At 40.3% G+C, this 110,740-nt stretch overlaps 1 protein-coding gene across 2 annotated transcripts; it reads left to right on the top strand.

Annotated features, from left to right (window-relative positions):
• Positions 1 to 8,236: 8,236 nt before the first annotated feature.
• BTAF1 (B-TFIID TATA-box binding protein associated factor 1) lies at positions 8,237 to 106,015 on the top strand. Of its 2 annotated transcripts, none has more exons than XM_084633123.1 (38): positions 8,237 to 8,539; positions 18,881 to 19,004; positions 20,094 to 20,208; positions 21,733 to 21,879; positions 29,893 to 30,056; positions 30,379 to 30,515; positions 31,623 to 31,734; positions 32,570 to 32,638; positions 36,410 to 36,499; positions 38,924 to 39,019; positions 39,113 to 39,289; positions 39,908 to 40,048; positions 40,222 to 40,346; positions 45,629 to 45,749; positions 45,978 to 46,082; positions 46,309 to 46,458; positions 48,026 to 48,168; positions 48,352 to 48,526; positions 49,161 to 49,364; positions 52,581 to 53,007; positions 54,285 to 54,475; positions 57,040 to 57,193; positions 57,283 to 57,392; positions 58,592 to 58,793; positions 65,772 to 65,920; positions 77,702 to 77,854; positions 86,130 to 86,251; positions 86,340 to 86,507; positions 86,725 to 86,802; positions 86,886 to 87,015; positions 87,771 to 87,912; positions 88,091 to 88,221; positions 88,689 to 88,814; positions 89,540 to 89,692; positions 91,097 to 91,308; positions 94,372 to 94,531; positions 102,717 to 102,887; positions 103,217 to 106,015. In XM_084633123.1, exons 1-38 carry the CDS (start codon positions 8,526 to 8,528, stop codon positions 103,358 to 103,360), a joined length of 5,532 nt encoding a protein of 1,843 aa, XP_084489249.1. In that variant the 5' UTR covers positions 8,237 to 8,525; the 3' UTR covers positions 103,361 to 106,015. The 2 variants fall into 2 exon arrangements, with proteins under 2 accessions (XP_084489249.1, XP_084489248.1); XM_084633122.1 differs by having other exon boundaries at positions 29,893 to 30,098.
• The last annotated feature ends 4,725 nt before the right edge of the window (positions 106,016 to 110,740 follow it).

Below are 110,740 nucleotides of genomic sequence, written 5' to 3'. Positions count from 1 at the left end.
AACGTCATCCCAGTTAACATGGTTTCATTGCTGATCAATTAGAGAACATGCTCATTTAAAGTTGTGCAATACTCCCTTATAATGTTGTTTGGTAGCTGCCTGCTTTGTCCATGCTTGCAGAAAGAGCAGTCCATTGGAGCTAGCTGGTGGGGGCTTGGAATCAGGGTGGACCAGTAGCCCCCCTGTCAGCTCCCCTAAGTTCCCTGTGTGGCAGCTGCCCAGCAGGCTATCAGTTGCTGGGCAGTTCAGCTGGCCCTCCACCCCTTCCTTGCCGTTTGCTGCTCCTGCCCTCTGCCTTGCAGCTGCTCCTGGGAGCCTCCTGCTTGCTGTGCAGAGAGGGTGGGGGAACAGGGGTGCTAATGTCAGGGTGTCCCCCTTCCCCACTCCTGCCCCCCCCCACTCCTGTACCCCATCTCCACAGTGTACGGGTGGGGTGAGGGGGACAAGACAGGGTTCAGGATGGAGGGAGCTTGCTGGCAGCAGCTGCTGTCTCAATTTGCTGATCTACTTAAAAAGGCAGTGTACTTAGAGTGGCGTCAGCATACTTAAAGAGGCAATGCCCATGTCTCTCTCTCTCTCACACACACACACTCGGTGTGTGTCTCTGTCTGTCTCTCCTCCCTCCATTCGTGCTGCCTTGTAGAGCGTGAGGATACATTAACAACGTGTTAACCCTTGAGGGCTCAGCCGAATGCTAGTTCATTGTTTAGCAGCAAGGCATTCCCTGGAAATATACCACCCTCTTCCACCCTCTGACTCCACCACCTCAACCGAGCTTCACAATCATCATCACTGATGTGTACAGTATTAAAAGTGGTTGTTTAAAACTTATGCCGTGTGTATCTGTGTCTTTTGTCTGGTGAAAAGAAATTTCCCTGGAACCTAACTCCCACCTTTACATTAATTCTTATGGGGAATTGGATTCGTTCAACATCGTTTTGCTTAAAGTAGCATTTTTCAGGAACATAACATGTAGTGTAGACCAGATCTAAGACTTTGAATGGGAAACCATCAGAGGCAATAACAATCAAAACCACTTACAGGTAAAAAAAATTACAAGACAGGGGTTTGCCATGTCTGTGAATAGAAATAAAAGGCTGTTTTCAGTATAACACACAAGAGGGAGAAGAACTCTGATCCATTCATTGAGGAAACCCCTTGAGGAACAGTGTTGCTATCATTCACATTCTAAAGAAAACAGCAAGCTCTGCAACAGAAATTCAAGGGGTGTGAGGTGGAATCTACTTTATTAGAAAGGTAAGGTAAGGTATTGATAAGAGTAGATCTCAGTTTGTGTTTTATGATTTTGTTTTGTATGTTAACCATTTGTTTCTACCACTCTGGCTTGTTTCTAGTTAAATCTTTATTCTTTATTAAATAAACCTACTTTTGTTTTATTGTAAGAGTGGTGGTCTATGCTAAAATTGGAGTACACTGCACCTCTGGGTGCAGAGGATCTGTAATTTCTGTGAGTACCCAGTGTCAGGGGGCTGGATATCACAGGGGAACAATTCAAAGGGATTCAGGGATTGGGGATGTACCTACTGATAACCAGCAAAATAAAGTTAAGGCTTGAGTGGCTGAAACGCTAGTGGTGTCAGGGAGCTGACACCCAGCTACCACAAGACTCCTCATTAGATGCAGGGGGTAACAAAGTGACTCACAGTCCCGGGTGCCCCAAGAACCCTCACAACTTGTGAAGGAGTATTTTGTCAACTGCCACTCACATAAAACCTGCTATTCTGCATTAGTTAAAAAAAAAAAAAAGCATAACATATCAGTTGAAAATAATCACGTTAATGATAAACTCACAGTAAATAAATCAACAAATGCAGGAACCTCTTATAAATAGTCAATGATCTTTTCTTTTGGGCAGTGTGATAGAGCAATCTACCAATGAAGACGAGAGAGTCTACAAGAGTTAACTTGCAAAGGTATCTCAATTAAAACCATTCCCTAACACTTACATTAAGAATAACTATTAATGGAATGACGTCTAACTGAAGGGAAGTCTCAAGTGGGGTTCCACAGGGATCTGTTCTGGGTCCGATGTAAGTACAGAGAGCATACTGATCAAGTTTGCAGATGACAAAGCTAGCAGGGGTTGCCAATACTTTGGAGGATAGAGCTAAAATTCAGAGGGAGCTTGATAAATTGGAGAACTGGGCTATCGACAACAAAATGAAATTCAGGAAAGACAAATGTAAGGTGCTACACTGAGGGAAGAAAAACCAAATGTAAAAATACAGAATGGGGAAAACTGGCTTGGGAGCAGCACTGGTAAGAAGGATCTGGGAGTTGAGGAGGATCACAACCTCAATGCAATGCTGTTGCAAAAAAAGCAAATGCAATTTTAGGTTGCATTAACAGAGGCATAGCATATAAGTCACTTGGAGGTGATAGTACCTCTTTACTCGACGCTGGTTAGACCTCAGCTGGAGTACTGTGTCAAGTTTTGTTCACCAATTTATAGAAAGGATGTAGAGAAACTGGAAAGGATCCAGAGACAAGTGACAATGATGATGGAATTAAAGCCATATGAGCAAAGGCTGAAGGAATTGGGTATGTTTAGTTTGGAAAAGAGGAGATTAAGGAGGCATATGACAGCTATCTTCAGATACCTGGAAGGCTGCCATTAAAAAGATGAAGAAAAGTTGTTCTCTTTGCCACAGAGGGGAGGACAAGAGGCAATGGGTTCAAACTACAGATTAGCAAATTTAGATTAAATCTCAGGAAAAACTTCCTAACTGTAAGAATAGTAGGACAATGGAACTGACTGCCTCAGGAGGTTGTGGAAGCTTTTTCACTGGAGGTTTTCAAAAGGAGGCTGGATAGCCATCTGTCTTGGATGGTTTAGACACAACAAATCCTGCATCTTGGCAGGGGTTTAGATTAGTTGACCCTTGCGGTCTCTTCTAACCCTGATTCTATTATTGTAAGGGAAACTAAGGGATTAAGCACAATCACAAACTTCACCACTTTTTGCTCAAAGTGCAAGGCATGCTTCTTAAACCTATCTTCTCTGACATAAAAACATAGCAGTGTCTACATTTTAAAAAACTCCTACAAAAACACAAACACTGCACATTTAATTTTTTCCCTGGGGAGAAGATGAGAGAGTACAAACTACATATGACAGAGGTTAGTCACAACACTTAATGTACTTCTGGAAAGTACTCAAATACTACAGTTTTGAGTGCAATATAAGAAACTACACAGAATAGAATAGAAAGGGAAAGAGAAAAATGAGGTGGAAACTGGCACTGAATTGTGAATTTTGCATTTGTTTTTTCCTTTTTTGAATCACAGATACAAACAGGAATAATACTGCTTTCTAGTGTGTATATCATATAAACAAACATTTATTTAATGCTTGATGGTAAACTGAATTCTGATGTTCAAAGTCTATAAATTAGAGTTTTTAACAAGCCTAAATCATATTGTTAGGAACAGTCTTATTGTATACAGCTTTGAAGAGAAATATCAATTGATTTTTATAATTAAATACAATCATTTTAACATGTTGATATCTAGTTGCAAACTTAGTAACCATGATAGAACCTTGATGATGGTTACAGATTAGCCTTCTTTTCTATTTTTATATAGCAGCAGCTTTTGGAAAGAGCTGGATTAGATGTGAACCCTCTGGCACTGTCTATTCAGCATTTCAGTGTTTTTCCTCATCCTTATCACCCTGATGATAGAGGTGCTTTTCTATTTATGCTATGCATATTTAGTTAGGGCACATGGGAATTACATATATCAAAGTCTTTTTACTGCACCGACTAATGTCCCTCTTGCACTGGTTCATGAGAGAAGAGCAATTTGACTATTAAAGTGAAACAAAAATATAACCTTATGGATGTTTGAGCTTAAATAATAAAATACTTAACTCAAAAGAAATGTGGCCCATACAGTATAACTTATTCATGTACAAGTTATCTTCATGTCGTCACTTTTCCACAGGCCCATCTGGTGACATCTGCAGTCTTATAGTAACAAACAGGCCTCACTATCTCCATTTCGCTCTGCTCACTTTTGCCTCTTACATAGCTCTGGTAAACACTGAAAAAAGTGAGGGGAACTCTTCTTCCCCAGGCTTCTCCCTATATACACAATATTAAACTGATTAATTTGTTTTCATATGGGGAGTTCCCTTATTTCATACATGCCATCCACTCCAAACTGAACTCGCAGATACAGTTTATAGGTGGGCCGAAAATAATGTTCCTATCCTGCAAATATTTTAAAGAATTCAAAATTTTTTCCCCGTCTCACATTGGGACAAAAAGTAGAAATCTTGAAAATATTTGTGAACCAAAAAAACCAACAACCACCCAACATTTTTGTGTTTCAGATCAATTAAAACATTTTGTTTTGATCATTTAGAAAAGTTTCATTTTTATTTTGAACCTTTTTCTTTTCTAAAAATCCTTTTTCAGGCTAATTAACTTTATTTTCTAATCAAAAAGTAATTTCTAACTGGAAAACCAGAATTTTTCATGTTGACAATTTCTAAACTTTTTTTCAGTTGGGGAATTTATTGAACTTGACCCTGTTGCATGAACAGTTTTGGTTTTGACAAATAGACATTTTTGATGAAAAACAATTAAAGAACTCCAGACCAGTTGTAATAAAGTTCCATGATATTGTGCTTATCCATGTGGGCTGATACTGTAAGGCTCATAAAAGTTCAGAGTTCATAAAAACCATGCTTGATTTACGTAAATATAATTTAGTACCCTTGCTGACACAAATAGTGGAGGAGCTATCAGTGGCACCTTTATTAAGTATTTATTAAACCCTCTAAGAGCCCTAGTTATGGATCAGGGAGAGAAATATAAAGAGGGTGGGTTTAAATTTATTAAGCAATGGGAAACTTTTCGGAGAAGTGAACACCTATACACAAGAGATGAACCAGACTTCTGGCACGGAACTCTGCACACGTTTGGGGATATTATTTAAATTAAGAGCTGGAGTAAAAGCTTGACGCGGTGGAGGAGTACCCGGATCATACAAAGACATGTGCTAGGGATGTCAACAACAACAACAACAAGGTATTTCTGCATCCGGTAAAGAATAGGACAGAAATCAGAGCTGAGCTGGAGGGGAAACAGATGGAGATCATGGAGGTAAATTCTGGAACAACAACATATTAAGAGATTTAATAACAACAGGCTTATGGCCAAAAATTAAACCTAGAATACCTATATAGTAATACAAGACATTTAAATACAAAAAATGGTGAACTAGAATGCTTGGCAATGGAATAGAACCTTGACATAACAGGCATACATTAAAACATGATGGAATGTATTATTATAATCTCAAATTGGACTGATGAGGCAATCTTTTTACTTCTAGAAGATTCCATACAATCTAATGAGATAAAATTTCTGACTGGCAAGGATCATGGAGTAAAATCCCAAGCAATAGAAATCTACAAGTATGGTTACACTACCAGCCTCCTAATCAGGAAAACCCTGTTGAATGTACAATGCAGAGGGAGATCAGAGGCAACTAAATCTAATGAAATAGCAATAATGAATAACTTCATTTACTGCACAAAAAACTGATCAAACATCCCAATCAGACATGATTTAGTGAAGCAATTTCTCAACACATTAAAACATTTCTTCTTGAAACAGCTGATTTTACAGCATGCAAGAAGAGAGACTATTTTTGACTTAGTCATAAGTAACACATTGAAGTCTGTTCTAGAAGTAACCATAGATAAGCTACTAAATGACAGTGACCACAATATGAGTTCCATATCCTCAAGGCATGGACTGTACCAGAAACTAGCACTTCTTCACTGTACTTTTTAAAATGGCATTTGAAAAAAATGATGAGACTATTCAAAAAGTCCCTTAAGTCAAAAATGAGGCAATTAAAATTCTTAGGCTATATGTACACTTACAACACTACATAGTGCTGGGGTTCTCCTGTTGCTGTAGCTATTCCATCTCCCCGAGAGGAAGTAGCTAGGTCCACAGAATTCTTCCCATCAACCTCGCACTATCTAAACCAGTTAGGTCAGCTTTCACACCCCTGAACAACACAGCTGGGTCATCTTAACTTTTTGGTGTAGTCTTCGCTATAGATTCAGCATGTAGACCAGCTGAGTGACAGAAGATAAACATACCTCTAAACAAAGAGAGCAGAAAGACAAGAAAAACATTTGGTTAAATAGCCATAACTAAAGGTTACTTAAACTAAACAGATATTTTTCAAAAAATGGAAATCCATCTTTAGTGAAGTCATAGATGGGAGCATAAACTACACCAAGTAAAACATAAATAAAAATTAGGAATGCTATGTGGTAATTGAAGAGCATACAATCTGACAATAAACATAAATAACAAGATTTCTTTAGGTATGTCAGAAATAGAAAGCCTGTGAGAAAATGGGTTGGCCGGCTGGACTATCAGAGAGTAAAGGGAGCAATTAAGGAGGATCAGTACATGGCAGAGATGCTACATGATTTATTTGTATCATGCTACACTGCAGCTACCTATCTCAAACCAAGTCTTTTCAGTTAATGACGTATCATTGGAGACTATGATATCAATAGAGGAGGTGCCAAAACAAACTGATAAATTGAGAGCACTAAGTCACCAGGACTAGATCGTATTCTGACAGTCTTGTCCTAATGGAATCCAGGAATAAAGACCCAGATGATCCACAATGGTATTCATGTGCCTAATTCCCACTGAGTTCAATTGTAGTTAGGTGCTTAAATACCTTTGAGGACCTGGGTCAAAGTGACTGAGCTGCTAGAAAAATATGCACTCTGTTATTTAAATTATATGCTATACCAGAGGATTGAAGATAGCAAATGTTGTATCTCTCTTTAGAAAGGAGGTTGTGGGTGGAAATCTTGGAAATTAGCAAACCTTATGTGAGGCTGATAGTAGGCACCTGAGGAAAGGTTTAGTAATCTACCCCAGATATTAAGACGAATAAATTATAACAGGCAAAAAAAGAGCTATGATTGGTGGTACAGACTGTTGGGCGGAGTCATAGTAGCCTTTAAAACTGGTTCTGTTTCACATGGTACTTAATTTGCTAAAAGAAAGCTTGGGGAAGAGTGTGAGTTTGTGTTACATGGATGACAAATGCAATTTAGTATAGCTGAATATCAAATACAGCTCTGATTTTACCTGTGGCATTTAGAATGTAATTCCTCTTTGTAAAGGGAGTGGAATGAGCTACAGATATGGAAACTCAGTCGTGGCCCGGCTACTTTGAGAACTGTTGCAGGTTAATAAATAATTGTAAGTAAATCTAAGAGGTCTTGTTGTTGTATCCCAGCCTCTATTTTTCAGTGTGATACCCACCTGTTTGTGGGAGGTGGGGTGAGCATACATCAGTATCTTACTACTAGCTGGACGTATTTCTATAAACTGTTTGATTTTCCCATAGCCACCAGCTGCCCTCTAAATGTCGAAGGTGGGAAGGATTTACCTCCCTTGACCCTGCTGGAGCTGCTCAGCCACTGAAGGGCGGGCAGTAGGTAGAGTAGTAATGACCGCAGGACACGGGCGGGAGGCAGTTGCTGAAATATACCCCAGCGCTAGGACCCACCAGCTCAGCATCCGCCCTCAGAGGGCGAGCAGGCAGAAGCGAACAGCCGCCGGGCGCTGCCACACTGGGCCCCCGAGCACGCGGCCCTACCTAACAGCGGCGCCGCGCACCCGCCGTCCCTCCGCAAAGGGCCAAGCGCACGCGGCCCACCAGCTCAGGCGCGCGCAATGCATGCTGGGAGTTGTAGTACCTGTGGGCTTGCCACGCTCCTGCCGCTTAGCGTGCGCTGTAGACAGTGTGCCAGCAGAAGTTGTGGGGACGAGGGGTCATGCCACTGCAGTCGGGGGACGGGGAAGTGACCTTTCCCGCTCTAGCCCCACGGAGAACGCTGCAGTTGAAGTTATGGGGTGGATGTAAACTGCCTGACACATTTTGGGGATATTCTCTCTCCCCACGCAAACGGGTACGATCCGTTGTGTAGTCTTCCCTCTACAGCTATGTAAATGGTATGGCCCGCTCCCCCCTCCCCCAGCAGGCGCGGCAAGCTCCATGGTAGAGTCTACTCAGCCCCATCCCCCAACTCTACGCTCCCTCCCTCGCCACTCTTAGAAGCACTGTTCCCATTGGTTGCGGCTCGCCGCTTTTGCCAATGAGGAAGCGGCTATCATGGAGGAAGGGAATAAATACAAGATGGCTGCTCCTATAAAATCAGGCGTTGGGCTTCTCCCCAGCGATGGGCGAATAGAAGCTTTAACCGGTGCTTTGAGGCCGTTCCACTGCTACCACCCACACTGCCGCCACCCCCGGGGGCCAGTGGGACTCCGCCGGCAGTCAACGCGCTCAGCCGCTCCCCATCGTTATCCGCTGGGGCCGAGGTCGGAGTGTGGAGCCTGAGAGGCCTAGGCCAGGCCCCTGTATCCTCCTTCCTGGGAGAGCAACGGCGGCCCCCGCCTGCCACCCGCTGCTCTCATCAAACCCGGCCCAGGTTCCCTCTGGCTATGGCGGTCTCCAGGTCGGTATAAGCCCGGAGTGGCGGGGGAAGAGGGCGGCGGCCCATGGACTTCAGTCCCCAAGGCAGCCTCTGGTGTGTGGGGCTGAAGAGGTGACTCGCTCCCGCTTCCTAATCGCCTCCTTAACCTCTTGAGGCCCCAGCGGGGCATTATTCCTGCCCAGCAGCATGCGCCACTTGCGGCCTCCCGTGTGCTTCTGGTGCTGCTGCATGGCCCTGAGCGCGGGCTCAGTCCGTAGCATGTCCACCGCCCGGGGCAACTGCAGCCCCAGGAGCAGACCGAAGCCCTTAGCTCAGTAAAGGGCGTGTGGACCCAGACCCCTCCTTCCTGCGATAAGGGTTTTTTCCCCACCCAAGATCTTATACGCACTGTCAAAGGATGTACAGGCCACCCTTAAGTGTTCATGCCGAAGGCTGGTGGAATCCTGCCACATCAAAGTAGCCCACCAGCGTATTGGCACCGATGATGCCGGCCTCGGGAGTTGACAGGAACCACTTTGCTTTGTCTGCCTCCTAGTATACCAATAATAAAACCATAGACTTCCACACCAAGAAATGATTAGGGAATCCTAGCTCCTAGGTGGTATCTATTTAACATATGTGAATCAGGGTGTGCTGGGGTTTAAAGTGTTTAATTATACAACTTTAGTAAAATATTTGTGTATTATAAAATTGCCTATGAATCTAATCTCAATCATCCTTTGAACACAGAAAAACTTCACAACAGGATGCTTCCCCCCCCCCCCCCCCCTTCTAACCATTACCTAGATGTTTTGACAGTGGTGATGAGATTTGGGGATAATCTACATAGATGGTACCTCTGCATTTTAAAACTTCTGTAACAAAAGTGGATCCTAATCCAAAGATGTACATTAAGTAGGTAGTGACGTTCATATCTTTGTCCATACATCATCTGGTCTATTAGAATATGTGAATTTCATTCACCACTGAAAGCTGTTGTGAAACATGAATTCAAGCCTGCAATATGGGTGTTTTTGTTTCTAAGAGCAGTGAGGCCATTTGATTTGACATAAGAAGCTTTGAGGTTGACAATGTTTCATGACAATTTTTTGGTTATGTTCTCTACTGTTCCCTTCAAAACAATTGTTTTGTATTGGGATTTTGTCCAAAATTTAAAGCACTAGGAGATTATTTTACCTTTTGCAGTGAAATTTTGCTATCGGATGCCACATGTCCTTTCCAAAACAGCAGTGTTATAATCCCTTTATTTTGGGGGCAGTCACTGTAAATAATTCTTCTGTTACACAAAAATTATCCTAATTACTTTATTTGCAATGTTGCAGATACCTGGAATATTAAGAATTAGTTGAACAGTAGATATGTATTTAAAGCCTTGCCTAAAATGAGGATTTACTTCTGTTCCAAGCTTCAAATGCTTGTAATCGAATGTGTTCCCTGTGTAGACAAGTATACAGAAGTAGTGGAGTATTTGTGAGAGACAGTCCAAGAAAAGTTGGTAAGGAATCACTTCAAGAGCCAGTAGTGCAAAGGAACTGCATATTTTGAAACACTTGTAACAGTTTGGCTGTCCCTGTTGTCTCCAATGTTTCAGTCTACATGCAAAAGTGATACTGTATAAGTTTGGCCTCAACACATTCTTATAATAGCAGAAACATCACACAATGCAGATCATATACAGTAACTCTTATTCTGACAAGTGACCTTTCCTTGAAGTTAAATATAAGAACAGGAGCATTGTAGCAGTCTGTATTACACCTGACAATAGAAAACCATGTTTCCAAGAGTTCTCACTTCTGAACCCAGAAATTTCAGCATGCTTTCCTTTCGAACTTGTATGAATATATAAATTGTTGGTGTTGATTACATTAGGTTTGGTTGCTTAGTGTTATGGTCTTTACAAGCTTCATTTATCTTAGAGATCTGAACTCTCCCTGTGGATAGTTGTGGTTTAAAAGTATGTTTTTTTAGATATGTATTAAAGAACCAAGATTACTGTTCAATTTTAACTATAAATGGGGGGAGGGGGTGGAAACAAGTCTGGCTGACTTAATATCTGTCTAGGATAATACCCAATATTAGTCTTAGGGAAGTTTCTGGCTAATTTAGTATTAGAACCTTATTTCAAAATGAAATCCTATTCCTGTGTTTGCAGCTGATTTGCTTTTATATTTTCCTATACTTCAAAAACAAAAGATTGTCAAGTACCTTGCTATACATGTGAAGATTAGCTTTGAATGGTGGTTGAATGGAAAAACCTTCCTAAAATCTTGGCTTGTCAAAACTAAACTCTGGACGGATGGTGAGAATCTGTAAACATTTTTTTTGTCAAAACCAGATTAGGATCTTATAATGCTACTATAGCTAAGATGCATTTGCTTTGTAAAATAAATAATAATAAAAACATGGCTAGCACTTATGGAATGAAGGAAATGGATTTTTGGATATTAGTCCATGCTATTGGATGAGTGGTGGTGTGTGTCACCAGAGTCTACTGTCTTCTAGAAATTTTGTTTGTGGCAGAATCTTTATAGAGTCTGCTGTTTATTTCATTGTCTTGGTTTTTTGGATTTATTTATTTAAAACAAAGTAGCAGAAGCCCCATAACAAAAGTAAAACACAGATTATGTGCATATCTCCTGAAATAATACACAGACAAGTAGGGGCTACCCAACAGATGTCATCCCCAAGAATAAGTACAAATGGGTGTTTAGGCAAGATAGCCTTCCTCTCAGGAGACAAACACATGTTGCTACAGTGCTCCCTTCTCCAATCTCCAAGAATAAGCCTTGAACAGGGATAATTTGATGGGAATTCTCTTCTCTCCCTGACGTCTCCTTCCCCATTAGCTGTACAGGGCAGTGTATCTGGGTAATAGAATTCTTTCTTAGTAGAAACAGCCAGTGCGATAGCAAGAAATTTGTTCTTCCTCTTCTCTCTCACTAGGCTTGTACACAAATGTGAGCATGGTAGGAACCCCTGCTTGAGAAAGGAATTAGGAACTCGTAGAACTGGGTGGCTCAAGACGGGGACTAATAATGGGATACAGCAAATCCTTTCACCTTAAAGTCATTTGCTCAAACCTGCCCCCTGTTATGGTGACAGTCATTATGATGTGGTGATGGTTTTGGTGGTCTTTGTGATTATAGGTTGCCTAGTGAACATTTTCACATCACAAACCACTATCACTGCAAAAAGGACACTATATTCAGTATTGTTGCCAGATTTCAGCAGTGTCTAAAGTGTGTGTTGACATCAAAATTGAAAGGGGACACTGCCAGCTAAAAAGTTAATTAAGGTATTTAACTAAAGTTAAATTTAAGCTGTTTTTTAAAAAATCCCACCAAAGAGCCACTCTAATTTAAAAATTTTAGAGGGAACCTATTTTTCATTTCCTTTTGTAGATTCAAAAACACTTTATATATCATCCATTGTTTCTTCTGCTTAGTCAGTCAGTTACCCCTCAGAATAATGGGAAAATCTGCACTACACTGGAAGGGGAGAAGAAACCGTTTTAAAATAGGAAAATGTGATAGTAAAATCAAAGAAAGTGGCAGAATGACTAACAGGTATAATACTTGCCCCTACCTTTAACTCACTTCATGAAATTGATTAGATTTCTAGTTGTGTTCATTTGAAATACTTTCTTACCTCACTGGAGAAAATGTGAAGCATTTTAATAAGCAAGTGTGGAGAAGCACAAGCTGCCTGTGCTGTACCTGGTCAGTAAATAAGACCCCAATTTCTGGGTTTTCAGTATAGCATCCTTCAGTTGCACCCCCCCCCCAGCCCCCCCCCACACACACAAAAATTGGGACCATAATACAGGACCAATAGTCTGTATAGTTACTGAGGATGATCATGGTAGTAAAGTCCCTGAGAATGAGAGTGGTTCATATGCTGGTCCTGGCAAGCCTTTATAAGGTGTGAGGCTGTGTTATATAAGAGTTCCTAAGAACAGGCAACCTTGCTGTGGGATCATAAACATCTAAAATTTCAAACCTGTATATCATTAACAATCTGTCTATATCTATCTCTGTCTCAAGGTAACTCAAAGCTTCCAATAAAGGCCTGAAAAATCCATGTGCTTGTAGAAACATTGTGTTAATGGGGTTATCAGTTCTGGCAGAATATAAATTTACTTTAAAAAAAAAATTCTAGCAGAGAACCTTCCAAATGTGAATGTATGCACTGCTGTCTTTTCAAGTTTGCATGTAGTTTCATTGCTGCTGCTCTTCACTTTCCCAAGCAGCAACAGTAGTAGAGTGAAATTGACAGACTGGGGTCAAGTTGATTGCCATTGAAGAGCCTGCAGGTATTGGTGAAAGTTATATTGGTGGGATTCTGATTAGTTTCATCAATACCCCCAAGCTTTAAAATAACAGTTAAACTGACCTGAGTCTTGTCAGTTCCACTCTACTAGTATTGCTGCTTGGGAAAGCTAAAGAGCAGCATAGGCAGGCACTCTAGTACTAAAATCTTACTAATGAAGACTGCTAGAGTTGTGGAAGAACACTACTGCCTGGCACTAGCCTCAGGCAGTTGGTAAAAGGATAGAGCAGTGGAACTAACCCCCCACCCCCCATATAACGGCAAGGAGATGTGAAACTTCTCAGATACCTCCTAGTCAAAGACTGATACGAAAGATGAAACTCCTGAACAGGAGCCAAGGCTAGAACCCTGATAGGAATTCCAGCAGCTAGAGCTGGGATTCTCACCAGGGTGTTGCCAATAGATTTTGCTGGTATATCTTTTGTATCAGTCTCTGGCTACTAGGTGTTAATACATTTTTGAAGCCCTGTTCTAATACTATTGTGTCATTTTGTTGCTCTTCTCTGTAACTTTTGCAATGTAATTGGTCATACATATGCTTCAGTTAAATCTGAAGATGCTTTCTGAGATAGAAAGTACGTAAATGATGAAATTTGCATTGCATTTATAGTTCTAAGAAGGGTCCGTTTTTCTCTGTCAGCTACATTGTATATTGTAGCATTTTGGGTGTGTGTGCGCCTTACATGTAAAGGAATCACCTTATTTGTTTTAATAAGGAATGTCCAGTTCTAACACTGAAGAGGTTTCAGATTGCCAGAGTTCTGAATGAGGCAACTACTCTTCTTATATATTCCCTCAAAACACTACTTCAAAGCCTTAAAACAAGTAACTTACATTTCTTTTCAGTAGATGTTTTGTGTGTTGGACAAGAAATACACTAAACTCTTTATACCTTCTGCTTTCCATTGTGAGATGGGTATCTGTGTGATTGCCCTGAAGTAATACTCCCTTCCTGTTTACTTTTGACTTCTTCCAACTCCCCAAAAATCCCTCTCTTCATGGTCTGTCCGTCTGTCTTTCAATTTAGGGCTTAGTTCTGCAGCTCTTACCCATACAACAACTTCTTTTTAGAGGCCAGTAAAACTTCTTGTATGTCTTTGCAGGACTTCACCTTAAAGGCCTGTTTCATTTCTCATTAAGGCGGGGGACAAATTATAGTCACTTAAATGGGACATGGCTCAGGTCCTAAAATAAGCTTCTTGAGGCAGGGATCTTCCCTACTTATTTGATTGCAAAGTATCATGCTAGCTTGGGGATACACTATGTCAAGGTTCCTCCCCCACTCTGAACTCTAGGGTACAGATGTGGGGACCTGCATGAAAAACCTCCTAAGCTTATCTTTACCAGCTTAGGTCAAAACTTCCCCAAGGTACAAAATATTCCACCCGTTGTCCTTGGACTGGCCGCTACCACCACCAAACTAATACTGGTTACTGGGGAAGAGCTGTTTGGACGCGTCCTTCCCCCCAAAATACTTCCCAAAACCTTGCACCCCACTTCCTGGACAAGGTTTGGTAAAAAGCCTCACCAATTTGCTTAGGTGACTACAGACCCAGACCCTTGGATCTTAAGAACAATGAACAATCCTCCCAACACTTGCACCCCCCCTTTCCTAGGAAATGTTGGATAAAAAGCCTCACCAATTTGCATAGGTGACCACAGACCCAAACCCTTGGATCTGAGAACAATGAAAAAGCATTCAGTTTTTTACAAGAAGACTTTTAATAAAAAATAGAAGTAAATAGAAATAAAGAAATCCCCCCTGTAAAATCAGGATGGTAGATATCTTACAGGGTAATTAGATTCAAAAACATAGAGAACCCCTCTAGGCAAAACCTTAAGTTACAAAAAAGATACACAGACAGACATAGTTATTCTATTCAGCACAATTCTTTTCTCAGCCATTTAAAGAAATCATAATCTAACACATACCTAGCTAGATTACTTACTAAAAGTTCTAAGACTCCATTCCTGGTCTATCCCCGGCAAAGACCCAGCATACAGACAGACACAGACCCTTTGTTTCTCTCCCTCCTCCCAGCTTTTGAAAGTATCTTGTCTCCTCATTGGTCATTTTGTTCAGGTGCCAGCGAGGTTACCTTTAGCTTCTTAACCCTTTACAGGTGAGAGGATCTTTCCCCTGGCCAGGAGGGATTTCAAAGGGGTTTACCCTTCCCTTTATATTTATGACAACTATGTATATACATGTCTGCCATATACAAGTTATAATTATAAAAATATTTTAAATACAGTTAAAGTTGTACAGTGGAATAGTAAAAAGTAAGGAAATGACAGAGTTAAGGCTGCCTGTGCTTATGCATTACAGCAGTCTTTAATTATTATCCCTTTTTAAACACGTGATCCCTGTTTCATTACGTAAAATTGATGACTTTGTGCCTAACTTAGTTATGTTAAACTGTTTGGAAGATCGCAACAGAATATGTTCTGTTATGACGCAATGTGCAAGCAGTGAAGTAAGGAGGCTTGCCTCATTCCATACATTTCTATTTCTCTCTCTACAAATAGTCATTTATATTCCACAATCCCCCAACCTATGAAAAATGAAATTTCAATCAATTACATTTACATGTCTCAGGATTACATTGAATGTGCAGACATCAATTTTGTGAAAACTTTCATTTGTTTTTATCATCTAATATAATCTGATGTACATATGTTAAATAGGACTTCCTAAAACTCGGCCATATCAAATTTTCACCAGGACATAAAAGGCACATTTATGGTCTCAGAACTGTATTCCTACAAAACTTAAGTTTCTATCCTCTTCCTGCTTTTCAGTCAATTTAAAAAAAAAAAAAAAAAGCTTTCTCCCCACTCCTTCTATACTTGAAAATGGCTCAATTTATTTGGGTGAAACTTACAGGGGGAAAAATGTGCTCCTTGTCTCATAAAAGCGTACTAAATTTTAGCACTGTTTTTAAGACCTGAATAACAACCACATAACATTAAATATAGGCACTGCAATGGGTTATTTCTAGGCAGCATGCATAGTGGATGTATTTGTGTCCCTATCAGTATTTAAAGTTTTTAAAAGGCAACTGCTAAACGCTTACTCTAAAATATTTGTTACTTGTCGTGTGCTGAACCACATATCCCGCATCTTATTTTTTGCGGGAGGCCTGTGGATTCCTTTGGTTTTTGCTTGATACCCTTGTGTGACTACACATTTCTCTAAAATCATACCATTTTAGAAGCTACTTAAGGTGCCATGTACTCCAAAAAGCAACAAAGAAGCACAGAAGGGGACTCATACAGTTCCAGAAACAAAGGACTTTAAAGATTGTGGGCTTCTTTCCTCAGAATGTATTTATAGTAAGAAAGCAGAATCTGCAAAACTTTTATTTTATTAACACTTGAACATCCTCCTTTCTTATAGATACTTTTTAAACAAGTATTAAATCAGCTGTCGCAGAACAAATAGAGATACCTGACAAGTTCAGGGAAGTGAACAAGGGCTTGACTTAATTTACTGTGCTATAAACAACATCACTTTTTATTTAAGCGCAAACACATAAAGGGATGATGACTGTTCTACCATTGTATCCGATGAAGTGAGCTGTAGCTCACGAAAGCGTATGCTCAAATAAATTGGTTAGTCGCTAAGGTGCCACAAGTACTCCTTTTCTTTTTGTTCTACCATTGAAATTCAGATGTCTTTGGGGAAGAAGGTAGCAGCCACTACAGTTGCACAGACAATGGTTTACGGATGGCAAATGAAGGAAATGATTAAATTGTGAGTGGATGTAGGCAGATGGACTGCAGTTATGTTAAAATTAAGATATCTGTAGAGGGAGGCCAGTTCCATTATTTTTTTATTTTTATGTATATAAAATTCTATTTTTTTTCAAAGCAATTCAGAAATATCTTTGCTGTTATTTCTATCTCTGTGCCACTTAAGTTTAGTTCCCAAGTACTCCTTTTATCTCTGTTGCCTGCTCACACTCAAGGCTTCATTTCTGAGAAAAACACAACACCCTCCTGTTCGGTTGAGAATTTCAGCTATAATCACAAGTGGTGATGTACCTGTGTATTTAAACTGTGAGCTGTTTTGGGGGAGAGTTCTATTGTACATTTATGGTGCTGTTATATATAGGAGGTTGCCTCCTCATAGCTGAGGTTACAACCAGATTCCATTAGAAAGCTGTATTTCTAGTTCCACTTCAATGTTGGTTTGGAAAATTGGTTTGTCCTTACCATTGCCTGCTTTATTCTGAAGGCAAAAAAATGTCTGCAGTTTCAAGAGAACTTTTTTTCAAATTTCGGTTTGCATTGCAAATAGTTGATTACTCTGATTTTAAATTTTTAGTAGTGTCTCAAGTTTGTCTTCCCATTAGCTCAGAAATGCTTCGGTGCTATCAAAGTAGAAAACCAGATGTAATCGGGCTAAGGCCTGGGCTACGCTGCGTGGCGGATGGTTCAAACTAAGATACGCAACTTCAGCTATGCTATTCACATAGCTGAAGTTGAAGTATTAGTTCGACCTACCTGGCTGTCCTCACAGTGGCGAGTCGACCGCGGCGGCTCCCCCATCAAATCCGCTTACTCCTCCTGCTGAGGAGGAGTACAGGTGTTGATTCGGGGATCGATTTATCACGTCTCATCTAGATGCGATAAATCGATCCCGATAGATCACGTGAAGACATACCCTTAGTTATTAACAACTGTGGTGTCTAGCTTCAGGATCAGTCCTACGCCCACTGGTTTCAGTGGGAGTTGAGCTGAAATCTTCCTTCCATTGATGTCAATTGATTTGGGGGTGGGAGGGTTTTTTTTTTTTTTTGGCCATTAACTTAATTGGGAGGAGGATAATGGGGTTAGAGGGGGATGAGAGAGAATGTTCCCCCTTTGTTAAGTTTTGCAGCTTGGGGCTGGGGGGGAAATCATTCTCCTAGACCTTCCCTGATCTCATAGCTTCAAGAACACAAGTCTCTCACTGGGGCCTAGTCCTGTCTGTACAAACATAGGTGTTACAGAGGCCTGGAGCACCGAACCGCGGCCAGTGGGAGCTGCGATTGGCCGAACCTGCGGATGCAGCAGGTAAACAAACCGGCCTGGCCCACCAGGGGGCTTACCCTGGCGGGCCACATGCCAAAAGTTGCCAATCCCTGCTCTAAGTGGTGATGGAGTCACATCCCTTGGCAAAGAGATCCATTGATTTGCTTCACAATTAGAAAAAAAACTTATTCGTAAATCATAAACACTTCCATTTATGAAAACTTACTGTAGGAAAGTTTCATAAAGAAAACTACTTATTACAAAGTCCAATCTTTTTGCCTTAAATGTTGCCATCATGATGTCTCTGCTAACAGTGAGGTAAAGTATTATACAGAAGACCTCATGTTGCGCAATACTTGTGCTGTTACTCCTCTGTTTGACAAAAGTACCTCAAAGATTCTATTGGCTTGATGCTTACACATCTGGCTACTCAGCTAGGGGAAGAATGAGAATTGATGACAAAACTGGTATCCAAAAGAAAGGCAGAACTTGACATAATGGATTATAAATCTGCATTTCCAGCAAAAATTTTAATGTCAAATATTAGGGTTATTTCTACTGGAGTCTTGTCCAAATGCACTCGTGTAATAGCACTTCTCCATATCACTGTTGGGATGTAAAGTGTTACTGAAGTTAAAAGGTATTTCTATCCTGAAATAGAGAATTTCCATCCTGTTCTGAGATGAACAACTAGTTGATCATGATTACAACTTTGTGGAACTTTATAAAAAGTGGATAAACTGTAACTTTTGTAATGAAAGATTTTTACTCCATTTTGGATTTGGATTTGGTCAATGTTCTGGTTTATTCTCAATTACAAATTCTTTCAGAATGAGTAAACTTTTATTACTAAAAACCATAATTGCAGATCCGTTGGTCTATATCTTGTCAGTCCCCAAGCAACCAACTCCCCTCAAATTGTCAAGTGTGCTGGACGGTTTAATGGGATTATGTTAATAGAGTGAGCCAATCAAATTCTGCAAGTATAATCACTTAGCATTTTTTTCATATGTGTAGGCTTGATCGTCTCTTCATTTTACTGGACACTGGTACCACACCGGTAACAAGAAAAGCAGCTGCACAGCAACTTGGGGAGGTGGTGAAACTCCATCCCCATGAACTGAATAATCTCTTATCTAAAGTAAGCATTTGTTTCTTAATATAACATCAGAGCCTTGCCAAATAGAGAATTAAAATGAGAATAAAACTAGATTTATTTTTTTGATACTACAAGGAAGCAATTAATTTGTCAGTCTCCTGTTTTTTAGGAGACCACCTAAAAGAATCCCCTAAATATGTTGAATACTATTCTGCTTCATTCTTAATTAGAAGACCACTTCCATTAAACAGCTAATTTATCAGCCTTTAGGATGTCACTTAAGACTGGTTTTCACTGTGTATTCTAGATATGATTAATTCCTACTTTGTTCAACATTTGCTGTAATCTGGAAAGAGAAACTTAACTCTTTTCAGTTTCCCGCTGTTGCATCATTAGTTCAAAACTTAGTTGATCTATGTGTTATAGGGTTAAAAAGTGATTAGTAGCAGGCTAGATGATTTTAAAGGACTAGAAATGAAATAGAGACTTTCATTACTTCTAGATTTTAATCTGGCCAAATCCAGTTTAAAAAAGAAACAAACAGAATCACCAAAAGTAATATTTGTCTGACAGTAGTGGCATCAGAATGATCTCATCTCTGTTCTTATTGAATGGGTATCTATACCAGAGTTGATGCTATCATCAGAGTGGCCAGAGTCATGAATATTATTCCACTTTTACCAAAAGAGAGTCCTTTCTGGGGCTGAGGCATAATGGTATTGGTGTAGAGAAGTGTATGCTATCACAGCCCATGTTGGCCTCCTTGGGCAAAAAATTGTGCATTGAGCGTACTTTTCTCAGTGCTCTGAGAAAATACTACTTTTTAAAATCTAGACTAAGTTGAATTAGAATGATGGGACACAAAACTGTGTTTTAACTACTTGTTTGAGTTGTTTGTACTAGATTATCATTGGTGCTTCTTGTTGAGTAGCATGAATGCTATTGATAATAAAGCAATGTGTATTCTCACTGTTTCTTCCTTGTCCCAGCTGTCTTTTAAATGGAGCCTTTTGATCCATTGCATTTAAAATGATCTTGTACAGCGTCCAGAGCACTGGATGGCTGCTGTACTCATGAAATTAAAATTTATTTCAAGGTTTAGATAACTAATTTTCAAATCTTTCTTTAAAGGTGTTAATATACTTAAGGAGTACAAATTGGGATACTCGCATAGCAGCTGGCCAGGCTGTTGAAGCAATAGTGAAAAATGTACCAGAGTGGAAGCCAACTCCAAGACCAAAACAAGGTGCTTTTAAGTGAACTATGTATAGTTGATAATCACTCTAATGTACACTTACTCTGGTATAAAACTTGTACAGCAGATTGGAAAAGATTGTCTGACAAGCAGTCTGCATGCTACATATGTCAGGGGTCAGCAACCTTTCAGAAGTGGTGTGCCGAGTCTTCATTTATTCACTCTAATTTAAGGTTTTGTGTGCCAGTAATACATTGTTAACGTTTTTAGGTCTCTTTCTATAAGTCTATAATATATAACTAAACTATTGTACGTAAAGTAAATAAGGTTTTAAAAATGTTTAAAAAGCTTCATTTAAAATTAAAATGTAGAGCCCCCCCCCCCGACCGGTGGCCGGGACCCGGGCATTGTGAGTGCCACTGAAAATCCGCTTGCGTTCCACCTTTTGCACGCATGCCATACGTTGCCTTTCCCTAACATACACAGAATCCATACCCAACCTCTTAATGGGGTTTGGCTTTATTAACAAGGATAACAACATAAGGTTCCACCAAAACTTCTGCATAAGTTTGGCTTCTCCTAGGATTTCATAAGGACTGCTCAGCTCATGTTCTAGACCCCAGAAAATATCCTTCCTTCTTTTATAAAACAGGTGGGATAATAAAGCGCCTACCTTACTGAAAAAGCAGAAGTCCATTAATCCTTAAAGCTTTACTGTCAGTTGGGTGTTTGAAGCCTACTGCAAACACTTCCCCCTCCGCCTCCCCACTTTGCACTCTTACACCACTGAACATGTCTGCCTGCTAGAAGGTGGAGTCATGTGTTGTTATTGTGTTGCTTTGGCCAGATATTTCCTGAACATCTCCAGTTAGTTTTCTATAAAAGCCCTGTAAGGCTAAAACTACTAACAACCAGGTCTGTATGTACTGTGTCTCTAATTTTGGAGTTCGTGAAGCTATTTGATCCTACTGATGTTTGGTGGCCCAGTGTAATGGTGCTGTATTATCATGGTTCTTGTACCTGAATGCTAAATACAATTATTGGACAAGTCAGTTCTCCCTTCTGTCTTTTAGGTGTGTTACAAAAGCACAAGACTTTTTTTGTGTGTAAAGTGAAGAAAATAGACTGTACTAATTTTGATTTGGGTACATAAACTTCCTAATAAAGCACATTGGGCTGTAAATGAGCAAGATTTTGTAATTTCAATTAGGGAAGCAAATAATCTACTTTTTTCGACCTTGGGTAGGTGCACATTGTGTTTGAAGTACACAGTCTGTGAGCACATCAGGATTTATCAGCCCCGTGAGTCTGCAAATCAGTTTGCACAAAGTAGGCATGTAAATGCACAGCTACCTAAGGTCTGAAAATCAAGCATAAGCATCATCAAGGCAACGTATTTAGACGGATATTTTTATTGACTCAGTTGGATTACAGCATGTAGATTCTTCCCTCCATGAGGCCTTTAAACTCACAAATTAAATGGGTGTATTTCTTTCCCACCTTTGCCCCTGCTTCTCATGTGAAAGAGCATTGGTGTTGACTGTTTCCTTAAGTGTATTTTTAATTTCTATCTAGAATCTGATTCAGAAAGTCCTATGGACGATTCATGTGCCAGTGATAGACTGCGTTTTGATAGGTTTGATATCTGTCGACTATTAAAACATGGAGCATCTCTTCTTGGATCTGCTGGTGCAGAGTTTGAGGTACAAGATGACAAATCAGGTATGTGTTCTATTTAATAGATTTTCCCAGTTATCAGTGTGTGTGTTGACCATATTGTAGGTTGTGACAATCGAGAATCTCCCATACTGCTAGGAAGAAGGTGTGGGGAACTTGCTAAATCATAACTGTCTTTTGGTTTGAATTCTCACTTTAGGGTAGAGGAATGAATTATTACTACACGGCTCTGCTTGGAAAAATAGTTTCTGCTCTAAAGTAGTGGGATTGATTTTAGTCATTGTCCCAGCAGAGCTATGATAAATGCAGGGAGAAGAAATGAAATAAGGTTTTGCAGTTGAGTTCAAAGGGAAAATGACAGGAGAAGAAAAAACTAAGGTTTCTACAGCAACAATAATTCAGCCACATTGTGCATGTACAGGTTTTCTATTTTTAGCCTAAGTCTATTGTAATATCTCTTTGTATTTCCTGTATGTGTTGTAAGTGCTTAATATTCCTGCCTTTTTATAAAATCATGATTTTGACAGCTCAACCTTAATGTTGGATAGCATAGTTTGGGGGTTCTCAAATGTTTTCATAGGGTGGACTGCATTTTAACAGAACTTGTGAATGAGGTCTTGCAGACCTCTCATGTAATAATCCTATGACAACCACAGCATTTCATTATATGGAGGGGAAAAAAAATATCAGGAAAGCTCTTCTTTAGCTTTGTTAGTGAAGAATAGGAGCAGGAAATAACTGAGAGGAGCCAGTACCATACGACTAGCCAGCTGTCCAGCAAGTACTCCATGGACTTTGGTGGTCCAGAGACTGGTGGTAGTAAACATGTTGTGGTAGTATCCAAAGGCACCAGCTGGGACTGAGGCCCTACTGTGCTAGTTGTTGTTGTGCAGACGCAGATAAGAGACAATCCGTGCCCCCAGACAGCTTCAATCTAAATGGCACAAAACAGACAAATAAGGAGTTAGGGATTTAATGTTTCTTCAACGTATTCATTTTCTCATACAGTTCTGCTTTGTTAGGTTCATGTGAATTTGTGGGGGGGGGAGGGTGCAGTTCTTCTTTAAATTGGAGGTAGTAGTAGGATGAGAAATGGGGAAGTTAATAAGAGTAAGGGGAAAGAGGCCAGTCACTGCTCATTACTTGCCTGACTATGGTCTGCATCCTGGGTTTGGTAGGCATTCTAAAAGAGGTGAGTCTTGAGGAGGGATCTGAAGGAGGATAGGGTAGTGGTTGCAAGTTATATTAGCAAGTTTTTTCTGAGTATTAGGGGTGGCATGAGCATACAGGATTCATAAGGAAGGAAGCTGACTGGTGCACAGAAAAAGGTGGGAGTTGACAGAGTGAAGCTGGGAGTTGGTGTCCTGATACACTACTAGGTCAGCAAGACAGGGAAGGGCTATGTTGTGAATACTTTCTCATTAAAACAGACTTTACCTTAAAAAACAAAGGACAGCCCTAATGGAGGGACTCTAAGGGTATTTCTGCATGGCAAAGAAAAACCCACCGCTGGCCCTGTGCCAGCCAACTTGGTTTTGCAGGACTGCTTAATTGATGGGCTCTCCAACCTTGCAGGGTCCTAGAGGCTGGGCTCCAACCTGAGCCTGGAAGTCTACACAACAATGAAACAGCCCTGCAGCCCGACCACATGCGCCCAAATTGGCTGACATGGACCAGCTGCAAGTGTCTAGTTGCTATGTAGACATGCTCTAAGAGGACTAATGTCGTCAGAGCAATGAGCCAGGAAGGTGATATTGGCAGCAGCATTTTGGATGGACTTGAGAGAAACAAGGTTTTAGTAACCAGTGCCAGAATGGAAGATAATAAAGATGCAGATGGTGAGGACTTAAACAGAGTACTAGCTATGTGAAACAAGAGGAAATGTCAGACTTTAGAGTGATTGTATAGGAAGAAAGGGTGAAATTTAGACATGGCCTGAATACTTGGGTCTATAGATGTGGCTGAGTCAAAGATTTTTATCCAGGTTATGGCCCTGGATGACTAGGAGCATGGTGTTGTCCACAGGGAGGGAGAGAAACAGTTGGGGTGTCTTAGAGGACATGAAGAGCTCAGCTTTGGCCTTCATGAATTTGAGAGTACTGGACATCCACAAATAGGTGCTAGGAAGATGGGCAAAGACACTGGATTGGACGGAGGGTGGAGTGCTCATTGGTAGAAAGGCAATGAACCTGTGCACTTATATGGGTGAGATATATAGGAAAAATGAATTTTTGTAGTTTGTGATGTTAGTTAAATGTTAGGCTTTGATTTTCATACCTTATTAATCAGCACTGGGCAACAGTGACGCTTCTACATTTACTACAGTTTCACATAAGTATTAGAAAATAGGGTGCAGGAGATTTATAATGGATTTTTATTATTTATTATTATTATTATTTATTTTTTTTAAACATTCTTACTCGTAATATTTGGTACCAGCAGAAGGAATTATGGTAAAACTTTCCAAACTTTTGGGTGCCTAAAGTAGGATGACATAGTAGATGGATTTTAGGTGCCTAACTTTAGTCACCAAAGTTTGGAAACTTCGGGTAAATCACTTCCTGTCTCTACTTAACAGGTAGATTCTCAGAATTTATCAGTTACATAGTATCTGTATTTTTGGTTTTAAGTGTGTATGTTTTAAAACTTACACTGCTTTAGCTAACACATTTAAATTGCAAACAAAGTTATTCTGCATACTAATATTCCTCAGAACCAGAAATCACACAATTTATTTTCTCCGAATTAAGTTTCCTTTATGGGTGCTGCATGATGGGTGTCACATAATGTTGTTGTTCCTTGTTACATTAAGTGTAGTACTCAACAGAGTAATTGCTTCTATCTTAAGCTTAAATCTTCATACAAAAGGCACTTTTGTTTACTTCCAGAAATCAATTAGAATGTGAAATCAATATTTTTGCTTCTTTTGCAATTTGGTATCTGGAGTAGACAAATAATGACCTTTTAGTCTCTTTCAATTCCTGTTAGTAAACAAAATACCCTTTATGAAATAAAGTCTTCTAATTTGGTAAGTAAGGATGTATAACGGTTTCAAAACTGTAGGCACACGGGTGTGTGCACCTGCATGCCCAGTAAATATGCAGAGTTACCACAGTTGGATGAACAAATGAAGTGTACATATTTGTGTATACAGACTTATTTGCATGCACAGTAGTGGTAAATGTGTGCACTAACTTTCTGCAAAATTGTTCCAAGTTTAGATACTTTCTGCTTAGAAATTCAGGTCCTAAATATCTGATTAGATTGTGTCAGAGGAAATATTACTCCTGAAATGTGAACCACCAGCTCTATGTAAAAATAAGAAAAGGAAATCTGACCACCCCAACTTGTCATGGCAGGTTTTTACAGAATTCTTCATAGAGGCAAAATTTAAAATCTCCTGCTTTCTCCTAGTTGCAGGGTGATGACAGTGTCTTTCCTTTCCTATGTAAATTTACCATTCTTCCAGCTGTTCAGGGACTGTTACGCCAGAACCTATAGCTACTGTGATGGGGCAAGGCCAGATGGCTATAGATATATTAGCTCCAGGCTAAACAAACCCCTGGTACCAGGCAGCTGCTCCCGGTCAATTAAGACACCTGGGGCCAATTAAGAACTTTCCAGAAGGCAGGGAGAAGGCTAGGTTGATTGGGACACCTGAAGCCAATCAGGGGCTGGCTGAAACTAGTTAAAAGCCTCCCAGTTAGTCAGGTGGGTGTGCAGGTCAGGAGCTGTGGGAGGAAGTTGTGCTGTTGGAGAGACTGAGTAGTACACACCATATCCGGCACAAGGAAGGAGGCCCTGAGGTAAGGGTGAAGTGTAGCTTGAGGAACTGAGGGCTGCTGTGGGGGAAGTAGCCCAGGGAATTGTACATGTCATGTTTCTAAAAGGTCAGCTACCATAGCTGATGCTATGAGGGTCCCTGGGCTGGAGCCCAGAGTAGAGGGTGGCCCCGGGCTCCCCCCCACGTTTGCCCCCTGATTAGTCACTGAGGCCAGGAGACAACAGAGACTGTGCAAGGAAGGATAACTTCTCCTCCCCTCCCTCACTTGCTTATGATGAAAATGGCTCAGTAGACTGTGACCCTTGTCTCTAGAGAGAGAGAGAGAGAAGGGTTACGTGGAGGGTCACAGTGAACCTCTGAGGCTAGCAAAATCCGCCAGGAAACGCTGGACCCACAGAGGCAAGGATAGAGCTTTGTCACACTACTTTCATCTTGGTAAGATTATGTCCAAAGGCTTCATTTGCAGCATGTGCTATATTAAATTAAAATGACAAACCAATTTTCTGATAAGTGCACTCTTTCTTTTCAATCTACATGAACAATTCATATAAAATACTATGTTAAAAGAACATTATTAAGCCTGAGAAGTCAAGCACTCAAAAGTTATGAAATACCAGAATTAAAGTTGCTTATGCACACTTAATTTGACCCCTTTGTGCATATGCAGTATTATAAAGTTTTTATCTACATGATCACTTAGTACTTTTTCCCCAGGTCCTCGACTTCATTCAATGTACAGGAGAGAGAGTACTCACTGAATGAGCAGCTGTCCACTGTTTCTTTTTATACTCCTTCAGTGTGTGACCCCAGCCTTGTTTTGCTACATGCCTTCCAAACCCTGCACTGAATAAAGAATTATTAACTTCTTCAGGACAGCTTTTATGGTGCTTATCACTTTAGCATCTGAGTAATTATCCACTTTTTACAAATGGCCAGAGATTAAGGCCAAAATTGTCAAGTATCCAGTAATATTGGGTGACCAACTTGAGATGCCAAGGACCTAATTTTTCAGAAAGCTGAGCATCTTTACAGCACTTTAAAGCATAGCTTTCATTGATGTTGCTTTCTCTTTGCAAGTGCTCAATACTTTGCAAGTCAGACTCTGGGCCTCAGGTTGGACTTTCAGGAAAATAAGGAAGAAACAATTAGTATCCACTTGTGAAACATTTGGCTTCAATGACTTGTCCAGCATTTTCTAGGAATTCTGTGTCAGAGAGAAGCATAACATCCAGTTCTCTAGGGTAGCATTCCCCTTCTTCAAGCATAAGAACATCCCCTCTCTCCTTGCAGTTCCTTGCCTCATTATCTATACACCTTTCTCCAAGTGAGATGGGGTGGAGTGGGTCCTACAGACAATACCCTAATTCACCGCACAACCCTGATTCTTCCCGTTAGTGCAGATCTATCCTGTCCTGGTCACACAGCAAGTCAGTGTGGTTGAGCTGGATATAGAACCCAGGACTCCTCATTTCTAGGCCAGTAACCTATCCATCAACTTTGCTGCTTCCTCATTGTGTCTGTTTGTCTGATCTTCATTGATCTTAGGCTCGTAAGAAATTTATAGAGCATCTGGATTTCTGATAAAATATGCCTCTTTATTCCCTCTATTAAACAATGATTTCTAAAAAATAGATGTCAGGTATTTACAGAGTACCCATTCTTAGAAAAATATAGGTGTCTGAATGAGTTGTTTTGAAGTAATTGAGCACCCATTTTAATGAGAAAATTATGTACAGTATATGGTGAATGTTGTTAATCTTGCAAATGAAAGTGAATTGTAGCTGTGAATCTGATGGGTTGTTTTTTTCCTTTTTCGTGGATTAATTTACATAGGGTTCTCAGCTATCTGCTATGTTTATCTACAACATAAACCAAGGATTGGTTCTGTTCAATATCTTCATACATGATTTAGATAATGGCCTAGAGAGTACACTTATGAAGCTTGCAGCCAATACCAAGCTGGGAGGGGCTGCAAGTGCTTTGGAGGATATGATTACAATTCAAAATGATCTGGACAAACTGAAGAAATGGTCTGAAGTAAACAGGATGAAATTCAATAAGGACAAATGCAAAGTACTCCACTTAGGAAGGAACAATCAGTTGTACACATGCAAAATAAGAAATGACTGCCTAGGGGGAGTACTGCAGAACGGGATCTGGGGGTTATAGTGGATCAGATCAGACTAAATGAATCAGCATTGTAATGCTGTTGCAAAAAAAAAAAAGCAAACATAATTCCTGGATGTACTAACAGGAGTGTTGTAAGCAAGACATGAGAAGTAATTCTTCCACTCTGCTCCATGCTGATAAGGTCTCAGCTGGAGTATTGTGTACATTTCTGGGTGCCACATTTCAGGAAAGATGTGTCCAAATTGGAGTTATTCCAGAGGGGAGCAACAAAAAAGATTAAAGGGCGAGAAAAATCACCTGTGTGGAAAGACTGAAAAAAATTGGGTCTCTTTAATCTAGAAAAGAGAAGACTGGGGGGCGGGGACATAACAGTTTTCAAGTACTTAAAAGGTTGTTACAAAGAGGAGGATGGCAAATGGTTTTGTTAACCTCTGAGGATAGGACAAGAAACAATGGGCTTAAATTGCAGCAAGGGGGGTTAAGGTTGGACATTAAGGAAAAACTCCCTAACTGAGGGTAGTTAAGCACTGGAACAAATTTCCTAGGGAGGTTGTAGAATCTCCATCATTGGAGGTTTTTAAGAACAGGTTAGACAAACACCTGTCAGAAATAGTCTAGTTAATACATAGTCCTGCCTTGAGTGCAAGGGACTGGACTAGATGAATTTTCAAGGTCCCTTCCAGTCCTACTCTGCTGTGATTCTATGTTATGAAAATATTCTGTGAATTAATGTGTAAAAGTACATCAAACGTTATGCTCTTGTTGGACAAACATAAATAATGGGTCTGTAGTCTTGGCAGAGTCACTGTATGCCTTCAAGATGGTTCAGGACAAGGAAAATGGACTATTCTAGGTAGTGGCAGCTGTTTGACTTTCTCTTTTTATTTTGTTGGCTTTTGTAATCATATGTTTAAATGTATGAATTTACAGGATTATGGGCATGGATATAATTTCCCCAAAGGTCCTGGCAATATGAGCCACCTGACTCAGTGTTAAATTGACATTGAAAGGGTGTGTAGAGCCTGATCTCAGCACTTGATAAGTCACTTCCTTTCTGCTTACTGTCTTCAGCTGGCACTTGTCCATCCCTAGTTGTGAGGGCAGCAGTGGCAAAAACCAAAGGTAGATGACACCACTTCAGATTGGTTTCCGTATCCTATATCTACAAATTCCTAGAATGAGCAAAGTTTACCCACTAGATTTCTAGGCTTATATGTAGCTTGTGGCCTTGTTCAATTAATTGAAATCCTTTCATTTGTATGTAATCTTGAAGTGCCTAACTGTCCTGATATCTAGTTGCTAAGCACTTCACAAGCTTTAATTAAGCTTTGCAAGTTTCTTGAGAGGTAGGCAAATACCATTATCCTCACTTTACAGATGAGACTTGCACAACTTAACACATGAAGTTTGTGGCAAAACTGAGACTAGATTCTGAGCAGACCCCAGTTCCAAACCCAACCATAAAACCATCTTTCCCCTCCTACAGAATCCAGCTCTCCATCAGAAGACATTAGTTTGGGGGGAACTAGTATAGAAGAGGCTTGGATACAGTGGTTGGGGTTTTTTTGTTTTTGTTAGGTATTTTTAAACTATCCAGAGAAACTTGGCTTTCGGGCTTCCAACAGGGAAGTAAAGATGTTCACATACTATGTATGGGTCTCTGAGTCATCTTAACTCAGGGATATTAGAAATGTCTCATTCTCTGCATTTTTGTCAGGCCTTTTTGTTTCTCTTTGGGGAAAACTCTTTCCATAAAAATAGGTGCATGTGCAAAATAAATATTTTAAAATCCCATGCATATAATGCAGTTCAGTGAGTCTCATGGAAGCTGTTCAAAAGTATTCCAGAACTTTTCTAGTGAAAGCTAATGCCACTTTAATTAGGTAGCTATATGGTTACAAAAACAGATCTTTATAAGGGTCAGTATGTTTTGGGTTAAAAGAAATTTTACAAAGCTTTAAAGTTTCTGTGGAATTTTTGTGTGTGTGTGTGTGTATATATAAGTAAAAAAGTACAGTTAATCTCTGTTTTGTTCTCATAAATTAGAATATTTTAGTTTTACTGTAATTTTTATCAAGTCTTCAGCAGTAAATCTATTGGACATTTGTGTTTTGAAATGAAGTATAAAAGCTGACCTTTTTTAGGTGAAGTTGATCCTAAAGAGAGGATAGCACGACAAAGGAAACTGTTACAAAAGAAACTTGGACTTGATATGGGAGCTGCAATTGGAATGAACACTGAAGACCTGTTCAATGATGAGGATTTGGACTATACTCCTACTTCAGCTTCACTTGTAAACAAACAACCTGTAGGTAAAACCTCGGGCTGTTTGACTGCAAGGAATAATACAGTGGGTTTGCTTCATTTGTGCTTCTGCCATTGTAAATCATGACATTTTAAATACTAAGTTGGACTTATAATTTTGCTCTGTCTTTCGAACACTTAAATTTCATACGTTGCACATTAATCACATTTAGTACAGTGCCAAACTACTGCTCTGGGTTTCAAGTAACATGGGTGCTATGAGGAAGTGAGAACAAGAGGGTGGTTTTTGTTTGCCCTTGGGGTGGGGGAGGGGTGAACTTTAGATACAGGCAGGATTGACATTGAATGGATTCTTATTTTTTTAGACTCTTCAGGCTGCTGAGTTGATTGATTCAGAATTTCGAGCTGGTATGAGCAGTAGACAAAAGAATAAAGCTAAAAGGATGGCTAAGCTATTTGCAAAGCAAAGATCCAGGGATGCAGTAGAGACTAATGAGAAAAGGTACTGTAGCAATTGCTTTCTTGTTTGTTTTTCTGGTAACATAGTAGGTTATCGGGCCAGCTCAGAAATTCCCATTCTGGCTTGGGTCTGAGAACTCTTCAATGAATCTTGGTTCCACCTTTCAATAATTCCAGTAAATATATAAACTATTCATACACCATTCTTTATTGCTGCATAATATAGATGTACTGTTGTCCTCAAAAGGCAGTTTCTGTCAGAATACAGTAGCAACAGGGATAGGATAGGATAAACGGCAACCTTAATCATAAATTCAGTTGCCATATAGAAAAACAGGCTAGAAGTCAGGTACCTTTCTAACCATCCTAGAATTGTGATGAATCTCTCCAGTGAAACATAACCGTCTTTCAAGTGGTCACTGCCAATATCCCTAACAGTAAAACATTAGTTATAAGAATTTTGTTGTTTTGTGCTTTACTTTAATAACCACAATGAATCCAGGTCTCTAGTTAACCTTTATCTGGGAACCTTTCTGTATATAATGTAATATATTACATCTGACATTCATGGTGGTTATTAAGGACTTGATGGTACTGAATTAAAATCATGGATTTATGAAGATCAGTTGAGGCTAAATTTTCTCAATCTGTGTTTATTTCTCCAACATACTTATAGTATGTTTTCCTCTCAGTGATTTGTACCAATGGAATTGTCTACTACTGTTACGTTAATTAAAAAAAAATAATAATAAAATGAGTTTCTTCTAGACATTGTTTGAAAATTCTTCATCTTGCATTTCCCTCTTCAAATAGCTGGGAGAGGTTGGAAAGTGGGGTGGCACTGAGTATTCTTGTCTCCTATCCCTCACTAGGTAGATCACTGAATAATAAAGCTCATGGTAACTGTTATATACAAGGAATACATTCCAACATATTTAGCAGCTAAATGTAACTTGGTAGCTAACAAAAGCTTATATTGCTTAGTTAAGAAGAGAGACTTCCTTTTGCTACTGAAGTCATGTAAAGAATGAACATAAATAAAAATTTGATAGGAATGTTTTCAAGACATTCTCAAGGGAAGTGATTACTCCTGTTACAATGCATAATGTTTCTATTCACAAACATGACATATTTTAACTTCCCTTTTTAGCAATGATAGCACTGATGGGGAACCAGAAGAAAAGCGCAGAAAAATAGCAAATGTTGTCATCAACCAGCCTGCCACTGACTCAAAAGTTTTGGTAGACAATGCACCAGAAGAGGTACAATATGTCCCCTTTTTATTAAGGGATTGATAACTTGGTGATGTGGGTCAATGTTGTTTATTTTTAAACTACTTTGTGCTCCCAAATTCTTCTGTTCATTTTACCATTAATTTACCAAAACCAGAAGAGGAGGGAATTTCACTTACAACTCATCTACAGCTACAAGAGCAGAGAGTTTTTTTCTGACGCTGCATGTGAGGTTGAGAGATCACTGTTAATTGACTAGTGGTAGTCTGTGACTTCCGTGAACTTCACTTGAGAACCATCTGACTTCTTATTCAGTAGGCAGATTAACACTGCTGGTGGTTGTAGTCTTAAATTTAGGTGCCTTTAGGGTGTTAAATTGTAAAGCTAGGCTAGAGCAGGTAAAAGGTAATAAAAGATCATTGTGACCCATAAATAGTTTGTTCTGAAAATGCTGATAAGAGACAAAGATTAAGGGAACCTTTTTAATCAGACCTAATTTAGACTAAAATTTCTAGTTTATAACTGCAGAATTAAACAGTATCACCAAGACTTTTTGAAGAAATCCACAATTATGGAAAGAGACTGAAGCTTGGAAAATTGTAGAGTAGCTGTATTTGGATGTGAGAAATAGCATATGGGAAAACAGACCTCGTGTACCCTGGCTTGCTGTGCAACTAACTTGCTGTGTAGACAAGCCATAGTGGGAGAAAACACTAAAGTCAAAGTAATTTTTTTTATTTATTGGATAAACTAGTGGTGATGCATCTTGTGTTTGTATGTCTGTTTGACATGGAACTCTAAATTTCCCTAATCATTAACTTCAGATAGTCTCTCTTGTTGATTGGGTATTTTTGTTTGTTTTTAGGCAAATGAATGGCCTTTAGAAAGCTTTTGTGAAGAAGTATGCAATGATCTCTTTAACCCATCCTGGGAGGTAAGAATTATGCATAGCCACCTTATATCTAATTTGTACAAATAAGAAATTGATGCCATTAGAAATTGGGACTTGTATTTACATTTCATGCTTATGCTATGATCCTACATCAGGGACTACAAGTGCAGTTCTCTGCACTTGTGCTGCGTTCCATTTACTCCACTAGGACTCAACACAGATGCCCAGAGGTCTGATAGTGGATCCTTGAGTTCCACTGAAGTGAATGGGACTTGGCACAGGTGTAGATGTCTGTGCTAGTTTTCCCTGATGTGGGATGGCCTAAATATTTTTTAGGTAAGCTTTGTTTCTTTAAATAACATCTGTTTTTACTCAGAATAACTAAATGCAGACTCCAGGGCAACTTTCTGGAGAGGCATTCGGTAATGTCTTAATTCATAAGAATGAAGTTCTGTATGTAGTCACCTAAACAGTTCAGTGACTATCTTTTGTAATACACAATTTTAAAAAGCAAATTCTGAATGTGATCTGACTTTCTGATCTATCCCCTATAAGGTTTTACTCTTCCTCCCTGCTCCCAGATACAAGCTTTTAGTGTCCATCTTTTGAGTGTTCCAAGAGCAACTGCTCTTGAAAAGCATCTGGATTGCATGTCTTTGAATTTCCATAATTTATTGATGTCACACTAATTAAACAGTATGTGGTGGCTTTCTTCACTGGAATCCATAGGATCTGCATCCACACTGAGAACAAATTGCCAGCAATATTTAATTTTTAAAAGCCTTTGTTTGTGGGTCCAAAAAAAACCCCAAACAACTTTAAACAAAACTAATATGATGTTTGTCACTCTGTAACAGACAGACTTCATAACTTAGTTCAGAGAGTATGTTTTAAGACCATTCTGTTAAACCTTAAACATCAAGACTTGTAAAGGAAGAGCTACATGAGTTTATCAGCACTACTATATAACCATGCCTATAGTCATGAGGGCAAATAATTGGTGTGATGCTGCATACGTTTTATATGGTGGTGTGGAGTCTAAGACTGCAAAATGTGTGGAATGGCATGACAAATAGAGCAAGATAAAGTTTTGACCACATACAAGACACTTAACCTTTGGGATAACATGCAGTTGCAGAAAATCCTTGCATTCTTCTCCTCCCCCAACGCCTCTTACAAATCTCTCATTTAATGAGCTCTCAAGTAGAGTGCATCTCCCTTTTTGGAGTCAAAATCACTATACCTTGTTATATTTTATTTTAGTGAGAAAATATTGATTAAAGTGGTACAATGCATTTACCTATGACTGCACTTCCTACAAGTCAAACATTCTCCTTGTTCTATAGAGTAATAAAAAAATAAAATAAATAAATAAAAAAGCCACCACCTCAGTGTCTGTCCCCTCAGTTCAAGATAGCCATTGAGGTAGACTGCACTAGAGGAAACAAGCCTGCATCTACTTTAGTGAGCAACTCAAAACAGGGTGTTTCACTTAGTAAATTACAAAGCCATCTCCATTCATACGTCCTCCAGGCATATTAAAGGTGAACTAAAGCTTTCTGCTAATGCACCTTTCAGTCTGACTCCTATAAGCAATCTAATCTAGGTTTTTGTATCACACCTATGTAGAATATTATAAAATGTACATATAAAGATACATTTTTCGTTCCCCTTTCTAGTCGGCAAAAACTGGACTTCATTTTTGTTTTGTGGTAGCTTCTAGTTTGCTGGTGGAAGTGATCCTGTGTTTTATCTTATTGCTGAAAGAACCGAGGAGACCTAAGGGAAGGCAGTAGTCTCTCTCTTCTCTTCTTCTCTCTCCCCCCCCCCCCCCCCCCCCCCACACACACACACACACACACACACACTTTCTGAATTGACTGTCTGAAATCTATTCAGGTGTTTTCTCCTTGGACATATAGCTGGGGAGGAAAAATCTACACAGATACTTCCATATCTTTTTGAAGGTGGGCAGATCTTTCCAGAGGTTGACTCCAGATTGTCATGTCATATATATATTCTCGTGGAGAGACTAATTTGTATATGGGACAAAAACATCCTAATAATTACTTGGTTATAACTTTCAAAATATTTTCAGTAATGAAACTATAGATTTAAAAATGGTGAGTGTAGTCTCTGCCTCAATACCTTGTCTTTTGGCTCTATATAGAAATATACACTTTGGTGCATTCAGCATCTCTACATTAGGATTGAAATGGAAGGCTTAGGACTTCTTCACCCTGCCTTTCATGTAACCTCAGAGAATTTAGGGCTGAATGGCTTCCCAGACCACTGAGGAAATATTTTATTCTGATTTACCTGAAAGCTACATCTTAATACCTCTGCTCCTTAATACAGCTGTTTGATATAACTCCTTAACTTTGTACTCTGCTATGGAAGCTGATATGCATGTACAAATGGAGTCACAGTGAATCGTTTATATGGTCACATACTGAGTTCTCAGAGCATTTTTGAGGGATTTGGGTCTCCATTGGTTCTTGCTTTGGTTAATAGAATCATGAAGACCATCAGAACCTAGAAGACTGATTGTTTCAAGCCACCACCAGTGAATTGATTCCCTGGGGAGCAGGACTTTTTTATTATTTTATTTATTATTAATATTGTTGTTTTTAGATCCATGGCTCTGTCTCCACCACTGGTCATGCCTAGAGCTCACATAGCCTACTGTACTGGTGCTAATACTTGGTTTTAGTGTTAATGAAAGATTCTTTGGTTCTGGATTTTGATGTCTAATGCCTGTATTTCAGATTGGTGGTAGCCCCTAACTCTCACCTATAATTTGCTATTCTAAGGGATGACTTGTGTGGCTCTGTATTCTGCCTCATTGTTTAACAGTAAAAACTTTCAGAATGTCTCCTTCTGACTATGCTTGCTTCTGGCTCTGAGAAATGTCCCTCAAATGTTTACACTCAAAGAGGTATTCCTGCACTTTAGAAGGAAAAATTGTTTGCCTAAAATTCTGTTTCTTTGATATCCACACACACTATTTCACCCATCTACCACCCCATGAAGTTCGGTTGCTGGATGGTGTGGTGTTTTTCAAAGTTTAGATTGTCTGCCCTCATGGTTGTCATGTAGAAAATTCACTTTTTTGTGTTTTTTGTAGTTGGTATTTGTAAAGGAGCTATTGCTGCGTGTGCATTTAGGAACTGACTGAGAGAGGTCTAGTGGATGCTAAGGCAGTGATAATTAAGATTGGAATGTTTGTGGAGGTGGAGGGAAGATCTGTCTTGACTATTATGCAGTCATCTAAGAGCCTGAGTCCTATATAATGATATCTTAGGATAAACATAATTACATATAAGTAACCCACATGCTTGCTGCTCTTAATCTACTAAGAAATATTGCAATCCCTTGATATGGTTAGGAAGATTTTGTGCAGTCACTCTCTAAAACTTCATCCAGCATCAGTAAAGGAGTTTTGGTATAATAACTCTATATGTCTCTGAAGGAACCTCTACTGAGAACTATCTGGCAGTCATAACACAAAAAAATAAAACCTAATAAAAATGACATCCTTCTCCATAATCAGACTTTAGAGAAACGCTGAAGACTTCTTGGGAAGATCAGGGAAATCTCATTACTGATTTCCATCACCTTTGACCAGAAACTTCCTACGTATGTGTAAATGTTATAAAATGTCACCAGATCTGAAGCATTCAGAACTTGTTACTGGAAGGAAAAGCAGTTTATATTGTTTGAACATTTTCCGACTTCTTCAATTGATACTGAGCATTTGTAGATAGTAAAAATAATAGGTCTGTTTTTATTCCCCCCTCTTGCATGTTTTAGGTTCGGCATGGTGCAGGCACTGCGCTGAGGGAAATACTTAAAGCACACGGGAAAAGTGGTGGCAAAATGGGAGACAGTACTGTAGAAGAGGTAAAATTAGAAGTCTCTGATTGATGATCAGCTTATTGAAAGAGAGACCAAGCAATATTTAAGTGTGGCTTCTTTTGCAGCCTGTAGAACTCTTCTCTGCAAATACTAAAATTGGGATACACAGATGATAGAGGCAATTTAGGAGTGTGGGAGTGGCTGTAAAAGGTGTAATCTAATGACGGAATGTAAATCACCTTTTTTAAAAAAAAAACCAAAAACTTGAACAAAGAGCCTCTGCATTGACAATTGAGTGCAAACTTGGATTTCAAGAATCAGCTTTGCCATTAGCAAGTATTGGAGTCAATATGTTCCAAAGTTATGACAAGGCAAATTCTGCAGCGTAAAATAGTTTGGCTAATTTAATAAACCTAATTTAGCTAAAATGGCTTTTAGATTATAAAGCAAGTTGTATAATGCTTTCTAATAGGAAAGCTGATGCCATTGGCTTGCTTTGGATTACTAAACCAGGAAGACGTATTTAGAAGACAGTCCCCATTTATTTAAAAAGAGCACTTGAGTGTGCTATTGATATAGTAGCCCATAGTAAGTTTTTTGGAAATACCTGCTAACTTCTGCCACCCTTCTTCACATAGTTGTTGTACAATCCTCTTGAGTTGGCTGTTGCAAAAGGGACTTTAAGGAAGGCATAAATGCCTCATCCCAATTGCAGAGCAAGTGGAAAGTAGTCAGGTCTGTAAGAGCCCATGGTGTAGAGGATGTTCAGGGTTTTTTGTTCTTGTTTTTTTCCCTTGGGGTGAGGGCGCATGTGAGAGACATACTTTGACAGCCCAGCAATTCTGCACCTTTGCAGTGGCCCAGAGAGGCCATTGCCATAGATATGGAAGTTGGGCTGCCCTACCCAGCACTGGGAGCCCATTACCCGGGGATGAAGGAGTGAGGTGGGCAGAGAGGTACAAGCTGCCATCTCTCCTTTTTGCATCCATGCAAGGATGTATTTGCCCCACTGGAACTTTTTGCAGAATACTCTGTGAATAAGGATGGGAGAACATGAACCTAAATATTTAGTCATTGAAGGTATTTTAAATTGTATAGCCTTTAGTTCTTTTATTGTTTGAAAATGCACTTGTCCTATGGAGATTGCAATTCATTGGCAGAACTGGGAAGAATAAAGTAAATAACAAGTATAGAAATAAAACTACATAAATTTCATGAATATTAAAATAACTTTTGGGGGAAGTGGTGGAGAGCTAATAATTCAAGGGGGCTTTTGAGGTGAAGGTGGCTTTGGTAATGTCTTTTAGCATTTGTATAGTGTTCAGTCTCTAGATCCGAGTGAACTTAACTTAGTGCTTAGTCTAAATAGAGATGGAGGATACCTTAACTAGAGCAGGGCTTAGCAGAAATTGGTTGCTTTCATTCTATCTCTTTTCCTAGAATAAAACAATACTTGGTTTATTTTAGACTTCTGTTTGTAAATGTGTTCAAACAACTATTACAAGGTTCAGTAACTGACTTGTATAGTAAGGAATGGGCATTATTTAGTGTTTGTGAGTCTTATTAAGATTTTCTAAAATTTTAATAATATTTAGAAGTATTAATACACATTAGAGATGGGTATATGGTAACAAAACTGGACCTAGTAACTAGATGAGTGCATAAAATATCAACTGTTACAGCTTTTCTTTTTTAACATCTGCATAGTGTCACAATTTGCCCACCTTGACCAATGCAGAGGAGGAAAAGATTGTTTAATATCTGCAGTGTGCTTGTATTGCCCAAGTAGTATTTGTTCAGTTTAAAATCAGTGCATCTTTGCTGATGTTTCCAGTTGTTCTAAAAGTGAGGCAGAAATTTCCAAGTAGTTCGCCTCTTATTTGGATAAGGGAAAAGTTCCTAAATTCTGTTTGGTGGTTCTTCCACCCCCGAAAAGTAATTTTTGGTGTGACCACTTAACCCTTCATATATGGTTCAGTCCCATAAAAGCCTGGATGTTCAAGTGTCCTATGAGTAGAGCACGGAGGTACTGATGAAGTGAAGCCAGCCTCTTTCCAAACCCAGGTCGAGAGTCCAAGACTGCCCTATGCCCAGTTGTAGATATTGGAACCACAGTGATTCATCATGTATGCTGTGGCAGGCCTTTGTGACCCATTTGGGGTCCATGTGGAGACCCTTTCCTCAGCACACGCACGTTTGCACAGTGGCTCCACTTGTAGTCCCGCTGCACAGAAGTTGTGCAAGGCATAAGTGGTGCTTGTGACCTTGTGCTGCCCCTCCATGCAGTGGATTAGTTTCACTACTGGAGAATTAGGTGATTGGGGCAGGAAATCTGCTTGTAATGCAGATACACAATTAGTCACAAGTTTAACTACTGTGATACAATCTTCTCAGTATGGTGAAGAAAAGGAATCTTGAGAATCTTTCTATGAACTAATTTAGCAAATGGTATTTAATTTCCTTTAACAGATGGCTCAGCAGCATCAAGAATGGCTGGAAGACTTAGTTATTAGACTCCTTTGTGTGTTTGCATTAGACAGATTCGGAGACTTTGTTTCAGATGAAGTAAGTGTCAACTCTTAGACTTGCTAATCTATTTCCATGTCAGACTTCATGTAGAAATGCTTTGATTTATGTCCATCATTCACTATGTCCTAGGTTGTAGCACCAGTACGTGAGACTTGTGCTCAGACTTTGGGAGTAGTATTGAAACATATGAATGAGACTGGAGTTCATAAAACTGTGGATATTCTCCTGAAGTTGCTCACACAAGATCAATGGGAAGTGAGACATGGCGGTCTGCTAGGAATAAAGTATGCGTTGGCAATTCGTCAGGTAATCAATCACCTGTTTGTTGTGTTTTTCCTATTCAAAGTAGCTAATGCTACAAAAAATTTCTTTTCACAGAGACTTATTGTAAAACTCCAGAAACAGAAGTGAAGAGACTAGAGGGTGATACATGAATTTGATGCTGTCATTTGTTTTCAAGAAGCACATGTTTAAAATATATGGCATATTTAAATGAAACCATATCCTGTGGTGACTTCCTCCTCCTCCTCCTCTCTCTCTCTCTCTCTCTCTCTCGCGCCCCCCTCCCGCCCCCCCCCCGGGGTAAAACACCATGGCTTGGTACAACTGAAGACTGCCATTTAGAGGTTCTAATAGTGGAATAACGAAAGTGTACTGAAGGTTCTGGCTGAGGCATATTTGTAGGACAAATTCAGTCAATTTATAAGATAGATTAGCTTTCTTTCATGAATGGTAACTTTTTAACTATTCAGAATGGTTGCTATTTCTGTTTCTGACCAAACTGCAGGGGGGAGGTGGTTGTCTGGGTTTTTTTGCTTGTTCTCTTTTTTAAAAGAGAAAGAAGAGGACTCTGAGATTGTGGAAAAGATATTCAGTTAAACAAATGTTTCCTCATTCAATTTATGAATTAAACTTGTTTTTTAGGATACGATTAATACTTTATTGCCTAAAGTCTTGCCTGCAATAATTGAAGGTCTCCAAGACCTGGATGACGATGTCCGAGCTGTTGCTGCGGCATCTTTAGTACCGGTAGTGGAAAGCCTTGTTCATCTTCAGTCACAAAAGGTGAATGGCTTATTTTCTACATTTTGACTTCAAAAAGTTCATCTTGGAGCTGAACAAGAAAGCAATGTTTATAGTGCAGTACACAAATTTTTAATTATTTTGTTATATAGAAGACTGACTTACTTTTCTCTCTCTTTGTAAGATAACTTCTCCCCTTGTGCTTATTCCTCTAGGTGCCCTTTATTCTTAATACACTGTGGGATGCTCTTCTGGAATTGGATGATCTGACGGCTTCTACAAACAGCATCATGATCCTTCTTTCCTCCCTTCTAACTTATCCTCAGGTCCAAAAATGCAGGTACCTCTTTCCAGCTACTACTTAGGAGACAGATCTAAGCATTTGTTACTGAAGCAGTTCATATTGGAATAATCTAAATTTATAGCAAATTACACTGTATATGGAGGAGATAATGCATAATAATATTGGGAAGGTATCTTTCTGCAGTAAATGGATGCTGGTATAAATTTTGAGGACAAATTTTGTAAGTTGGTCGAAGGCTGTTAAAGGGCAGTGCACTTTCTGTTTTAGGACACTAATAATCTAGAACCAAAATTTAACACACTTTGTCACTAGATTTAGCACCACTTTTTGTTAAGAAATTAAAGGTTAAAAAGCAATAGCCACTACTTATGCATGACCCTTAATTATTTCTGTTGTGCTAAGTGGGAGCTGTTATCCTGCACTAAACTGCCCCATTCTGCAGACTTCATATAAACAAACCCTGTTGACTATAATGGGAGAGTTACACCTATGCAACACACACCCAAGGGCTTTGGGGTCAGACCCCTAGCAAAATGCAAAGGAATAAAGCTATCTTATTCACAGAACCACTGGCTGTATCACTGATGCAAGGAACCAAGTAAATAGAAGAAACTGGACAAATCCATGTTGGCTTCTGCTCAGTAAACAGAATCCCCCCCCCCCCCCAAAAAAAAAAACACCTGACTGTGTATTCTAAAACTTGCACTTAAAACTTAGACAGACTTTTAATTTACGCTTGTCCTCTTTTCTCTATTTATTTTTTTTCTTTTATCTGTCTCCTCTAATTGTCTTGTCTACCTGATTAAATGTTACCAATATATCCCTTTGTAAAGGTTGAGACCATCTCACTGTATTTTTGTCATCCCTACTCATACATCCGGGAGATTCATTTTTTTAAAACTCTAGTCCATTATTTAATAGTGGAGACCAAAAAAACCACTACCTCAAATTTATTTAGTTATACTGTCATAGCCCTTTTTAACAGCTGGGGGAGCATGGGGTGGAGGGGGGGAAGAGGTAAAAATACTGCTTTAAAATGCTGTCAGCTGAAAAAAAAGATGAAATTGAAAGAGATATCAGGCTCTTAATTTTTGTCCCCAAAACCTTCCCTCTCATCGCTTTCTTGGTCACTGTGAACAACACCACCATTCTCCGTGTCACTCAATCTGGGTGTTGTCTTTGGGCCATTTCTAGACTGCTGCATTCAGACCGTGTCTAAATATTGCTTCTAACTGTTTGTCTACAGTGAGGAATTGAGTAGCATGGCTATTCTGGAATTTCAGAGTAACAGCCGTGTTAGTCTGTATTCGCAAAAAGAAAAGGAGTACTTGTGGCACCTTAGAGACTAACCAATTTATTTGAGCATGAGCTTTCGTGAGCTACAGCTTAGCCATTCTGCAGGAGTTCTTCAGGTATAATTTAGTTATTTTTGGAATTGCTCTCTGGACACTAGTCTGAAATATGTGACATTATTCCAGTATAATGTCAGCACATGGAAGTTATTCTGGAATAGCTATGCTGATTGATGTCCTTCATGTAGACAAGGCTTTCAGAGCCAGCCTTTATGGTTCATTCACACAATGTGACACTCATCTAGTGTCTGGGCTTGTGTGATGGGGTTCGGTCCATCACTGCGGCGCCTCCTGCTGGCTGTCCTGGGGACTAGAGCTGTACACCAGTGTACTCTCTTCTGGTGGTGATTCGCCACTGTCACTTCTGTTCCAGGGACCCACGTCATTCCCAGGACTGCGGTGTCCTCTTCATGACGCAGCCCTCTGGCTGTGCCACACTTGGTGTTCCCCCTTCTGGCGGACAGTATCACAGTTCCTCAGTCCAGCCACTTTCTTAGTGGCAAGTGGGGACCAGGGGGACCTGGGCCTGCCCACTACTCTGGATCCCAGCCCAGGGACCCTGTGGGTGGTCACCACTTGCTGCTTCCCCTCCAACTCCTCTGTAGAGCTCCCTGGGCCACTTCCCCGTGGCCCCAGCACCCTGTTTGCCCTTGCCTCAGGGCCTTAGCCTGCAAATCCCTGCAGCCTGCCAGGAGCTGCCTTTAGCTCCCTGAGTCTCTTCCTGTAGCACTACTATGTCCAGGGTGCGTGCTGCCCTCCGCCTGCAAGGCAGCCAGTCCTTCTCCCCCTTCAAGCTCCAGGGAGTGACTAAAGCTGCTCGGTACTGCAGCTCTTCTTATATGGGCCTGATTGGCTGCTCCTATAAGCCCTTCTGTGATTGGTGGCCTTCTGTGCAGCCTCCCTATGACTCTGTTAACCCCTTATGTGCCAGTGTGGGGCATACACTACATCGCGGCTTGTCGCTGCCTCTCTGTTCTTCCCAAATGTTTATCTTCCACCCTTTTAATCTTCGCAGCAGTGTTTTGAATGTATTTATCTGGACTTGTAGCTCTGGGCATGTCACCATCCACCCTTAGCACCCCCCTCCTAGCTTGCCCATTTTTACTGCATCAAATACACTACTCAGGTTCACCTTTATGTTCCTTTTTGGTCTAGTCCTGCCCTAGCAATCACTACTTATGCACTAGTGAGGCCCACCTCTTACACCAAAAATGCCAATCTTCTTTACTTGTTCAGATTTTTCTCATAAGCACCTTCATGTGTTCTTCCATGCCATCCTATATGCATAAAGGAGTTTCCTGTAACAATTTAGTATCCTTGTTCAGCTCTCTTCTTAATTTTCCTTTGTTATGATGGCTACAGAACGCTTGATAATGGCTCGACAGCTGATGTGCTCTGACCACTGCTGCTTTTACTTACAATAGTCTCACATTGAGCCCTATAGTTTATTATTTGCAGTGTAGAAACAAATAATTAAGTTCTTTAGGAAATCAAAGTAGAGAGATTCTATGAGAAGCTACTGTGAATTAAATCCAAGGGTTCAAGTTGCATCATAATGACTTTTTAAAGTAATACTAAGCCTTTGGGATTTTTCCCTTCTCTCCAGCTGATGGTCTGAGTTGGTTTTTTGTTGTGTATTATACGGCTCTTGTCCTTGTGTCTCTTCCCCCGCCCTTTAAAACAATTAAATACAAATCCATCTTTTACTTCCAAGGCTTCCAAGCTATTCTGCAACTCCTTTCTTTCCAGCAACCCTACGTTTTGAAATTTCACTGTGATGTAGAACCTTGAATTACCATTAGAGTAAATTCTTTTAGCTATTTTGGGGGCTGGGGTGGGGCGTGAAGGGTAAAAAATGTAGTTTTGATATTTTAAAAGCCACAATAAACCAGTTTATTGTACAAGTAAAATTTTAACTATTAACAATTTAGTGCATGACATGTGACTTTACTGCCATGTATTATGACACTTCTGTGTTGGTTTGGGTTCACCTAATTCTCTATTTTGTATGTATTGATATGTGACTATATAGGTATAATCTAGTTTACGTAACTTCATAAAGAGACTTTTGGGAATGTTCTAAAGATGAAACTAAGTGGCATTCTCAGTCTTCTGTTTTCAAGTAGCTTATGCTGCTGTTGATTCCCTTTGTTGCCTCCCACACATCAGCAGGTAAATTAGTAGAGGGCCACGTTTTTTTACTCGAAACATGAAATGAAAAAGTGTAAATCAAGACCGAGAAAACTAATGTTTTCACTCAACCTCTGACCCTCACTTATTTAAACAGCGAGTTCATTAATGCCAGAATTAGAAGTGGAGACACATCTATCCTTTTGATACCTTTTTAGTAGGAGCTTGGCTATACCAGGGTGTGAATCTGGAAATTATGTACTTTGTACCACTTCTTGGGTGTATATAATCTGCTTTTCATGGTATGCAGTAACTCAGTGGAATTTTTGGGGAAGACCCATATGATGATCTCTGGGAGTTTTGATTTTACCACACTAACAAACAGCTTCAATCAAGGTGTTTTAATTCACTGTAGCATAGTGTGCATATTGCAATTTAGTGGTGGCCCCACACCACTAAAGTCAGTGGGGGCTTTTACATTGACAAAGGATGCAGACCCATTATGAATCTCCATTTTTGAATGAAGCTTTTCTGTGGGGGGAAAAAAGATTTGCCTATGGGAGGGTTCAACTCTAGATCCTTAATCTTAGGAGGTAAATTGAATATCTAAAAATAAAATCCCCTTCTCAATCTCTAATCTTCCTCCACCTGTTTTGTTTTCCCTTCCTTATAATTTTTTCCTCCCAATTCCTCCATTGTCTTCTGCTTCTGTCTCTCACTATCTCACAATCATGTGTACGTGCTGTTTATTCGCAGGACAATAATAACTCTTTAATAGCTGTAAATCGCTGCCTTTAAAGACCAAAGCATTGGTAAAAGATTTGTTTGGATTAATCAGTGGTTTTATTAATAAATATTTGCCTCTTTGTTTTGCATGTACAGGCTTTTGATTCATTTAGATTTATTGCAGTAACTGATTTTTGTTTCCTTTTTAAAAGTTTAGTTGTGCTTATCCAATAGCTAGGACTACAGCAGTTCACTTTATCGTTGTGGAAAAGTTAAGAAATATTTCACCTTGGGGCTTTGGTGAAGACAATAAATCACTTGAGTTCCTTTCTCTAGATAGAATTATGCCATTAAATCCTTGAGGAATCATCAATGAGATGCCTTGGTTGAAGGTTCTCATATAAATTATGAAAACAATCTGTTTTGAGAGAGCCACCTTACAGAGCTTTCCATCCTTACCTCTAGTCTCAGATATTATAATTGCAACATTTTCAGTATATTCTCACAATGTTCGTGCCAATATTAAAATCTCAAGCAGGAAAAATCAGAGTTAAGGCAGAAACTTTGTAATTCACTCCATTGCATGGAACGTGGTATCTCCGATGAGTTGATGTGTAATAACTATTTTCATTATCAGGCAGAAGGAGTTTCATCCTTAATGCTTAACTGCATGACAGATGAAGAAATTCTGACTGACCTTTAAAATGAAATGTGCTTATTTCTATGTATGTGCTTGTTTGGGTGGAGGTGGGGAAGGGGGACATACTCTATTTTGAGTGCGGAAGAAGCCATAGCAATTAAGCATATAGTTACAGTAGGACCTTACTAATTTGGACAAGCTTCTGAATTTTGCCATTCATGAGTAAACACCCCAAAAAAAAAAAAAAAAAAAAAGCACAACTCAAACCATTTATTTTGACCATTGTAGTTGAGCTATAACTTGATCCTGCACTTAACATGGCCTGGGGAATACACAGTGTTACTTTTCTATTTTTCCTTTCAAAAACATCCCTTTTTAACTAAATATTATACCTGGGTTTAAATAAAATGAACTTAGATTTTTTTAATTTCCTTTCTCTTACACCCCCCTCACCCCTCAAAATGTTCCAGTATTCAGCAATCACTCACCGTTTTGGTCCCACGTGTATGGCCATTCTTGCATCATACTATATCATCTGTTCGAAAAGCAGCGTTGGAAACTTTATTTACGCTGTTATCTACCCAAGACCAGGTAAGAACTAATACTTATAATACCACTTACCAATCACAATACAGAAGTGCATTGCATTGTCTTTGAGTCACTTGATAACTCTTACAAGTTATGTGGAAAACATTTGTGGCCTACTTCTGCTCTGGGTAGAGGTGGGTGCCGCTTTAATAGCGAGAACCTAAAATAGTATGTTTAAATTTACATTGTATATTGGAATTTTCTCTCACTTATCATATCCCTGTCTTCAAGAGTTCTTCAGCCTGGCTAACTCCGATCCTGCAAGATATGTTGAGGCACATTTTTCAGTTTTGTATTTTAGAAAGCAGCCAAGATATTCTGGATCTTATTCACAAGGTATTTATTTAGCTTATGACTATGCTATCTTTTATATACCACCCTTTTTCAGATGCATGACCTTCAGTCTACATAATTGCATGGCGTTATACTGCTATACATTGATTTCACTATGATCATTGTGAAACTGTTCCTAGATCTTGCACGTCATGTTCATCAAATGTTTGAATAGATGCCATGATACGTATTTCTAATGTACACAAATTTTTTTTTTTCCTCCCTCAAGGTGTGGCTGGAACTGTTAAACAAAGCATCAGTACAATACGTGGTAGCAGCGGCTTGTCCGTGGATGGGAGCCTGGCTCTGCTTAATGATGCAGCCTTCTCACTTGCCTATTGATTTAAATATGTTGCTAGAAGTAAAAGCCAGATCAAAGGTAAAGATTTTTAAAACCTGTGTGGGAAATCAAGGAAACCAGTGATTACTGAGGTTCTGTAGCAAACTGTGACTGGCCTGTGTAGAAAGGAAGGAGAGTGCTATTGACCCCAAGACTCTGTGGGCATTACCACCATAGAGGTGGAACTATGAATCTCTACAGCAGCCTGCAGAGCAGTCCCACTACTTGTGTATGTGGCCATTCAAGGAAATATAGTCCCTACTGGGGTTCCACTTGCAGCAGTACAGTTTTGCATCACCCTGACACAAGCCAGTACCTAAATGGCACAACTTGGCCCTGTATAAGAACTTTAAAATGACAGTTTCTTTTGGTAAGCTTTGACGCTTATATTACCGCTATGGCACAATTTTTCTTCTTTATATAAATTAATTTTGTCAAGGCCAAATACAAATGTATGTAATAAAGCCTATTGTGCAATTAATAGAAGTTGTTGAACTAAAAGTAATTTCATAGAATCATAGAATATCAGGGTTGGAAGGGACCCCAGGAGGCCATCCAGTCCAACCCCCTGCTCAAAGCAGGACCAATCCCCAACTAAATCATCCCAGCCAGGGCTTTGTCAAGCCTGACCTTAAAAACTTCTAAGGAAGGAGATTCTACCACCTCCCTAGGTAACCCATTCCAGTGTTTCACCACCCTCCTAGTGAAAAATTTAAACATTAGTTCACTCAAAAATGCCTCAGAGCCTCTCTGGCAGATACTCTAATTCTCCATATAGTAAATACTCTTTAGACGTGGTCTATACCTAAAACTTGTCACTCGGGGTTGTGAAAAATGTTGCACCCAGTGCACTATAGTTAGGTCAACCTAACCCCTGGTGTAGATGAGGTTAGATTGATGGAAGGAGTCTTCAGTTGACCTAGCTACCACTTCTCAAAGGGTTGATGTTACAGGAGTTGTAAGTTGATGGAAGGGGTGTTTCTGTTGATGTTGCTTACATCAATGTAGGAAGTGTCTACTCCTGTGCTGCTGTAGTGTACCCTTACCTATCTGTGGATGGATCAAACTATGTACTGTGCTCCTTGTAAACCCTCTACTGTTTTATAAGGTTCTAGATACTTCTTATTTCAACATGTTTTCATATCTGATCTGTAGCACCTATGTGTATCATTTCTCCAACTTCTGTTTTGCAGAATTGAATCCGCTTTCTCAGGATTACTTTACTTGTGAGAAACTGTCATATGGTGTTTTTCTTCACTTGTTCTGGCCTCAGATTCAAACTGGAGGTCTAGCAGCATACTGGCTTAGATAAGTTAGTTAATAATCAAACCAGGCCACACATTTAGCAGTGCAGGGCCTCAGCAATAGCTCATAGTCATCTATCCATGATTTAAGCACTTTCAAAAGTCACTGTCAGTTATTCAGAGATCCTGGACTAATGTACAATAAAATCTGGTGTGGATGTTTTCCAAATCACTACATAGAACAATTATAATTTAATATGGAAATGTGAATTCATAGGGTTTTGGTTTTTTGCCTGAAATACAGAAAACTTTGGAAAGCAAAACAGACAAGATTTCTTACTACTTCTGTATTTATTCCATAGGAAAAAGCAGGTGGCAAGCTGCGTCAAGGTCAAACCCAGAACAAAGAAGTGATACAGGAGTATATTGCTGGTGCAGACAGCATTACAGAAGATCTGGCAACCAGGGATTATGTTGTTATGCGAGCCCGGGTGATGGCAGCAAAGTCAGTTTGTGGAAAATATGAAAAAAAAATACAAAAACAATACATAATCTAAAAATTAATTTGTAAAATTTTTGCTAAAATCTAACTTATCTGAGACATTTAACTTTGTCTTTAAAGTATGTACCAAGGAGTGAGACTAATGTTACTGTAACACTTTTTTTTTTTTTTTCTTCTTTGGTCAAGGTTGTTAGGAGCACTTTGCTGCTGTATTTGTGATCCAAGTGTAAATACCGTTCCTCAAGAAATAAAACCAGCTGAATCACTAGCTCAGCTACTGCTTTTCCATTTGAATTCGAAATCTGCCTTGCAGAGGATTAGTGTTGCGTTAGTAATTTGTGAGTGGGCTGCCTTGCAAAAGGTAGGATGCTTTTTACAGCAAAAATTAAATATGATTTACTAAATTAATGACCGTTTCTGTTGTTGTCTGAAATAGAAGTACAACAAAAAAGCTAATACTGTATTTTTATACTGTTAAATGATGAAATCTGACAGGTGAAGCAATGGCCTAGAATGATACTGAATTATTTTAAAGTTGGCTAAAAGGTGACACTGTCGTTCAGTGAATGTGTTAAGGGTTCTACGAATATTCACTCTAGATGGATACTTGACTTTCTTTTAATATCAATGTATTCTGCATAAATGTATACCATCTTTCCTTTTGTTATGATTTTGTTCTTGTTTAGTAAGTTATTCTCCATCCATGTAAAATTGGGTGTTAAACCTACTTGGAAAAACTTTTCCATTAATACGGTACTGATGAATGCTTAATTTTTATAAAATGTTGGGACCATTAACTGTTTTCATGGTATACGGAAGTTTGTGTGCACATCTTCATTTTTGTCGCTTTTAAGTCTTGCTGTGTTAAAAGCTTTAAATGTTTTGTTCAGGAACATCTAATTAGCGAAGTTGAGTTGTGTTCCTTCATCTTAATTGAACAAAATAACCAGTTTGAACACTTGAAGATCTGAATTGATTGGCTTGTTCTGTTTTAGGAATGTAAAGCTGTAGCCCTTTCTGTGCAGCCACGCTTACTTGGAGTCCTTTCTGAGCACCTTTATTATGATGAAATTGCTGTTCCTTTTACACGAATGCAGAATGAATGTAAACAACTCATTTCATCACTAGCTGATGCACACATTGACATTGGGAACAGAGTAAACTACAGTGTATTTACAATAGATCAAGCTAATGAACTGGTGAGTAAATCTGAATTAAGAGGTAGTTTCTAGTCCTAATTTTCAATGTGCTGTATAATAATGCTGAAGAATTGCAATGCTTTTCAGAAGTCAATACATATATTGTGACTTGAATGGTTGCTTTTTCTGGCATAAGATAAGAAATGGATGTTCATTATATGTGCACAGAAGAAGATGAACCAAAAGATTAGCAGCATGATATTTTTCCATTGAAATATATATCTTACAGAATTATAGAGGCACCATTTTAAACCCAACTACTGGATTCGCTATCAACATCCTTTTAGGTCAGTGCTTTAAAAAACACTTATGCAGTCAAATGTTAATTGAGGCTGATAGGAAACCTGGATTTGCATATTTCCTGGGAAGGGTAATTTTTCTTTGTGATCGCATATGTTCATTCCACCTTAGGTGTGTGCACACCCAGTGCACCAGAGCCAGAGATTTTTCCCTTAGCAGAACCTGTCAGGGTGGTACATGTGCCCTCTACATGATGGTATAAAGGAAGAAGCTGCTCCAGATTCTCCACAGTTCCTTCTTACTGTCCTTTAGGAGTGTCCTTCCAGATATTGTGGAGAGTTGGCACCGAATCCCCTTCTCTGGTGCTGAGGAAGGCGCACGGATCACATTCCTTGAAGGAGCCATGCTCATCTAGAAGGTTGAGGTCCCCATAACCATTCTCCAGTGAACAAGCAGAAGGATGAGGTGGAGGATGGGACAAAATAAAGCTTCTTCTAGGAAGAAATGCTCCCCACTACACACCTCTTCTTTTCCTTTAATGATCACTGAGGCCAGCCAGCCACTTCTGTACCAACCCCTTCAATGCAAAAAATATCTTGGTACTGATGACACTGGAGGGCTATCCAGCAGCATGGGACCTGTTCTGTATCTCTGAGCTGGATTATCTAGTAGTGCAGTGGACAAACTAGCCGGTACTGCTTGATCTCAGGCTTCATCTATAAACTTACAAAGACTGGTTCAGCCCTTAATACTATGGTCACCGTCAAGGATATCTCTGACCCACACTTTCCTACTATCATGCCAGTGTCATGCGGGGAGCTCATATTGTTGCTTGTCCACTATGACTCCTAAATCCTCTTCAGAATTATTGCTTTCCAGGATACAGTCTCCCATTCTGTAGATGTGACATGCATCCAGGAACTTTGCATTTGGCTTTATTAAAACTCATTCTTTGTGAAAGGATGCAGATTACCAAGTGATCGGCTTGCTCTGTGTGACTAACCTGTCCTCATTATTTATCACTGCGTGATCATTGTATTATCCACAAATTTTATCAGCAGTGATTTTATAGTTGCTTCCAGATCACTGACAAAAATGTGAATAGTATTTTAGGCTCAAACAGATACCTGAAGAACCTCATTAGAAACATGTCTATATGATGATGATGATTTCCCATTGACAACTACTTTTTGAGACCTACCAGATAGTTCTTAATCCATTTAACCTGTGTCTTTAGTGATTATTCTGTTATGCTAACTTCTTATTCAGAATGTAGTGCAATACTAAATCAAGGTATATTAAATCTACACTGTTACCTTTATCAACCAAACTTGTAATCTCAAAGAGTGAAATCGGGTGCATTTGACAAGGCTTTTTTTCCATAAAACAAAGTTGAATGGCATTAATTATATTTCCATCCTTAATCTTTCAATTGAATACCATATCCACTTGTTCATTATTTTTCGCTGGATTAATGTCCAGCTAACTAGCCTGTACCTACCCGAGTCTTCTGTTTTTTGTTTGCCCTTTTTTAATATTGGCACCACATTGGCACTCTTCCAGGCTTCTGGAATTTTTCTGGTATTCCAAGACGTATTAAAAATAAAGGTCAGCAATCGGATCTCCTCAGTCGACTCTTGGGTGCAAGTTATCTAGGCCTGATGATTTAAAAACACTTATCCCTAGCAGAGGTTGTCTAACCCTCCTTAGTTACTAATGAACAGGAAAGTATTGCATCATTCTCCATGATATGAATATATCATTCTGCTTCTGTACAAATGCAGCACAAATATTTAGTGAACACTTGTGCATGCTGTCTCATTACTAACAATGTTAGTATTTTCATCTAGTAATGAGCTCCGTACCACAGAGTAGGTGCAGCAGTGTCCCTACCAGATTTCCTCTTGCTCTCTACCCACCTGTGTGCCTGGAGCAAGTTTCAGGGTAGTGAGATCAATCAGCATTTGCTGAACAGCAGACATAAGGCCCATGTCAAATCCAAAGATCTTGAGTGTTCCAGAAGCACTGCAATCCTTTTATTACAAAGTCAGCTGAGGAGCAGCTCAACTTCCACATGACTCTGTAGCATTGCACGTCTTGCCCCAGTATGCTGGACAGCACAGCTCTTCTTGCCTGTCTCTCTTTTTCTCAGATCCCCATGCTGGTAATCCATAGAATGTCTAGCTATTTCTGGCTGGGCACAGGACAACTTAAATATAGGGAATTCCCAGACTCTCCCCCAAGCTTCAGTGACTTGCCAGTCATCTGGGTCTTGCTGCAAAATTGACTAACAGGAGTTAGGCAGATACTGAAGAACACTCTTTGGAATCAGGACTTATGTGATATCCTTCTAACCATTTATCTGTGTCCCAGATGAGGAATAGTGGGAGGGGGGTCCTGCAAGTAAGCTGGGGGAAAGCAGGGCAAAGGGAGCTGTGGGCATGAATGGAAAGAAATTATGGAATGATTAACAAAAGTGAGGAGAGACAAAGAAATTAATGATGGGAGATATTTAGAAAGGGAGAAGGAAAGGTAGTCTACTGGAGGGATGTAAGGTAAAACGCACTCGTCAGGGGTGGGGGGAAGAGAAGAAATGTCAAACAGAAGAAAATAGAAGAGGGAAAACAACTGGGCCACATTAAATATTCTACAGAAAGCTTCAATCAGGATGTAAAATGTATTTTGACATGGTGTATGTGTAGTGGGAATCCCAATTCATAGGTACCAGCTAGTACTTTTTATTCCCCATTTTAAAAAAAAAAGGGGGGGGGGGCAGACATTTTAAGCAAAGCTCCCATTGGCTTCACTGGGGCCAGAATTTCACTCAGTATTAAAGTTGAAATGAAAGTGTGATCACCTGTGTCTTTAACCCAGTATTTCTTTCATCATGCACAAACCCCACCTCCTCTTTTTTAGAGGAAATCTGGTTGTGCTATAAGCACAAATTGGTTTTAACTCTAGTTTTCTTTTCATTAGGTTACTACTGTTTTCAATGAAGTTACATCAGCTTTTAATTTAAATCCTAATATTTTACAACAATTGGACAGTAAACGACAACAAGTCCAAATGACGGTTACGGAAACAAACCAGGAATGGCAAGTGTTACAGCTGCGAGTCCATACTTTTGCTGCATGTGCTGTTGTGAGCTTACAACAACTTCCAGAAAAACTAAATCCTGTCATAAAACCTTTAATGGAAACTGTCAAAAAAGAAGAGAACATACTGGTACAAAACTACGCAGCTTTGTGCGTAGCTAAGTTACTTCAACAGTGTACATCAAGATCTCCATGCCCCAACTCTAAGATCATAAAAAATCTCTGCAACTCTCTCTGTGTGGACCCACATCTTACTCCCTTAGCAGCATGTCCTGCACAACCTCAAAGCAGCCATGAAAACTCTAAAGGTATATTGTCGAAGTCTGTGTCAGTTTTTTGAAAAAAATTGCATAAATGAAATATTTGTTGTTTTTATATAGTAGATATCTACATGAGTGTTCTACTTATGCATTTAAAATCAATCAGCTGTTTTAACTTCTTGTTAGAACTGTAGGAGATGTCTGAAAAATTAGTAGCTATGTACATTTATTTTTTGAACATAGCAGTGTAGCTCAAGAATTGGTCTTAGTGAATTTTCTGGAAGTTTTTCTGTGGAAGACTTTTTAAAACACAACAAAAAAACGGACTCCTGGGATGGTTTTTAAATTGAAATGTTTCATGGAGCAGAAGTGTGATGCTATGTGGAAATGAGGGATGTGTTACTATTCTGTTAGAATAATATTGCTAGTACAATTTTACATAGAATAAACCTAATGTTGGTTGCATGCTGTAGTTCTGCAGTCTAATCATAAGACAACTGAAAATTAAATGTTCACAAATACATGTAATGATGTTAACAGAAAAAATCAGACCCTGCAAATATAGTCCTGAAAATTAATGCTTTTCCATTCTTGTGGCTGAAAAGTAAATCTCTACCTCTCAGATGAACAATCTGAATCCTAAACTTTAAGAAACAAAATTTTTGAAATATTAAATTTATTGTGACTTGACTAACATTTTATGTCCTTTTGTATGTGTGTTTAGAATTGGAAGTAAAATACTTCTGAAGTAAATTCCACGTAACACATACATATATGGTACTCACATATCTGATGAAACCTAAAAATGTGGTTGGTTAATCTTTTTAATACCACTCCTACTACTTGAAAAGTAACTGAAAAAGTAATGCTAGTTAACCCACATCTATATTAATTCTTCCTTTTAGATCTGTGGGTGCCCAAAGTATATTTCCCATCTTAAATTTCAGAGTAAAATTCTTCCGAGTCTCTACAAACAGAGATGGGGGAGTGAGTGTGCATCACGATAATTTTGGTCTGATGAGCTGCTTTCCTTAAATTCTTGCAATTATACATTCAATTTTACTATGAACTACTTGCTCACTACTAGTGTGTGGTTTCTCTCCAGAGTAGCCCAGTGGACTAGGCACACCCTAATTAGGGAGGTGTGGCTTCCATTCCTGGCTCTCACTGACGCACGGTGTGATCTGGTGCAAGTCAAATCACCTCTTTCATTATCCACAAAATGATATTTACCCTTCTTTGTAAAGCAAGTTGAGATTGTTACCACTGCCACCCATTTCTGGTACTGTATTTTAAAGTAGATTGTCAACTTTATCCTCTTATAGGACCCAACTCTGAGAGAGATGGGATGCACCATACTGTCACCAAGCACAGAGGAATAATTACTCTGTATAGACATCAGAAAGCTGCTTTTGCCATCACAAGTAGGCGAGGTCCTACACCAAAGGCTCCAAAAGCCCAAATTGCAGACCTTCCAACGGGCAGTAGTGGAAACCTCACCACAGAACTTGATGAGGTAAATAAGTTGGGTTGGTTTGTTTTTTTGTGTGTTTTTTTTTTTTTTTTTTTAAAGAGCTAGATTATTGATTATCATTATACTTAATAAGACATGTTCTTCTAAATGTAGCTGTATTTCAGTCAATGGAGTTACACAAAGGATGGCATAATAGTTTTTCTTAATTAAAAACTGAGTCCATGTTTACTTTTTTATGTTGTAAGCAGCATGAAGAATTTATGTTCAAATAGAGGAAGAATTAAATATCTGTAGTGGTATTAAACTTAAAATAAACTAATTCTAAAGGGAAACATTTAGTCCTGAGTAAAATAGCTATTCATGTAAATGGGACATGCAGAATTAAATTCTCAAGTACTACATTAAAAGTGTGCCCTCTCCCTGGTGTCTACGTTGGAGGGAGGGACAGAAGACTGCTCAATATGTATTACAGAAATTTGAGACAGAACCCGAAGACTTTTTAAGTATCTCTGAATTTCACATTTGTAATGTGTCAATTATTTTTGCAAGTGTTGTATTAACTAGTTGAATTAAAGAATCTGAAAGCATCCCATTAATACCTTATTCACATTAAAATCTACTTCTAAACAATTTTATTTTAAGCCATTATTTACTGTGTAAATTTGTATTTAGTATTGCTTTGGGGACCCAGTAGAAAGTAGTGTTAGACTGATACATGTAATCTATATGAATAATAGCTAGTCTTCAAACAACTGGCCACCTAGCACATCAAAGAAAAAATTTAGAACTGATCTGCTTCATACAATAGACTAGTGTAAATTCATTTGAAAAATATCATTTCTAAGGTAAGGTCACCATGGTTAAATGACAAAAATCTTTTTCTTTCTTACTCATCACTAACTTTTAGCTTGAATGTGGAAGTTGTCAGAGATGATAACTTGGCTTTGTAATTACACATTACTTAGTTCCCTTACAAACGTTCTACATACATGCCTTTTTGTAAATAATTAAGTGAATTAATTTACAATGTGCTTCCTTTTTGATATTTTAAAAGTTGAACTGGATATCTTCTGCAGAAGCTTAAGTTTTTCTAGATTATAAGTTCATAAACCATGAAAATAAATTCATATTTTATGAGTAACTCCAACCAGTAAACTGGAAATGGCATGAAATTAGTTCTGTATGCTCAATAAAAAGAGGAAGCTGTTCTCTGAGGTATTTTGTGGGGAAGAGATGCTTGCTGTGTTTTCTCTGAGGGGGAAAAAATGAAGTTTCTATAATGCCAAATAACTTATTGTGTGGCTCTGAAACTCAAGAGATGCATTTACACTAGGGAATCTTAGTGGAAAACATAGGGGGAATCTTTTATTTATTTATATAAAAAAACCTGCTCTACAAGTATACATGGCAGAGCCTTGTCTATGCTTTGGCTCCCATCAGTGCAGATTTTTCTTCTAAAACTCCTTAGTGTAGACAGATCCAAAGTATGAACTTCAACTGGATATTTGCAAAAGTAAGATGTATTTTCTGCCATGCTTACTGTTCAAAGAGCCCCATTTGCTCCACTAGGACTTAAGTGCTTAACATTAAGTACTTAATATGAGTAAGTCTGGCAGAATCTATTATATTGTAACTCAAAATTCATAGGTTTCAGCGTAGCAGCCGTATTAGTCTGTATTTGCAAAAAGAAAAGGGGTACTTGTGGCACCTTAGAGATTAACAAATTTCATAAGCAGTTATGTCCCTGATTCAGCAAGGTAGTTAAACACATGCATAACTTTAAGCAGGTGAGTAGTCCCCTTGACTTCAGTAGGACTACTCCCCTGCTTAGAGTTATGCATATGCTTAACTACCTTGTTAAATTGGGAGCTAAAACACAAGGAACTGCTAACTGGATGCTGCATAGGAACTATAAATAGTTCAGTTTGCCCTCCTGCATAATACCACTTGTAAAGAATGTAAGTGCCTGTACTGTGAACTTCCAGAGAGCAATAATCACAGAAGTTACTTCCCTTTCTCTTGGTACAGGATTCCAAAGGTATAAAAGTTGGAGCATCCCCCAACTGTCCTTCAGTATCTTCTACCACCAAAGGTGCAGCAAGCTCTGATAAGACTCTGAGAGCTTGTCTACGTGGGGAAGTTAATGAGCATCAGGTTAGGGGGTGAATTTAGAGCCAGTAGCTATTCTTCATGAACTTCCTGTGTGGAGACACTTTCTGTGCATTAACAATGGCTTTGTGTGGTTTAACTTAATACATTTCTAAAGAGTATAAGCTTATAATAATTGGACAGGGCACTCTTAGTGCACAATAAGATTCTCCACATGAGGCGTTCATGCAGAGTAGCTAGCATGCACTAGCTATTCCAGGCTTTTCCTCATGTAGACAAGCCCTGAGTCTTCCCCTTGATGAACAGTAGTGTATAATATTGGTTATGCAATCAAATTTGTTTAAGTTTGAGCCAGGGAAGGACATTCTTAATTTTATTTTTTTTTGTGCAATTTGCAGATTTGTTTAACACTTAAACCTTGCTTGAATGTAACAAGCTTTGCTTCATTTTTAAATTCCTTTAATCTACTTATTCCCTCAACCATATTTTAATTCTAGGCTCAGAAGCCATATATTGTACAGAGGAGAGGAGCTGAATTTGCCTTATCTACTATAGCTAAACATTTCGGTGCTGAAATGGTAATAGGATTGCCACATCTCTGGGATGCTATGGTTGGTCCACTAAGAAATAATATTAACCTAAACAGTTTTGGTATGTACATTTCTTATTATGTTCTTGTTTTTTTGTTTTCTTATAGCATATGTGTTATCTGAAACTGGACATCTGTTTGTTTTTAACAGATCGGAAATCCTTATTGGAAAAGGGAGATGTGTCTGCTCAGGAGTTGGTCAATTCTCTACAGGTGTTTGAAACAACAGCAGCGTCAATGGACATTCAGCTTCACCCTTTGGTAATTAGCATGTTCTACTCCAAAGTGATTTCCTGACCAAACAATTTGCATTCATTGCCATTGTTTGTTGTACTTTTTTACAATACTTCAGTTCTTTATATAGTTGTATTGCTATTAGGTTGCTTGTGTACTCTCTTCAGATCACTTATATTAGTCTCCTTAAGAAAAGAGACCGCCTCCTGCATTTTTTTTTTTATTTAGCTTCTAGATATGAAAGCTGCATGTTCTATCCCTTCTTTATGCCATGCGCCTTTTTAAATATAGTTCAATTCCATATTTGTTTTATCTACAAGGTGCAGGATAGGTCAAGAAAATCAATATCTTATTTTTTCATATATCATCTATAAAGAGGGAGGAAAGCCATTTGGAAATGTAGTTGTTGGTAATATCTGAAATTCAAGCTACAGTGCAGTTTACATTGTTTTAAAGACAACCGTAAGCTCCTTGAATTTAAATGTATTTTGTTCTGGTTCAGAGGTTTCCAAATTGTTTGTGGGGAGCTGACTGGTCATATGGGCCTGTCTCTTCTTTGCTGTTAAACTGCATTAAAGTATAGGTACAAATATAATATATTTTCCTAATTCTACTTTTCTGAATAAGCAGTTGCTGTAGTTGACTCAGGAATGTGAAATGATTTAAAGTGGAAAGAAGGGTGGTCAATACAATTATGACTAGGATAGAATGTGGTCCAATATTTCCCTATATATTCAGCAAGGAAGAAAATGACTGACTGAAAAGACTCTTCTGAACTTAAATGCCAAGATTTTAAAAAAGAGCCTCAAGTTAGTTTCCTAATTCTATATGTAAGCACTTTTTTTTTTAATTTTTTTTAAATTTTTTTTTCAAAAGTTCTGAGCACTTAACTCTCACAGATTGAGATGATGCTTTTTCAGTTTGAAACTTCTTTCCTATCTGTAGAGTGCTTAAATTTTAAATTCAGGTTTAAGAACTTCATACATCTGTCTTGCTTTGCTAATTGACTTCTTACTGTACTGGAGAATATCCCTTGTTCCAGGTGCAAGTAAATTAGTCTTACATTATGTTTGTATGGGCAGTATGCTGTTTTTTCTCAGACCTCTCTGCATTCAGAAGTCTTAATCTGGGTATCCTTATGGTATTGACTAGGATACAATAATTGATGAAATAAATATATTTATATGCAATATAGAGATCTGACTTTCTTTTTTTTTTCTTTTCAGTTGATACAGCATTTGCCTCATCTTTATGTGTGCCTTCAGCATCCAAGCACTGCAGTGAGACACATGGTTGCTCGTTGTGTAGGTGTTATGAGCAAAATAGCTACCATGGATACAATGAATATTTTGTTAGAGAAGGTTATTCCATGGCTGGGAGCAATAGATGACAATACCAAACAAGAGGGTGCAATTGAAGCGCTTGCTTGTATCCTTGCTTGTATTATCTAAAATTGTGTGATTAGCAAAAAATACAATTTCTGTAGTGTGAAAAGTAGAAAATAAAAGTAAAATTTTGTTTTATCCTCCTAGTGTAGGATGCTGGGCTTCCGGTTGGATCACTTAAGTTGCCCATCAGATGAGCTTTTTTGCTCCTGTTGAGGTTTTAGTGGAGATAGTGTGAAAGAGAATTGCAGGATTATCTTTCCAATGAAAACTGAAAGGCAACAAGTTTTTAAAATGATAAAATTGTATGCATATCATGTAATGAATCTGTGGCAGATTACCATCAAGGCCCATAGCTAAATAGGACTATCAAAAAAATTAAACCTATTAAGTGGATAATATCTAACCTTAAGAACTTGGAGAGTTATTTAAACATTCTTGCTTAAGACATTAGCCAACCACTAACTGCCTAGGGTACTTCTGAAGCATCTGTCCCTGTTAGAGGCAGGATTCCAGACTCTGACTTACTGATGTGATCCAATGTGGCAATTCCCATGTTGCAAACAATATGTACAAAGGGTTGTTCATATACCCCTTTTATTTCATGTCTGTCTTCATATGTAAGACAGCTCTCTGTCCTATATACCCGAACAGTTGTGATACCTTCAGTGTTTTTTGTCTTTTTTGAAATCTGGTAAATATGTGTGTTAAAGTATTTGTCCCAAAATGCAGGATTTGTAGTGATAATAGAAGTTGGAACAACAAATGCAGCGTTCTTCTTCAAGTGCTTTTCCCTGTGGGTGCTTTTCTTCAGATGCATGCATGCCCATGCACCTTTGATTGGAAATTTTTTATGGCAGTGTTTACAGGTCCAAGCCCGCGCCCTACACATCCTCAAGCTTCAATCTGAGAGTTTATAGGGAAGGGCAGACTCGCTCCTGCTTCAGTTCCTTTTCAACCACCTGTAGCCTGAGACAGAGCCTTGTGGTGTCTTAGTTAGATGAAATTACTGTAAAGTGGGTCCATAACTGTTGAATAACCATACTCAAAGCGTAGTTATCAATGATCCGTTGTTCAGCTGGGAGGCCATATCTAGTGGGGCCCTGCAGGGGTCTGACATAGGTAGGGCCCTACCAAATTCACATTCCATTTTGGTCAATTTCACTGTCATAGGATTTTAAAAATCATAAATTTCATGAGTTCAGACATTTAAATGTATAATTTCAGTGCTGTAATTGTAGGGATCCTGATTCAAAAAGGAGTTGTGTGGTGGTCACAAGGTTGTTGTAGGGGGTAGAGGTGGTCGTACTGCTATTCTTACTTCGGCGCTGCCGCTGGCTGCAGCACTGCTTTCAGAGCTGGGCAGCTGGAGGGCAGTGGCTCCTAGCCAGGAGCCCAGCTCTGAAGGCAAAGCCACCTCTAGCAGCAGCGCAGAAGTAAGGATGGCATGGTATGGAATTGTCACTCTTACTTCTGTAATGCTGCTGGTGGGGCATTGCTTTCAGAGCTAGGCACCTGGCCAATAGCCACTGCTCTCTGGCTGCCTAGCTCTGAAGGCAGCATAGAAATAAGGGTGGCAATACCACGACCCCCCCTAAAATCCTTGAGGACCACCCCAACCCCACCGCAACTCCCTTTTTGGTCAGGACTCCCAGTTTGAGAAATGCTGGTCTCCCCCGTGAAATCTGTACAGTATAGGATAAAAGCACACACAAGACCAGATTTCCTGGTCCATGATGCATTTTTCATGGCCATGAAAAATTTGGTAGGGCCCTAGTCATGGGTACGGTACTAGTCAATGTTTTCATTATTTGACTTGAATAATGGAGTAGACAGTATGCTTATAAAAATTTGTGGATGACCCCAAGGTGGGGGAGGGGGTTGCTAGCACTTTGGAGGACAGTATTAGAATTCAGAATGACTTTGATGAATTAGTCTGAAATAATCAAGAAGAAAGACAAGTGCAATGTGTACTACATTTGAGGAAAAATCAAATCCCCAACTACAAATGGGGAATAACTGCCTTGGTGGTAGTACTACGGAAAAGGATGTGGGAGGTATAGTGCATCACAAATTGAATATGAGCCAGCAGTGTGATGCAGTTATGAAAAAGACACTCCAGAATGGCATTAGCATTAACATGAGTGTCAGTCATAAGACATTGGAGGTAATTGTCTGCTCTACTCTGCACTGGAGAGGCCTCCAACACAGCACTTGAGCTAGTTCTGGGTACCACATTTTAGGAAAGGTGAGGATAAATTGGAGAGAATCTGGAGGAGAGCAATGAAAATGATTTAGAGAACCTCACCTTACAAGGAAAATTTTAAAAACTGGGCATGTTTAGTCTTGAGAAAAGAAGACGGAGGGAATGGGGACCAGGGACCTGATAAGTCTTCAAATACGTTGAGGGCAATTTTAAAGAGAAACAGTGATCTGTTGTTCTCCCTGTCCACTGAAGATAGGACAATAAGTAATCAGCTTAAACTGCAGGAAGGGAGATTTAGGTTAGATATTAAGAAAAACTTTATCAGGATGGTAGCACTGGAATAGGCTTCCAAAGGCAGTTATGGAATCTCCATCATTGGAGGTTTCTAAGAACAGATTGGACAAACACCTGTCCGGGATAGTCTAGTTTTACTTGGGTCGTGCCTCAGTGCAGTGGGCTGGACTAGATGAGCTCTCAAGGTTTCTTCCAGCCCTACATATACATGATTCTGCGTTTTTGTTTTGCCAGCAGCTGTCTACTTTGACAACTGGCTTCTCTGGGGCTGGCCCCTTGTAGAGGTTCAGTCTGCAGGCTTTAAGGCTCTGGTCCTGTTCTGCTCTTTGAGGCTGAGTTTAGAATTGTCTATCTTGATGCCAGTCCAGTGCATCAAGTTTATAGAAATTACGCTTGATTCCAGAACCACTAGAGCTTTCTTGCCATCAGATTCAGCAACCTAATCTTGGACATTCAGAGGAGTCCTCAAACTATACGTTGGATCTGCCTGTAAGCTGTTAGGTTACATTTGTTATGTCCCACAAATGTTGGGGTTGATTTGCAATATCTCCAAGCCTAGGTCAGGACAGTCTACGAACCCAACAAACACAGCTTGGCCAAGAGGGTGTCTATTCTGCAGAAGATTCTCAACTCCCTCGGTGGAAGGATCCCAGTAAAATCTGTCTGGGACCCCATTTATGTGCCTTTTCTCTTTGTCAGAGAGCCTGCACCATCTTGGGATTCAACTTTGTCCCAAGTGCTCTGATGAAACCATTCTTCAAGCCCATGGTGAGCTGCTCTCTGCTTCATTTGTCTTTCAAGACCTCCTGCTTAGTAGCAATCACCTTGGCTAGGAGATTTGAGGAATTGGGCGCCCTTATGGCTGATCCACCTTGCACAGTTTTTTCTGCCGGGACAAAGTGATGTTTCTTCAACACCCTCGTTTCCTACCCTAGATCTTTTCATACAGCCATATTTAATCAGAATATTCAGTTGCTATTCTACCCTAAACCTCACAGTTCTAGGAAAGAAACTGATCTTCACATCCTAGATGTTAGAAGAACTGTAGGCATCTACCTCCATAGTACCAAAGCCTCCCCTAGGCTCTTTGTTTCTATATATCTGCTCAAAGACTGTCTAAATGGGTTTTGGGCTGTATTCTGTCATGCTCTGAAGCTTCTGCATGGCACCCTTCTTCTAGGGTGACTGCCCACTGTACTAGGGAACGGTTTCCCTCTATGGCTCTGCTTAAAAACTGCTACTGTTTTAGACATCTGTAAGGCCACCCCCTGATTTTTCCAAGCACTAAGCAAGTGCAGCCTTTGGGATGGCTGTCTTCCAATCGGTACTAGACCCTGCCAGCTCCTAACTCAGTAGTCTGGGCACTGCTAGGGAGTCACCTGAAGTGGCTCACCCATAGGGACCACTACTCAAAGGAGAGGTTACTCACCTGTACAGAAACTGGAGTTCTTTGAGGTGCTTTGTCCCTATGGGTGCTCCACTAGCTGCTCTTCTTCCCCTCTGCTTTTGAGTCCTGGTCTCTCACCAAGTTGCATGGTAGAGAATGAACTGGAGCAGCAGCGGGTCTGCCCTTCCCTACATATCTTCAGACCAGAGCACAAGGAGATGTAGAGCAGAGGTGCAAACCCATGGATTCTGCTGTTGAAAATCTCTGATCAAAGGCATGTGGGCATGCATGCATGTATGAATTGGAGCATCCATAGCGACAAAACATCTCAAAGAACTCCAGTTACCGTGTAGGTAAGTAATCTCTCCTTTCGTTGGTAATATCAGAGAAAAAATTTTTAATAGAAAAAGCCCAAACTACTCTGAGCCTTTTTAAAGAAAATAGTTCTAATCTAACCAAAGCAAATGACCTCCTAACTGAACAGAGAAGGCAGGTAACTATTTTTGTCTTCATTTTAAAGATTGAAATGATTGTATGAACCATCTTGAAGACTGGTAGAAACTTCTCAGAACCAAAGAAAGCTTCACTTTCAAATGACTGAAAATAAACAAATTATCTTGATTTATTTGCATGTGAAATAACAGAGCAAATGAGCCAACAGTGATTTCTGGATCTGAAGCAGAAGGGAAACCTTTAGCCTGTATCCAGTAGAATGAGCTATTACTTCATAGTTTCAATCAGAATGCAAAATCTTACAAAATTGGTAGTGTGTTTATGACCACCCACCCTATTTTTCTGCTTGACATTTTTCTCCTTTTATGGTGTCAGTAATTTCCATATTTTGAGTTACTCAGCACTTAGTCTGAGTAATGATATGCACTATCACAGTCTGCAGTATCTGCTACAGAACATGAAGATTTCTGGCAATAGCAGTATGCTGGTGCTTATCACTAATGGTACATTAAATCTTTGGATTGTGCAGTTTTCAGTGTCGGAGGACCTATTTAGTCCTATTGTGTGTCCAGCCTAGAATTTTTTTGTGCTACTTTAGTTAAACTTTTAAAAAATATTATGGGGGTGTCACAAGCAACTCTGTAGTGTAGCACATGTTAAAATTTTGCATTTTCAGGAGGCTAAAATCCCTCTGTTTGGTCTCCAGTTATCTTAGTTGTTGCAAAATTGAATTTTCTAGTTAATTTTTTAGGAAAAAGTTTACTAACTTTTGGAAGTTTGTCATTGTGTTCAGATTTCTTTGCATTTCTCTAGCTAAACAGCCATGTCACCTACCCAGGGGAACCCTCAATGCACCAGTGCCTCTGTGTAGAAATTCTGATTCCTGGATGCTGCTGCCTGATGTGCTGGTGATATAAGGCAGTATGGAGGAATGCTTTTAAGTACTGATGCCTTGATCAAAACTATCTAGGCTACATCTGTACAGCTGCAGATCGCCATTCAGTCCCTCACATCAACTTAAACTCTCACCTGTTACCACCTTTCCCCATCAGCTCTTCTGGTGCACCATGCAGCGATACCAGGGAGAGCCAAAGGGGTTGAGAAAGTATGTGGGGACTAAGCTGACATAGGAGGAGCTGATAGATACTACATTCTGATGAACCGTAACCAGTTTGTTGGAGCTCTCTTCCACCCCACTTGTTTCCCATCTACCTCATGCACAGCCCACACATGACCTAGCCCTCTGCAGCTCTGCGTCCACTTTACTCTTCTCTCTTGCATTGCATCCGTGCCCTCATACCACCCTGCTTCCCACAGTTTGCTCCCAAATATTTTTCCCATACATCACTAGCTCCACTCCGCTATCCACATTCCCCACCATGCCTCCCTCCGATATAAACATTTAGGTTTTATTTATTTATATTATATTATATTATATTATATTATTGATAAAAGCTGTATATGTAGGGAAGCATAGTGATGGGAGGGAGACCAGGCTCATAGTGGTGACTGGGGATATAGATGGACACAACTAGCAACTTTCTGCCTCTTTTATGGTTTATACCTCATCTAAACCTTGCAATTCACAATTATAATTTAGCTTTCTCCTCCATATCTCTCTGATCCATTAGTCATAATTCATATGCCTCCTCAACAGAAAATATGCAATCTTAATTCCGATCACATAAATATTGCAAAAACAAATTTTATCACCTAAATAATAATTGTTTGTAGCATTAATACTATTTTCCAAGATGAATACTAGTTCTGCTTTCGAAAGAAAAGCATTCTGTCCCTTATCAGCTAAAAATCTACATCGTACACACGAACACTCCACTTCAGTATTTTTCAGATAATTCATAAAGATCCAATTTCTAACCCTCTATGCCAGGGGTGGGCAAACTTTTTGGCCCAAGGGCCACATCGGGGTTTCAAAACTATATGGAGGGCTGGGTAGGGAAGGTTGTGCTTCCTCAAACAGCCTGGCCCCCACCCCCTGACTGCCTGGCCTCAGAATCCCCTCCCCATCCAACCCCTCCCCTGCTCCTTGTCCCCGACCCCCTCCCCGGGAACTGCACCCCCTATCCAGCCCCCCTTCTTCCTGTCCCCTGACTGCCCCGACCCCTATCCACACCCCTGCCCCTTGACAGGCCCCCCGGGATCCCCACGCCTATCCAGTCCCCCGTTTCCTGACCACACCCCGAACCTCCGTCCCATCCAACTGCTCCCTGTCCCCTGACTGCCCCCCGCCCCCTTACCATGCCAGAGCCAGCCACGCTGCCCATCAAGAGCTCTCGCCCCCCCGGAGATGTGTAGTCTACGTCAATCTACATTTGACTTCTTAAAATGTCAACATGATTTCTGTTTAGTTTAAACTTTAATTTTGAAACTCCTTTGGCGAGATGAAGCCTCTGTTTTGTTTTCAGTGTTCCTTTCAAAGAATTGCAGCATTTCTAGGAGGGTCACCCTTAAATAACTAATTGATATATGCATTTCTGAAATTGTCTCCCCCGATATATTTGTATAAAATTCTACTCCTGTTGACTTAATGATACAAATTTTTTGCTGATGTACAGAATATGATTGAAGTTTTGACTACTAATCGCAAGTACAAAATATACCATTTGTGGTGTAAAGCAGGTACTGAACCAGTTAAAATATTTCCTTAATAACAAATACAGCTGTAATGGAACAGCTAGATGTTGGTATTGTTCCATATATTGTCCTTCTAGTGGTCCCAGTTTTGGGTCGAATGAGTGATCAGACGGACAGTGTACGTTTCATGGCTACTCAGTGCTTTGCAACACTAATTAGACTAATGCCCCTTGAGGTAAGTTGGAGTTATGTTTGAATACATGTGTTCTTTGTCCTCTTATTGTTCACTAGCCACAAGGAACCAACTTAATTCTCACATAGGTTCAGTTCAGATAGAAGTCACTAGGAGGGGCACCTGTGTGTATATAAGGGCAAAAATGAGATACTAGTAATGAAAATAAAATTCTAGTGAATGGTATACATTGTCCTTTATCCCTAGCTGACCTCTCTGAAAAATCTAAATGAAGATCAAGTACAGTTTTAAATATATTGCAGGCACCTTAAGAAGTAACCAGTTTTTCTTCAAGTGCATGCTCATGTTGATTCCATTCTAGGCTTGTGTGTGCCCACATGCACAGTTGTCAGAGACTTTTGCCTTAGTGGTATCCATAGGATCAGCTGTGGTGCCCCCTTGAGTGCCCTGTTCATGCGTCGGTATATTAGGCACTGCTGACCCTATGTCCTCTCAGTTCCTTCTTGCCGCCCGTGATGGTTGGTTGGAGCGTCTTGTCTTGCAAATTGCAAGAGCATTAACGGTTCTTTACAGTCTTTGTTTATCTCGGGGTTCTCAAATTTCATTGCACCACAACTCCCTTCTGACAACAAAAATTACTGCACAACCCCAGGAGGAGGGACTGAAGCCTGAGGCCCACCACCTAGGCAAAGGGCCTGTAACCTGATCACCACAGCCCAGAGTTGAAGCCCTCAGTCTTCGGCTTTGGCCCTGCCTGAGGGGCTAGGGCTTGGGCCCCAGCAAGTGTAAGACCAGCCCTTGCAACCCCCTTAAAACAAGGTCACAACCCATATTAGGGTCCTAACCCACAGTTTGAGAACCACTGGTTTATCTTTTTTTGTATAAATAGTTTGTAGGTATAAACCTTCAAACCATGCTCATCGAGCAGTAGGCTGATGCCTAACCGTGACACACACACACGCGCGCACACACCCCCACAGCTGTTTTAAGTGTTTGGCGGAATCCCATAGAAAGGACAAGTGTTGAATCTGTAAAAACTTTCTACCTAGAACTCAAAAGAAGCGGGGTGTCTGCTTGAGGGCCCTCCTGTTGGAGGCTGCGATTCGCCCTGCATCGGAGCCCTCCCACTTGGATACCACGCTGGCGCTTCAGTGCAAAGTGCTCCGCCTGGCACCATTCCCCCTCACTGGTGCCTAAGAAATGGCAAAAGAATAAGAACCCCCCAGCACTGGAAGGGAAAGGGGCTCTGGGCAAATGACCTATGTCAGGCCATGTGCCCTCCCTGGGGCTTCATTGGTGTACCATAGAGGTCTGACCCCCCCCCCCCAAAGCCTGGCCAGAGATCCAACTCCAGAGACAAGTAGGGGACCCCGGTCTCTCCCAGAGCCCTCATTGCCCGAAGCAGCCCCGGTAGCTAAAGAACAAGTAGGCCGACTGGCACCGCAGATGCTGCATCAGGTGACAGACTCCTCTAAGACCCTGACATCTAGGGGCAAGCTGATCATGGTACTGCCTCATAGGGCAGTGGAACACCCTCTGTCACTGGACCGCAGGCTCAGATCTCCATCTCCACGGCCTCGGACCCTGGCACAGTATCCTAGCTCTCTGACCAGAAGGCCCAGGTCCTCAACGAGCTCTTCCTCTACGAGACATGAGACACTGGAGTTGCAGCACCAGTCCCCATACCACCGGAACGATGAGCCTTCCCATCAAAGATCGCCGCAACCTAGCTCACCTTCACCCAGATGGTCTCGCAGATGTTGGTCCCAGCGAGGCTGGGGTCACTTGTCATGACAGCAGTCCCCTTCCCCTCGGTATCGATTGTCAGGCAGGTGGTGTTCCTCACCCTTGCCTTGCTGGTTGCCAACCAGAATCAGTTGGCAGACTCAGGCCTCGATGGCTCCGCCCTGATCACCAGAAGAGCAATGGTCCAAGTCAAACCAGGAGTTCAGCCCCTTGCCATGGAGGGGTGATTCGCCACTGGCGTGGACCTCGTGGCAGCAGGGACAGTGGCCCACTCAATGGCCATACTGGAACCCGTGCGAATGTGCTAGTAATGCCGGTCCCATTTTCCCACCAGTCCTCCTGGGCCACCTCAGACAAACCAGCCCTGGCACCACCAGCACTGGAGTCAGAACACGGTACCGAATCCAATCCGGGAGAGCTCACTGAACTCCAGCACCTAAGAAGCCATCCCCAGAGAGGGTGGGGGGAACCTGCTCCTCCATAGGTGGTGCAGTCGTTGTCACCGGACAAAGTGGTGGCGGGTCCCTCCCAAACAGACAGTCCTCCTGATGACTTCAGGGAGCACCAGGCCCTCCTTACAAGGGTGGCTACTAATTTGAACATACAAATTGAGGCGGTGTCAGGCAAGCTCTTTAACATTATATCCTCCTCCACCGTGGCCTGGGTTGCACTGCCCATCCACCCAGGGGTCCTTAAAATTGCAAAATCGCTGTTGCAAACCTCCACCTCCATTCTGCCGCCTTTGAAGTTGGTGGAAAAGAAGTATTACATCCCTGAAGAAGGGTTTGAATATCTGTATCCATACCCTCTAGCAACATCACTAGTTGTCTGCTGTTAATGAAAGGGACAGGAAGGGCCAAGTCAGTGTCACGCCAAAAAAAAGATGCCAAAAGACTGGACTTATTTGACAGGAAGATTTATTCAATGGCAAGCCTGAAATTTCGGGTGTCTAACCACCAGGCCCTATTAGGCAGATACAATTTTAACCTGTGAGATTCCCTTAACAAATTCAAATAGGCCCTTCCACAAGATCGAGCCCGGGAGTTCACTGCTTCGATGGACAAGGGCACAGCAGTGGCGAGGGGGCCCCTCCAAATAGCCTGGGATGCTACTGACTCAGTGGCTAGGGTGGTCACCTCCATGGTGACCGTGAGGTGCCATTCCTGGCTGCAGTCATCCAGGTTGTCCCAGCAGATGCAGGCCACTATTCAGGACCTCCTGTTTGAAGGGGTGTGGCTCTTCTCCGAGCTCACAGACTTGACTCCTGGGCCACCCTCTGCTCCTTGGGCCTTCACACTCCTCAGCAGGCCAGGAAGCTGTTACGCCCTCTGCCTCCTCCACCCCTGCAGTCTAGGCCCTGGGGAACTCCACAGTTGGGTTCCTGCAAGAGGAAGGACAGAGACCAAGGGATCTAAGCAGCAACACCCATCATCTTCCCACTAGTCTGCTCAGTCTGACTCCCTCCCCCCACCCCCGAACCAAGGAGGCCAGAAGCAATCATTTTGTGGGTGCACCCGAGCACAAAGCAGATGGCCTCAGCAGGACCTTCTTGCTACAAGAGGTCCCTCCATTCAGAAGTGGTCAGCTTCGTCTTCCACAAGTGGGGAACTCCCAGGTGGACCTGTTTGCGTCCAGACAGAACAGGAAATGCCATGTTTTTCTGCTCAATTCTGGGGATCGACAGAGGCTCCCTTTTAGATGCTTTTCTGCTCATGTTGTCGGGGGCTCTGTTTTACGCCATCCCCCCCAGTACCATTAATTCAGAGTCTTCATGAAGATCAAGCAGGACAGGGCAAAGGTAATCCTCATAGTGCCAGCTTGGCCACACCAGCACTGGTTTGGCTTGTTCCTGAACCTCTCCCTGGCCATTCCGTTGCAGCTACTGCTGAAGCCAGACCTCCTATCCTAGAACCATGGCAGACTCCCGCATGGTTAAATGCTCAGGAGCCGCAGTGCTCGGTCGATATCCAACAGGTCAGTGGACAGTAGAAAGCTGTCCACCAGAGCAACCTACCTGGCCAAATGGAAGCGGTTCGTCTGTTGGACCTCGCACAAAGGCGTTCAGCCTGAGTGAGCCTCACTGCAGTTAATCCTGGACTACCTTCTGCATCTCAGTCTCCAAGGCCTGTCCCTTTCATCTGTCAAGGACCACTTGGCGGCTATCTCGGCTTTCTATCCGCTGCTCAAGGGAAGGTCTGTTTTTGCCCAGGACATGACTGCCAGGTTCCTCAAGGGCCTTGAGCGCCTCTACCCGCATGTCAGGGATCCCGTTCCTCCATGGGACCTGAATCTGATGCTGTAACGGCTCACAAGACCCCATTTTTGAGCCTCTGGCTTCCTGCTCTCTCCTTCTCCTTTCCTGGTTACAGTAACATCTGCCCACCCAGCCTCTGAGATTAGGGAGCTCACCTCAGAACTGCCCTAAACGGTCTTTTACAAAGACAAGCTCCAGCTGACTCCACACCCTGCTTTCCTGCCCAAGGTGGTCTCTCCGTTTCATATGGTCCAGGACACTCACTTACCTGGCTCTTTTTTCTTCTAAAGCCGCGTAAGTCGGAGGAAGAGCGTAGGCTGCATTCCCTAGACGTCAGGAGGGAGTTGTCCTTCATTGAAAGCACCAGGCCATTCTGTAAGTTGATGCAATTCGTCTCTGTGGCTGATAGGATGATGAAAGGTCGCCCAGTGTCTGCTCAAAGAATTTCTTTGTGGATCACCACCTGCATTCACTGCTGCTACGATCAGGCAAAAGTGCCATTCCTGGCAATTGTAACTGCCCACTCAACCAGGGTGCAGGCCTCTTTGGCAGCTTTTCTGGCCCAAGTGCCTATCCAGGGCATCTATAGGGCAGCTACCTGATCGTCCCTCCATACATTCACGTCCCACTATGCATTTACCCAGCAGGCCTGGGACAAAGCTGGCTTTGGTAGGGCAGTATTACAAGCTGCTAAACTGTGAACTCTGAGCCCACCTCCAAGGATACTGCTTGTGAGTCACCTAGAATGGAATGAGCAAGCACTCGAAGAAAAAACTGTTACCTACCTTTTCGTAACTAACTGTTCTTCAAGATGTGTTGCTCATGTCCATTCTATTACCCGCCTTCCTACCGCTCTGTCAGAGTTGCTGGCAAGAAGGAACTGAGGGGGTGTAGGGTTGGCCGCACCCAATATACCAATGCATGAGCACAGCTCTCAAGGGGGCGCTGCAGCTGACCCTACAGATATGGCTACATCAAAAGTCTCTGACACCTGTGCACATGGGTGTGCACACACCTAGAATGGAACAACAATTACAAAAGGTAGGTAACAGTTTTATCTGATCTTGATTTTTAGTTATCATTAACACCATTAAATCTTTTTATTTCTGTATATTTTAGGGTTTTCCCCAGTGTTGTAGGCTAGAAAATGCTATGTTTGTGAGAAACTTATTTTTTTCACCAGTAGATGGTAATAAAACACAATTTTCAAAATTCACTTGCACTGGATTTTCACCAGTGATGTATGAATCACCGAATTGCAGTCTTTTGAGAATTGTCAACAAGATTTAGTTTAACTTAAGGTATTACCTTTTTCTGATTTGGGAAGGCTTTCCCTCTGAATTAGATGAATCACTCTGTAATATTAATGCAACACATAAGCACTATGAAGAATTTGTCTCCTGATGTGGAAGACTGCCCAAAAGCACATTCCTAGGGAATGTTGGACACCAAATGTACCTGGGCTTTCAGAACAAATAAGCCAACAATATAAGAGAGATTCAGAACTGTTTGACTTAGATCCCTTCAGTGAAGAAACCGTTGGGCTTGGGGAAAAGCTTATGAAAGAGGTTGGAAAGGAGTGATGTGATCACTGGACAGAGCCTATCAAAACAACAAATGTGGTTTCTCATGCCTTGAGGGAACTCTCACTTGACTACTTCTGCCTCTTTAACTGCTGCCCCATCCTTCACCTCTAAACTCCCTGAGCAGGAAGTAGTCTGTTCCTGCCCTTTTAAAATTCTTTAACCCTTTTGCTTCTTGGCTTTTAGGCTTTCTATTCCACAAAGGCTGTCTTAACTAAAGTTTTAGTAGTGACCTTCTCTTGGCAGAGGCCCTCCCCTGCTGTTCCTATCTCTCTTTGACACTACAGTGTCCATCACTCTCTTGCTCCACGTTTCCTTTTCCTTGTTCTTCTGGAGTACTGTATTTTCTTGGTGATTCTATATTCCTAGCCATTCATTTGCATTTACTTTAGGATTCAGCCACCTTTTGATGTTCCCCAGGGCCCTATACTTGGTACTTTCAGTCTCTTCCTCTGAACTGTTTGTGAACTTCTAAGAAAAAATCACTGTTACCTTTAATGCTGATGTATAAACTACCTTTATTTTTTAATTTTTTCCTTTCATTTTAAAGGAGGTACAGAAATTTGAGTAATCACAAATTGGTACAAATGAGCAAAATTCATTCTAATCTCACGTTGAAGTAGGACTCTCGTACTAGTGGAATAATCCACTCACACAATGGACTTAGAAAACATGGGGGGAACGGTTCATTGGATGAAATTTAATGAATATGCAGTACAAGGATGTAAGGTTAGACAATTGTATTAGTTGCATGTATTCATATTAAATATTCAGTGTAAAGGTTATAAATAAGTAAAACAGAATTCTTCATTAATAAATTAAATGTCTAGATAATTCATGAGGAATAATATCTGAGCCTTTGGACAATTATCAATTCCAATTAGAAAAATCTTTAGAAGAAACTATCTGAACTACTTTAATTCTACAGACATGTTCTGTGGAATTTGACTAAATGTGAACATTAAACATATTTTAGAATGAGATTTGCCAATATCCAAAAAATTAAAGGAAGATCTTTAATAAAAAAACTAAAGCTACAACATTTTAATTCTAAAAAATAGAGACTTGAGCGCCCTTGCTAGCTGTTTTAATAACTAGATGAATAGTTTGGACTGACGTTATTTAGTTCACGTTTGTTTCGAAACACTTGGGATGAGCACAGCAAAGCTGTGCTCGGTGGTGGAACTAGAATTTAAAGCTAGCCCTTCTATAAGGCACTTCAAGTTTTTATATTAAAACTTTATTAAAGACAATATTTTTTTGAAGGGTATACGCATTCAGACTAGAAATGAATGTGTTCCTCCCGAAAGATTTAGACAGACTTTTACTTCTAATTTGTTTTAAATATAAAACCCAGGAAACTGAGATGGCTTTTTCTGATATCTGTGTTAATGACTGGATGGCAAACCATCATTTAAGTAGGAAAAGAGAATGTATAAACCGTGGGGGAAGGAGACTAAGGACAGCGTGCTAGCATAGGTTCTTGAACCCAGCAACTCCCATCTCAGCACTTAATTCCTTCTTGATTTCCTTTTTCAAATAAATATTAACTAAAATATTGCAAGAGTTTGAATTAATTTATTATAACTTCTATGAACACTTACTGGTGCAGCATGGTAGCATGAAATAATTGAACAAACAGGAAAAACTGGATTCTAGCAGGAACTTGGGTGAAAAAAAAAATTGCTCCTTATTTGTAATGGTGGAGCAGACCAAATAGAACCCCTCTTGGGTTTTGGCATGATTTAATCTATCTGGGAGGAGACTATCACAGAAGCTGAAGAAGTAGAGCTCTGGCACCTCTGTGGACCTTTACCTTCTCAGTTTGAGATCCAGCTGGTGGGGAAGCCTGGGCAAGCATGCCTATCCAACAGAACAGTTTTGCCTGTCTCTTCAACCTAGTACCCCTCCACGGTGCTATAAGTTGTAACAACCAATCTGCTCATGCTGGTGATATCTGATTTCCCTATATTTCCTCCTAATAAATACATGCATCCTATTCACAATTACATTGGCAAGAAAAGTGATTCTTGACCAGGAGTACGTGTACCCCCATGGTACACAGTGTTCTTCCAGGGGGTACAGAAACACCTCTAGATATTTGCCTAGTTTTACAACAGGCTACATAAAGAGCACTGGCAAAGTCAGTACAAACTAAAATTTCAGATGACTTGTTTATACTTCTCTATATATTATACACTGAAATGTAAGTACAATATTTGTTCCAACTGATTTATTTTATAATTATATGGTAAATACAAGAAAATAAGCAATTTTTCAGTAATAGTGGGCTGTGACACGTTTTTGTATTTTTATGTTTGTTTTTGTAAGCAAGTAGTTTTTACGTGAGGTGAAACTTGGGGTATGCGAGACAAATCAGACTCCAGAAAGAGGTATAATAGTCTGGAAAGGTTGAGAACCACTGGACAAGAAGACTGAAATCTATCTTAGAAGAGGCACCTTAACGTGCCTTCCACACAAGGGCAAGGTTGTTCTTCTACTCTAGTCTTTTCTTTCATATTTTACAGGAGATTACTCTTCCTTTGTTTGGACCTCAGCTGAAAGAGAAGTTGCTACACATACCAGAAGTGGAAAAAAGCTGTTAATATTTAACTCAGAACTGATGAATTCAGGGTTACATCTCTTTTCTTTCCATTCTAAATGACTGTACTTAAAAGCATCTAAATCCTACATAACTAGGTGGATCAGTTACTGCCTCATTGAAGCATATGCAGCTGCAGACAGACTGATTGGTTATGGAAGGAAACAGGGCCCAGTAGATTGGTGGCCTGTTGGATAGAAAGGTCAACAACCACCAACAGAAGAAATAAGCAAAGGTGTTACTGGGTAATCCATCAGCACATTTTGTAAACGCCTTACAAGATGGCCCTTTAATCCTCAGCAGCAGTATACTTTTATCAGGACAGTGGTCCAGGCATTCGGACCAATGAGCAGAAAGGAAAAATTAGTATCCCAAATGTATGTTTGGAGGAGATGTCAGGATTGCTACCTATTTTCTTTCTTCAACTTTTCTTTTTCTCCCAGTGCATCCAATCAGAGTTAAATTCTTGGATTTCTGTGGTGGCCCATTCTCAGCTCTATATAGTTACTGCTGTTGAACAAGGCCTTGAGCTGAATAAGTATTTGAATTCATCTATTAATAGCACTTCAGTGTTGCAATATAGCTTTGGAAGTACTTATTTTGCATGAGGGACGAAGGGGCATATCAAAGTCTTGGGCAAGTGTGAATTATCTCCAGTGTATTCTAGATATGAGGGCAACCCAAATGTCTCCAATTAGGAGGTGAGGTCCTAGAAAGGAAAATTGTGTAACAGACGTTTCATTTTGTATTCTAAACAAAGGTTAAAAATAAAGTAAGATATGTCTGTCTGTGTACTCTTCTCCCCTCCCCCCCCGCCCCCTTCCGCCTGTGAAATAATCCACTTCTGGAGTTCAGACTTGTCCTGCTGCATAGAAATATTGGTAGTGCCTTCTATCTAGGTTCTAGGGCTCCTCTGTTTCAGGCAGCCATAATGCCAACCTGTCAGCTCATTTTTTTAGGAGGAATCAAGGGGACATGACAGTGATTAGCAAAGGGTTTTATGATGTGGTTTTTGTGTGTGTTTTTATGTATTTGTGAATGGGGTATTAGAACAGTCTTCGTTTCAAAGATGGAAAATCCCTTGTTTTCAGGATTCAGAGTAACAGTCGTCTTAATCTGTATTCGCAAAAAGAAAAGGAGTACTTGTGGCACCTTAGAGACTAACCAATTTATTTGAGCATAAGCTTTCGTGAGCTACAGCTCACTTTTCCACAGTATGCATCCGATGAAGTGAGCTGTAGCTCACGAAAGCTTATGCTCAAAAAATTGGTTAGTCTCTAAGGTGCCACAAGTACTCCTTTTCTTTTTGTTTTCAGTAGTTAGTGCTGGAAATGAATTATTTGAGTGTTTCTTTTATCACAACCATTTTGGTTTCAGTTTAGATTTGTTTGTCTCTGGCAAACAACTTAATATTTTTTTAATATAAGATAATGTATCCATTGTCCAGACTCTTGTGCATTGTCTTCAGGCTTTTAGAACATTTCCAAAATGTGAGGCTCTTTATTCAGTTGCTGTATGAGTAAAAGAGTTATGAACAAACATGGGATTTCTGATGTATGTTGGCTCCTAATCAACCAAAACAGGAAATCTATATTTTAAAGTGGTTGTGAGATTGAATTTGGAAGTTGATAATTCAGTGTGCACAGTTCTTGTATTTCTCTGATCGCTTAATTTCAATATATTCATTCTAGTGAGCCATGAAAATATAAGACTAGAAAACTATGCTTGGAAGAGAGGATACAGAGTAAACAATTCATTACTGTCTTGTACATCTTCATGATAAATGGTTTTGCTATAAGTTGACACAGCACTTTCATTTGTCTCTTCTTTTAAATGTAAAATAAAAAAAGGTGGTTGAACGGGTACTGTATTTAAAAAATCAAAAGGAAGTTGCATGCTTTTCTGATTGGAGCACTAAAACAATCTGAAAACTGGGTTGCTTGTGCCTTTCCTGTATTAGATAACACTACCAAGTGGTTGATACAAGACTTTGGAGCCCCAATATGGGGCAGCTAGTCAGAAGAGGAATCTCAAAGCATTTTATAGGTGACACACAGATATGGCACTGACCATAGTAGGCTCAATAGGCCAGATTTTTAAAGGTATTTAAGATGTCTGACTCCTGCCACCTACAGCCACTCTTCCTCTAGGCAGTAGGGAGGTTCACTGTGGTCACTCTGCGCCCAGGTTTGGTGCTATGGGGCTGCCCACCCAGCACTGAATCTATCCAGGAAGTGTTGACTGACAACTGTGGAGGGAAGTATACTCCTCGGTGAGAGAGGGGTTCCATTCTGTCCAGTGCAACTGTAGTCATTACTACCTTCTTTTTCCTACACACAACAAAATGAGGGAGCAGACAGGAAGCTGCCAAACTGTGGGCTGGGACTGGCTTTATGTTCTTTGATTCAACATTTCCCTATCCACTGCTATTCCTGTTGCACTCAGCAGTGAGTACAACTGAAGCTTGTGCAGAGGCCCCAACCACCACTTTTTGCAGACCCACCATCCTTGAAAGCTCTGAAGAAGGGAATTGTTCTCTGGACTTATCCTGAGGTGAAGTTTAACCAATACGCTGAGCCCTCTGCTCAGTAGTATGCCAGACAATTTCCTCCAGAAGACTGAGACACTTAGTGGAGGCAGTGACATCTACCCTAACTCTCTATGAGGCAAAGAAACTAAGTTTCTCTACCCTCCATATAAGCACAGGCAGAGATTGATGTTTGCTTTCCATTTCACGTAGATATTAGGGCATTAATCTCAGAATCCAGGTGAAACCTGATGTAAAACCTGCCTTTTCTAAGGCTATGTGTAAGTTTCATACGCTGCCAAAAAAAGTCCTTTGATTCATTGTGGACTGCTCATCCAGAGCCTGCAGTTTGCAAGCAATTGGTCCATCACAACTGTCATGAAGCCAGGAGGCTTTCAACCCTTCACTGAATTCATACCTTCAACCTAAAACCTCCTCTCAACATACGTCTCTGATTCACCATAGGTTCTCAATGTTTTCAATTCTCTGCTTTTGCCTTTTGGCCTAAGAACAGCAACTGAGAGTCTTATCAAAGGTCCTGATAATGGTTTGTTGTAATACTCTCTCACACCCCTCTAACAGTTGGAATTCTAACAGTTGGAATCTTACCTTTCTACTTAGTTCTCATTTTAGGTTATAGTTTGGAATTTGAGTACTCTTGGGGAAGTTATCTACTACTTTTTGGGGGTTGGTTGTAGCTTAGGAAGAAAAGGTGTCAGTTTTTTCAGTCGACTGATGAAGCTACCTTAAGTAAAGGCGGAACAATCCAGCTTCTGCATAATTTTACAGGTAGGACCGGTGTTCCTCTTTTGTGTACAAAAGTTTATAGTGGAATTTTCCTTTGGTGAACGTTCAGGGTATGTTCTGTTTTTGTCAATTCTGCAACTTTGGATGAACTAGCCTACAGGGGATCAAGCAAGTGACTTTTTTTCCAAGTGTGTGATAAAAGAAGCCTTTGGGAATATGCAATTGAAAAAATACCTTGCAAAAATGCTAAATGCTTATGAAAATCTCTTCTGGCGAATGTGAGATTCTAGTTTGCATTTGCTCACTTTCTATATAAGAAATGACTTCTTTTGTACAAGGTTACTATATTTTTTAATCATTTCAGGCTGGCATTCCAGATCCACCAAACATGTCTGAAGAATTAATCCAACTGAAAGCCAAAGAGCGCCATTTTCTGGAGCAACTATTGGATGGAAAAAAATTGGAAAACTATAAAATTCCAGTCCCAATCAAAGCAGAACTCAGAAAATATCAGCAGGTAAAAACTTCTCCTTTTACTTTACAAGAAAAGCATGATGACTTATAGTGCATAATTGTAACACATTCTGTACACTAAAACTCGGACAGTAAACTGACAGACTTTCAGGGTTGGTAATTTCCCAGAAGAAACTAGTTTAGGACAAGGCATTAGTAAATACTGTTTTCAACCCATTTTAATCAGAAACTGGGAAGAATATAACTATTATTAGAACAAACTAATGACAATTACTGAAAAATATATAGTAACTTGATAGTTTTGCGGTAATATGATCTAATTTTAATTAAAGGCGATAAAACGAAAAAGAGCCTCAACTTAAAGCTGTATGCTATTGCCTTGGATACTTCAAACAAAAACTGAAACTTCTGAATTTCTCTTCTTTGTTTAGCAATTTAAATATGTTCAGTACAAACAGACGGATTCCCACATTCAGAAGTTGCAGTTTCTGTTCGAGGGGAAACTACCAAATTAACTGTCCAGTCCAGTACTTTCTCTTCAGTTGGGTGGCTGGAGTGCAACTAAACTCAGTGAATACAGTGACTCAAGTAAAATAGTTCAGCATGAGCAAAGGTGGAAGAACACATGACCCAATTCATGGCTAGTTTTGAGAAAGTTCATGAAGATGGCAGAGTCTTGCATTCAGAAATTGCAAAGACAAAGTGAGTTGGAAGGCAGATTGTATGAGAAATAATTTGCAAAATGCAGTGGAAAGAACAAAAACACCAGAACGACTGGCTTTGGCTACACAGATGTGAGTATTAGAATCCGAAAGTCAGATCCAGATTGGCCAAATAAAACCAAGAAGAAGTTTTTAACAAAAACAACTCCAGAACTGAAGCAAAAGATAGACTTGAAAATTGCAGATTTTTTTTTTTATGGCTATAATATTACTTTGTCTGTTGAGCATCCAAATTTTCAAGCAATGATCAGCTGCGTAAGGCCAGACTACAAAGTACTCAATTGAAAGCAGGTGAACATTAGACATAGTTACTGGTGACTTATTCGTTGTATGCTTCTACCCTTTATATGCAAAGCAGTCACATTAATACAGGATGGCTGGAGTAAGGTGCACAATGACCCAGGGAACTGTGTGCAGATAGGGAAAACTCAGGCTTATGTGTCAGTGGTTGATACTGGAAGTAATAAGACTTGAACGTTCTGTGCTACGCTAGCAAGAAATGCCAAAGGCCTTAGCAAATGAACTGTATGGCTATGGTGTTAAGAGCTACCTGGCAGAGGACGAGAAAAAGATGTAATATGTGAGAAGTGATTTGGAACAAGATGATGACACTTTAGTTATGTATGGATGTACGTCACATTGGCTAAATCTACTTGGACAAGATCTTGCACAAAGTATGTTGATTAAACATTTTGTAGGTTTACAGAAGTATTTTCATAATCGCAATCAGCCTGAAGCCTTGTTAAAAAGAATGCCAAGGGCATGTAAACACCCAAATTCCTGGTGACGCTCAAACAGTCAAATAACATGCCTAGAAGTACACGTTAAAATATGGCTGCATTCTCTCAGGATTGAGAGTGATCCTTAGTAGGGCCCTACCAAATTCAGGGTTCATTTTGGTAAATTTCACGGTCAAAGTATTTTAAAAATATTGAATTTCATAGTTTCAGATATTTAAATCTTAAATTTAATGGTGTTGTAACAAAGCATGAATATGTATTAAAAAACCTAAACATATAAAGCCTTTAAATCGGCATTTCTCAAACTGGAGGGTCCTGACCCAAAAGGGAGTTGCAAGGCTATTGTAGGCAGTATTGCCACCCTTACTTCTGCGCTGCCTTCAGAGCTTGGCAGCTGGAGAGCGGTGGCTGCTGGCCAGGTGCACTGCTCTAAAGGCAGTGCCACCACCAGTGGTAGCGCAGAAGTAGAGGTGGCAAAATCCTACCTGCTGCTGGCAGCAGCACAGCCTTCAGAGCTGGGCACCTGGCTAGTAGTTGCCGCTGTCCAGCCAGCCAGCTCTGAAAGGAAGCACAGAAATAAGGGTGCCCCCCCACAATAGCCTTGCAACCCCGCTTTTGGGTCTTGACCCCTCCTCCCCTCCCAGTTTTGAGTATAGGGTAAAAGTACACAAGTGCAGATTTCACCATGGAGACCAGATTTCACAGTCCATGACACATTTTTCACGGCCGTGAGTTTGGTGTAGGGCCCTAATCATCAGGCAGAACTTGAAGATAGAATGATCAATATAACTAATAATCAAGGGATTTACCAAGAAGCAAAGAACTCAATAAGTCAGTTGAAACTAGTTGCTGTTGCATGCAGTGTATGATTTGATCTACTGTTAAATGAAGATCTTGCACTAAACAAAGCAAAAGGTACAATTAGTCCTGTGCACATGTTGGTCAACTAAAGAAACTGTCAGCTGAGCAAGAAGGAATTGCAAGGCAGTGGTTATTCAGCAAAAATCCTGACTTTCTCGCATATTTACTTACAATTAAAGTAGAAGAAGCTCCATGTCTAAAGTCAGTTTTCATCCACGATCAAAGAAAGTTTCCCCTCTAACATTATGGGAAAATATCTGAAGAATTCTGACATTCCATCTGACTTCATTGAACTTAAAATGCAGTTTCATCTGTGTCCAGCAAATTCAGCAAGCATAGAATTAATCTATCAAAACTGAGGAATAAGCTCAGTGTATCACTATATAAAAGTTGTTCGATTACAGAATGCCCAAATGGACCTGGACTGATGGTCTGGACCTCTGCGTGCTTCTGATTGCATAATGCTTCAAGCCTAGAACTCTGCATTACTGTTTCATATAATATGATGATTTTGACTTCTGTTTCAATAATATTGAAAACTGAAATGAGTCATGACATATAAATTCCTTGAGAAAATACCAAACCAAAACCTATATAAACATTCCAACGTTTAGTATTGTAATTACATATTAGTATTATGTCCATTGCAGTTTTACTTTTTATTTTCACAACCCTAAATTGATCTCTGAATCTATGTAACCACAATTTGAATATGTAACTAAAACTAAGTGTAATGTGGTGTACGTTATTGAAATAGTTCTTTAAAATCCCTTAAACTGGGACTATTAGTTTTTCCTGGACGAGTTTAAAAAAAAACAAAACATAATTTTACCTGGTATTTACCAGGTCATCCCTGCTTTCCATTCTCTGTAATTTTGAAGCAAGAATGGCGGTTAATTTCATCCGAACACCATGTGCAATAAAATATCCAAAAGATACAAGGAAGGGAGAACTATGGCATATGAACATAAAAATATCTTTGTAGATCCAAATATTTCCCACAGTCCCTGACTAATGGGCTATGCCTTGGTCTGTGTGAATATCAGAGACCATTCAGCATTGTTACTAGGCAACTACTGGGTTTGATCATGCTCCTCCCTTTCACTCACCAGAAGTTCTCACTTAGTGATTCCCTCTCTCGGGCTCTTTTTAAAAATAAGTAAATTGTTGTGCAATAACAACCTTTTTACCCCTTTCTGAGGAGGTCTTGTCCTGAGGAATATGGAAACTGAGGCATTTGTTCCTCTGGGCTCTTCAGTGCAGCATGGTATCTCCTTTCCATGTGCTCCCCAATCATGATGAAGCAGCATAAGAAGTAGTGAGTGAAGTCTCAAAAGATGCTTTTGTTTTGTAAGGCAGCATTCCCAGTCAGCAAATAGGATGAACTATCCATACCCATTCACAGCCTCCATCCCTCACTCCACCAGGGTATGCCCCCTGTCACTCAAGAAGCCTTTACACATCACAAACAGGTTGTGGATCAGAGGGACTAGTAGTCTCAAACAAATTTGCGAAGGAACAGAGCAGATCACTCCTCTCCCTCCCATCCTCTCCCCACACAGAAAGTATTTCTAATAGCCCCCTCAGCACCCTAGAGAGACAGCCCCAACTACCAGACTGTTTGTTTGAAAACCAGGCTCCCCTTGCATGTTCTCAAATGGTCCAAACTCCCTAGGCAAGGAATCAGTTGTCGTCTTCAGTCCATCTGGCATCTCCTGTGCACCCAAGGATTGAAATGGGCAAGAAAAAGCCTATGAGCCATAACTGTTCCCACTCCTGATTCCAGTTCCTCCACTTGAAAACTGACTCTGAACAGCCATCACAAGTGAAAAAGGAAGATTTCCCACCCCCCAACCCTTGACAATATAAGACGTACTGCACAAGACAGTGGTGGCTCTGATTTGAAATCCAGCCCCAAAAAAAAAAAAAAAAAAGACAGCAAAAAATCTAATGGGTAAAGATCTGTTTTCAAAATAGAAGTTGAAAATAACCCCCTACTCTCTTTCCTGGGGAAAATCATGAAAAAGGCAAATGTCCTGTGGGAAAGAGACCACAGAATATTTTATAGTTTAGGAGCCTAAGGAAAACCACAAGTCTTGCCTAAAATGACACTGGCAGTAGCCCCCACTTTACCAAACATGAGCCTGTCTGAAGGGGATTTTTTTCCAAAAATTCAGATGATAAAAATTTAGGTTTCCCTAAGAGAGACTACAAATCTTCCACATTCTACAAAGTCCTTTGCTACCACCTGTTTTGCCTGGGCTCTCCTGTCTTGTTTAACTGATCTGACAGCTGCAGACCCCAACAAAGCCAAGGAATTCCTGTCAGTGTTAAAGAAAAACTTGCATTCTGTTTCTTTCATAGCTGACTTACCTAAGGATTCCATGGGGTTTGCTGCTAGGGTCATGACCTTTAATTCAGACCACAGCAGTGGCTATGACTCTGGATAGCAGACAACCATTCAAAGAAATACTATTTCTCAAATGGACAAATCTTCAAATTGTCTTATGCTTTACGAACGCCCTCCTCTCCACCAATTATTATGGGGTTATAGGAACTCTGAAAGTAAGTAGAAACAAATTTTCTGGATTTAAGAGTAATGAATCTGGTAATTCTCAGGTACTGGCTTCAACTGCAGAGACTTCCTTCTAGTACAATCAGAAAAGCCTTCATGGTGGATTTTTAACAACCGAGGAGGAAATAGAAGCCCAAAATTCCACTCCACAGTAGTACAGATACTATTCTGGATGAAGAATCCTTGCATTGATCACTACAGCCCACAAAAAGGGGGACACTAAAGAAGAAAGACTACCTGATTAGACATTTGACTCATAACTCAAATAGTTCTGAAATCAGGAGGTCTGTTTTTATTTTCTGTGAGGGAAATATGTGCATAGTTATTTACAAAGTTGATTTAGTATTAGAACTTGTTACTAAATCATTAGTGTTCTACAATTTTAAGAAAAACTCTTCGACCAGGTCTATGCTACAGAACTATATCGATATAACTGTATTTTACAAATATTGACAAGTGAAATATGCATTTGAAAATGCTATCAGAGGTTTGAAAAAATCCACACCCATGAGTGACGCAGTTATGTTGACCTTACACCTCATGTAGATGGTGCTATGTCAATGGAAGAGCTTTTCCCTTCGACATAGCTTACTGCTTCTCGGGGAGATGGATTAACTATGCCAACAGGAAAAGCTCTCCTGTTGGCGTAGTAACATCTTCACAAAAGCGCTACAGGGGTGCTATAGCACTGTACTTGAAGACAAGCCCTTCTAGTGTGTGGAACAAGGGGCATGGCTAGAGATATGAGGTCTGGAGAAACCCAGAAACTTTCAGTGGGGAAAAGAACTTGTTTTTTTGTTTTTTTTTTTAAAAACCCCTCCCCCCCCCGATGCTTTGGTATGAAAAAAAAATTGGAAGTGCTGGGAAAAATTGAAAAGAAACTTCTGTGCAAATATTATATATCTGTAACCCCCTGGAACGTATTATAGCCCCCTAAATTGCTGCTGTTTGTACTAAAGAACAACTCTGAGTATAGGGGGCCCTTTCTTGTGACTTACTGCCTGCCTGTCTATGCTGACTTCCGTCCTGGACGTGGCGTTTGGTGTGGAAACAGTGTGAGCATGAGGGGGAAGCAGCTGCTACCCTGAAGCTGCTGTCCTCCTGATTGTCCCTGATGAGCAGCCCACTCATTCCAGAGACGACATCTCAGTAGACTGGAAGGTTGACACACACTGTCGTGTAGGGGACCTAACAGTCTGTAGCCTGCCTGCATAGTCGCTGGGCTAGAGAGCAAGAGGCCTATGCATCCAGGGCCTTGGAGGAGAATCTTGAGGGGCAGGAATGGATTCTGCCTCCACTTTCTGACCTGGAGATCTGCAGGAGGAACCAAATGCACGCAGCATGGAGGAGCTCTTTTTCTTCTCCCTCAGCAAAAATGATATGACTATGGAAGCATTTCCACACTGAAAGTCATTCAGATGAAAAGGGATCTGTATTTGCAAATACTGCCAAGTGAAATATGCATTTTCAAATGCTATGAGAATGGTCAAACACATCCTTGCATGTAAAATGTCCTGCAGACATTTAAAAAAGCCTTCATAACTGGCAATGAAGGTCAAGAAGAAGAGATGACACTGACAGTGGTTGCACTTGCAACAATCCTCCTCAATCCAGAAGTCCTTCTGCTTCTGACACACCACCATCTGAAATTGTTGTACACTCAAGTTCAGCTCTTCAGTCATCAGGAAAACAACATGCATTTCAGCCAGTTATATCCAAAAGACCCTCAACAATGACTTCATTAATAGACAGGGTGATGCTTGAATGGCAACAAAAAATTGACCAAACTCTCTCAAGGGTGATATGTTTCTGGCTCTCCACTGAGTCACGGAAAAGATTTATTGGCAGGAACCATTTAAACTATTAAGACCATCATGAAAGTCACCCAGCAGACCTTCTTTCAGCAAAACTCTTCTACAGTCAGAATATGAACGTTTTTAATACAAACTCTGCGCCAAAAAAAAAAAAAAGAATCAATGAAAAACTTAGTCTGGCAGTACTTGCAGATGTGTGGACAGATGCATGGGGGGGAAAGAAATCCAAAATTGTATAACACCTCAACCAGTTTTTTTGGCTAACATGTGAAAGATGTTGAGAAGTGTGTTTCAGTTAGTACAAATCTTCAATTTTAAAAGTACATGAAGATCATAACAAAAGTTCAGTCCAGAAGTTGTGAATCTTTCTGACAGATTCTGATTAGAGAAGTCCCAAGAAAAATCTCTATTCTAGCATTTCCAAGATATTAGTAACTAAACTGTTTAGCCAGCTATGAACAAGTATAATATAATTTTGCTTAAATTATGACACTTTTTAGTAGTGTGTTATCCTTTATAGAGTCTGGTGTTTACTATAAAGTTTAGAGAGATGCTGAGACTTACCATTTGTCCTTAATATTGTGTTAACTACATTATAATGAATACGTAAAGGGGATGCTCAGTGGAGACTCTCTCATCCCAATAAGCTTGGTGGCGGCAGCAGCAGAAGCATCACCCTCAAATCCCCCACCCCACCAAATCCAGGCAGGGTAGTTAATAGTAGTGGGAGCCCAGGCCGGCTTTCAGGCTCCCTTTCCCCCCCAGTTGCAAACTGAAGAAAGGGGGCAGGGGTGAAGAGACGGTGAAGTCCAGGAGGGAGTCATATAGCGGGTGTCCAAGGGACACTTTTATGCGGTGGTGGGGAAAGGGGACCAGCAGAGTCAGCAAGTTGGGGTTTGTCTTTGGTGCCATATATTTATATGCAATTAAGGCTGAATTTTCAATCTGTCACATGCATGGGATGGGGGAGGTTTAGAAACCAGAAGATGTGGGGGTTTTTTTGTTTTTTTGGGTTTTTTGTTTTTTTAGACTCCCATGATTTTGGGGAGTTCTGACTCATTTTGACTCTTGGGCTTGGTGGTAATAAATATCAAAACAAACAAAGGGCAGAGGCCATAAGTCATGGTTTTGGGGAGAGGTTACACTCAAAGAAAAATTATTGAGTAACATATTCCAGTTTTCTTCCCTCTGCATATTTTAATAGCCAAGCAGTTGTACGTCACACAGTGAAGACTGCAAAGGTACACTGACTAGGATATTTGTGAGTTTGTCTTTGCAAGTGTTTCTGCTGATCGATTTACCAGCACCCAAGGAGCATTTTTTTTTTCCCCTTTTCTGTAAGGCTGTTAATGAGATGGTGGGCTGAAGCAGATACATTTGTGGGCAGTCCTTCGGGGCTGTGTATGGGGGGTGTTAATTATGGGATAGGCACCCAGAGCAATGCATGGACACCTGTAGTAGTAGTTTAAAAGTTTGAAATCAGGCAGGAGTTTGACAGTGCATGGCATATCCATCACAAAAGCGTTTTGAAGGAAAGATTGATTGCTCTAATCAAAACACCTGACTTTTTACATCTTTTGTCTCCTGCACTTTCTCCTTTTTAAAGGATGGTGTCAATTGGCTGGCATTTCTCAATAAGTACAAACTTCATGGAATTCTTTGTGATGATATGGGTTTAGGAAAAACATTGCAGTCCATTTGTATTCTTGCAGGAGATCATTGCCTCAGGTAAGCTGCTGTTCTATCATGCACTTTGAGGATTTTTTTTTAAGATACTAAAAGTAACATTGCGTTCTTAATGTTTGATACTCTAAAGGGCTCAAGAATATGCAAGAACTAAATTGGTAGACAGTGTTCCTCTTCCATCCTTGGTGGTTTGTCCTCCAACGCTTACAGGTCATTGGGTGGATGAAGTGAGTAAATTTTGCTCCAAAGAGTATCTCAATCCTTTGCACTATACCGGACCTCCCACTGAAAGAGCAAGGTAAGCAGTACATTGCAGAAAAAATATTTTGACTTGAACATATATTCTCTGTCTGATTAAGATAAATTTCAAAATTCTTTGTATATGGCTGAAAAAATAACTTCGCTTTTTATGCAGACAGTAAATCGTAGAATGTTTACTCTACTTTTGTGGGTGGAAATGAAGACCTATTTATTTATATTTGCCCTGAACACTGTTTCTCTCTATTTGTTTTAAGATTGCAACACCAGGTGAAAAAGCACAATCTCATAGTAGCTTCATATGATGTTGTGCGAAATGACATTGATTTCTTCAGGTAAGAATTAATGTTTGTCGTCTTGCTTTCTTGTTTTATTCATATTTTTAAAATATTAAATAAGACTTCCTTTTATTTCCTAGAAATATTAAGTTTAATTACTGTATTCTTGATGAAGGCCATGTAATCAAAAATGGAAAAACAAAATTGTCAAAAGCAGTAAAGCAGTTGACTGCCAATTATAGGATCATTCTTTCTGGGACACCAATCCAGGTAATTGCTACACACTCTATTTCAAGAGGGTGGGAGTGGAAGAGGCAAAGGGAAATTATTTTTGCAGTTACTTCGTTGTCCTCATTATCTTAGCTGTCCTGTTCAGCATATAGCTTACTGCTCTCCTGAACATCTGAGGCTCGCGCTCACCATTTCACATATGGAAAAACCCAAAGTGGTGTGGGGACTCTGAAGTACTCCCACTCCATTTTTCTCCAAACTGTTACAAAGTGGTGTGGTTTTCCACCTTTATGGAACCCAGGGGTTCCATTCCAAAAACTCATGGCACATGATGTTCATATCAACTCGAACTCCCTCACATTTTGAGTCCCATTCTGCTATATAAGACCTCTCTCCTTGGGATGTCTGCCTCGCATTGAGTTGAGGCTGCCAAAGACCCTAGTGTACTGCCATACACTCTCTCTCTGCTGCTATCCAAAGGGCATGCTTTGATGCCTGGAGGTGTCGGAAAAATCCAGTAATCAATTACAAAGTGCACATTCTGAAGTCACTTTGGTCCTGGCCTGTGAAGGTACCATTGGGGCCTTCCCCTTACCTAATCCTTGATTTCATCCCCACCCAACTGTCAATCTCCCAGATACACAAAACAGCTATAGGATCATAATTGATGTCGAGAGCTTCATTGCACTGTATTATAGGGTAAAAATTCAAAAATAAGTAAAGAAATACTCCATAATCTTGGAAACTGTTTTCAGTCTTGGAAATGTTTTAATGAATTTTTCTCTTATCTTCAGAATAACGTTTTAGAGTTGTGGTCACTGTTTGACTTCCTTATGCCAGGATTTTTGGGTACTGAACGCCAGTTTGCAGCGCGTTATGGCAAACCAATTTTAGCAAGTAGAGATGCTCGGAGTTCCAGTCGAGAACAAGAGGCAGGTAAGGCACAAGCTCCAATCTGTTTTCTTTCTTGTTTCTTTGTAACTCAGAATTTCTGTTGAAAACATCAAACACTTCAATATCGCAGTATGAAGTCTTTCTGTTTGTGGTGATTGAAGTAATTTGCTGCTTTGTTGTGGTTTCTGAACTATTTGCTATGTCTGCTGTTGACACCTAGGAGTTCTTGCAATGGAAGCACTGCACCGTCAAGTATTACCATTTCTGTTGAGAAGAATGAAAGAGGATGTACTACAGGATCTTCCACCCAAAATTATTCAAGATTATTACTGTACTCTCAGTCCTCTACAGGTAAGTTTAAAAAGCAAGATATAGACTCTCTCTGGTACTGGACATTTGCTCTGCACTAGTTGGGACTACAGAGGAGCCAGTTGTAGCTCCATGATCCTGGGGTCAGTTCAGTATGAACCTTGGCATACTTTAGACCACCCGGATTTGAAAATATTTTCTTATGAGGCTTAAAATTAAAATCACTGAGGAGTGTGTTTCTGGTATCACTAATGTGGGTAGTTGTAGGAAATAGTTTCCTGGCATGTATTACTTAGACAATATGCATGAATTTGCAAATTTAAAGTAAAATTTTCAAGTAATGAGATTACACATAAACTGTGTGGTATTAATATTATGTTTAGTGAGAACTTAAAAAGTTCTCTTCGTTTGTTGCATTATTAGGCAGTCTGGATTTAAATTTTGTCGTTCTTGTTTTCTCACTCCTTTACACGATACACTCCTTTCTTTCACCTCGGGGGACCCTACAGGTTCAGCTTTATGAAGATTTTGCCAAGTCTCGTGCCAAATGTGATGTTGATGAAACTGTTTCATCTGCTTCACTGAGTGAGGAGACTGAAAGGCCAAAGCTTAAAGCTACAGGACATGTGTTTCAGGTACAGATTTCTTCAATAATTTGTGCTCTCTTGTTAATGTATTTCTAGTAGATTATATTCTACTAAATCCTGCCCTACTGAAAAAGGTAATTTTTGTACACTGGATGTTGAAATATAGTTTAAAGTACATTCGGTTAAATCCTGAACCTACTATTTAAATGAAGCAATTTCCATAGCTGTGATTAACTTGTCTGGAATAAGGTGTGAAGAGCTAAGATGATTAAATTACATTTTGATGTCTTATTTTCAAGTGAAACTTCCTGTTTAAAATATTTAAACTATAATAGGTTTTTTTACGTATTCTGCTGAATTAATCAGACTGAAATTGTGCATGATCACAAGCCTTCATAAAATTTGGATCCAAAGATAACTTAAGGTAAATTGGTATGGCAGTACTTCTCTGAAGGGCCTCACACAGCTTCCAGTTTCCAATCTTGTTGTTTCAGAGTCACATGATGCTCTGATACAAGGGCTTCATGCACTGTCCCCAGAGCTGGAACTAAGATTGTTTTAATACTAGCAGCGGCAAGTTTTCGGCTGGAATTAACTTTTATTTAAATAAGCGTATGATACAAACATCATTAAAAATCTGTGTTGTCGTCAGACTTGTGAAATTATGGCCAAGTGGGCTACAACATTAAATGTCAGTTTTGTTCACCCCATTTTCCATAATCTTTAGTTGCTGCTAACCTCACCAGTTAACTTTTTCTCTCAAAATTTAAAAGGCATTGCAATATTTACGAAAACTATGTAACCATCCAGCATTAGTGTTAACAACCCAGCATCCAGAATACAAGAGAACTGCAGAGCAGCTTGCAGCTCATAACTCATCCCTTCGAGATATCCAGCATGCACCTAAACTGTCTGCTTTAAAACAAGTAAGTATATTTAAACCATGTTATGTATCCCAAAGTTCATAAACATATGTACTGTTCTGGAGTTACTGTGATTATTGTATAACACTGTTTTTGAAAAAAACTATCAATTAGGAATTTAGTTATTTTAAAAAATTAGTTAACCTGTCCTTGAGTGTCTGTCATATTTCTGGTTTTACAGTTCCATTTTTCTGTTTTTGGTTATTTTTGCGGGGGGGAGGGAGAAGGCTATTGAATAATTTCTCTCAATCATTCCTGTGCAAAAGAATCCATGCAAACAGAAGAAACTGAGACCCCTTGCAGTCAATGTGTGATGCTGAATTTGGGCAGGACTATTTGATTTCATGGTGAACGGACTGCAGTCAAATAACAAAGTGCCAGCAAACAAACTGGGAAAACAGGGAGATATTTTGTCCCTCTAATCTTTGTTATATTAAGCAAAGATGTTACTTGTAATAATAGCACGTTTAAAAGTTTCAGGCAGAAGTGATTTTTAAATTGATGGGGTTTTTTAAAATGCAATTTCCATGTAAAATTGAGTGTACTGAATGATTTTCTGACCAAGTGTTCACTCTTAGCATGGGACCACCATTTTCAGGAAAGTAGCTATAATTTATCTCTTCAAATTTTAATCCAAGGCATTTCGCTCTTTTTATATATATTTGGAAATGATCACTAGAAATATTTGCTAAAATTTAATTTTTTAGAAAATAGTACTACATTTCTTAAGAAAATAGGCATATGAAGAAGATGATGGGATATGTACGAAGTGCTGATTTTGTACAAATACAGAAGTTATGTAGTTATTGCATGGAGAGATAATTCTCTCTCCAATCCTGCATTATAATGAGTGGGCACAGCAGTCTGCATACATGGATCAAAATACAGGATCAGGCCTTAGTCATTGTTTTCTCAAGTGCTTTGGAGTATCTGAAGTATGAAAGCTGCTTTTTCTGTTCGCTGTTGCTTTACTACTTCCTGTTACTCTTAGCAGAAAATTGTTTGACCTGTTTATTATAGAAGACACCTCTGGTGGTTGAAGACATTGACTCAATTTTCTATATAATTACACATGGTTATGTATTATACCCCTCTTACTAATCTAATATTTGATAGAAAACTTCTTGTTTAAAACCAGTTTTTGTGGAAACAAGATAAGAAATTTAAATGTTTTCTGCCAAATTTTGCAGGTCCTTCATAATGTGAAAGGCTGTACAGTCAATATTCCTTGTTCCCTACAGAATGTGACTCCTAGCTCATTACATACCCTGCAGGAATTTGGGGGGGTGGGGAGAGAGAGAGAGAAAAATATGATTTTTATTCACTTCTGCCAGCAGTGTAAATACCTCTATTTACAAGAGAGACCTAATCCATTGTGGTAATTTTTATTTTAAAATTTACTTGAAGCTACTACTAGACTGTGGTTTGGGAAACGGTGGCTCTTCAGAGAGTGGCACAGAAGCTGTTGTGGCTCAGCACAGGATACTTATCTTCTGTCAGCTCAAGAGCATGCTGGATATAGTAGAACATGACCTTCTCAAACCTCACTTGCCCTCTGTTACATATTTGCGATTAGATGGCAGCATACCTGCTGGTCAAAGGCATTCCATTGTTTCAAGGTAAGTTCCTCTCTTCTTTTCCTCTGGTGCCTTAAGGCAGACTACAATGGATGGCATTACTTGCTTGAATACAAAATTGAAGTGGCTCTTGTCTCCTGGGAGCTCTTGCAGCTTTTAATAAGATAGGGTATTATAATTTCTACGCATGTGATCAGATTATACTGGCATACCATCATTGAATAACTGATCTTGCAATTTGAATCAGATTAAATGAACCAGTGTGAAGATGTGTTCACAAATATTAACTGAGTAGCAAGGAACCATGTGTCATAAGCATCATACTTTTTTAAAAAGTCATTAAATTAAATTCTGAATAACACTAGGCTTAAATTGTAAGGAAATCTTCATATGATGGGCTTTCTTCGGTTCGCTAGTACTACAAAAGAGATTCCAAAATTCCAAGTGTACTCTGAATATAGTGAATATACTTACAACAACAATTGAACTATGAAAGCAGGTCTTTATTGTAAAGCCTAAAACATTTACTTGTGAGCCGGCTTGGTTGTCTCTTCTGTTCATCATGCAGAGACCTTTATACAATCCTAATTCCTGGTTTCTTGCTGTCTTGATCAACTCCAATGTTTCCAACTCTTGCAGTGATGAGTGTTTTTTCTTAAATAGGGGAGAATCTCAGCTTTCCTGTAAAATAAAAAACGAAATTTCTATTCCTTGTTGCAAAGAAAATCTTGAAAACATGAAACAAATGTAATATTCAACCAGAAAGCAAATAAAAAATAACCAAACTTTCATGATTTTTTTTGAACACTGAGAATATTGCTATTGTAGTTTGTCCCTAGAGAGATTAAGTACTTTGTCACTCTGGCAGAGCCCTATATCCATAGGTCATTTGGCCTTCTGTTCAAAATTATACCTGCTGGTCCTTGTATGGTGCTCCTCAAGAAGACGACAGGAGCATTCCATATACGCTTCCCCTCCTCCCTCTCCCCCCCCCCCCAAGCTGTGAGAGAAATAGTCTTGAACAAAGACTGCATCTTGTTAGATTCTTTTTTTTTTACTTTTAGATGCATATTTTCACTTTTGTTTGTAACCATCTCTGCCTTTATCTCTTTTAGTTCATCTATGCTTTTTTCTTAATAAACTTGTTTTGTTTTTATTATAAACCAGTTCAGTGTTGTGTTTCGAAGGGAAGGGCATTTTTACCTCTTTTAATAAATTGTAACATGCTGTCTCCTTAACAGAGCAGCGTACTTCAATATTGTCTGTGAATATATAGTGATAGGTGCTATGCAGTGCAAAGAAGCATCTCTGAAAAGCTGGAGTTCACTTATTACTTGCGAGGCAAGATTTGGGCTGGGGGAGCTTAGAAAAGTTTGTTGGAGGAAGACCAATTGATGTGGCAAGGAGCTGACCGTCTAATATCTAGTAAAGCTCACTCTTGCAGAGAAGAAACACAGTGGCCCCCAGCTCTGGGTATCCCCATCAGCATGTTAAAATTAATGTGGCCTTTGAAAGCACCAGCCAATAACTTTACAAGATAATACTCAAAACCCAGTTCATCCTAGATTAAACACAGGCTTGTAAATTCAATAGCCCACTTCCTAATGACAATTAGGAATGTTTTTTCCCTAATGAGTAGAGTGTCTGCAGATTTGACTTTTTTATTTTATTTTTTATTAAGTTTTCTGGCTGTTATGGTTGTGAACTGAGGAAGCCAGCACTGTAGTGGCTAAACTTGAGGCTGTGGAGCTGTTTGCCTCAAGACTGTGCTGCTGCTCATAGCTTTCATAGAATCAGAACATGGGAATCGAGACTGTGGTAGTTAGTTTCATTGCTGCTTATCAGAACACTGAGAACAGCAGTGAAACTACCTTTCAATCTGCTGTTCCTTTTGGGAAACTATGCATAGCAGTTCCTGTGGGAGGCAGAATAGAGTAAGTCGCACATATGTATGAGCAGCATGACTAGCAGCCAGGAGGCTTAGAGAACAGAAGTGACAGCCACCAATTTTCCCACCCTTGTTCCTCTTTGGACTTCTGATCCCAACAATCAGGAGGCTCAAGCAGGAGGATTGGTGAAAAGAACATTCTCTTACTTGTAACAAAATGTCACTAGAATAGTATACTAGATAGCATATTTGTACTTCAAAAAATAATACATGGCAGTATTATATAGACTTCCTTTTTCAGACCCATTAGAATTCTAAATAGCATGACACCAGTCCATGTCAATGGCATGTTTGTTTGGTTTTTTTTTCCATATTATAGCAGTGTGACCCTATTGTAAGGCTCTCTAAAGCCTGTTTAGACTAGTGTACCCTCCACTATTCACCTACAGGACTGCTGTCTCTGGTGACTATAGGCCAGATAGACAGAAGCCATTTGTGGGAGTCAGTCCATGGCAACAGCTGTGTCCAAGGACAAAGAGTTCCCATGGAGAGGGCAGGCAGCAGTACTGCTACCATCCCTTGGGAATTCAACCGAGCAAGGCAGCTTTACGTTCCAGCCAGTGATCCCTAAGGAGCTATACCTAGTCAATATACTGAATCAACATGACCTGGCCCAACCCCACCTGCATGGAGAGCTTGTGCCCGTTGCTTCTGAATCCCCAAGCAGAATGGATGTTGAAGGTGGTTTATACCATTGTGCCCCAACTACTGGCAAATGTTTCTACATTAACAGAAGTGAATTGGGGCACCAGCATTACTGGCATTGTAGCAGAGTGTCAAAAATTAATCTTTTTCTGATTTTTAGAAAACAGATTTGGGAATCATTTTAAGGAAACAAATGCCTTCATTCACATTAGCTTTTACCTTCACTAATTATTGATTTTCGGAATGTGAGTTATTTTGTAAATAATGTAAAGTAGTTTTTACTGAATTATTTCCTCTTCTAGTGAGCTACAATCTCTGCCTGTGTCAATTAACCTTTCAGGTGACTTAAAAAAAAAATCTTGACAAGCAGTGAAAAATATGATGCCGAAAGTGATTAAATACACCATTAATTATTTATTTAATTACTTGTAGTTTTTTGTTCCATTTCATTTCTGCAGTCACTCTTATGAATTTCTAAATACTTGACTTTTTATATTTATATATATATATAGGTTTAATAATGACCCATCCATAGATGTTCTTTTGCTCACCACTCATGTTGGTGGACTGGGACTTAACTTAACAGGAGCCGACACAGTAGTATTTGTGGAACATGACTGGAACCCAATGAGAGATCTGCAAGCAATGGATCGAGCGCATCGTATTGGACAGGTAAAATACCAGTTGTTAATCTTTCATGAGTTATCAGAAACACCTTTTTTGTTCCCACAGCCAGGGTCTCCCACAATTTTTGGTGTCTGCATTGCTCTCCTCTCTCTGCAGCTCATGGACAAACGAGCTTTGGAGCTGCATAGTCTGGCCACACCTCAGCTCCTGCTTGATTTCAGTTTCTCTGCTTTCGTGGCAGCGTGTGGATAGTGGTTTTTACAACTCCTGCCTTCACGTTTGGCTAAGGGGGCTTTTTTTTTTTTTTCTCCAAAATTTGGGGCAATGGTGAGCAATGATCTGTCTCCTCCTCCCAGGACAGTTTTTAGCCAGGTGTTGGAAACCCACAGAGCCTTAGGAACAGTGTCTCCCTGCTGGCTGCTCTGCTGTACCTGGAAGGTGCACAGGTACAGCAGAGCAGCCCAAAAAGCACCAAATGAAATCCAAATGGTGCTTCATTTTTGAGGCTGCCCTCCTGGGCTCAGCAGACAGTCAGTTGTACCCAGCCTTCTGTCCTTAACTCTGTTACTTCCCAGGGCTATGAGTTGGACAGGCATGTGGCATCTTCTATCCAATGAACAGCTGTGACTCCAACATGCAGGGGAGGGGGGAAGGACCAGGAGTCTGACAGAGCAGGAGGAAGCTCCAAGGATGAGGAGGACCACAGTCAAGTGACTCAAGGAGCCCCTGGAGAATAGAGGGAACAGCATTGTAGGGTTACAAATGCTCCTCCAAAGTCCTAAAATGGGTCCTGAGCACCCTGATAAATCAGGGTTCATCAGCACCCTCCTCCTTCCCAATTTGGCCAGGACGGCTCTCCAAGTGTTTCCCTCCCTCCCCCTCTCCGGGGGGTGGGGGGGAGTGGGATCCAGCAGGTGAGGACTCTTAAGATCTCAGACTTCAAAAAGTGTTTTCCTTAACCTCTGAGGATAGTACAAGAAGCAATGGGCTTAAATTACAGCAAAGGAGGTTTTAGCTGGACATCAGGAAAAACTTCCTAACTGTCTGAAGTTAAGAATTGGAACAAATTCCTTGGCTTTAGCAAAGCTTTTGTTACGGTCTCCCACAGTATTCTTGCCAGCAAGTTAAAGTAGTATGGGCTGGTGAATGGACTATAAGGTGGATAGAAAGCTGGCTAGATCATCGGATTCAACGGGCAGTGATCAATGGCTCCATGTCTAGTTGGCAGCCAGTATGAAGTGGAGTGCCCCAAGGGTCGGTCATGTGGCCAGTTTTGTTCAATATCTTTATTAATGATCTGGAGGATGGTGTGGATTGCACCCTCAGCAAGTTTGCAGATGACACTAAACTGGGAGGAGTGGTAGGTATGCTGGAGGATAGGGATAGGATACAGAGGGACCTAGACAAATGAGAGGATTGGGCCAAAAGAATCTGATGAGGTTCAACAAGGACAAGTGCAGAGTCCTGCACTTAGGAAGGAAGAATCCCATGCACTGCTACAGACTAGGGACCAAGTGGCGAGGCAACAGTTCTGTGTAAAAGGACCTAGGGGTTACGGTGGACGAGAAGCTGGATATGAGTCAACAATGTGCCCTTGTTGCCGAGAAGGCTAAGCATTTTGGGTGGTATAAATAGGCGCATTGGCAGCAGATTGAAGGACGTGATCATTCCCCTCTATTCAGCATTGATGAGACCTCATCTGGAGTACTGTGTCCAGTTTTGCGCCCCACACTGCAAGAAGGATGTGGGGAAAAATTGAAAAGAGTCCAGCAGAGGGTAACAAAAATGATTAGGGGGCTGGCGCACATGACTTATGAGGAGAGGCTGAGGGAACTGGGATTGTTTCTTCTCTTCTGCAGACTAAAGAGGGGGAATTTGATAGCTGCTTTCAACTACCTGAAAGGGGGTTCCACAGAGGATGGATCTAGACTGTTCTCAGTGGTACCAGATGATAGAACAAGGAGTAATGGTCTCAACTTGTAGTGGGGGAAATTTATGTTGGATATTAGGAAAAACTTTTTCACTAGGAGGGTGGTGAAGCACTGTAATGGGTTACAGGTGGTGAAATCTCCTTCATAAGAACAGCCATACTGGGTCAGACCAAAGGTCCATGAAGCCCAGTATCCTGTCCTCTGACAGTGGCCAGTGGCAGGCATCCCAAAGGGAATGAACAGACAGGTTATCATCTAGTGATCCATGCCCTGTCACCCAATCCTAGCTTCTGGCAAACAGAGGCTAGGGACACCATTCCTGCCCATCCTGGCTAATAGCCATTGATGGACCTATCTGTCTAGCTCCCTTTCGAACCCCGTTATAGTATTGGCATTCACAACACCCTCTGGCAACAGCTAATTTAGACCTCCATCATTGTATATGTATAGTTAGGATTATGTCTTCCTTAAAAACCCCTAAAGTCAGGCTTGACAAAGCCCTGCCTGGGATGATTTAGTTGGGGATTAGGTCCTGCTTTGAGCAGGGGGTTGGACTGGATGACCTGCTGAGGTCCCTTCCAACCCTATGATTCTGTGATTCTAAATTGCTTAGGGAAGTTGTGGAATCGAAGTCATTAGAGGTTTTTCAGAACAGGTTAGACAAACGTGTCAGGAATGGTCTAGTTATTACTCTGGTCCTGCCTTGAGTATGGAGGACTAGACTAGATAACCTATTCAGATCCCTTCTGGTCCTACTCTCCTGATTCTGACCTCCTGGTTATGGAAGTAATAGTAGTCCCTCAGAAGAAAGATCCTCAGGGTTCTACTCAATTTTCTTTATCATTGAGAAGCATACAGGAGAAAACCAAGCCATTCTAGATTTCAAAAGGCTCAACAAATGGATGAAGAAAATTAGGTTCCAGAAGGAGATATTAACCGCTACAATGTCATCCCTGTCCCAGGGGGACTTTCTGACTTGGTGGATCTGGAAAATGCATACCTTGACAACCCAGTCAGACTGTGCCATCACAGGATCTTAGGGTTTACTTATGACAGAAGGTATGCTCAATATGATGTTCCCATTCGGCTTGTCCTCAGTCCCACTGAGTCTTTACAAAGATTGTGGTAATCCATAGCCAGACTCGGGTCACAAGGGATCCACCTGTACCCCTTCCTGGAGATGACATTTTAATCATAGCTCCGTCCCCACCAGCAACATGCAGAACTATATCCCTGACCTTGAATTTCCTGCAGGCACATTGGTTTATTGTCATCTAGAAAAGCTCCTTCATTCTGTCCACCCAAATAACTCACTTGGGAGAGGACATAGATACCTTGATAGCAAGGATATATCCATCTCTAGAGATGACTCTTTTGGAACAAGACATCCTCATGTTCTTTTGGAACTGCAAGAGGCCCACTGTTGCACTGAGCCTTCAACTGCTAGGTGTCCTAGTATCATGCATAGAGATCACTCCATCACACATCAGACACCTTTTTTAAGGCTTCATCTTAAAGGTATGGGACTACTCCCCAGATTGCATGGAATATAAAGTGAGGGTTTGGGAACAGGTAATTAAGTCCTTAAATGTTTGCAAGGGCATGCCCATGCTGTTCCGGCTCCCCTGATCCTCACAGCTGCCACCAACCTGAAGGGCTGGGGACCACACCTGGCTCCCAAATAGCTCAAGGCATATGGAACCTGGACGAAAGGACCCACAGCACAAACCTCCTAGAACTAAGAATGGTCAAGTTTGTGCTGTGAAGGTTCCAGTCCAATCTAGAGAGGAACCACGTCCTGATTGAGTCAGACAACATGACCATGATTGTATATGTGAACAACCAAGGGGGAACAAGAAGCCCAGCGCTACACATCGAAGCAACAGAAATCATCCAGTGAGTGGAGCATTCTCTCCTCTCTCTTAAGGCAGCTCACATAAAGGGAGACTTGAACCGGAAGGCAGACTGGCTCAGCAAGCACAAAGTGAATAACTCCTGGTGGTGCATGAATCAGGAAGACTTCAAGTTAATCATCCAATTGTTCAGCCTGCCATTCTTCTTTGCGTATGTGCAATGTGCCTCAGATGGCACACAACCAGGATTCAACACTAAATTTGGTCTGCTGGTTGGATCATTAATTTCCCCAGCTTGGGCTGGGTACTGACAAGGACTGTGACATGAATGCTGAGCCATGCCCCCTGGCCTGCCATTAACTGACCAATTCTTTAACGCATGAATGTGAAGAGACCAGAGTACTTCACCAGAGTAGTGGACCCCAGATCCATTGGGACAGAATCCCTATCAACAGTATTATTGGTAACCCCACATTGACCAAGGAGATCCTGGGTTTTGGACCTGATCATGGAAATTGAGACCACCGGTACAGCTCGCCTAGGGGGAAAGGACATCCGTTCTTCTCACAAGGTCCTGTGCTTTATCCAGCCTTCCTATTGAAAGGGAAGCACTGGTATCATTGAGTCTGCGCTCCAAAGTCCTCAGAATACTCCTTTCTTTTGGAAGAATATCATCCTTGAAAGCATACTCCTGTATTTGGACTGTGTTTTCTGGCTGGTGCCGGGAACATGAAACCAACCCTAGAAATCCAGGAATTCCGGCTATTTTGGATTTTCTTCAAGAAGGCTTCAACAAAGGTCTCTTCCTCAGCATGATTACACATCCGGTGTCTGCCTTTTAGTAGCATATTCACAGTATCCATGGGTTCTTTGACAAAGAACCTCTGGGTAGCCAGATTCTTTATGGCAGTGCAGTTAGTCAAGCCAGATATTAGACCTCTTTTTCCCAAGTGGCACACCACTTGTACTGAGAGCCCTGACAAACATAATTTCAAAGCATTTGGTGTATGTTTTTATTTGTCCATCAAAACTTGGTTTCTGATTGACACTTGCCTGGTAGACATGATGGCTGAGTTGGCGGTGCTCTCAATGCAGGAACTTTACTGTGTATTTCACCAGGACAGGGTGGTGCTCAGAGCTCCAGAATAATTTATCCCAAAGATGAACTCTTTCCATGATTCCCAGGAGGTGGTTCTACCTTCATTCTGTCCATAGCCTCCTGAGGAGAGAGGGCACAGTTTAGATGTCTCTGAAAATTTACCTCCAAGTACAGAGTCCACAAGGAGAGCAGGTGTCCTGTTTTTGTAGCCTTCCAGCCAAGGACTCAGACCTTCCATCTCCTCTGTTGCTCAGTGTATTAGATGATACATTGTGGAAGTATACAAGGCATTGGAGATTCTGGTTCCAGAAGGGGTTAGGGCACATTCTACGTGATCCCTGGTGACCTCATGGGCTGCAAAAGCTAATGCACCCCCAGCAGAAATTGATAAGGCAGTCACTTGGTCAAATGCTACCATCTTTATCAAGCAGTACAAGGTGGACTTGCTGTTCTCTGCAGATTTTAAGGCCAGAAGGGACCATCATAACCATCTAGTCTGACCTCCTGCACAGTACAAGCCACAGTGTAGCCCCTTGCTCACCCACTCCTGTAACGTCTGGCAGATCCATAATCTCTGGCTGAGTTACTGAACTCCTGAAATCAAGAGAGGACTTTAGGCCCTCTGCAAGACTAAGCAGCAACAGAGCTTGTACACTTTCTAAGCAAGCTAAAAAAGTTTTTTTTTTTTTTTTTTAAAATAATCAAAGAAAGCAAAAACAGGGAGGAAAAAGCATAAAAGAACTAGGTGGTGTGAATCTTCTGATTCCTCTTCCTCCTCCATAGAGATTGATAAATTGTTGGGCTCTGACTCCAGTCAGAACTGGGAAAAGAGCTCAGCAAAGATCCCTCTGTGTGAGAAATGGATTATTTTAGATCAGCCTGAAGAAAACTGTGAGAGTAAGCCTCTGAGCAAATTTCTCCTCTCAAAATCCTCCCCTGTAGCCACAATTATTCTACATTCCTCCTTCAAGGAAGTAATCCTGGATGAATGGGATAAGCCAGACAAGGAGAACCACATTAACAGAAATTATCTTAGGTTCTGTAAGATCCAGGGATCAAAAATCCCAATTACTGATATACCAAAAGTTGATGCCGTAGTGTTCCTGACTAGAGATATATTATCCCCTCAGAAGGTGAGTTCTACCCTAAGAACTCCATGGGTAGAAAAATGGAGACCACTCTCCAAAAAAACCCACCAAAAAACAGAGGTCTCTCCAGCCTACCTGTTCCTAGCAGCTGCTTCCTTTGCAATGGCATCTCTGTCATGGCTGGAAGATCTCAGAGCTCTCAAGGATACAGAGCTACCATGACTTTGTCTGTATTTTAAAGAGTTTCCTTGGAAACAGTGTAAATTGTTGCTGACACCTCAGTGGATGTGATGAGATTCTCAGCCAAAGCCATGACCCCCACTCAGCGACCAAGCACCACCTATGGCTCCATTCCTGGAAGATGCATTGCCACTCAAAGCAGATACAGTAAAATCTTAACAGTCCCAATGCCACATAGTGCCTTTAAAAGAGTACAGACCGACCTTCAGACAAAGGTGTTCCTTTTGGCCATTGTTCTCACAAAATACCAGCAAAGAGACAACGTGTTCTCCTGAGAAGCCATAGAACTGTGACACAGGAGGAAAGCCTCAAGGGAACGCTGCCACTCCCGAAACCTCTTTATGACAAAGACCGCATTTTATGGGCTCCACCCCATCTTAATTATGGGCTCCACCCCATCTTTTTTTCATCTAGTTCTCCATCTTGAATGACCCTGTAAAACACTATCTAATCCATGAGACTGCCACCTAGTCAAATGCTACCGCTTTTTTATCAAGTACAAAAAGATAGACTTCTTGTCCTCTGCAGAGGCATCCTTTGGCAGGAAGGTTCTGCAGGTGGAGGCCTGGAAATGATTTTGCCTTTTTAAACAAATATTCTAGATTGGGAGACCATTTCTGACCTTTTCTATAACCCTCCTTACATCTGTTTACTGCTTGCTGCTTCCCAGACGTCAAGAATTGTGGAAGATGCTGGGCTGCAGAATGAAAAATTTTACTGATGATTTCCTTTCTGCTAGCATCATCTCCCACAATTCTACTCACCCGAGATAGCTCCTAAGTCAAAGATCAGTCATTAAGTGAAATCGTTACCATAGGACTGTATCTCTTGGTCTAACGTGTATAGTTATTTCATTATCTCTGTAATATTTATTAATGATGATATGCAAGTTTTACAGCTTTGGAATAACTCATCTGGAAGTAGGCAGGAATTGGGGAAGGAGGCATGACCAGACCATGTGGTTTCAAAAATCTGCTTCGCCTCTGTTAGCTGCAGAGACAGAGCAGCCCAAAAGTCAAGAATTGTGGGAGATACTGCTAGCAGAATGGAAAATTTCTTAATGATAATTTTCCTTTCTCTCACTTGATAAATTAGTATAAGCCTGCATAACAGAAAACACCAGAGCTTGCTCTTTGTAATATATGGTTTTTGTATTATTTTTTCAAGTATGGTTAGGCTTGATCAAACACCTGAATGAGGAAAGGAACATTTTACTTTGGCTAGCATGTAGGATCGGGAGATAGTCCTTGGCAGAGCCAAAAGGACAATCTGGAGCTAACTGTATGACCTTAGTCAAGTTACTTAAACATGCTGTGCTTCAGGTCTCTATTTGTAAAGTATCTCACAGAGTTTGAGGTTTAATTCATGCTTGTAAAGCACTTTTGAGAGCCTCAGGTGAAATTATTTTTCATTATTTTTCCCCTTGTCTGTATTCTTGTTGGAAGTTTCATTTCACTTACTTTTTCATGATGTACTGTTCTCATCTTGACTTAACATCCCTTGTTGCATCCATTATCAACAAAGGCCTGAAATTGACTATCTCTAGAAATACTGCTTGTAAAGATGCTAATTCAGAAAAGCATTTAAGCATGTGCTTGTGTTTTGCTGAAGTGGGGTGTAAAGGCCTTATTCTGAGAAGTACCAAGCATCTACAATACCTATTGACTTCAATGGGGGTTGTGTATTCAGGATCATGCCCTGAATGAGTAGACATGTTGCTGATGAAAACAAGACTCTCCCTTTTCCCTCAAGGACATTGTGTGCCTGGTCCGTGTCTTGTGAGCTGGGAGTCTTAAGAAATCTAACTACAATCACTATAAGGCAGTAGAGAGCACTGTCTGAGCAGGTTGGCTCTTTGTTTTTGGGACTGTTTTTTTTGCCTTTACCTGTGTGGCTCCGCTCACTAAAAGCTGCCTCCTACCCAGATCCTCTCTATCCCATACCATGGTTTGTAATTAACGTTTAAAACCATGTATTGACATGTTTTAATATTTGTATAATGAGAATTTTTCCTTTCAGAAACGTGTTGTCAATGTGTATCGCTTGATAACGAGAGGAACTCTGGAAGAGAAAATTATGGGTCTGCAGAAGTTCAAAATGAATATTGCAAATACAGTGATTAGCCAAGAGAATGCAAGCCTACAAAGCATGGGAACAGATCAGCTTCTTGACCTATTCACTCTTGACAAGGTAAAGAACCATTTGCAAAATTATCTACTAAAAAGAAGCATTTAGAGGCGTGAACATAAAAAATGCTGTGATGTGAATCCTAAAATTACTGGTCAGACAAGCATTTGAAATAGAATAATGAACACCAAGATGTTTCCCAAGGAGCCATTACCCTCATCCTCTTGGAATGGACTCCACAATGCTCCAGAAAGGACGAATATCAATCTTTCAGAGGTGTTCCTGTGTTAATGTGTGTAAAGGGAAACTAGGAAGAAATAAGATGCTTGTGATAAATATCATAAAACACTTTTTTTTATCTTAGTTTAAATGTGTCCATTTTTTCTTTTAAGGATGGGAAAAGTGAAAAAGCAGATACTTCTTCTTCTGGGAAAGCCTCTATGAAAGCAGTTCTTGAAAATCTGGGAGAACTTTGGGATCCAGAACAGTATGATTCTGAATACAGTCTAGAAAACTTTATGCATTCACTCAAGTAACCATCTTACATTCTTGATTCAATTGCTGCTAGTTCACGTATTTTTCTGCTGATATTCAGCAAATTTCAAAACATATATAGTGAACCTATAGCTCAATATGTAAATAGACTTCTTGAAAGAAGAATCAGCAAAAGACTGACACTGAATAGTGTCATATGTTTCACTGGGGGAGTTATTCTGTCTTAAATATTTGCACTGTATAAAACTTTAAATGTAAACATATTGTGAGGTGGTTTGAATTTTACTTGCTAAACAGATGCAAATTCTTATTTGGTAGAGGAATAAAACCCAGCAAGTTTTACATATGCTAACAAGTGTTGCTTCCTTTTGAAATAAGTCCACCGTTGTTCCTTGCTGTATCTATAGTTTTGTACAGATACGTTTCAGTGAGTACTTCAGGTTGTTCGTGTACATTTTTTTTTATTTTAAACATAACTTGCTTTTATGATTTATTAAAAAGTAAGATTTTTTTCAGCTTAACAAGTTATAATGATCTTTCATTCAGATCATTTCAAGATGTACATCACTAATGGCAAATCCTAGAAGCTAGAAAGAGTGGTGGGAAACTAAATGGAACTAGATTTATGTGTGCCCATCTCTGTATATTGAATATAAATATATAATGCTCTTCAATCTTTTGACATCACTTTGAGAGCAGTTGATTTCAACTTTTTAATCTAATGTGTTATACTAAATACAGGTAAATGGTCTGTTTAAGGCCACCTATGCATCCCATTAAGAGGGTGTGCTTTTTTAATTTATCTATAAGGCTAGAATATAGCCCCATTCAGAGACCTATGTATTCAGTAGGTTTCAATCCTATATATTTTTTGTAACTAAAAGAACAAATATACAAACAGAACTTTTCCAGAAATAGATTTTGCACTGTTTAGAATTCTAAAATCCATGCTGAAGAGACTGTTTACTGTACTAGTGCATGAATTAAAACCTCTTAAACAGAAGATGGGAAAATATTTTCTTTAGGGATCTAGATATACATACATATCATCATAGAAATACCTCCTCTCAATCTGAGGGAATGGAGCATTAGAGTTAAAATCATGTAACAAAGATTCTAAAGCAGGGGTGGGCAAACTACAGCCCAGGGGCCACATCTGGCCCTTCAGATGTTTTTAATCTGTCCCTTGAGCTCTCGCCGGGGAGCGGAGTCTAGGGCTTGCCCCGCTCCATGCATGCCGTGGCTCCGCGTGGCTCCCGGAAGCAGCATCATGTCCCTCCACCGGCTCCTATATGTAGGGACAGCCAGGCAGTTCCACATGCTGACCCCGCAGCCCCCAGTGGCCAGGAACCGTGGCCAATGGGAGCTGCAGGGGCAGCGCCTGTGGACTGGGCAGCGCACAGAGGCACCTGGCCATACCACCGTGTAGGAGCCAGAGGGAGGACATGCTGTTGCTTCCAGGAGCTGCTTGAGGTAAGCGTCACCCAGAGTCTGTGCCCCTGACCCCCTTCCACTCTCTGTCCCAGCCTAGAGCACCTTCCTGCACCCCCTATCCGTCATCCCTAGCCCCACCCCAGAGCTCGCACCCGCAGCCTGAGCCCCCCCCCAGCCCGGAGCTCCCTCACATGCCCTGAACTCCCCATTTCTGGTCCCACCCCAGAACCAGCACCCCCAGTCAGAGCCCTCACCCCCTCCAATACCTCCCCAAACCGCAACTTCATGAGCATTCATGGCCCGCCATACAATTTCCATACCCAGATGTGGCTCTTCGGCCAAAAAGTTTGCCCACCCCTGTTCTAAAGGGCTTTAATAGCTGGGAGTGCGTATACAGTAGCTGTATATTAAGCAGCTTTTTATAAAAGGGAGTCAATAGTAAAGGTGGTATGTATGTTTATAGATGTGCATGTATGTACCAGTATGTACACAATTTTATAAATATATTAAATTATAGATAAATTTACAAAGCTGTCTGAATGAATACATATATAGGATATATGTATAGATATCAAAATAATCTACAATTTGTAGCTTGTTGTGCACTTAAGCGTCAGACTAAAAACCATCAGAGACCTCAAATATGTAAAATAACAGATTGCTTTGTTAAAACACCCCTCCCCCCAAAAAATAAAATAAAAAAACCCGCTTATCCTATAAAGCAAGACTGTTCTGCTGCATTTGGAAATGAATTTGACATATTTCAGTAGTTACAAACTGCCATATTGTAATATTAAACTAGCATTCCATTAAAAAAATAATAAAAACAAAATTGGGAATACATAACTCTTTGTATGTTGTATGTACATGTGGGGTGTGTGTGTGTGTGTATATAGAAAAGAATGATGAATGGAGAAAGACCAGTTTTATGCATAGTGAACAGTCCTATGGAGAAGTACAGTTGGGTCATTAGTGGTGAATGTTTTGGTGTAGGGATGATCCTGACTGGTTAATGTTCACTGCAAAAATAAAGTATTTTTCTCTCCCAGATGCATAGCAAGTACCTTCATGTACATTGCCTAGGTTTTTTCTACTGCATGTTCAAGAAAAGATGAACAGTGTGTAACTAATATCTCAAAACAATAAGCTTTGGTGTCCTTCTGTTTGAATATTTGACTTGCTATTGTTGTAGCCAAAGAATTACTATGCATGAATTTTGTAGGCATTCGGAGATAATGTTGACAACTCTTTTATGCATTAATCTTGCTGTGGCTCCAAGACATCAGTGATGAAAAAGATAGTAAATGTTTTTCTTTAATTTCAGTAAAGAAGTGTTTTTATCTAACCATAAAACATTGCATTAATTTAAAACTAACTTGGGGAACTCTGCAGCAACAAGCATTCCAATCTACTTATCATGAAGGGAATTTGCTGGAGCACTGCAAAGCTCTACTCCTGTCACTGCCATATGGTCACCTGGACTGCATTACATTAATTACCACCATAGGGAAGGAAAGATACTGCCTAGCAACGCTCTCATATGATGGCTTTAAATTGGCTGCTCATTGTCACATTTTTGTTGCTATGCAACCCTAATCCTCCTTATGACAGTGGCCTTCTTGGATGTGACATCAAGATGGCCCCGGCCAAGAGCTGGGGAGTCCGGAATAAATTAATGTTTGTGTTAATTTGAGGATTGTACAAATTATAATTTGCACAAATTATAATTCTTAAGAGAAAATGTTCAGAGCAGGAAAGACCAATAAACACCAATGAGGACTGTTTCAAATCATTTTTATAGAAAGTCAGACTAAACAATCTGACTAAATCCTGAGATTGAATGACATTAAACTCAGGCAAGTTTCAGGACCAAGAAAACAATGAATGGAATCAAAGAAAAAAGACCCTATACACTTTAGTAAATGAAAAGATGTGTAATGAACATTAATCTGTTCAGAAATGTTGCAAATAGTAGCTGTCTAAAGTATTCAGAATTAAGCAGAAAAGGGTGCAGACTTCAAGTTTGAGGGGAACCAAGGCCCGAAAAAATACTAATCTGGGATTACAATTTTTATTAAGGTTACAGCTCAGACTGACATTCTAATCTGAGTCAATGTCTATGAGATTCTTTAAAGTACATGGTATTAAAAAACATAGACTATAAAACACTTTGGGGCAGAAAGTACCATTTTAGAAGCAAATTATATGGATGTGTATAGTTCTTTTCAATTTTTGAAATAAACAACATACCGTATATACTTGTTCATAAGCTGAATATTTTTGGTTAAAAAGTGATGCATCAAAGAGTGGGGGGGTCGGCTTATAAACGGGTCTACACCAAAATTTGATGATTTTAAACTCTATGAAATCATTGAATGAATATCTAATACATTGTCAAAAAGAAAAGGAGTACTTGTGGCACCTTAGAGACTAACCAATTTATTTGAGCATGAGCTTTCGTGAGCTACAGCTCACTTCATCGGATACATACCGTAGAAACTTGTAATACATTGTCGTTTTGTTTACCTGGAGCGTCTGCAGACATGGAGCCCCTCAGTTCCCAGTGGCTGCGGTTTGCCGTTCCCAGCCAATAGGAGCTGCAGGAAATGGCGCCACTTCCCGCAGCTCCCGTTGGCTGGGAATGGCAAACCGCAACCACTGAGAACTGAGGGGCTCCATGCCTGTGAATGTTCCAGGGAAACAAAACGTCCTGACCCACCAGCAGCTTACCCTGACAGATCGGGAGCCAAAGTTTGCCAACCCCTGAAATATAGGGTCAGCTTATGAAAGGGTCATATGTTTTTTTTACAATTTTTACCTATCCATCTTTTGCGGGGTTGGCTTATAAACAAATGGGCTAATGAATGAGTATATACAGTAATTGTTCCAAATGAATCTTTCCAGTCTAGTATTAGCGAAGTTTCTGTGCATGTGCACTACATCTGCATGTTAAATATCTTATTGAAAAGTTTAGTTTCTCCATTTGCATCCTTAGGAGAAAGGCAGCAAATATGACAACTGCCCAAAGAGTCCACAGCCAGTCTTCACAGCTGATAAGGAGAGAGGACTTCTCTTGTTGTTCTGGGGACAATCATTTTCCATGCCACACAAAGTGTACTTAATTCACTTTGTTTTAGAAATCTTCCAGGAAAGTTAAGTGATGCATTTCCATGCCATCTCCCAACTCTTCTTCCTAGTCCTCCACAGATACCTTCTCTATCCCTTTTCATGGATCCATCTCCTGGGGCCTCTGCTTTAATACGAATTTGCCACAGTTCTGCAATTTGGGGGGAAACACAAATTGTTCCCCAAGAGTATTGAAGAGAATGGCTCTTGCTTTTTCAGTTAAAAAAAAAAAACCAACAAAAAACAAAACAAGAACAGTAGTTTCACACCTGTGTTTGACTTTTGCAAATCCAGATCTTCTGAGATACTTGTTTCAAGTGGGTGGTGGTGGTGGTGGTGATCTTTCCATGCTCTTTTTTTACTTTCTCAGGATTAGTTTGGGACTTCATTCTTCCATTTCTCCCACCATGAAATCAGGAAGACAGAGTCCAAGTTATTCTTACAGTTCTAACTTAATCTTGTCAATTTTGACATTCTACTAGCCCTGTCACTGAACATCAAAACCAGTTGCCAACAGTTCCAGATCTGTTACTTCAAACCATTGTCAGGTCTTCCATCTAGACCTGACGTCACTCCATATGGCATCTTAGTGTGTGAAATCCTTTTAGGATTTGGATGTAGACACCCAAATCCTTGGCTGCAACCAAAGAGTGCTGAGCTACGATCAGGAAGGTAAGTACAAAGGTGGACTTACAGTGTCTGAGCGTAACAAGTTTTCTTAAACTACTTGCATTTTCTCTAGTTTGGGAACCACCACAGATCTTGGATCTAAGTAAAGTCCTGACAAGACTGACCATCTCTCTGTGAGCCAATGTCTCTGAAGAGTTCCTCATAGCTAAAACTTGAGGCACGGATGGCTGATCTTCCATTTAAAATATTTCCAGAGTGTCATAATTTACCTTTATACTAGATTTAAATTACTACTTAGATGGGACAAATTATTTTCATAACCCCTGTAGGCTATTTGTGGTTTTGTCTGTCTCGATCCAGAATCTTTCTAAATTGATTAGACTTTGTATCCAATTTTGTTAAGTTAGGCAAGAGTCATGGCCATAAGGAACTGAGAACTCATTACACTACGTCCAAAGTGTCTTGCAGGGTATACTTGCAAAATGTCCATTACAAAATGCATAGTCATTGCATTGCAATTTTCCATGATATTATGTTTGTGAAGCTGCCACTTGGAGAGCCATTCACATACTATTTTACACAGTATTATTCTCTTGAAATGGGCCAGAGTAATCCTTCTATAATTAGAATAAATCTTCTGCTGAGGATGGATTAGTAGTTCTACTCCCAGACTGGGGATCAGCAGAGTCCATGATTTTGTTTTCATTGCCATCCACTAGTCAGACAAAGTTCAAAACTTAAGAACCAGTTATATTGGCCACAGTGCAATCAAAGAATTAAAATTCTATTTATTGGAAAGTATGACTTCCTGTTTAAGCAAATTACTTGAAAAACCTCAACACTGAATGCTGAGAAGAGGTCTGTGTTTCACTGTGCACATCTAAAGCTGATCTCTTCCACCAACAGAAGTTGATCCAATAAAAGATATTGCCTTGCCTGCCTTGTTGCTCGGCATGAAGACTGAGACTTCCAGAATGTAAATATTTTTATAAATAGTTACAATCTGTCAAACATACTCCTAGTGCAAGGAACATATACTGCCTTCTTTTAAAAAGAACAGGAGTACTTGTGGCACCTTAGAGACTAACACATTTATTAGAGCATAAGCTTTTGGGGGCTTCAGCCCACTTCATTGGATGCATAGAATGGAACATATAATTACACACACGCAGAGTTGGAAGTTACCATACAAACGGTGAGAGGCTAATTAGTTAAGATGAGCTATTATCAGCAGGAGAGAAAAACTTTTGGAGTGATAATCAAGATGGCCCATTTAGACAGTTGACAAGAAGGTGTGTGGATACTTAACTTAAGGAAATAGATTCAATATGTGTAATGACCCAGCCACTCCCAGTCTCTATTCAAACCCAAGCGAATGGTATCTAGTTTGCATATTAATTCAAGCTCAGCAGTTTCTCATTGGAGTCTTTGTTTTTGAAGCTTTTCTGTTGCAAAATTGCCACCCTTAAATCTTTTACTGAGTGGCCAGAGAGGTTGAAGTGTTCTCCTACCAGTTTTTGAATGTTATGATTCCTGATGTCAGATTTGTGCCCATTTATTCTTTTGCATAGAGACTGTCCGGTTTGACCAATGTACATGGCAGAGGAGCATTGCTGGCACATGATGGCATACATCACATTGGTAGATGTGCAGGTGAATGAGCCTATGCCGGAAACCTATTGACCGCTATACTTGCCTACATGCCTCCAGCTTCCATCCAGGACATGCCACACGATCCATTGTCTACAGCCAAGCTCTAAGATGCAACCGTATTTGCTCCAATCCCTCAGACAGAGACAAACACCTACAAGATCTCTGTCAAGCATTCTTACAACTACAATACCCACCTGCTGAAGTGAAAAAACAGATTGACAGAGCCAGAAGAGTACCCAGAAGTCACCTACTACAGGACAGGCTCAATGAAGAAAATAACAGAATGCCAGTAGCTGTCACCTTCAGCCCCCAACTCAAACCTCTCCAGCGCATCATCAAAGATCTGCAACCTATCCCGAAAAATGATACCTCACTCTCACGGAACTTGGGAGACAGAGCAGTCCTCACTTACAGACAGCCCCCCAACCTGAAGCAAATACTCACCAGCAACCACCCACCACACAGCAACCACACACCACACAACAAAAACACTAACCCAGGAACCTATCCTTTCAACAAAGCCCAATGCCAACGCAGTCCACATATTTATTCAAGTGATACCGTCTTAGGACCTAATC

This window comes from Lepidochelys olivacea, assembly GCF_965140295.1.
Source record: "Lepidochelys olivacea isolate rLepOli2 genome assembly, chromosome: 7".
In the NCBI taxonomy this organism is placed as follows: domain Eukaryota; kingdom Metazoa; phylum Chordata; order Testudines; family Cheloniidae; genus Lepidochelys; species Lepidochelys olivacea.
The sequence above is the reverse complement of the archived record's forward strand: the minus strand, read 5'-3'. Positions and strand labels throughout refer to the sequence as shown.

What these genes read in the sequence shown, in the direction of transcription:
- BTAF1 (XM_084633122.1), top strand. An exon ending in CAGCCATGAAAACTCTAAAG is followed by an intron (nt 53,008 to 54,284) that starts GTATATTGTCGA and finishes ATCCTCTTATAG; the next exon opens with GACCCAACTCTGAGAGAGAT. An exon ending in AACTGTCTGCTTTAAAACAA is followed by an intron (nt 89,693 to 91,096) that starts GTAAGTATATTT and finishes ATTTACTTGAAG; the next exon opens with CTACTACTAGACTGTGGTTT.